This window comes from Cavia porcellus, unplaced genomic scaffold (assembly GCF_034190915.1).
Source record: "Cavia porcellus strain 051 isolate PalLab524CR breed Dunkin Hartley unplaced genomic scaffold, mCavPor4.1 scaffold_13, whole genome shotgun sequence".
Classification (NCBI taxonomy): domain Eukaryota; kingdom Metazoa; phylum Chordata; class Mammalia; order Rodentia; family Caviidae; genus Cavia; species Cavia porcellus.
The window spans coordinates 63,396,181-63,540,359 of record NW_026947496.1 but is presented as its reverse complement, the minus strand read 5'-3'; the positions used below and the strand labels follow the sequence as shown (position 1 = coordinate 63,540,359).

At 39.2% G+C, this 144,179-nt stretch overlaps 2 protein-coding genes and 1 non-coding gene across 3 annotated transcripts; 1 reads left to right on the top strand and 2 right to left on the bottom strand.

The window, feature by feature from the left end:
- Positions 1-35,509: 35,509 nt before the first annotated feature.
- On the bottom strand, positions 35,510-64,950 carry Edem1 (ER degradation enhancing alpha-mannosidase like protein 1). Its single transcript, XM_003473456.4, has 12 exons — positions 64,287-64,950; positions 57,565-57,637; positions 54,505-54,608; positions 53,111-53,282; positions 51,383-51,566; positions 49,486-49,660; positions 48,574-48,694; positions 47,929-48,099; positions 44,585-44,658; positions 43,699-43,795; positions 40,613-40,816; positions 35,510-39,254 (listed from the first exon to the last, which is right to left on the bottom strand). The coding sequence occupies exons 1-12, from the start codon at positions 64,802-64,804 to the stop codon at positions 39,165-39,167; spliced, it is 1,983 nt and encodes a 660-aa protein (XP_003473504.1). The 5' UTR covers positions 64,805-64,950; the 3' UTR covers positions 35,510-39,164.
- Positions 64,951-73,279: 8,329 nt separating this feature from the next.
- Positions 73,280-125,890, bottom strand: Arl8b (ADP ribosylation factor like GTPase 8B). Its single transcript, XM_003473455.5, has 7 exons — positions 125,573-125,890; positions 93,180-93,260; positions 89,427-89,500; positions 88,943-89,036; positions 82,443-82,510; positions 82,080-82,150; positions 73,280-77,234 (listed from the first exon to the last, which is right to left on the bottom strand). The coding sequence occupies exons 1-7, from the start codon at positions 125,693-125,695 to the stop codon at positions 77,185-77,187; spliced, it is 561 nt and encodes a 186-aa protein (XP_003473503.1). The 5' UTR covers positions 125,696-125,890; the 3' UTR covers positions 73,280-77,184.
- Positions 125,891-132,194: 6,304 nt separating this feature from the next.
- LOC111757924 (small nucleolar RNA SNORA70) lies at positions 132,195-132,324 on the top strand. Its single transcript, XR_002792170.1, has one exon. It is a non-coding gene; the product is annotated as a small nucleolar RNA SNORA70 (small nucleolar RNA).
- Positions 132,325-144,179: the final 11,855 nt, after the last annotated feature.

Sequence of the window (144,179 nt, the reverse complement as noted above, 5' to 3'; positions counted from 1 at the left end):
CATAAAGTATGCTTAAATAATCCCTGCATACTACTGGATCATGGTGGAATCAAGCTAGAAATCAACAGCAAAAGAAGCCATAGAAACTATGAAAACACATGGAGATTAAATAATAAGTTATTGAAAAATCAATGCATCACAGAAGAAATCAAGGAAAAAACTTTTTTTTAAGTTCCTAGATTCAAATAACAATGGAAGTATCACATACCAAAACTTATGAGATACAATTAAAGCAGTTCAAAGAGGTGAGGTCATGGCTGTAAATGTACACATAAAAATACAGAACTATCTCAAATTAGTATCCTATTGATGCAACTCAATGTCCTAGAAAGACAAGAAAAATGTAAATCTAAAAATGAAGAGAAGTAAACTATAAAGATATGAGTATGAATGAATGAAATTGCAATTTTAAAATAGTATATTATTATATTTAATGATTATACTTGATCAATAAATCAAAGAGTTTATTCTTTGAAAGAATGGGTAGGGGATCTACAAATGGGGGTGACAGGAGGGAAGGCGGGGCAAAGGAAGTTATAAGGATCAAGATGAGTTATACATATGTACTTATTCATTCACAGTGAATGTACTTACTATGTATCATAAAAATATACTTTAAAAAGTAGTTCTGATTCGCTCTCTTTTTGCCTTTCTGTACTGTTTGTTTGAATATGTATAACATATAATATGTGTTATATACATGTAGCAACCCCATATAAAGAATGTAAATGTTATGTATTACAAATATGTACATAAAAAAAGAAAAGGGATAGCTGGAGATAGAAAGGAGGCAAGGGAAAGAGGGTGGGAAAAAAAGAGTTAAGATGTGTTATGGCAAGGTGTGGTGGCACACCTGTAACCCCAGAATTTGGGAGGCTGAGACAGGAGATTGCTGTAAGTTTGAGGCCAGCATGGACCATACAGTAAATTCAAGTCCAGCTTAGGCTACATAGCAAGACCTTGCCTCAAAAAAAAAAGGATGTATTACACATACTACCAATTCCCCACAAGGAATGCAAACATTATATATTACAAATATGTACTAAAAATAGATAATAAATTAAATTAATATTGAAACTAGAATCAGAAATTTAAAAATTGTTCACAAATATTTTAAATGTATATTTAGCTCAACAAGCCATCAGCATGTCAGTGAATAAGCACTGTCCTCACCAACTGAGGAGACAGCATCAAATGACTGCAGAAATGAGGGAGACTGAAGGAAAAAGGGCAAAAACAGAGGCAAGGTGAAAAGGGCAACTAGGAATGGGCACTGGAGAAGGCAATCAGGAGGGCTGTTGGCATGGAGACTGCTATGTTATTTGACAGCTTTTTTAAATGATAAAATTAATTACAAAATAATAGCTACCACAATTGTGATGTTTAGTTGTTCTGGGTTTACACCATAAGTGCCTCATGAGGCATGGGAGTATTCTGTCATTCCTTCTCCCATGTTCAGAGGGAAATTTTTTCTAATTTACAGAAAGAGTCCATAGGAGCTAACAACTGCCTCAGGTAGTTAGCATTTCAGATTAATTGTTAGATGCTAGCTAGTGTGCTAATTGACTTAAGATTCACCACTCCCTCTGGGGAGCTCCATATTATAGAAGCAGCACCACTCCAGGAAATTTGAATTACCAGCAGGAAACCTAGAAACTTAGCTCACACATTGAAAGCTGTCACATCTTGTTCACCCTAGAGCCCCCTCACTGGACTTATAAGGGAGGGTAGAAGGCTATATTTTCCAAACATGGCTTCAACTTGCTTTTCTACTACGTGACTCCCCATCACTGGGCAAAGTCTAATTTCTCCAACGTTGAAACCAAGAAGGATGGTAAGTGCATCAACCAACAGGGTAGACCAGAGTTGATTCAGATGGCTTTGGAGGCTGGGTCTTAAGAGGTGAGTCAGCCTCCACCTTGTTCTCTGGATCACTGTAAACTAGAGCTTGGAGCCACAACATAAGTCCAACTACTCTGGGACCACCATGCTATATGAAGAAGCTAAATCATAGGAGAGGCCACAGGTAGATTGAACCATCTAGTCCAGGCACTATATATGTAGGAATGAACATTTAAGGGATCCCAACTCTTGTAGTTGTATCACCACTATATCTTGGGTCTTCTCAAGTGAAGACACTTACTTCCTAAAGCAGAGATAAGCTACCCCTAGATAAATATAATTCCGGCTCATTTCTTTATCCACAGAGTCTATATGCACAATTCACTAAGTGTTGGAGTAACTAAGTTTTGGATACACAGAACACAAAGACCAGATACCACTTACCTATGAACACCAAGATGAGGCCCCATCATGTCTATTAAATTCCAACAAAACATGGAGAACTCAGTGGTCCACTACATTGTCCTGAAATCCACCAAATTTGAGTTTCTTCCCTATCTGGCCTTACTTACACTATAGCATAAATTACATAAGAAACTAGCAGGCACAGCCTTACTATCTCATATTGTCTGCCAGCAACAACACTAAACTAAACTAAACTAAACTAAATCCACATTTTCCTACAGTACTCCTACCATCTGAAAAAGTTGAGATTCTTCAAAAATCTCAACATTCCTGACCCTCAGAGCTAACAAAATACAAGACAGAAAAGTCTTGCAAGTACCACTATTCCACTACCTCCCAAGAAGATGGATAATGTGATGCCTCTTAAAACGTTTCTCTGGGTAGAAATGATGACACCATAGTGCCAGCCAAACTCTTCTCTTTTGCTTTATTCGGGACACAAATTATAAGCTTCTTGATATGTAGCAGGAAATTCATAGCAAGCAATCCTAAATTGTAAATAAAAGTGTTAATCAAAGGGTTTTATCATGTTAAGTATTTTTCCTTTGGACCAGGAGATATACAGTCCATCTCTGGAAAGGAAACAGAAACCTTGTGAGATGTTGCAAAAGACTGTTAGAAAATGGCCACTATCCATTAATTCTACTGATGCTAAAGATATGAGAAAGTCATCCCATAGTGTTATCATGGGTCTCACACTCTAAGTAAGGGATTATTTTGAGGAGAATACCACATTTGCAAATATCTTAAATAAGCACTTATTTGGAGGTAGTAGAATCTTTAGGTGGTGGGGTCTAGCAGAAGGAAATCAGGTGATTGGTGTGCGCCCTTCAAGGAGATGTTGAGACGCACAGCTCTTTCCTCTCTTTGTTCAAGGTCCAAAAAGATGCCCTAAACCTCCTCTATATTTTCATAGAACTCACAATTTAAGACACCCACTATCAGCAAGATGTAGACTAGCTAGGATCAATGAAAAAGTTCTGAATCAATTTAAAAGATTGTGTATCACTATTTAAAGACAAAACTAACAGAACTCATTTTTCATAAAGACATCAGTGCTATGGTTTGGATATTGGATGTTCCTGAAAGCCTATGGATTAAAAGCGTGGTCCCCAGGATGGCACTTTAGGTGGTTGGGACTACTGAGATATCTTAGGTCATTGAAGGTCTGTGCCTCTAAAAGGAACTGTGTAACTTCAGGCCCTTCTTCCTTGTCTTTGCATTTCCTGGCCATGGTGGGAGTAGTTTACTCTGGCACATGTCCCCATGATGACATGCTGCCCCAGGCAATGGATCTGCCCAATTATGTACTGAGACCACTACAACCAGGAGCCACAACAAAACTTCTCACCTTGTAAGTTAATTGTCTCAGGTATTCATGATAATGATAGAAAGCTGATGAATACCATCAGCAAGCACAACAAAGACTTCTCATTTACAGATCCTGCTGGCAACAAATGATGGATCAGTTGGTCTTGATATCATCTTCCTGAAATTTCACTTTAGACATAGTACATACTATACGAACATGTTAGCTTTCCCTACCTGTGACATCTGACAAAGTAAACTCATTAGAGTGAAAGGTTCATTTTGGCTTCCAGCTTCAAAGTTTCCAAGCCATGGTCATCAACCCATGACTTTTCAGCACATGGTGAGGCAGAATATCACAAAGAAGAGTTGCTTGCAAGGAATAAGTATCTAAGGTTCTTACAATTCTCCAATCAGTTACAAAAAATGTGGTGGCCAAAACACTGGCCTCAGATAGACTTGAACCCTAGCCTAACCATCATGCTACAACACCTTGAGAAAGCCATGTTAACATGTTTCAAACTCAGTTTTTGTAATCTATAAAATGAGTTCAGACCAGTATAAAATGTATTCCTTATACCAGCTTTAAAACTTGCATAAGTTAAACTTTTAAAGTCAAAAAATAGGACTCCCGAGAGAACATGGGGGATAGATAGCAGCAGCTACGGAGGCTCTCTGAGATACCCTGCTTAAAATCCAGGAATGGTGCAGTACAAGGAGTCCTAAGCAAGGGGAGATACACGCTGCCAACCCAGGAACAAACTAAGCTAAGAGAAACCAACTGGAAATCCAATCCTGGTGTTATAACAGGAGAACAGACAAAATCTCAATGTGGGAAGCTAGAACCCGCACCACTGGAAGCCAATTTGAATTTCCTGCTGCCGCTGCTGCATCCAAATCTGCAGGGCAGAGAGAGAAATGTGCGAAAGTTCTGAGAGCGGGAATCTGCGAATGGAGTTGCAAGCAGTTCTAGCAATGAGCCTTACATCGACTTGTGGTGAGTGAGTGGAACAGGGACCTTTCATAGAGTAGGAGGCTCCAGCAAAGGACATACTGGGACCAGGCAGACTTGTCAGAACAGGTCACTGCAGTGACATTAGCCACATATTCCCCTCTCAAGTGAGACTGGTGGGGAGTGCCTGGCCTGTGTGACGCTGCTGACTAAGACTCAGTAGGCTAGCCCAAACCAGGTCCCAGCACCTGGAGGTGCACCCTAGTGGTGCAGCCTTCGGTAGGTTGACCTGGAGGGGCGGGCCCAGCAGAGTCTGCCAAGGTCTACGTCTCCCTAGTACACCGCAGTGGGCTGGAACACCTAGCCGGCACAATTCAAACAAACTGTAACTGACAAAGAAAAACAAAATTTGGCCTCCAAATGAACTACAAAAGCTACTCACAGAAATAATCCAGGAGAATTTTCCTAATTTAGCAAAAGGTAAAGATACTCAGTTGTATGAAGCATACAGGACCCCTGCCACCTACAACCAAAACAAAGCAACACCCAGGCATATAATAATTAAAATTCCAGAAATTCAATATAAGAACAGAATATTAAAAGCCGTCAGAGACAAGAAACAGATCACTTACAAGGGAACACCCACAGAATTACAGCAGACTTCTCAGCACAAACCATCAAATCACGAAGAGCGTGAGGGGAAATAATTCAAGCTTTGAAAGATAATAATCTCCAGCCAAGATTGATATATCCTGCACAACTATCCCTGGAAACTGATGGAAAAACAAGGTGCTTCCAGGATAAAGAGGAACTAGGGGAATATGCAACCACCAATTCAACTCTACAGAGAATACTGCAGGATATTCTAAAAAAGTAAAATACGAAGAATCCAGAAATAGTGGCAGAGAGGCCACAATGAATGGAGCAGAAAACAAAATGAAGAAGACAAACTGACAACTAATGACAGAAAAAGAGCTCAACAGAAATGAGGCAGAGAAGATTGGATGATAGGAATAGCTATTTTGGAGAAAATGACGTCTTAATAGGTAATACTGATTTAGTATCATCTTGTTTTGAAGTCTCATCTAGCTTTTGTTCTTCTGTCTCCATTGGTCTAAACAGGTTGTATCTTATTGGATTTTATTATGTATGATAGTATAAGCAAAAACTTTTAAAGACAAGGAGATTATACAGAAACCATTGTTCATTTTCTGTTAGTTGATTCTAAATACCCTGTAATGCTGTCATTCTCTTAAATGTTCTACATTGTTTTGATATATTTTATGCTACAGTATACGAAGTTATACTCAAAGATTTCAAGGAAAGAGACAATATGGTAACTACTTTTATGTCAGGATTATCTTGCGGTGAAACACTATTCTGCTTAAATGGTTAAGTTTTGATCTGCGCTGTTTTGCTGTTATGCCCTCTTTCATCTCAATCTCCACTTCATTATTTACTTTTTTATTTTTATCCTTTTAATTAAGGGAAAATTAATAAAAAATAGGATATATTATAGTAACCCACTTTGACTTTCCATTATCTTGATTTAAAGCCCTGTATTACTCTCACCATCTTGTTTTTGACTGATGTCCCCCTATTCTGTTTTGCTTGATAGTACCAGGTTCGAAAGTTTAGGCAACAGCTGTGAAGATAGTGAGATTCATTATGACACCCATTCTCGTTGACTATTATCTACTTTTGAAGACCTATAATGTCTCCAATGTTTTGGTTTTGTCAGTTTTGTTCTTTACTATTTTGTTCAATTTTATTATAACTGATGATATAGGCAATTCTATTAGACATAGCGGGAGCATTATGGTAACCATTGTTGATCACCTTGTATTATGCTTTTACATTATCTATTGTGTCCACCCTTTTGATTTGATTGACTCTGTTCTGTTATGTCACATTTGGTTCTACTCCCTTCCAAAAAAGTAATAAGAACTGTGGGAGCAACAAAACCCAAAATGTGTAATTGTCATTGTACAAAAGAGAGGAAAAGAAAGTGCTCTAAATGATATAACTGCATGTATATTTAAGTGTATAAGATAGATAATGATATTACTGACTTTTGTTGGATCATTGAACAGAACTGTTTGCAGTCTCACTGTTGGAATGCCCACTTTATAAGCTTTAATTTTGTAACTTGAACAACTATTTCTAAGATGACAATATGTAATCCATTAACTAGTGATTTCCCACTGTTTATTTTTTTCTGTAAATCTGTATAACTTGTACCCTTTCTCTGCTTTTTTTTTCCTCCTTAAATAAAATTTTTTTAAAAACCCATCAGAGACAAGAAACAGATCACTTACAAGGGAACACCCATCAAAATTATAGCAGAGTTCTCAGCACAAACCATCAAATCACAAAGAGCGTGGGGGGAAATAATTCAAGCTTTGAAAGATAACAACCTCCAGCCAAGACTGATATATCCTGCACAACTGTCCCTGGAAATTGATGGAAAAACAAGGTGCTTCCAGGATAAAGAGGAACTAGGGGATTTTGTAACCACCAGTTCAACTCTACAGGGAATACTGCAGGATATTCTAAAAAAGGAAAATACCAAGACTTCTGAAACAGTGGCAGAGAGGCCACAATGAATGGAGCAGAAAGCGAAATGAAGAAGACAAACTGACAACAGATGACAGAAAAAGAGCTCAACAGAAATGAGGCAGAGAAGATTGGATGGTAGGAACAGCTATTTTGGAGAAAACAAGACATCATAATAGCTAGTGCTGATTTAGTATCATCTTGCTTTGAAGTCCCATCAAGCTTTTCTTCTTCTGTCTCCATTGGTCTAAACAGGTTGTATCTTATTGGATTTTATTGTATGTGATAATATAAGCAAAAACTTTTATAGACAGGAAGATTATGCAGAAACCATTGTTCATTTTCTGATAGTTGGTTCTAAATACCCTGTAATACTGTCATTCTCTTGAATGGTATTACATTGTCTTGGTATGTTTGGTGCTACAGTATACAAAGTTATACTCTAAAGATTTCAAGGAAAGAGACACTATGGTAACTACTTTTATGTCGAGATTATCTTGTGGTGAAACACTATTTTGCTTAAATGGCTATAATTTGACCTGCACTGGTTTGTTGTTATGCCCTATTTTATCTCAATCTCCTTTTGTTTAATTATTTTTTATTTTTATCTTTTTAATTAAGGGAAAAATAAAAAAATGCAGGATACATTATAGTAACCCACTTTGATTTCCTATTAACTTGATTTGAAACCCTGTATAGCCCTCACCATCTTGCATTGACTGACTTTCCTCTGTTCTGCTTTGCCTGATAGTACCAAGTTCGAAAGTATAGGCAAAACTGTGAAGACAGTAAGATTCATTATGACACCATCCTGGTTGACTATTATCTTCTTTTAAAGTCCTGTAATGTCTCCAATGTTTTGGTTTTATTCTTTACTGTTTTGTTCAATTTTATTATAACTGATGATATAGGCAATTCTTTTTAAGATAGCAAGAGGCAGTATGGTAACCATTGTTGATCACCTAGTATCTTGTTTTTACATTATGTATTATGTCCATCCTTTTGATTTGACTGACTCTGTTCTGTTATGGCACATTTGGTTTTACTGTCTTCAAAAAAAATTAATAAGAACTGTTGGAGTAATAAAACCCAAAATGTGTAATTGTCATTGTACAAAAGAAAGGAAAAGAAAGTGCTCTAAAGAATATAACTGCATATATGTTTAAGTGTATAAGATAGATAACCATATTACTGAGTTTTGTTGGATCATTGAACAAAACTGTTTTCAGTCTCACTGTTTGAAAGTCCACTTTATATGCTTTAATTTTGTAACTTGAACAACTGTTTCTAAGATAACAATATGTAATCTATTAACTAGTGATTTCCTACTGTTTATGTTTTCTGAAATTCTGTACAACTTGTATCCTTTTTCTATTTTTTTCTTTTCTCCTTAGATTAAAAAAAAGTCAAAAAACACACAATCAAATAAATTTGGAATGTGCTGTATTTCAGTCACCCTTTAGAAGAATCACAAGAGCTATTGACATTTAGAGTTCTGAGAATGTCTGCATTGTTTCAGTTTCTCTGACCAGCATTTCAAAAACATGGCTGATTGCAAAACCCTTTAAATCAGAGACTACTATGAGAACTTGGAGAACAGTTTTCTGGAACCCATTTTTGGAAATATTTATTTAGTCACCCACTCATTTACTAACACTTATTCCCTCAGTCTCCCCAAACTGCAGAATTCTTATTTCACCTCAGTTTGTTTTGTCTGAGGAAGCTATCTGTCAAGTGATTCCTCAGGAAACTAATGGAATCAGAACCAGATCTGAAGCACAATGCTCTTTTTGTTAATTTGGCTGAGAGCCTATAGCTCATCAATAATTCTCCAGTTATAAAAATACTGGTAAATAAGCCAGATGTGGTGGTACTTGGCTGTAATACCAGCACTCTGAAAGACTAAGGTTGGAAGATCACAAATTCAAATCCACCATCTTAAGACCATAATGCTATAAAGGAATTCATGACCACCAACCCAATCCTATAGAGATTGCTGAAGATAGTCTAGAGAGACATAAAGATGATCATGGATCCAGGGGCAGCATCAGAGAAAGATCCCCAAACAGGACAAACAATTGAACCAAAGGCAAAAGTGAAGGGCCAACAGCAGGAGGAGAGCATGGCAGAGATGAATGCATGCCAGTTGTCACCATTAATGTCAATGGCTAAAAATATACATTGAAGGAAAGATAGCCTCCTCAACAAATGGTGCTGGGAAAACTGGTCTCCACATGCAGAAGACTGAGGCTAAACCCATATTTCTCATGATATACTACATTAAAATCAAAATAGAACAAAGATCTAAATATTAAAACAGAAATAGTGAGTCTAGTGGAAGATAAAACAGGTCAATCACTTGAATTAATAGTTGTAGCCAAGGACTTTCCTGAACAGAACTTAATTGCAGAAGGAATAACAGCAACAATCAACAAATGCAATTATATCAAATTAAAAAGCTTCTAAACAACAAATGAAACAATGAGAAGAGTGAAGAAATAACCTAAAGAATGGGAAAAGATCTGGAAGCTATTCCTCAGACAGAGGACTAATATCTAGACTATACAAAAGAACTCAAAAAAAGACTACTCAAAATAAAGGACCCAATCAAAAAATGGGCAACTGAAATAGAATATTCTCAAAATAAGTACAAATGGCCAATAAAGATATGAAAAAGTGTTCAGTATCTCTTGTCACTAAAGAAATCCAAATTAAAACGATATTTCACCTTATGCCACAAATTGCCACAAAATTGTGTCAATTATCAAGAAATTAAATAATAGCAAATGCTGCCACAGCTGTAGTGAAAGAGGAATCCTGGTGGGAATGTAAACTAGTGCAACACTATGAAAATCAGTATGAAGACTTCTCAAAGAAATACAATTAGAAATTCCATTCAGCCTAGCTAGTCTCCTAGATATTCTCCCTAAGGAGCTACAGATGTCATGCATATCAGTGTTTTTAGTGCCACAATTCATAATAGCTAAATCCTGGAAGTGGCATATATGTCCATTAACAGGCAAATGCCTAAAGAAAATGTGGCATAATAAAATATTAAAAAACTATAAAGAAGGATAAATTCAAGGCATTTGGAAAATGTACACACTTGGAAAATAGAATTTAAGAAAAATCAGATGCACAAGCTTAAATACAATTTTAGTGACTTTTTCATTGCTGAGACAAAATAACTGACACCTACAAATTAAAGGAGCAAAGCCTTGTTTTACTTTCACAATTTGTAGAGGTTTCAATCTACAATCAGCTGGTTCCTAGAAAGGACAGCATGGCAGACGGGCATGACAGAAGAAAAACAGTCTATGGTAGGGCAGGCAGGAGGAAGTAAAAAAGAATGCCTTTCAAACCTTTATGTAATACAGGCTACAAGCCTGTTGGATGGTGCCACTCACACTCAAAATGGGTCATCCCACTATTCACGCGCAGAACTATGATAAACCAATCAGTGAGCTAATTAAGTTATCACACACACCCTTGATTTCTACATATATCCTAGATCCAGCCACCTCTGAAAAGCCCCACCTATGAGCGCATGAGGCTTTGGGGGGACATCTACATACAAGCCATAAAAAAATACCATAACGCAGCGATGGTGAAACGTTTAGAAACCACATACCCAAAGTGCAACCCAAAACCCACTTATTTATCACAAAGCACCAACACTGCAATTAAATCTGAATTTAATGTAATTCTCAGCTGCTAGGGCAAATTGGCTCAAGTGCTGATAGAGTTCTCCATGCCCACTGCATGCAGTATGCATGGCATAGGTTCACCACCTCTGCTATGTAGTATTTCTCATTTGATTTAGGCAAAATAAAGGATTAATGGAAGGAAACAGGGAGATAGATCTTTTGCAAAGGGGTCCAAGAGGAGGAAAGAGGAAGTAAAAATATTTAACACATGGCATCATATACATGCACCAGATAACCATAATGAAGGAAACATTACATGTTAGAAATATGAGCTAAAAATAATATTAAAAATAATATTGAAAATGGGAAAAGGGAATCAAGAGATGGAGGGATATAGGCAAGTGATGGGGGAAGGGGAATAAAAAAGAAGATGTGTTTAGCTACTCCTCAAGATGACTGTAAACTTCACATACTGCAGTCATATACAAATTAAATAAAAAATTATTAAAGATGCAATACATATGTACCAACTCTCTACTGTGAAGTTATTCACTATATATTGCAATCACATACTAATAAAAAAGAAAAAGAAATATTTATCTAATAAAAAATAGTTCTTCCAAGCAGGCAGTTGTGAGTTCGATCCCTGGTACCGATAAAAATGAAAAAGACAAAAAAAAACTAATAGTTCAAGTCCAACCTAGACAACTTAGTGGCTTAGCAAATCCCATCTCAAAACATAAAAACAGGTGACAAGTGTAGCTCAGTGATAAGGCCCTGGGTTTAATCTCTAGTACTGGAAAAAAAAAGAAACCAGTAAATGAGTTCTTGGGAGCCTAATGAAAGTACTGAGAAATCATCATCATCATTGTCATCATCATCGTCATCATCATCATCATCATCATCATCGTCATCATCATCATCATGCTGATGGTTTCTGTTACTATTACCATTCCTTCTTCACAGCCCTGAAAGAGCAAGCATGTTCTCCTCCATGCCATAAGGAGACAGTTCTTGACAGTTTTTCTACTTCAATTCTGAGAAATAAGTATTTATCTTGCTGTACTTCAGGAAAAAAAATGCCTATTCCTCATCCAAGGATAGAAACTAGGTTTTGAACCCAATTTCTCCCTTGCTTGGACTGCTGAGGAGGGAAAGATCCGAATGCAACATCCAGACTCATTGGCCAAGATTTTAGTGACTGAAAAATAATGTCTGCATGAGATCAGGAGGCAAAGATATGTCCTATGGGTTTGTTATCCTATGTCTGAATTAAATGAGGTCAAAGCCACAATGTACAGAAACACAAGTCAACAAAACACAGTCATAAATTAGCAGGGGAAATTTAAACAAATTTTTATTTTTTATAAAATATTGTTCTTTGTACACAACCAGTCCTTCAAAACAAACTGTGAAAAAATGACTCCATTTTATTATGAGCTGAGGTCCTACTATTTATTCTAGTGGGATTAGAGTTAATAAACCTCTGAGATGGAAGATTGAGGTGTATTTTCTGCACTCTCCATTTTATTTCATTGCAGATAATACATACTCACCAAAAGTAACTCTTTTATTCTTCTGACATCTTTTATCTAGTACAGAAATAGGCAATTTTAGCCATAATATATGTGTTCTGGACACCAACACTTTCAGTACTTCAAATCTTGAGTACTGATGTCCATGCTTGGCCTTTCTGGCTAGAAAGGCATCCCAGGGGGCCTTATGATCAAATTCACATGTACAGGTTAGTGACCACTGCCCCTGCCTGCTCTGTCACTGTCTTACATTTAAGGGGCTAGAATAATGAGGCTACTTTGGGCCTTCCTGTATATTTTAAGAATGGAGGAGCACTGTTGGGAGCCGCCGACACCGGTCGCCTTACTTGGCGGACGTAGGGCCTGTGGGTGGGAGCGGAGCCTGAGCTAGATTGCCCCTCCCATCGAGTGAGTCAAGTTGGCGCCTGCTTCCTGCCCCCTGATTGCGCTGGCGACTTAAACAACCCGCTCTGTAAGATAGTCTGCCTAGCAACAACTGATGTTAGCCAATCAGCCCGCATCGCGCGCTTTGAACTGATTGGCCACTGTCACCCTATAAAAGTGAATGCCTCTCCCGCCACGAGACAGGAAGCACAGAGAGAGATAGAGAAAGTCCACCGGCGAGAAAGGGCTGGTGGCAGAGAGGAGGCCTCGCGGGGCCCACGCGGAGACAAATAAAGGCAAGGTTGCACACCGCCAGACTTTGTCGTGTGTCTTTCCTGCCGGCCGGGAGCGACCCCGACATTTGGTGACCCGCACGGGGACTGATCAACCCCGAGACACGGCGGTGGTGTGCAACGCTCCAGCGTGGTGCTGCCGGACAGGTGAGTTGGGGATAAGCCTGGGCTCTGGGTGGCGCGCACCTACAGGGCTTTTAGACTCCCCTCAGGCTCACGCGTAGGTGACGGGTTCTTTAAGTCACACGCGGCGAGTTACAGCCCTTAGAGGTTAGAGATGGGTAATTTACCGAGCGCGGAGGCGCGGCCCTTGGTAAAGGCCCTTAGGAAGCTTTTAAAAGCTAGAGACCTCAGGGTAGGTCAAAAAACACTGGAACTATTCATAGCAGAGATAGATAGGGTGGCTCCCTGGTTTTTACCCACGGGGCATTTAAACCTGCCGTCATGGGAGAAGTTAGGCAGGGACCTCGCCTCGGCGGAATTGGGAGGCGATATTTCGCCGGCTATTCGCCCCCTGTGGGAAATGATACATGCGTGCCTTGACTCCTATGCCGAGTTGCGCCGCGAATTGTGTGCGTGCGCCGCTCGAAAAAAGCAGAGAGAGGAAAAAGGGCCCCCGAGCGCTCTCTGGCGGGGAGGAGATAGAGAGCCATCCGCTCCGCCCTGGAGCTCTTCTCCAGAAGCGGCTCCCCGCCGAGAGACCGCTACAGGGAACCCTCCCTTCTCTCAGCCGGCACAGGAAGTGACGCCCCGTTCCACTCTGTCGCGACCGCCGTCCTATGACGTTGCGCTGCGGGGCGGACGGTATTTTCATGGGCGGCTACTCTGCCGAGCAGGCTGAGAAAAACGCCGGTTGAGGAAACGGGGGCTGGGGATTTAGCTTAGCGGCATAAGCGCCTGCCTTGTAAGCAGGCAATCGCGAGTTCGATCCCTGGCACCGATAAAAAAAAAAAAAAAAACGAAAAAGACCAAAAATAAAAAAAAATAAAAAATAAAAAATAAAAAACAAAAAGGGGGAGTAAGCCAAGGCCTGCCTCCAAAGGCGCGGTTATCTATGGCATGACAATGGATGGGCCCGGATCCGGTGGTTAGCTGGAACCGAGGCACGGTTTGTGTTTTTCTGCAGGAATTGGGACGAGAACCACTGTGGGTCCCAGAGAGGTTGCGACAAGTCCCTCGACTGAAGATCAGGCCTGTTCCACCAGAGGCCAACCGCAGACCCAACAACAAGATGAGCCCTAAAAGAACTGCAGGACAATCCCTTTTTGGGGAGCCTGGAATGGCTTGCTCCCCTATGTTTTACCATTGTTAGGTCCCCTGTGCTCCTTGCTTCTGCTCTTACTTGTAGGACCATTCTTGCTCCGATGGGTTACATCATTTATTAATGGGCGCCTTGCGGCGGCCTGGCGTCAAGTACACCTGGTTGCCCATGCGGCCCTGGCAGCAGCCCGTGATGGGCACAATGACCCCCAGGCTTACGCATGGCTCGCTCGACTGGCCTACGACTGGGTCTAGGTGTGGCGGGTCTTCCGCATTCCTTCCCTAATGACACCACACAGCAGGGTAGGTGAGTCAATGATGGGTAAGAGCGTGCCTCCCCAGCATGACTCGACCTAAGCCAGGCCCTACCCCATGGCGCACGAAAGCCGCTGGATTACTAGAATCTGCCCAGATCTAGATGCCTCTCCGAGGGGATCACACGGAGGGGCATGAGTGCATGCCTATGTGCATCCAGGTTCCGTCCAGTTCACTCCTGGCCCTGGAAAAAGGACGAGGGTCTCAAGGCCTTGGCAGACCCGGGGGCGGCCGACCAGGGTCCAAGCCAAGGGCCTACAGTGGGCCTCAACACAGGGCATAAGCCTCTGCACTCGATCCAGGGCGGGCTGCGATGCATACATTCATTCAAAGTAAATAAAATAGGGGGAGATGTTGGGAGCCGCCGACACCGGTCGCCTTACTTGGTGGACGTAGGGCCTGTGGGTGGGAGCGGAGCCTGAGCTAGATTGCCCCTCCCATCGAGTGAGTCAAGTTGGCGCCTGCTTCCTGCCCCCTGATTGCGCTGGCGACTTAAACAACCCGCTCTGTAAGATAGTCTGCCTAGCAACAACTGATGTTAGCCAATCAGCCCGCATCGCGCGCTTTGAACTGATTGGCCACTGTCACCCTATAAAAGTGAATGCCTCTCCCGCCACGAGACAGGAAGCACAGAGAGAGATAGAGAAAGTCCACCGGCGAGAAAGGGCTGGTGGCAGAGAGGAGGCCTCGCGGGGCCCACGCGGAGACAAATAAAGGCAAGGTTGCACACCGCCAGACTTTGTCGTGTGTCTTTCCTGCCGGCCGGGAGCGACCCCGACAGAGCACTCCACATCAAGCAAAGCCTAGATTTACTGACTTCTACCCCTTAATACACAGAGCCTCTGTTATGGTTTGAGTCTAAATGTACCCCTAAAGCCTCATGCAGTCATGGGGTCAGGCTTTTAGAATCTGTGAATGATTCATGGTCTCATGCTGGGACTGTGGATGTGAGTGCTACATCCAAGTGGATGTGGCCTACATACAATATAAGAGACAGAGTCTTCTCTCCTCCCCTTTTATCCTCCCTTTTTGTCCTTGTTACTTTTGCTGTCTCCTGCTGCTATGAACTGTTGCCCTCTGTCACACCATCCTGCCTTGGAGCCTGCAGCTTATTATGAACTGAAATGTCCACAAACTGTAAGATAACAAACCTTTCCCTGCTTCATTTTGAGTGTCAGGTATTTTGTCTCAGCAATGAGAGACAAGTAACTAACACAGCCTCCAAGGTGAGTAATATGACTAGCAAATCCAGCCATACAAAAGGCAAGAAGTTTCACAGTACTTAGATTCTACTCCAGTTCCATCCAATTGTAATTTCTGCAACAATAAAAATGTCCTATGAACTGGATTATCTGATATAATAACTACATTGTACACTTACACTGTGATTGATGTCACTGAGAACATGAAATTTTAAATTTTATCTAATTTTTATTACTACAAGTTTAAATAGCCACTATGTGACTTTACTCATTTACTTAATTTTTTATTCATTTACTTAATTTTTTTAGCCCTTAGTTTTATCTTTTACAGACTTCCTAAATTACCCATTTCTTCTCTTTGCCAGCACTCTAATACCATAATCCAAGCTACTCTATCTCCATCCTACGTAGCCACAACAAACTCTTAATTTATTCTCCTTCTTGACTATGAATAATGAACACTTTAAAAATTAGATTTAAAATGGCTTCTTAGAGCTCTCTATATAAGCCAGGCATGGTGGTACACATCTGTAATCCCACCACTTGGGAGGCTGAGGCAGGAGGATCATTGCAAGCTTGAGACCAGTCAGAGATACAAAGTGAGCTTGAGACCAGCCTAAACTGCATAGTGAGACCCTGTCTCAAAAAAACAAGCCAACAAACAAACAAAAAAGCTCTCTGCATAAAGGCCAAGCATGTAGGTGGACCTATGTGTGGGTATTCAAGCCCTTTTAGTCAGAACTGTCCACATGAGACTTTAACCCTCTAGACTCAAGTCACTCTGGCTTTCCTCTGCCCCTGTAAGCTTCATGCCTTTTCCTGTCCCCAGGAGTTTTGCATAGTCTAAAAGGCGTCCCTGTCCAGGTCGCAGATTTCTGGAACACGTACTAGTTATTTGGCCAATTTGACACCTGTGCGGAAGATGTTAGGTACCCCTGGCTGGCAGCCCCATCAAAACCAGAGGGTCAAGAGGACACAGTACTGAAAGACAGTGATGAGGCACATGCCAAAGAATGGCTGATCAAAAACTTCTGCAAGTGTGGTCCATAGACCACACATGCCTGGAAACAAAAATCATCTAGGTTTTGTAAGTGATTTTCTATCACTGAAGAGACCCTACTATGTGTCATGCCCTGAGCTCAATTCTGAAATCCAGAGACAATTACAAAGACGTCTTGGTTACCTAGACTTAAAGATTTCCAGTTCACAATAAACTTTCAAATGCATTCTAATGATAAAATGACAACAAGCCTTCAGGAAAGCAACCATATAATATATACTAAGAATCACAAAAAACATATGCTCCCTAGTACATCCACATCTAGAACAAACTTTCTAGGTAGTGAACAATGATGTAGAAATATATGTCATTACTCAATGCAGGAAATAATAAAAGCAGTCAGAATGGCAATAATAGGAGAAAGGCTAAATGATTCATTCATGAAAAATCATGTCCATGACTAGTTTTTAATAATCCGAGGAACTGATTACCATATATATTAAGTTTTATCAAAGCACAATACAGGCTCTGCCTCAGTTTCCAATTCCCAAGAATTCTATATGTTAGTTATCAATTTCTGTCTAACAATTGACTCACAAACCCTGCAATTTACAACTTCACCAATAATTGCAGTTTAGTTCCTGTGTGTCAGGAATTCAGGAGCAGCTTAGCTAGAACTGTTGTTAGGCTCTTAGCTAGGCTTCTGTTGTTTCACAAGACTGCAGGCTTTAGACTCAATTAGAGAAGGATCAGCTTACAAACTCACTCTGGTGACTGCCTGCAGGATGTGTCTCTTCTTGGGTTAGTGGCAGAAGCCTCCTCCCACTGCTTGTGGCCCTCTCAACAGAGCAGTTTACAACATGCAGTGTGCAATTTGCATCATCTTAGCAAGATAGTTAGCATGTCACCAAGACCCCAACCACAAGCTTTTATGGTTTAAACCTAAAACATCCCATCACTTCCACCATGTTCTGTTCTTTTAAAGGACCTGATGATTGGTGTTCACTCTGTAAAAGCCTTTATTGGCAACATTACAGCTCCTTCCTGGGCTTATGGATTAGCCTGGTGGCCTGATGAAACACACTAGCAGATTACCTGGTAACTAGAAAGATTCCTAGGTTAAATCAACACATAGGAAGGGAGTCCATAAATTTATGGGTAACAATGTAGCCTGTTTGATCTTTATCAGTCACTTTAAGCCAACAGCCTAAAGCTCACCTGGCCTTTCCCATGCCCCTCAACAATGCTAAAAGAACAAAGCAGATTTTAAGTATCTGATGGTTTTCATTGAGTCAAAGGTGATGAACACTGAGCATGGCAGATGCAGCAGATGCAAATAATGAAAAAGTCTTTAAAAATTTTTGTGTAAACACAAAGAGGCTAAGATCCCAATTACCAGATAAATACAGATTAAGTAGAAGGAATCTAGAAGCCTACCTTCAGGATAAAAGTCCCTAAAACCAGGGATCCAACCAGAACCAGAGTGATTTTTCTTGTACTTCTGAAAAGAAGCAAAATAAGCTGGACATGATGGGACAAAACCCAGCTTTTCTGGATGAAGTAAGAGAATCCCACAAGTTTGAGACTAATCTGAGCAAGTTAGCAAGACTCTGTCTCAAAATAAAGTTTTAATAAAAAGGGCTGGGATGTAGCATAGTGGTTTGTCTAGTATGAGGTCCTGGGTTTAATTCCCCAGTAGAGCGGGGGCTGAGAGGAGTGACATTTAACAAGATGATAATGTTAGGAGGCTTTTTTCATATCTGCCTTTGCGGAGCAAAACACCCATCTGTGCTCACATCCACACACTGCCCTTGGGAATGTTGACCACTAACAATGTACAGTGGCTCCTTCTCTAGAAAATTTCTCTCAGGTGACAAAAACCAAACCAACTCTTTCAGAAAGTTATATGAACAGTGGCATCCAGGAGAGGCCCACTAATACAGAGCAGACTGCCAAAATACCCATTGTTCCTTGCTCAGCTCCTTCCCCTTAACTATCCCTTTTTTATCACTCTTACAAGCATTTTCCCCCCTCAAGAAATCACATTCAAATCAGTCTCTCTAGTTCTGCTTCTAGGGGAACTGATTTAAGACAGTGATTTTAACAAAATCCAGATACGAAGCACTGTTGAAAAATATGGTTCTGCAGGGCACACAGCTGATGGTGCTAGATTTGACTGCAACTATCCAAGACAGGGGTGTAGGAGGTAGAAAGGGGGCCATATACTTGTACACAGTGTGTATTATTTACTGTTGTGACACTGGAGATTAACGCTAGGGTAGGCACACTGAGCTATAGCCCCTGCCTTTTTAAAATTTGAAATGGCGTCTCACTAAGTTGCCCAGTTTGGGCTCAAACTTGTAGTCCTCCTGTCTCAGTTTCCTAGAGTCCTGGGATCACAGGCACGTGCTACTACACTCAGCAGAATGTATCATTTTTAAGACTTGACATTATATGAAGGAGAGCTGGTCAAGAATGGTGTTGCTGTTTTTATGAGTCTCAAGGTGGTAAATAAAGATATTATTGCCAGGACACTCTTAGCTGATTATAGGCTGGGACCAACAGGAGCCATCATGTTAATGAGAACTAAAATGCATATCCTTAGATCATTAAAAGGGGAGGAAGGATCAATTAGTTGACCTTAATTAGGAGTAAAGTAGCAAACCTATATTACTTAAACCAACCATCCTGGACTGACCATAAATGTGAAAAGTAGGTTTTGCAGACAGAGACATTTAAAACTCTAGGAAGTATACTATCTAGCTGCAGGGCCTCAGGCAAATACTTAACTTTTCTGTGCTCCTTCCTGTATGTTAGGTCCCTCGTCTGAGAGACAGCACAATCACCATGGCACCCGTTCAGAACTGTGCCCTGACAATACATACCTCCTTCTTCCCAGAAGCCCCAGTGGCTTCTGCCTCCCAAAAGTCAGCCAACGCTCAAGCATGTCAAGGTTTACCCAATCCTCTGCTCTCTCACAAAATAAATCAGCTCTCATCAGTCCCCGGAGCCCTACATCCATCAGAAGCTGTATCAGGAAGAACCTGCTCTTTGTCTGCAGGAGGGCTGCCACAGCCTTCTCTGTCTCTGTGGTGACTCCCTCCATTCCCCCCTTCATCAAACTCTTCTCTTATCTACTTGCCTCCTCTCTTTGATATTCTGCACTGCTGTAGAATCAGTACAAACCACTCAATCAGTTGGTGCCAGTGACTCCAGCAGTTGGAGGCTGTGTGCCACCTGGGGGGGCTGTCCCCGGGTCTGAGCCCCCCTCCTAGCCTACAGACCTTTTCTCTCTGCTTCTCTCTCTCTCTCTCTCTCTCTCTCTCTCTCTCTCTCTCTCTCTCTCTCTCTCTCTTCTCTTTTTCTGCGACTAGGGACTTCTCGGCCTTGCCATTTGTAGCCAACACTGGCCTTCATCTCGTCAGGTCCAAGGTGAGCCTCCCTCTACTCTACTTCAGGGTGTCTGTCTTAAATCTTGGCCACATCAGGACATCCCACCCTACTAATCTACATCCTTCTGGAATCTCTGTGTCCTTCAAGACCTCCCTGTGTCTTCTCTGGTGATGACTAGAAAAGTCATTGTTGGGACTCCACTACTCCTACTACCCTGGCTGTGCCTCACTGGAGGGTGACAGTTCTGACTCACAACCGGCTCACTTTTCTAACTGGAACACATGGGTAATAATTAATCATTACCCCACAAAACCACTCCTCTGGGCTGCACTTAGATACACTCAGGCTAAAACAAACTCTCAGGCCAAAGAGGCTAGCATTAAGAGATTTACATAACTTTTACTACTGAAACAGCAAGTGGGGGTAAATACGTCCAGCAGCGAGGCATGAGGCACGCCCTGACCTATCCCAAACCTGAAAGGCCTCCCAGATTCTTTTGACTTCACAGGTCCTCCTTTATCAGCTCACTAGCCACCATGACTCTCTCTTTTCTTGTTGCTCAGACCAGATCCCAAATTCTTTTGACTCCCTTTGCAGGTCCTCCTCCTGTATCAGCTCACCACCTTGAGACTCTCCCCCTTCTTGTTTCTTAGACCCAATAAATGAAATATCTGTATCCCCTATCTCCATAACTCACACAGAAGCCCCCTTTTCTCTCTCTCCTCACCCCCACCTTCTTCTTCTTCTTCCTCCTCCTCATCTCAGAATTACTCTCAGAGCTCACCACTGTGAGCTCCTTCTCTGTTTACCCAATGCTGCCCTCTTTCTCTTCCTGCCTATCATACTTGATCCTGCTAAATTCCCATTTTATTTCCCAAGCAGCACCAAACATTCAGACTAAATTCAAAACATCAGACCTTGGTCCTCATTCCTCCCCCCCCAGGGAGAGCTCTTACTTATGGCTTTCCATGTCTTCAATGATAAACAAAAACAACAAAAAAATAGGATTACCAAAAAAGGTTACATTCCAGGATGATCATAAAAAGGTTGCATCCCAGGCTAAAACTCTAAGGCCAATTTATGGCCACAGAGGCTACAGCTGCAGGAGTGGCACCCAGGGCTCGCGATAAAACACAGGCTGGAGGAAAAATATTTAGAAACCTCAGCCCCCGCACCATCATGCTTCAAATGCGGCAGAAAAATAACTGGACAAGAGCCTGCCCTCACCTGTGGCTACAACTGGGAACTGGTCCCATCTACAACTAAGAGGGCCACTGGAAGTGGGACTGCCCTGACTGCCATCCCGCCCTCACAGGATAAGACACCGACGCCTGGGACTCATCACCGGCTGATCTGTTCAGCATCGCCTCTGAAGAGGACTGGTGGGGCTCGGGGCCCACAGCCTCACTGAGGTCTCTCTCTCTCAGCCCTGAGTCTCGCTGGACATCTCAGGTAAAACCTTCTCTTTCCTCACTGACATGTAAGCCACTCATAATGTTCTGTCTGAGTTTTAAGGCTGATGTTCCCGAGCTGCAGTCTCTACTGTGGGAGTTGACAGCCAAGGTACATGACCTCCCCAGACAGACAAATCCTTCTCCCTGCAAATGCCAAATTCTTTCTTTACACATAGCTGTCTTATTATCCCAACCCGTCCTGTACTTCTTTTTGATAAAAACTTTATTCCAAAAACTCAATTTCTCTTATACCCTCTCCCTGCCCCCACGCTGTCATACTCCAGCCCTACCATCACACACTACTGACTCAGCCCCTCCCCTTCCCTCCTCCCTCATTGACCCTATTGTTTGGGACACCTCCAATCTAACCCATGCCACTCACACAACTCCACTTCTAATACATCTCAAGAATTCTTCAACTTTCCCTTGTTTTCCACAATACCAATAGCTCCAAAACACCTAGGAGTCTTAAGCCCCTTATCAACAGACTCCTCCCAAATGGATTCCTTAAGTCAACCAGCTCCCCCTACAACACTCCTATTCTGCCAGTACTAAAACCCAACAGATTACAGACTAATACAAGACCTCAGAGCCATTAACATGGCCATTTGTCCCATAAACCCCACGGTTCCAAATCCCTCCTCTTCCATGTTATAAGCTTGAAAACTCAGAATGTGCTGTACTTACTACTCAGTGTGCATCTATAACTTATTCTCTTCCTGTAAAACTTGTGTAATTGCCAGTTAAGTTGCAATTTTGTGGCATATCCCCCATATAACCCCTTCCCTGCCTCCCTGGCTCCTGTAACTGCTTGTTCTACCTCGCTGATTCCTGTAAAACCAAACCAAAGTACTTTTTATGGAGACAAACTGATCCTAAGACCCTGACCCGTCCCCTTGTGGTTTGCTGCTTTATAACTCCCTGCAGCCCCCTGCTTGGGACACACTTCCCTGATTGCTTTCTGGGACAGTGTCACCACTGAGCTCAGCTAATAAAGCACTTCCTTTTTAATTTTTTGGAGTCTGTCATTTTTCAGACCATCACATCCCACATTCCTCCCTCTACCTCCCACTTTTCAGTGCCAGACCTCAGATACCTTCTTCACCATCCTCTGATACCCACAATGTCAAGATCTTTTCACATTCACAAGGACAGATCCAGATACCTTTCAATCTGCTCAATTTACCTGGACAGTGTTACCCTAAGGGTTCAGAGATAGTCCCCATTTTTTTTAGTCAAGCTCTAGTTAGAGACTTAACGCCCATTAATCCACAACCTACCACAGTTATTCAGTAGGTAGATGATCTACTACTTGTTCCCCTTCCCACACTTCAGCAATTAAACACACAGCTGCCTTACTCGACTTTCTCTGTAGTAGAAGATATATGGTCCCTCACTCCAAAGCTGAAATGGCCTCACCAAAGGTCAAATACTGAGGCCTCATGCTTACACTTACATGGTCTATAACCTCTGACCATAAGACTCTCCTTTGTGACTTACAGGCACCAATCACAAAACAAAAAATATTATCCTTCTTAGACCTATCAAACTTTTTCCACCTCTGGATCCCCAACTTTGCTTCCTTAGCTCAGCCACTATACCAAGCCTCTAAAGGGCCTCTTTCAGAATCCTTGAACCCCACCATGCCAATTGACACTCCCTTCACAAAGCTGAAAGAGGCTCTCCTTAGAGCCCCTGCACTTACACTTACTAACCCTACTTACCCTTATTCTATATACTACAACAGATAAAGGTAATGCGATAAGAGCACACAGTAAAAGACCTTCTTCATTCCAGGCTGTAGCCCACCTCTAAAAACAGCTAGACACTACAGTTAGAGGATTGCCTCCCTGCCTTCAGGCATTAGCAGAACAGCCATCCTGACACAAGAAGCTAAAAAGTGCACGTGAGGACAGACAATCATAGTCTACTCACCACACCATCTGGTCAATCTAATTTCTCACAAGACACTCTCAGCTCTATCTAATGACCCCATCACAGCTACAACAAGTACATCCAACTCTAATACAAGACTCCACTGTCACACTCTCAACCAGCAACACCCTCAGTCTGGCTCCTTCCTCTGTCTTCAGAATGCACCACTCCACTCTCTGCTTGCATTGTATTCTCTTCTGTGTTAAATGTCCTAGTATCTTCCTTATCTAAGAACACTTGGAATTAGTTTTAGGAATCACCCAGAGATTGCAGGATACCCTTCACATCACAAGCTCGTTAATCACATCTCTCAATTCCATTTTATTTTACAAGATAACATTTATAGACTCCATCAGAAAAGAGAGAACTCATATGTAGAAACCATATTGTGTAGAAATCCTCAACTTCTGAGGTTGTGTTTCTCTTGCTAACCACTTACTAGCTCTGTGACCTTGCACAAGTCATTTTTTTCTTTTTTGTACTTCCACATAATAAATTTGAAAAAGAACAACTGATAGGGGATAAGGTCAATTATATGGCAAGTTGTATGAATAGAAAAAATACTTAGAAGGGTGTTTGGCACATTCAGAGTAAGCACTAGATCAAGTAATGGAACACTAGATCCATCCTTAATGGAGGATGCAAGGGACCAACAATGGTTCTTGGAGGCAAAAAAAAAAAAAAAAAAAAGGTTTGTTGCCAGGTATGGTGGTGCATTCCCATTATCCCAGCACTTGGGAGGCTGAGACACTGTAATCCCAGCATTCAGGAGGATCACTGTGAGTTCGAGGCCAGCCTGGGCTACAAAGTGAGTTCAAAGCCACCTTTAACTACGTAGTAAGATCCTAGCTCAAAAAAAAAAAAAAAATTGTTTGTAGTAGGGCAGGCTGGTATACACCTGTAATCTCAGCACGTTGGGAACCTGAGGCTGGAGGACAGCAAGTTGGGAGCACAGCCCGGGCAATTTAGCAACTTGTTGAGATCTTGCCTCAAAAAAAAAAAACAAAAAAAACAAAACAAAACAAAAAACTAATTAAAGGACTAGAGATTTAGCTCAGTGGGAAGGCACTGGGTTCAATCCCCAGCACCATCAAAACTAAAATTATTTGTAAAGAACAGATACAATACATAAACAGTATAACTATAATACTAAAATTTCATTTGAAGAGATTAGAAAAAAATTATTAAAAAGTTCCTTAGGGGAGCTAAAAATGAAAAGGTTGAAAAACACCATCCAAGATGGAAGCTAAGAATAGGGAAAGTAGTAACAAATGGCCGAGATACAAAGATGATCTATTTCTAGCACTTTGGAAGACTTCTAGTCTTCAGTCTGGTTGGTTCAGACTGCTTCTCCGGAACTACTCACTGTCCCACAGCCCCTGCCAGGCTTTCAGAGTAGCAATCTGTTAGGAGTATTCCCGGCTAGAGGAAAGAGTTCCTGTCTCCTCCACTTCCTGAAGCTCACTGATGTACAGCCAAGACTGGCAGCACCTCCCTCACTGCTTTGCATAGTATTTAGACCAAACCATGTGGATGCCTGGGCTGAGGGATTTTTATCTGTTCTTCATTGAAATGTTTTGAAATTGATAAATGTGTTAAACACACACACACACAATGTAAATTATTCTCAGAATGACTGCTTTTCTGTAATTCAGAGAAACAAGGAAATGCTGCTCTAAGAAAGTATCATCTATCTGCATTTGAGTCAAAAGAGAAAATCCATATCAGTTCCTTATTATATATGTCTCAAGCCAGTGCCAGGAAACACAGTAATTTGAGACAATGAATATCATCAGTGCCATGAATTCAGTGTAATTGTGTTTCATTGAGAAAGGGAAAAATGTCACTTCTCAGCCTACTTGTGCACTGTACCATCTGGATCATGAGAACATAGATTAAAAAAAAAAAAGAACAATCACTCATTCTATTATTAGGAACTTAGTCACATGTTTTTTAAGCTCAAAATGTGAATATCATTAGGTTTAGGTAAAAGAAATCAGTATGACAGCTTATTTTCCAGGTTCCAGTGACCTCTTACTGAACAACTGTGGGTGCTGAGCTGTAGCAGGGGCCTCGCACATTCTCTCCTCCTGCAGAATCCCTTCACCACCCAGTCTTTCAGAGGCGATGACTCAGCCAAAAGCGACAGAGCCAGGTACTGAACGCATGTTCCCTAGGCATAATTTTTTTGGCAGTATTGGAGATTGAACTTAGGTTTTTCACAAAGGGGTACAGACCCATTCCTTTTTATTTGGAGACCAAGTCTTACTGATTTGCTGTTTCCCAGGCTGAGCTTGAGTCTGCAATCCTTCTGCCTATGCCTTCCAGAGCGTTGGGACTACAGAATGAGCCACCATCCCATGGACTTACTATTATGATCCTATCAGTTTCAAGGAACTACAACAGGTTCCAGCACAAAATAAAATATTATGGGCTCATCACTAAAAAGTTCAAGAGAAACTGCTTTAGGCATGGCTGCACCCAGCAGTTCAAACAGTGTGGCTGAGACTCTCTGCTCCTCCCAGCTGCACTTTCTCCTGGTCCTCGTGGAGTCTCTTCACGCTCAGGGGCCACTGGAAACCCTAAGCCTAAATCTTCACGACCCAGTCACTGTAACAGATTGTTCATCACTCTCTCTTTCCAGTAGAATCCAAGAAAAGCCCCAAGAATGAATCTTCTTTAGGGACTTTGTGCTAATCTTTGTACCACTCTCTGCTGGGGCGGAGAGATAGACACTTTGGCCAGACCTGGATCTTGTACCTACACTCAAAGCTGAGCTTGGGGCTAAGACCCTATAGAGACACACAATGTCATCGCTGTCCTCACTTTCACTCACATTTGAATTATAGCAGCACTTGCCACAATTCCGATATAGCTCTAAAGGATCATAAAAGTACATTTTTGTGTACTATGTCTAAAGCATGTCTAAGTGTTCTACTGGACTGTTTAAACTGCGGGAGTTTTTTTAATTTTTTTTAAAAAACATCATTAGAAAAAGTGAGACAATAGTGGTCTCTTGTGGAAATAAACAGTATATGCAACAGTGATTATAACATAACTTGAAACTACAGGACATTTTCCATGTCCATTGGTGGGAAATGGCCCATTCTCAGAGTGGATGCCTTTTGAAAGTGCAACCTTAAAACCTAAGGCTACAGTTAGATTTTCCTTTTGGCTATAAAAAAATTCTTTTACTGCTACCATTGGCCCTCATACTTTTTTCCCTTACTCTGCACTCTTCAATTATCCAGGTACCTGAGGCAGTTGTTTAGAAGTCGCGCTATACTTCTGTTAAATACAATTTTCAAAATGGAGCCATGATAGTCACCCAATTAAAATAGGTTACCCACTAAAAACTAGGCTGTCAGCCTACTGACAATCACACATCCATGTCCCTGAGAGGCCAGCATAGGTGTAACAGAACTAAAGAAGTGGAGAGGGGGCCCACGGATTTAGTTCAGCAGCCCAAGCTCCTGACTGGCAAGGGCAAAGTCAGGAGTTTGATCACCAGTACAAAAAAAAAAAAAAATTAAGTGGAGAGGTCCCAAAACATTTGATGAATTCCTCTGTCAGATGTTGCACATTTATTTTTCCCTATTTGGATGAACAATTTGGCATTGTTCACAGTGTATCAGCACAAACTGAACTATGACTTTTATGACATACAGTGTTAAACTTCATCTAAGAAATTTAACATACATAATGTAGTTCAGGTAGCTATCACAAACTATCGAAGTCTGGGTAGCTTAAACAACAAACCTATTTCTCACAGTTCTGGAGGGTAAAAGCCTGAGATCGGGATGCCACGTGGCTGGCTCTAGTTCTCCCACTAGAGGGAAAATCAGCGTGGGGCAGCCCCTGGTTCTTCAGGTAGAAGACATGAACAGGAAGCACCACCACATGCAGTGCTGTAGATTGTCACATACAGGTCCTGGACAAGTAGGATACAATGAACAGGAGAGCAGCTTTCTGTCCTGAATGTAACGTGAAACAGGGCGGGGTTGGGGTGGAGGGAAGCAGGTGCAGATAACAAGGCGATAAAGCAAAGAGGCAGATCAGCTGGGCAAAGTGATGCCTCTGATTTCCTGTCTCTGGCCACTGGCTTGCACCACGTGGGCATGGTGTAGAACTGAAAACCATGTCTAAGGATCACATAGCCCTTCTTCCAGGATGAGGAAGTTAATTTTTGATTCAAAATGATACAGGGTCAAAAGAAAGTTACGTTACAACATCCCTCTACTAACTTTTATGATAATCTTACAGTTTTTCTTCTGTATAATTGTCCTCACGTTTATATCTCCAAGGAAAGAATTTAATTTGCTTGTGAAATATTTCCAACTGTATTCATTGTTCATATTTCTGCTCCATAATATTCCAGCATATGAATTGAGGACTTCTGATGCACATTTGAGTTTTCTTAGGGTGGGGGCAGAGAGCAATTTGTTTAGTTTTGCTCGCGTTTTTGTTTTTTGCTTTGACAAACAGTGCTGTTACAAACAGCCTGTATCACATGATCTTCCAGACTAACAGTCAGAAACCTCTACGGTTGCAGCACAAAAGCAACCATAATCTATAATATATAAACAAATGAGCCATACCATGTTCCAATACAAATTTATTTAACAAAATAAAACATGTAGTGCCAAGATTAGCTCTGTAGTCCACAGTTTGCTGATTCCTAGCCCAGATGACTTGCTCTAGGGTGGAACCACAAGGGCCAATTTGCTGTGGCACCACATAACAAGCAGGAATGTGTACACCCATGGAATATACACAGCCCCACTGCTGATCACAAAGCAATTGCAATTCAGTTTTTCAGTGATGCTAAACTCCTATAATCCAAGCACTTGAGAGGCTGAGGCAGGAGAAATGCCATGAGTTTGAGGCCAGACTATGAATAGTGACTTTAAATAGTGAGTTCTAAGACAGCTAAAATCACATAGCAAAACCCTGTCACAAAAAAAAAAAAAAAAATCAAGTATATATTAAGTTGTGTCTACACTTTTAATGTTACTTCAACCCTGAAGACTTTTTTTTAACGATCCCTATGGTCAGAGAAAAACTGTTAAAACGTATTTGTCAAACTGTACATTTCAGTGACACACTGTAATTGGTTAGACAATAAGACTTCACTGGATTGTCATATTATAACAATGTGAAATGTTGCAGTGGGAAAGGAAATCCCAATTTGAGGAGATAAATACATTTAAAGTTTCAAACTGTTAAGAACTTGATGAAATATTCTGTAATAGACAATGGTGAATAATACATTATAATGGTTTTAAGATTTCAGTAGAGCTAGAAAGCAGCTCACAGGTAGAGTGTTTGCCAACATTCACAATGACCTGGGTTCAACCCCCAGCATCATATAAAAATAAAATTAAAAAAAAAATGAATAGATACTTAGGCAGTGGGTTTGCAGCTCAATGATGTGATCACCATGCAAAAGGCCAACATTCAATCCCCAGCACCAAAAACATAAAAAGTAGCTTACAGTATTATTTCAAATATCAATATTTACCAAAATGCAACTAGGGATGTTCCAGGAGGATGTTATAACAATGGAAACTGTCTCCCTTAATTAAGCAGGTGTTAAGTTTGTCAAATAATCAGGCTAATTTCCTTTAAGAATCTGATTACCAATAACACTGCAGGAGGCTGAAGCCATCATTCAAAGTTTGGGCCCAGCCTGGGCAACTTAGCATGAACTTGTCTCAAAAAATATATATAAAGGACTGGGGCTACAGTGCAAAGTCCCTGGGTTCAAACCACAGCATAAGGGAGGCGGAATCTCACTCACTACTGTAGACCCCCAGCACTGCTCTCTCAGAGGAGAGCTTTCCAGAGTACCCCATAAAGAACAACCACCTTAGAAAGGTGGTATTTGAGGTGTACAGGTCCTGTGATTTCCCAAACCACTCTGATTTCACAGTTCAGGTGTCTGAGATAGGGAGAGTGATAGTACACTTCACCAAATGCACTGACAAAATGTATCTGCTAGTTCACTTTGCCTTCACAAGAACTCTGGGATTTAAGGCACTAGTATCTGGTTTTATAAATGAGCAAACTGAAGATGAGTACGCTGACCCAATAACACACTCCTAATTCAGCACTCTGACAGCTCAAAAAGAGTACTGCAAGTTCAAGGTGAGCCTGCGATGCCTAAAAAGACTGTCTCAAAAAAGCAAAGCAAAACCTTGACCCACGCCATCCATCTAGGATCTCCAAGATCAGTCCACACTGTCATCCTTTCTTCAGAGTCACTTTAAGGGTACTAGCACTCACTGGGAATCAAATCTACCCTGGTCACTGTTATGAGAATCAGAGCCTACTGTGTGCCAAGTGTTGTTTTAAGCACCTGCCTGACAAGTGCAAGGGAGTGAATGCAATCCCCAGCACCAAAAATAAATAATACTCTTGCTTCAGCCTCATGAGTAGCTGGAACTACAGACATGTGCTACTGTGCCCAGGCTCAGTACGGACAGCTACCATCTCAGGACAGGAAAACTGAGGCCCTTAAGACTGTGTCTCTTGAATACTTCCCGGAAGATGGTGGTGCTGTAAGCAGCAGAGAAAAGAGCCTCTCTGAGAGTCACCATGCAAATATTGGAATATAGCATCATGAGGAAGACAAGAAGGCAGGAAGTGGGGCTCCTAGAAATTTCCCCAAGAAAAATCTGAAGTGCAAATTGAAGCCCACAGAGAGAGTAAAAAGAAAAGCATCAACACATAAGTTAGTAGCTGTCAGTGCCTTCCCCCTGACCTGGACTCACTGCACCAGAGGAGCTGGGGACACACAGTCATGGTGACAGTGATGGCTGATGACTCCAGAGGGCTCTGCAGAGACATGGCAATGGAGGGGAATGGCGGATGTGGGGGACTGCACTGGCTAGTGGCGAGTGCGGAGGACTCAGCCCTTCCATGGGAGAGAGCGATAAGATGGAAACCATTTTGGAGTTGGGCTGGATAAGCCGAGACCAAAACTGCTGCCAGCTTCCTCCAGCAGCTCCTAGCTGGATGCAGACCTGTGGAAATTGCTTGGTCAGCAGCAGTCCAATGCATCTGGTCTCAGGGCAGGACTGCTAAGGTTTTCTACTATTCTGCCATATAACAGCCACTGACTTGCTAGGATATAGTGGCACAATTGGGGACTCTGTCTCCACAGGCCACCTACTAGTGAAACCAGGGCAAATTCTGGAAGTGGACTATTTACTCATCTTTTTGTATTCTTTTTTCTCTTGCTCCTTCACTATTTTTTAATGAGTGTCAGAATGGTTCCTAACCTCTTTGTGGGTGTGGTTCTGTTCTGTTATTTCTTTCATCTCTTCCATCTCTCTTTTCCTTCAGTCTTCTGCACCAGTTTCCCCAAGTTGGTTGTGATCCACTTTTGTTCTCCAACTTTACTTCTAATCGCTCTTTTTCCACTTCTCTATTTTCTCCTTAATTGATTTTAAATTAAATTTTAACCCGGAGGACAAAATTGAAACATTTTACACTTACATATCGCATACAATTACTTGTTTTACATTTTGCTATATAATCACAAATCTAGTTCATATGGTTAAAAGTTACCAATTAAGGGTTAGCTTAGTTTGTTGTTTTATAAGCTGTGTTTGGTGCTATTGGTACTACTGCAGCCAAAATTGACATAGCTGTTCTAAACAGATGTTGGCCCTGACAATCCATGACTGAGATTAACTAAGAGTCACAGAAAATACTGTGGCACAGTGCCAAAGAACAAGGGACTATGCTAAACAAGCAACAATTTCTCATCTCTAACAAACTGAGAGGTAAGATCTTCCAACAGACCCAAATCCCAAAAACCAGCATATCTGGAAGATACCCCAGAGAAGTAATCATCCATCACTTAAGGGTCCTAAATACCATCAATAAAACAACTCACCATACACAATTTATAATCATTCCAGAATTAAAGTAAAAAAAAAAAAAAGACACTTAAACAAGATGCAACCCCAGACATCCAGTTCACCAAAGGCAAACCCAAGGGGCAATGAGGTTGTAACAATCTGAAAGCCCCCACCTGGTCTCTCTGAATAACAACAAAGCAATTGAATGACGCTCTGAAAAAATGAAATGAGAAATAATAATCTCTCAAATAATTAGACATTACCAAAATACATACCATGCTTAGCGATGTTAGAGCAGACATAGACAAAAAAATAGATGAACTTAATTAATTAAATTATGGAAGTATGGCATAGGAAAAAATGGAATCCATAGAACAGATTCCAGCAGATATCCAGGAGAATGAAAACTCCATTGAAAGTATTCAAAACAGATTAGGCCAATGTGAGGACAAGATCTCAGATATTGAAGACAGGCATGCAATTAGCGACCAGGAAAAGAAAGATTTCTCAACATTAGCAAGGGGCCATGAGAAATCAATCCAGCAGCTGCTAGATGAGATGAAGAATAATTAAAAGTTCATTAGGGTCAATGAACAAGCAAGAGATACCACAAATGACATTAAAAAATGTTCGCAGACATCATGACAGAAATCTTTTCTGGTAGAGAAAAAGAATTTGACGTAGAAATAACTGAGGCATATAGAACTCCAATTAGTAATGATCAAAAAAAAAAATCCACATCCAGGCACATCATAGTCAAGATTCCAGAAATTCAACACAAGCATATAATCTTAAAAGCTGTTAGGGAAAAGAAACAAATCACCTATAAAGGAAAGCTAACCAGAATCACAGCTGACTTCTCAGTACAAACTCTTAAGCCAAGGAGAGCTTGGAGTGAAGTACTCTAAAGGAAAACAAATTTCAACTTAGATTGATGTATTCTGCAAAACTATCTTTCAAAATTGATGGAGAAATAAGATACTTCCATGACAAAGAACATCTAAGGAAATTTATGACCAACAAACCAGTACCTAAAATATTCTGAAGAATATTCTGGAAAGAGATAATAAGGACTACAGTTCCATAAACCCTAACAGAAGGAATGCACTAGGGAAGGCAAACAATTAGAAGGAAAAACTGGGGTGCGAGGAAGGAGGTGGAGCCAACAACAAGAAAATAACATGACAAGGATAAGTCAACACATACCAGTTAAAACCATCAATGTTAATGGGTCTCAATTCACCAGTCAAAAGAAATAGACTGGCAGAATGGATCAAGAAGCAAGATCCAACATAATGCTGTATACCAGAAACACTTATTTTGAAAAGAAATTCAGAGACTGAAAGTCAAAACATGGAAAACAATATTCCATGCGACTGGAGCCCAGAAAAAAGCAGTGGTAGTAGCTATTCTATTTGCAGACAATGTGAATTTCAAGCCAAGACTAAGAGAGAGAAAGCTTCTGTGACAAAAACAATGTGATACTGGCAGAAAAACAGGTCAATGGAACAGATCAGAAGATGGAGAAGCAACTCCAGACATACTTAGACACATTCGGGGACAGGGGTTTAGTTCAGTGGTGCCTGCTAGGCAAATGCGAGGTCGTGAGTTCGATCCCCAGCATCATAAAACCCCCAAAAAACTAAAACAAATACTAAGACACCTTTATCTTTGACAAAGGTGCCAAACACATTCACTGGAAGAAAGCTAGTCTCTTTAATAAGTGGTGCTGGAAAACCTGGCTCTACACATGTCAAAGATTAAAACTGGACCATATCTTTCACCATGTACTACGCTAAAATCAGAATGGAAAAGATCTTAATATTAAAATAGAAAATATTAAATCTGCTGGAAGACAGAGTAGGTAAAACTCTTGAAGACACTGGTATAGGCAAAGACTTTACGAATAAAACCCAGATTATACCTTACTGAAGTTTTTGCCCAGCAAGAGAAACCAAGAGTGGAGAAACACATGGGAGACAATGGTTACCAGCTGTTCTTCCTACAAAGGATCACTAAAGAGGACATACAAAGAACTCACAAAAATCAGTCCTCCTGATTTAAAGACCCAATCCAAAAATGGGTACATGAGATGAATATAACTTCTCAGATGATGAAATACAAAAAGCAAATAAATACTTTTAAAAATCTTCATCTCTGGCCATTTGAGATATGTAAATTAAAACACTGCAATTCCACCTCACTCTGGAAAGAATGGCTAGGATTAAGAAATCAACCAATAACAAATGCTGGAGAGGCTGTGGGGGAAAAGGAACCTTCTCCACTGTTGGTGGGAATGCAGACTGGAACAACCACTATGGAAATTAGTATGCAGATTCCTCAAAAAACTAAGGTTGGAGGTCCCATTTGACCAGCCATTCCCCTTCTAGGTATCTTCCCAAAAGAATTAAAACTTCACATTTCAGTGATGGATGTGCACCTGTTTATAGCAGCAGTTTACAAAGCCAGATCTTGGAAACAACCTAAATGCCCAATGACTGACAAATGGATTTTTTTAAAAAAGGTATTTTTGTACAGTGGTGTACTCCTCAGCCACAGATACTTTTATAGGTAAATGGATGCACCTTAATACTCATTAGTGAAATAAGACACACATGTAATTGTTTCATTAGTGATGCTAAGTTGTATGTATATTTAAAAAGATAGTTATACTACTGACTTCTCTGAGTTAGCTGAAGAGAAAAATTTGTGCTGGTATTGTTCAGAAATTGAAGGTAGATGTCCTGTGGTCTAGGAGAATGATTTGGGAATGACAGTGCGCAATGTATGTACCACTGTGCCCCTGATTAGCATGTTTTGAAATTGTCTCTTTTCTTCTTTTTATCCTTGAATAAAATATGAGAAAAACAAATCCCATCAAACTAGAAAATAAAAAGTAATTTGACCAACCCAGTGGGGGGGGGGGGCTGTCACTTGCTCAATACACAAATGTACTGGGTACAGAATACCTGTGGTGAGGGCCCAGCATCTCTCTACGCAATCCTGCAGGCTTCACACAGTAATATCATTCTGCTACACTCACTGGCCAAGGGCATGTGTTCACGTTATGCATGGAAAGCTTCTCAGAGAAGGCAGGCAGACACCAACACAGCACACGTGGCTCTTCTCCTGTCCCCTAGAGAACTTGGGCCAACCTGGCTTTGTCAAGATGGTTACAAACCTACACCACTTCACACACAGCCACTGGCCCTTACACATTAGAACCTTTTCCCATTAGGAGGATGCTTACCATCTCAGGACTCTCCCCTTCACAGAGGTATTTTACAGACTTTCATCAATTTTCCATTTATTCTGAGACTATCTGACAGCAACATCTGTGATTAGTGTTTATCCTAAAGATACGTCCTTACCTTATCCCAAAGTTTGCCAAAAAATATCTCAATTCTATTATTTTCATCACTGTAGTATATTTAGTCATTTAGAATGAAACAGTATTCTATTTATAAGCACTTTTTAATAATGGTGTTTCCATTTACAAAATGAATTCTTGATCACTGAAAATATATGTTGGCAGAAAAATGCACCTTTTTCCAAAAAGGAGATGGATTAAATGAGCCAATCAGAACTGGCCAAGACCCCAAAACTGGGATTCCGAGATGCTACAGGGCAAGATCAGCATTCTTCTTTAAGATCCCTTCAGGGACTCAGGTGGCAGGACAGGGAAGAGGCCAGCTCTCCTCTCACATTTCCCCAGGTCAGTGCTCCACATGCTGCTACTGCCCCATCTTAACCTCCAAGAGGTTAAGAGGCATGAGGTGCATTGCTTGGGACAATGTGAAAAATTAGTTCTGCAACACACATATACTCAGGTAACTGGCAACACAATTTGAGGAGTCAGGGCCCAGAAGAATACTTTACAGGGGAATCTAGCAACCGACCACATCTAGAAAAAGTGTGTCACCCACATGCAAAGGACATTTAAATGGAAGGATGTGACAGACGAAAATGGAGTGGATTACCATAAGGAAGCTTGGCTGTAAAAATAAAGTTATTTCAGATGGTTTTAGTTTCCCTTAATGATTTTTCCCCATCCTGCCTGTAATATAGATATATGAGTATGAAAAGGAAAAACACAATGATCACTCAAAAAAGGAATCTTTTAATAAAAATTATTCATAAAAATCTAATAAATTCCAAAGAGCAAGATATCCTTTAGTACATTTATAAAAGAACATTTGGTCATTTTACAAAAAGCTTCTTTTTAATTTAAATACATTTACAGATTAAACATAAAATATCATCTATAGTAGCAAAGCATATTGCACATTACAGAGAAGCATTTGTGTATTTCAGTAAGTTTTCCCAGAGTTTCCAACTCTAAATTTTTTGAAAAAACGAGTTTTCTTGTGTATAATAAATAAAAATGTATTTTGCTATTTAAAACTAAAACAAAATACTTTTAAAAAATATTTTTCTGCCTCTCACAAAGAGGGGCTTAGTGAATTAGAGAAGTCCACAGGTACTTGACATTTTTTCCAGATTCATATACAAAATTAAGTAGAAGCATAATCCTGAGCCTGACCTAAGGGGTATATAACCAGCTCACCCCCTCTTCTCTTACCTGGGGTCCCTGCCCCACATGCAGGGAAGAGGCACTATGTTTTGGGGTAGAAAAGCAAAAAGATTTTCTTCTGAAGTCCCTATCAGCCACCTTGTGGCTAAAGTAAGCACTCAGCCATACTCTTTAACCAGTGCTAAATCCGAACACGTGGAAGAGAGAGAAGCTCCGAAGGCCCCCAGAAGGAATGTATAATGTTAAGCCTAAAATGAGCTAAGAAACAGCTCAGACATTTATCTTTTATAGGGGAGAAAGGGTGGGGAGGAGGGAAGCAAAGCCCTCAGATTGCACAACTCAAAATTCAAACCTGTTAACTATGGTTTCTCCACTAACATTCACCTGCATAGACAATAGCCTGATGCACTTTTCTCTAAATAACTAACTGTCATATGTACATTTCCCAGTCCAGGAAAGAAAAGCCCAGGACATCAGCAGAACCTAGAAATTCAGACAGAAGAACAAGGTCTCATAAAAGGACTGGAAAGAAACTGAAAGGAGGATCTGAAAACAAGTCAGTTTTTCACAAGGGCCAGCATAACCAGAAAGCAAACATTCCACGGTCACCTAGTGCATCACACGGTCTAAAGCATCTAAACCAGCCTATAATAATTTAAAATTTTTGTCTTGGGAGAACTAAATTCCCAAGCTTCATCACAGGATAGTTTTCTACAGCAGTTTTTTAAAACTACTTTCAAAATATTAACATTAATATTGGACATCTAGCTACTGAGGGAATATAAGGATGGTTTAACCTCGTAACTGTTGCAAAAGTTCAGATTCAAGACATTCCTAGGGTAAAGCACTGAACAAGGGGATTCCACTGACATTCTCCTCTTTGGCTCTTCCCTACCCAGTATTTCAGAATAGAAGGGAGAACAGATGCCTATAAATACATCACAGCTACTGTCATTCTTTTAAAAAGAAAACAGTAAGCTATGAACTTGGCTCTAAGAACATTCTTTTAATGGATGTACTAGATAACATTCTAACATTTAGTTCCACAAATCACTGACTACATAACATCAGTCTCGATAGTCTAAATAGTCTATAAGGTCAATAATCAGGATTAATAGTAATTCACTCACCCTCGGTCTCACCAACTGGTGTAAGTTCAGTATCCAGATATCAACAGGGTTTCAGACTTCATACGAAACTTTCACATCCCCCTAAGAAACCTTTTCACTCAAGGCACACTGGTGCTACCAAGCACAGATCTCCATTCCAAAAGCTCGTGGTAGGTAAAGGGCCCAGATGATAAGGATGGTGTTGCAGTATTTACACACTGCTGCTGCCACAGAGGCCGGAGAAATGGGGAAGCTGAAAGACTTCAGAGGTGGAAGACTTTGCTTCTTCCCTCATACACCCCGTTCTCCCAAGTGGGTCATTCACAATCCCACCTCAACTTGCCTGGAGAAAAGTACAGGTGCAAGCTCACAGAAGGAAAGGGCCAGCGGGGCAGGATTTAACATTTTCACTGAGTTAATAAAGACATTCAGAATAGTATTTTTGGAAGAAAATTTTCTGTTGTTCAGTAGATGAGACACTATTGATAGACTAGTACTTCTAAAATGAAGGAAGTAAAACTGGAAACATTTGATTCTTTTACTTTAAAATGAATTAACTAGTAAATATTTAAAAAATAGGTGATACATTTACTACTGAAAATTTCTTTTAAAATAACTGAATTACATATCTATTTTTAAGAGTTAACCTTAAATTTTCAAAAAGAAATAAACTTTTTCCCTTTTGTCTGAAAATGCAATGACTTACACAGAACTTGTTTCTAGTTTTGAAAACACTAATGAAATCATTTGAAGTTTGCAAACACTGATAAGTGAAACAAAATACATTAGGCTCCAAGTATTCAAGAGACTTCTATCCTTTCCATTGCTGTAATTTATAGAGCACTCAGTTTAAGTGAAAGACACAGCCTTTTGTTCTAGTCAGGGAAATACATAATAGCAAAAAGGAAAGAACGTATTTTAGCACAACTTCCTCTATAGGCTTGACTAAAAACAAATTGAAAGGCAAAGACCAATCAAGAAATTTCTAGCATCTTCCACATTAACACCCACACCACCCTCCTTCCCTGTTGGTCCCATTATATGGCAATACAAAACCAGACTGCCACAAACACAGCAGTGGCCGTGACAGTTAATGGCCTAAATCAAAACCCGTAAGGCACTAATCTAAAACCTGTATCACACAGAGAAATGGCTCAAGGATATCAGAAAGTCATCTGATCATTTCTTTCTCCCTGATTAGCTAATTGGCACTAGACACAAGTGACAAAACGGAAACAAAACTCAAACCAACTCAAACATGGTTATAATTTAGAAAACGTGGTTAGGAAACATAAGAAAGATGGAAGTTCAAACAATCTTAGATTTTGTTAGTTGCATTTTTTTCTTTTCTCTCCCTGATTGCACCTACCTGATTCTTACACTGTGGGAGTTTCTCAGGTAAGCTCATGTTCAAAATAAACACAAAATACCACCCAAAAGATCTGATAATCTCTCATAGTATGACATAACAAGTAAGGAGACTGTCTGCTAGAATTCTGGTTGGACTATTATTACTAAAGCAAACAATTTGTAACACTGTGAAGACTGCCTGTGACATAAATGAACAAATGGATGATTTCTCTCCATGTGATCCAAAAATCACAGTTGGGAATCTGGCAGAGGGCCCCATGATCCAATAAGAGAGAAAACACGACATTTTCAATGCAAAAAGTAGGGACACCAAGTGAACCTCAGGCCCTTTGCACAAAAATTTCATTCCCAAACCTTTAACAAAGAGGTAGCAATACAGCAGGAGGGTCAAGTGCTGGCAACATGAAGAGACGTGGATTCTAAACAGAAAGCTGAGAACAATCAATCTAAAGGTTCCCTATATATTGTGCTTAATAACACAAGCATATCAACAGAAGCCAATTTCCACATACCTTCTCATTTCAAATTATATCCTTAAGAAAAATAGGGCATTTTATTGAACAGAAAGAAAACACCAAAGTACGCAAATATTAACTAGATGGACGTGTAAGGAGCAGGTCACAAATTTCCACACCATCATGGATGGCCAGATTTCCACCCCTTCCATCTCAGACTGCATTTTTGGGTGGTCTGGATTAAGTCAGATTTGGTTTACGATGAGTCCATGGAGAGAAGACGAGATCAAACCAAGCCAACCATCTGGTCAATCTGTCGCATGTAGATGCTCTTTAAGGGCAGGGAGTATCTCCTCTCATCAGGAACACGATTGCACTACAAAGATACAAATTTTGAATTAGAAACCTATGTGTTCATCTCTCAGAAAATGTGACTGCATGACTTAACCCAGTTCCTCAACCCAGGCACTACTGATATTTTGGGATCGATAATCACTTGTTGGGAGGAGCTATTCTGTTCAATGGTCAGCAGCATCCCTGGTCTCTCCTCCAGGGGGGACAGTGACAACTCCACCCTTCAGTTTTGACAACCAAAAAATGTCTCCAGACATTGCTCAAGGTCCCTTGAAGAGCAAAATCACCCCTGGAAAAGGACTGATAAAATTTAATCTCCTCACTTTATAGATAGAAAAATGAAGACCCAAGGCGGCTACAAGATACTCACAGCAAGTACTGGTAGCCAGGAGTAAAACACACATTACTTGGGTGCTTAAACTTCTCAGATTTCAGTAAACACTTTAGCTATCCGAAAATACTGTATTTTTTTGTGTTCTTCTATATATAGAGAAAATCAAATTGCTTCAGAGTATTAATTTTTTTAAATTGAATGACCTTTTCCAGGACAAGATGGCATACACTTGTAATCTCAGCACTTGGGAAGCTGAGGCAGGCGGATCACTGTGAGTGTGAGGCTGGCCTGGGCTACATAGTGAGTTCAAAGACCAGCCTAAACGACATGGTGGGACCTTGTCTCAAAAACTAGTAAATAAAGCCCCTACTCCCAATTTGTAGAAGATGTGGGTCTTTTTTTATTTTCAGAAGATATTAGTCTTGAGAAGCAACCAATGAAACGATGTCCACAAACATTTATTCTGTTTTTTTTTTTTTTTTTTCGTGGCTCTGCACTTGCACTCACTCAGCCCTCTCTTCATCCTCTGCCAAGATCAAGACTGCCAGGTCTTCCAAGACCCCGTGCTCCCTCAGACTTTCATAAATGCTGCCTGGCATTTCATTCAGGAAGCTCCTCCTCGTCCTTCAGAGATTATACCAAGAGGCTTCCTTGTCCTCTGATTCCTGGTGAGGACAGCCAAGCCTCCAGCAAGAAATCAGAAGGAAGACAGGGGTGGTACCAGGTCTTGAGCTACAGTTTCCTGCCTATACAGTTAGTGATATCACGACCAAGCAGTGGTTCTTGCCAGTGGCCATCTTTCCTGCACAACGCCTCCAGGTGGCTGTGATCACACCCTCCCAGCAGCCCCCTCCCACGTGAGAAGGTGCCACTGCTCTCTACTCTCCCTACATCCTGACAACATAGGGTTTCTTTACAAAACTCTTTTCAAATTACCTAGTCTGCTTGTGACACCAATTTTCTGTCAGAAACTCAAAATGCCAAAGGCATTAGTAGTGTATCTCTTCCTTTATGCACACACCATCCCGGGAAAAAAGGCAACTCACATTGGAGCTGGAATTGATGACTTTTAACTCATGAGATTTTGGCCTGTGTACAAACTTTCCTTGCTGGTTCTGCCTTTCATCTTCAGAAAAGAATTCCTTCCAGGGTGATTCCCGAAGATGTTTGTCCACAGATATGATGTGGCCCTCTGTTGTAAACATGTACCTGGTTCCAGATTTGTGTACTGGATTCTCCTCATCAAACAGCTAGAGGAAAAGAAAAAAAGAAAGGAAAATAGGAGCCTCCCAGCTACTCAGGAAACATAACTGAGTGAAGAGGTATTGGTTAATAACCACAGTTTTGGGCTAGGGGTTTAGCTCAGCAGTGTAAGTGCCTGGCTGGTGAGCGCAAGGTTGTGAGTTCAATCTCTGATTAAGAAAAACAAAACAAAACCATAGTTTTGGCCTTTGGCAGCCCTGTCAGCTGGTGAGAAATGGGAAGTAGGCTACACAGCACCCCATGTGGCAGTAGTGACCTTGCTGGCTAGGAAGAAACAGGAAGTCAGGTACACAGCCTCCTGTGTGCAAGCGGTGGCCCCTAGCAGTGGGGGGAGGGGGGGACAGGAAGGAAGGTGTGCTGCCCCCTGTGTGCCAGCAGTAGCCCTGCCAGCCAGAGAGAAACATGAAGGAGGCCATGCCCCACCCCTGTGAGACAGTTAGTGCTTAGGGTGAGAGACAAGCAGATTTGGAAGAAGCAGTTTAGATGGCAACAACTGAAGACAAGAAACAAAGTAAGGAAATAACCTAATGCTTGTACTGGCTGATTACTTTGCAGGCCTAAAACCAGGAGACTGAGCAACTATTTAGAGGTTAACAACATGCAATATAGTAACTACTAGAGTACCTACTGTGACTTATTATTGTTTTGGCTTTGTTTCATTCCCTTAAAAAAAAAAATGGTTTGAGACCCTGGCTGTAGAGCAGGATTGCCCTTTTTATTTAAACTCAAAATACCTGGACCTACTCCCAAGCCTCACCCAGACCCAGACTCAAAAATCCCAGAGTTGGGATCCAAGCACAGTCAGTACAAGCTACCCAGAAAATTCTCATATGCCTCCTATTGAAAGGGACATATTTCTCCTATTGAAAGTCTAGAATTACTGTTATTTCACACATACCCAGGCCTTAAATCAGAGATGCTAAGGGGCAGGAGGACACGATCAGCATATCCTCAGGCCTATCCCAGAGCCGATATGCCTGCAACAGTCAGCTCAGGTCTTGGATGCAGCTCTGAGGCCACAGTGGTACACAGGCATAGCCCTTTCCTTTAACATTGGACATGGCTGAGAACAAAACAGGGTGCAATGCGGGTGCGGAAAAAGTATTCAGCAAATGTGGAAGGACTGAATTTAGTATTTGTACCTTATTCATGGGGGATAATTAAAGACATTCCAAAGATGCCTGAAACCAGTGACAGTGCTGAGTCCTATTTACTACTTTTTTTCCTACATGTACATTTTATGATGAATGCTATTAGACACAAGAAGTTAGCAATACAACTAATAATAAAACAAAACAAAGTGTTTTAAAACTTATTAACCATTTATTTCTATAACTGAAATAAATGGAAAGTAACTGAAACCATGGAAAGTAAAACAGATCAGGAGAGACAATCATATTTAGAAATTCCTAAAGACAGAAGAAACTTTATTGATCCCTAAACTAGTTTGCAGATAAAAAATGAGATTCAATGGGAAAATGAAGTAGAACCCAGGTCTTTCTCCTCCTAGACCCCCTCTTTCCCTTGGGCACCCTACAGCCTCCTATCTTTGTTCACAACTAGAAACTCTGCACTTTCACCATGTGACAGCAGGTCAGTGTCTTCTCCCTGGTAAGACTACATGGCATGCTGGTGAATACCATCTTCTGTGAAAAGTAATGCCAGAAAGAACAGTGGTCCTGAATGATCAGACTAACAATTCCAACACCTAGCTCCACACAGAATCGCTGGAGACCATTTGTCAAAATCAGATTCCTGAGCTCACTTCTAAAGGCTGTGACTCAGTGCAACTCTAATCTTAACAAAGGCCCCAGGGTGATTCACACCCAGTGGGCCCGGGTCCTGACTGGATAACACTGCTGTGGCTACGTCTGAATGATTTCCCCAACAACTTCCCTACACTCTGTGCCCTCAGAAGTCTCCTTTGCATGTGGTCACAACAAATCAAATGGTCAAATGGGTAAGAGAGCAGTTATATGCACAGGCACTACACATGCATGTTGCAGACTGGTGACATGGACAGAGGCTGGACAGGAGTCAAGATACTGGTTCAAGCCTCCATTCTATCACATAACACACTCATGTGAAGGCCTCAAACAAGCCTTATGACCTCTCAGGGTAGGCGGTAGTTACCATAAGAAGAATAACAAACATTAACCAGATAATCCCAAAAGTTCCTTCCAAGTCCAGACCTTCTCTCCACATATCCACAAGTGTGTGATTAAGAATACATTAGTATGCATTGTGTACTGAGAGATAGCCTGGCTGCACATACCTCAAGAGTAGTGAGGTATAGGTATAGCTCAGTGAAAAAGATGACTTCCATAGTATGTACAGGGTGCTGGGTTCAGTGTTCAGTACCACAGAAAAACAGAAGGGGAGCCAGAGATTTAGCTCAGCAGCACAAGCGCCTGCTTAGCGAGCACACGGTCATGAGTTCAATCCCCAGTATCAAAAAAAAAAAAAGAAAAAGAAAAAGAAAAGAAAACTCGAAGGAGATGGATGAGCCAGAGTGGGGATTAAAATTTGCTCTTCTCCTCAGAGAAGCCTTCCTGACCATAGTATTAAAGTTGGTCCCCTATTGAACCTTTCCAGTACTTTGCATAGTTACTAATCATAAGCTTGTTTCTGATTTTTTAAAAAATTTTTATTAGTACATGTTTACACTGATTTGTTTCCTTAACTAGTGATTCCACCATAAAGTTGGAAAATGAAGGAAGTCAGTAAATATTCTTTTGTAAAAAGGGTTTGTATCCCTAGAAATGCATAATGTCTAGCACACAGCAGTGCCAGGTAAGTTATTTGTCAGGAAGAAGGCTGCAAAACAGTGCTTTTTCTAATCCGATGGTTTATCTGGAAACATACATACCAGATATAAGTATTTACACGTCTCACTGAGAAAGAAGCTCTCCATCCGATCTTCTTTGGACTTGTCTATGACGTGATGCAATGTGGCGTATCCACACCTACAAAAGAATTGTCCAATTAGTCCTGCTTCTGCTCCTGCCCCCTGCTGATAAATGTCACATGAGTAAGAGGGTATCTAACACCACGTAAAAAATGCACTGTGATCTTTGAAGGCCTAGTTTATTTGTAAATTCATTTTCAAAGTGGTTTAATTCCCAAGGTATCAGATTAGCTCCAGGGTGGAGAGGAAAACCATGGAGGGTATTTACCAAAAGCATGACATGACATCAAGAAAAATAAATGGCAACAAATTTAGAACAAATGATTTCTTTTTAATCCCAGTACTTGCAGAAATGACTTATTGAATGTCCTAAAATAATAGTTTCTAACAAAATATTAATGATATAAGGTGAGTACAAAAGTGGACCACAAAATTGAAGTATAGAGTATATATATGCATAAATGTATATACACATGTATATAGAAATATATTAAAAAGATTATAAATCTATATATAAATGCTGACTATGGTTATCGTAGCAATCACAATACGAATACATCTTACTAGTTTTCTGTATTCTAAATACACATTATTTGTACGACTAAGGAAACTAATTTACCTAAAAAGAATAAACAGTGTCTGTTTAAACTTTACATAAAAAAGAGAAAGTGATTTGTACTATAATGGAATACTGTTAGTTTTACTATACGAAGATTAACCGTTTCGTTACAAAGGTAATGATCTCTACCTTTGCTACAAATTAAAATGCAAGCTAGAACAGTATTTTTCCAGAGCAACTAAAAAATCACAGGTAGACAACAGTAAAAAGGAACCTAAGATAACTGACTTGACTTTTGTGTACTTCTCCAGACTCTGCAGAATATCCATTCCTACGTGGAGGTAGAAGGGATTCTTGGTTGCCTAGAGAGAACACAGAACACCGTGATCCAGCAAGGGTCTAAAAGACAGGACGTCAACGATCATGGCAGGACCGCAGGATTTCCCAGTGAGATAGATGATCAGCCAAAAGGAAAAACAGGGCACTATTCACTTTATCGGGAAGGATTATCAAGGACAAGGTACTCCGCCAACTTGCATCAAAGCATTACCGCAATTTATTTAACTTAAAGCACAGTTGGGAAATCTGTTCCCAGGCAGAACAACAATTACTTTGGCTCTAATCCACACCATGGTCAGAAATAAAACAACACCAGCATGACAGCACCACTACCTGAGAGACCAAATCTCGTTTCTGTTGTTCTTATTTTGTGGTTCTAGGATCTTCTTACAAAGCTATATGCCCAGTTTAAATCTGTATGTATGTATGTATGTATGTGTACACACACGCTACTAGGAATCAAACCCTAGGGGCGCTCTACTGTGATTTACATTCCCCAGCACACTATGTTGTTCAGACTAGACTCCAACTTATAATCTCCCTGCCTCAGTTTCACTCCATGCTATGGTCACAGGCATATGCCATCACACTTAGCTGACAAAACTAGTTTCTAACTCTCCATGGAACTCTCTAGAATCTAAAGACATAGGCACAAGGAAACTGGACCCACCTCATTCCAATATAGCACTGGGAAAAAAGCTAAAGGGAGTAGGACTCAAAAGTATCTACAGAAAGTCTCCACACTTTCTTCTCTAGTGAATCCTTGGGTTGCTGACTCTTCTATCACATATTCTTAGTAGTTTTATTTAGAGAGAAAAAAAATAATTCTCTGGGAAAAAAAAAAAAAGATGGGGGAGATATGGCTCAGTAGCACAGTGCCTACCTGGCAAATGCAAGGTCCTGAGTTCAATTCCCAGTACAAAAAAAAAAAAAAATCTCTGGGTAGATAAAACTTCTACGCTGTAAACATTTTAGAAGAGAAGGATCATCTTTAATACATGCTTAGTGCCAACTTGAAGCAGAAAAAGCAAATAACCACCATGCTGGCTGTCTCTATGCTACAAGAATCTGGGGGTAGCCTCAGAGGGCAAATCTGTAAAGCAGAAGAATTCTCTGGATCCTAAGATATTAGCCTGCCAGAAGAAGCACCTGAAAACATGGAAGAGACAGAGACGAAAATAAAGGTCTAAGTGCAAGGGTAGCAAGACTAAGCTTCAGAAGAACACTGAAATAGCAGTAGGTATGCTACTGTCAGACAGTGCACAGCCTTACTCGACCCTGGGCTCAGGAAGACCATACCCCAGATAACCTTGGCCAGGCACTGTGGAACATCCCTGTAATTCCCGTACTCAGAAGGCTGAGGCAGAAGACTGTCGTGAGTTGAAGGTCAGCCTGCCTCAAACAAACAAAAAACGAGATAAACAAACAAAAAAAGCCCCACAAAAATATCACCTCATCCTTTCTCAGAGGTTATCTAAAACTGATGAAGTTTCTCTTTAGGCCCGAGGACCATTATCACTTGTCTTAGTTACTTCTCTCATTGCTGAGACACAATATCAGACACCCAAAGTTAAGGGGGAAAAGGTTTGTTTAGCTCATATTTTATAGAGACTTCTGTCCACAACAGGCTGGCTCCAAGGCAGGGTGGCCTAGCAGAGGGGCATCAAAGAGGAGAATCGGGTCATGGCAAGCAGAAGACAGCAAGAGCAAGCAAGCAAGGGACAAGACCAGTGGTGGAGACCACTACGAAGCAGCTCTGAACAGGATTTAAAATTAACCAGGTGGCTTCCCACATTTACTTGTGAGTCTGTCCCAGGCCTAAACCCCTTATCTAGAGATGCACAGCAGATTCATAGTAAGTGAACCTTTCTGAATCACTGGTCCCAGCTGAGGCCTGGAGTGGCCTGTGATGCTGTGATGCCTCAAAGGACAAGATAGGGGTGGGGGGAGAGAAAGAAAAAAATATATACATATGAATAAAGGGCTGGGCATACAGCTCAGTGTTATAGTGCCTGTCGTGAGTTCAATGCCAGGTACCAAAAAAAAAAAAAAAAGTTAAAAGAAGTCTTTGAACTGACTTCCAAGATCTTGCTCAGTTCCCATGCTATGTACTTTTAAATCCCTTCCTTTGTTTGAAAACCAAACAAATATGGGCCACCCTGGGAAGTTTTGGTCTCAGCTCCCAGAGAATCTTGAATCCTGGAGCCCTAAAATCATACCATTTGTCTCTTTTACTTAAGCTTCTTTGGGAGGTTGTGAGCCTGATCAGTCCATGATGGACAAGCCTCTTCCTGTCCCTTATATTGTATCTAGGCTACTGGCATTATTAGGTACCAAACCAATCAGTAGCTTGATTTAGTAATCACACACCCTTAACCTTAGTACCCTTAATCCTAGCATTGCATCACAAAGCGATCACATACTCTAGATTCAGCCACCTCTGAAGAAAACCCCACCTATGATGGCCTGAGGCTTTGGGGGGACATCTAGATGCAAGCCATGACACCAGTTTCATAAAATTCTACCTTTTTTTCATCTAAAAACAAACAGAAAAAGTTCTATATTAAAAAAATTCATCACTGAATCTAAATAAATCTAAGCAGAAAACTAATCCTACTACAAGGCCTTGGTAAAAAAGTCAGGTTTCAGTTGCCAAATCTTGCCCAATGCACACACCTGCCACAGGCCTGTTGAACTCCATTAAAGGCTAGCTTCTTATTAAATGAACAGCTTATGTTGCTATATTTGTGAATGGGCAAGCACTCTCAGTGTATTTGTTTATGATATGTACAAAAAATATGCATTTGGCTTACACTGTCTGCAAGAAAACATTTCACAGTTCCCTCTGCAAGCCCAAAAGTAATTTCATGAAAGATAAATATTGTATGATTTTTTAAAACATTAAACAAAATAAGGCATTCATGTGAATCCTAGATAACTTCCTCTATAAATAAGAGACCAAACTGTCTATTAGTCTGAATAATTATTATCTAGATCACAGTTCCCCTGCACACTGGCACAGAACTGCATCCCCCTAAAAAGTGTTTTCTGGTCAAATAGATATGTAATATACTGAAGGTACAATCTTTGTCTTGAATATTTAAAGATGTATGAGTAAGTCCTACAGCAAAGACAAAATTCTTCACAAAATGTGAAGTTAAAAATATCTGGCTATAGACACTATCTGTCCTGTGAACCCATGAATGATACTGAACACCAAAGATTACAGAAATGTGTTATAACTCTATTAAACTGCTGTGAAAATGACAAATTCGTTTAAAGAGCTCCAGTACCTGGTAGAGGAGATATGTGGATTCCACTAATTCTGGCCTCAGTGGGTAGAAGAGAACATCAGGGGCCTGCAGCTGCCAGTTAAACCTCTCAGGAAGGGCCCCGTATCGTTTCCATATGGCATAGTAAAAGGCATGGAGGCAAATAGCATCTTCCACATCTCCTATCAAAACCTATGGGAAAGACACAGGTCACCAGGCTGAGACACTTTCTTCCCCAGAGTGGCAAAAAGTGACACAAATGTTAATCTTTTCTTTACCCCCTGGTTTTTATGCAAAACAGCTAGAGACAAAAGCAAGTCACAACTCACACAAACAAAAGCCTTTCGTATCCAGCCATCAATGACATACTGACCTGAACTGTACAAAAAAGGTTAAATATACCAAACAAGCATAATAAAGATGGACTATCCAGCAACCAATAAGTAATTGTAGTTAACTTTTAAATATGCTTTTTTCAATAATATAGTATGGGTCTATTCAACAATCTAGGAACTCATTTCAAAACAGAATAATATCAGTGTTCTGCTATTAACCTCCAAAATCCAAAGGAACAAAAAAAAGGCTCATGTGTCACAGAAAAAAAGAGGAAAATAAAATTCCCAGCCTAATGACTATTTATTCTTTGCAAATCTGCTGGCAAAATACCTGCAGTCCAGGGAAGAATGCCTGTAGAGAGTCAATCCAAGTATTCATGAGTTGCCCACTGAACATGTTCACATTGACATACAGCGGGGGGTCTCCTACTCCTTCATTACAGGCTTCCCGCCTACAAAGGTGAAAAGAAAGATCACTGACAGAGCTCTACCCTTTATCACTCCAGGAGCCCCTGGCTGTTTCGTTTAAATAGAATCAACATTAACTTTTGTCCACTTTCCTTAAACCTTTGGAGAATGGACTCCTGCTACCTGTCTGAACTAGACACTAACAGAAGATGCCATCTACTACAGAAGAAAAGCTCTAAACTGAAGTCTCTGTAATATATTTTGGTACTTTGGAATAAGCCAGCTGCCATGAGCTAACTATGAAGAAATTCCTATGGCAAAGATCTGACATCTCCAACCACCAGCCATGACATGAGTGAGCCGAGAAGGGGATCCTCCAGTCACACTCAAGCTTTACCGTGGCTACAGCCTCAATCACAGCAACCTTGTGTGCCATCTTAGGTCTGAACCTAGCAACTGTATCTCCTATGTTTCTGTCTTTTAGAAACTGTTACGAGGTCATATTTTTATTTAAGCCAGTCAGTTCTGGAACCCTATGCTAAGTGATAGTTAACACTGATCTTCATCCTCAAATGACTGACAATATGTTGAGGGCAGAAGAGACAAACAGACCTTCGGAGTTTACATTAAGAAAAATAGGAGCATTAGCCAGGCATGGAAGCATAAGCCTATAGTCTCAGTACTCAGGAGGCTGAGGCAAGAGGATAATTCTAAGTTCAAGGTCAATCTGTACTACAAAGCAAGACCCTGTCTCAAAAAACAAAACAAAAAAAGAACATTCAAAATGCAAACTCTTTGCTTTATAAGGCCACGAACTGATGTTAAACAAACATACCCTCTTCTTAAGTAGTTCTGAATGCTCTGATATGCAGCATTAAACATTTCTAAGTCTTCTTCTTCTCCAAAGAGAATGTAAGATTTTAAAAGGTATTCATAGAAGGAGTCCAGCCCAGCACCCAAGCCACTCTGTTTTCCAACCCAATGGCCGGTCTGGATATTCACAACATTGCCTGCAGGAACAAACAAAGGTACTTCAGATGCCAATCATCTTGGGCCTACTTCAACCCCACTTCTCAGCATCCTTATCCTTAACAAGTAAGAAAAGGAGTGAAAGATCAACCCTAAGATTTTTCAGTCCTATCAATAACTTGGACAGCCTAGAGATCTTTTTGAATATATACAGTGTTTAGCTACCAACACGAAATGGAAATAAATATTTAAAGCAAAAAAATATATATATATATTATATATTTTATATATATATATAATATATATAGATTTGTCATTTTGCCTTTCCACAATGACAATGTATTTCAAAACCCAAATGAGTACTCACAGCCTTTAACCCAGTACTGTCATTCCTGGTAATCTTTCCTGAAAAAAATGTTTTTAAAAAGAAAAACTCTTATGTTGTTCACCAGAAAATTATCTGTAAAATAGAAAAGAAAAAAAGAAAGAGAGAGAAATAATCTAAGTGTCTAACACCAGAAAAAGAGTTAATAGATGACTATGTAGCTTTTAAAAAGATTATAAAAATAGTAACTTAGAAACCATGGAATGATCTGCCAAATTAAGGCAGAATAAAAATGTTTATATTAATAAATGAAAATAGATAAAAGCTGCACATACCAGGGTAAAAGAGTATATGGAGCTTAGATGGTAATATATACCTGAAATCCCAACTACTGTTGGGACAGGAAGGGAGGAGCTAAAGGAGAAAGGTCACAAGTTCAAGGCCAGACTGGACAACTTGCAAGATTCTCACTCACAAAATTTAAGAACTGGGGAGGTACCTCAGTGGTAGAACACTTGCCTGGCACACACAAGGCCCCGACCTTAACCCTCAGTGCTACACACACACACACAAAAACACCTACAGAAAGCTAAAAACTGACAATTTATGGTGATACTGGCCAATAATTTGGTGATGAATTGATCATTTGAATGCTTATTTTTCCACTGACGTTAAATCAACAAATCTGTATATCAATTGTAGAACTAAAAAACTAAAAAATCACACTTTTAAAGTGTAAAACTTCTATAATTCCCTATGCTTCTAGAAAAGCCAAATAAATCAAATTACTTCTTACAGCCAAAAAGAAAATATGTCCCAATAAAAGACAATTATGAGTTAAGAACCCATTTTAAAACACTGTGAGTTGACAAAACACTAGATGATTATTGAAGATGAATGAGATGAGTACATAGGGGTTATTATTCCTTCTTTCTACAATTAATGTCTGAAATATTCCAAAATAATTTTTCAATATCTTAATCAAACATTCTCAAAAGAAAAATCTAATATAAATTTAAACCAAAACTTTCAATCTACTCCTACGCACCCAACTCTTTTTAAAAGGAGAAACCATTCCACTGGTATCTTTAACTTCCCATAGTTAAACTTTATATTGAATAAAACCTGCCTCAGAGGCTGTCCTTTTAATAGCATTTCCATTAACAGCAATTTTCAAGTAGAATATACTATGGGCTCCAAATCAGAAAGGAACACTCTCACAGCAAAAGTATATTTTTTTCTATCAAACCCTATAGCCTAACTCTAAGCAAAAGGTCACAAAAAGAAATTGACTACAGCAGACACTGAGGACCACTTTTTCTGAGCTGACAATTTTCAGGTTCAGTGGTACAAGGAAGAAACAGGAAGGACCCCCTCAGAGATGAAGGGAAAGGGGACCACATGTACAGCCCGAATGGCAGGAAACAGTGCACCACACCTAACAGTCCCGTGTCATTGCTCCGCAGGTTCCAGAGGGCTTTCACTGCTCGTCTGGCCACCCACTCAAAGGTGGAATCCCCCAGCAGTCGGCTCAGAATCCCAAATTCCACCAAGAGGGAACCAGCTCCTGCGGTACAGGTCTCGTTACGGCTGTCAGGAGGAACGCCTGTTTTTAGATTCACCTGGGGACAGGAAGAGTCAGTCACAGGTTTTGTGGCAAAACTCAAGAACTCGTACACAGCTGAAGGCCAAGTCACAGATACGACACTCAGCTAATGTACCAAGCTTACCGTGAACAGTTAGTTACGTTAGACCCAAAATGAACAAGGCAGTTAAATTCAAAAAGCACAAATGGGATTTAGCTCAGGGGCGTCAGCACCTGCCTGGCAAGTGCAAAGTTATGAGTTCAATCCCCAGTACCAAAAAAAAAAAAAAAAAAAAAAAAAAGAAAGAAAGAAAGAAAAGCACAAATGAGAATAAAAACACCTGAGCCTTGTTTTAGTAAGAGCAAAAAAAAAAAAGAGATGAGCACATATTCAAGGAATGACAATAATAAAATTACACAATTAATTGAACCAAACCATCTATCTCTCTGCTGTTTTTTTTTTTTTTTTTTCCATTACTGAGTATTGAACCCAAGGCCTTTACATATGCTAAGTATGTGCTCTGTCACTGTGGTACAAATACTCCCAGTCCTCTTATTTTGAGACAGAATCTAAATTGCCCAGGCTGGCCTCAAACTTGAAAGGCTCCTGCTTTAGCCTCCCAACAACAGCTGAGATGACAGCCATGCATCATCATGCCAGGCTCATTAAACCAACTCTTTCCAATAGGATTTTTTTCATGGCTACACATGATCCGATTTTGGAGTAAAAGAGCAAACTATGAAATCAGTTCTAAATTCTAAGTAAACCACTATAAACGTATTACTGCTCAACAAACATAAACCTTAAACTAAGAAGGAAGGCTCAGCTAGACTATGACAGCCCTGTCATCTGGTAACTCACTCCCCGGTTACTTCCAGGGCTTGCTTAGTTCCCAAAGGAGTTTGGTCTTGACAAATCAGATATCACAAAAACCTAGCTTGCTGGGCTATGCAGGTCTTTTTTTTCTCTTTTTTTTTTTTTTTTTTTGAGAAAGTGTCTCATTATGCAGCTCAGGCTGACCTTGAACTCAATATGTAGCCAAGGTTGCTCTTGAACTTGCAGCAATTTTCCTGTGCAGCCTCCAGAGTGCTGGGGTTACAGGCATGTGCTGCTGCTACGCCAGGCTATGCAGGCTTTATTTGAAAGGATTCAAAAGAACTCACTGAGCACTCAAAGGAACATTCACTGAGCTCCTCTCTAATATACATGTGAGGATCTTTGGGGAAATCTACCAAAATAAGAAATGAAAACAAATTCTCCACACTTTCTGGTAGCACACAATAGAAATCATGTATAAAACATTTATGAATACTGAACATAGGAACAATAAGTTTTAAGGGGAATACAATTTTTGAGGGAAGATTTTTTGGAAAATCTTTGCTATGTCACTACATGCCCAGCACCCAAAGGGTGCTCATTAAGTACTGAAGAATTGGAAAACATTTACATTATGTTTAGGGTAAAACTATCTCAAGAATCCCACTTTCTTCCTCTATCTCAGCCTCATTTCTTTTATCAAACAGTTTTAAATCCAGAAGATGGTGTATTATCAAGTACAAAGGAAAAGTTAGTTTACCTACCCGAGGATAGGGGATCCCTGTCTTCGTATTCTCAAAAGCAGGAAGGAGCCTCACAGCCAGGTCATGAGCCATGTGCAACAATTCATTATCATAGTCCTTAATTGTCATGTCACCAAAGGGCTGTTTAGAGTCAGTTATTATTCTGTGGGCAGAAAGGAGGCTTCCCAGAACCCTAATAGCAGAACAAAAAATAACACCAAATCAAATCAAATCATGTTGCTCAAAAGGACACAAAATCTAATTCAGAATGACAGAAGGAATAACTACATCTTATTGACTCTGAGCCCCATGAAGTATGGACCTGACTGAACAGCCTCTTAAAAGTTATTTCTAGCTCTAATGAGTGCCTAATTTTTAGTTCCCTGAATTACTCAAAGAGAGAAGGGGAATCATTCATTTCAGGCTATTGAGAAAAATACCATTTAAAAGATTAACAAAGTTAGTTATCTTTATCTTAGGGGTTAAGAAAAAAGACTCTACTAATAGAGAATGTGTGCTACTTATTCTCAAAATATGTATTAAGATGTATTACCTGCTATATTATTAAATCACCCTTAATTAGCTCATTTGGGGAAGATTTAGCCATACAAAAGAGAAAAAGGTTAGAAAACAAATACTAAGTAGCTTGCCATGCAATTGATGAACTACAATACCTGGTAAGAGGATAAAGAGGAAGAAAGGAAAATAAAGAGTAAATGACGTACTCAACTATAACATAACAGCTTAGATCTACATCACTGCAGACCCACTGATCCACCTTTCCAATTATCTGGAGTAGATGATGACATTTTTCAGAACAAATGCTGTAATAACTTTAAAAATTAAACTGGAATGTCATGAAAAAAATACAATTCTCAAAAAACATTAAATAGGAAAATAATATATTCAAGTAAACAAAGCTGGGTATAAAGCATGATTCCAATACGTTTTTAAAAAGGAGAGAGATTAGTGATCAACACTAAAGAAAAAAATACAACAAAATGGCAAACAGTGGTTTTCTGTGGGCAGAGAGAAAAGAAAATCATTTCCTTCAGAAATACGTGTAAGTTTTCCCAGGACACAATGAAGGCAGGAAATGAGACCAGTCATAAAGGGAAATCAAGACACTGCTTAGAAGGATACCCATTAAACATGAGTGTTTCTTTTTTTCAGTCCAAAATGTGATTATCATATGGTCAACAGTTATAGTTTTGATAAATATTAAAATAAGCATGAAAAATATATATTGCTCCTATAATACCTATATGGACTGTCTACCTGGATTTGGAGCCGAAAACCCCAAGGAATTTCTCTCTATACACACACATGCACACACACACACACACACACACACACACACACACACACACTCGTACACACACAAAGCTTTCAACCTATTTTATGTACTATTTTACCTTATTGTGGCCTCAAAGACTTGAACAGTAGAATCTTTGTCAAATGAAACTGTGTTGATCACTAATTTGACTGCTTTCTGGAACTCAGATGAATTTCCCATTATCTTTAAAATGAAGAAGAGAAATCATTATAGTAGCTTAAGATCAAACAGGCTACATGGTTACAGCAGCCTGGCCACATCACCTAAATGTCTGCATTATATGTGGTTTTGTCCCTGTAAGAGTAGAAGCAACAAAGGCAGGACAGCAGGTGTTTTTCACGATATACAGTAAGGGCTCAATTTATGAACACTCAAGTTGTACACAGACATAAGGGACCTCAGATCACGTAGCTGTAAACAAATGGAAGTGGCTGACATTGTCACAGCTGTGCTGCTGTCTGCTTACTCTGTAGTAGTACAGCAATCAGTCAGAGACCAAGATGTCCAGCAGCAAGAGGAAAAGCAGTGGAGCAGGGAGGTTTGGTGTTTTTACGCTTTATAGTATATATTTGTATCAAAGGTACATGAAACTCTCCTTGTCAGATTTATTTAAAAAAACCAAGATAATAACGTTCTCCCAAAACAGAACTTGTTAGTAAGTTGGGGACTTAACTGTGTTCCAGACAATGACAGGCCTACTACCTTCCTGCTACAACTCAAGAATCCCATCTCCAAATGGCAAAACTGTGAAAATACCTTGCTCTAGAATCAAGGGCGCTCCTAATCTTCCCATTCCTCTCTCTCTCTCTCAGGCTTCAGTCTGATGTTACTTATGTGCAAAGACACTGTAGTTCCTACAACTTCTAGGATGAGTAAAAATAAATCAGAAAGTTAAAGAAACAATAATATGGCTTTTTCCTTGTTTTTCAAATAAATCCAGTCTGGGTGCCTGGCTTCCAGATCAAGCTAGATATCTTACTAAACTTGATGCTTGGGGCTGGGGATATAGCTCAGGGGCATAGTGTCTGTCTGGCAAGCACCAGGTCCTGAGCTTAATTCCTGGTACAAAAAAAACCCAAACAAATCCAAACAAACTACTTGGTGCTTGCCATCCAGATATTCAAAATCCTTTTGCAGCACAACATAAAACAAGTGACATTTAAATTATACAAATAACCAGCTGTATGTCTTTTTAAAAGTGTTCTGGAATTATGATTTCTATTTGGGGTGTAGATAGGATGTCTTCCCTATACAAATTGCAATTTAGCCATAAAATTTCACTGATTAACCTAAATGGAAAAAAACACTCAACAGTGTTTTCTGTTCTTTGACATCTTTCTTTCTGCTGATCCTTATTTGTGTGACAAGCATAGTTGTTTCTTTTCTGATTTTCAGTTCTTTTTTTTTAAAAAAAGATTATGCAACAATGTTATAAGTTACAGGAAATGGTCAGGGACTGCTTTCCCCAAGAGTTTCCATAACACATCTACTAAAGCCTACTTAAAATGCTAGCAAGAGAAAAGACAAACCTCAACATAACACTTAAAAAGTAAGTGTGAAGTGCTAAGGCAGAAAAGGCCAGGTATTCTACAATGAAAACCACAAAAATGGGTCTGTTTCCTTTCAGATGTGCACCGGTAACATTATCTAGTGCTACTGCAGTGCTGATATGATCTCAAATCAAGTGGAGGTGAAGACAGCCAACAATGCTTAAATTCATATTATAATTTAGTACTTTAGTTAAGAGCCCCCAAGAAAGCAGGGTATTAAATGACTGAGAAAAGCTGGATTAGACAGAAACATTACATAGGTTTCCACACTGCATGACTTCTCAATGCTGATGTTTAACATGGCTCTCCAGTAGCTGGACAAAGATTCTGTCCAGTTCCTTTTGGAACAGAACTCTTCTTTTCTTGTAATTTGTGTTGGGAGGTACTGAACTAGTAGAAATTCATTTTTTGAATAAAAGCTTGCAATCTTACTATGTGCCATTTACTATCAAGTGTGGAGAAAGTACAGTATAACAAATAATAAAGATGAGATCTCTGTAGTATCAAGTATGAAGATAAAAAGATACAAATGGTGATCAAAAGAGTTAAAACAGTAGGGCCAGGGATTTAACTCAGTGGCACAAATACCTGCCTGGCAAGCATGAGGTCGTGAGTTCAATACCTAGTACCAAAAACAGAGTCAGAGAGGAAAAAAACAAGTTTTCTCAACTTACATATGACTCTTAGGATGCTTCAAGCAACACTTGCAGGCTGAGTCAGTCTCTAATATTTTAAAGAAATTTGCTATAGTTAGGCTGCACTTACTTGTTGGGGCACATCTGGATGAGTCAGTGTGGATGACTAAAATGCAGGAGCAATCACTTTGCAAGGAAGCGTCGAGGAGCTAAATTGCTTTCCAACCACAGCCTAGCACAAAATCCAACAGCCCAGATTTCCATTAGACAAAGGACTTGGTCCTTCCTGTGCTACTTATGAAATGAAGATGTAGCCAGCCATGGTGACACATCCCTATAATCCCAGCACTGGGACAAGAAGCGAGGAGCAGCAGTGCTCACAGAGGGCCTTCACACGCAGGCTGGCACGGGGGGGGTCAGCAAGCGGCGAGGTGGAACTAACTTCAAGATATCTATGAACCCTGAGACTTTGTTTTCTCTTCCTGAAATAGTAACTGCAATAACTGTAAATATTAAGGCAATTCTCTATGGATTCCTTTAGCAGTAAGGCAGTGGAAAACTGAGGTGGGGGAATTGGTTCCTGAAAAACAAGCATACACTTTTTTCCCACTATTGTTTGAAGGGAATATTTCACTTTTTAAACCTTCAAGCTTTTTCTCATTGTTGCCACAAAGTTCACTAAAAATAAATAACACCCATTGAAGCTTTTAAATATCACGTTTTTCAGATGCGGTAGTCCACACTATAATCCTAGCACTGGGAAGACCGAAGCAGGAGAATCAAGAGTTTGAGGCCACGTGGGATACCCAGCAAGTTCAAGACCTACACAGCCAGACCCTATCTCAAAAAAATAAGATTAAAAAAGGATCAGGTTCTCTAAAATTACCACTTCTAGGGGGAAACAGGGATAGCAACTCCAAAACATCTTTGTTTTTTAAAAAGAGCAACACTTACTGCCAGTGTATCCAGTGCATCAACAAGAGTCAATGAATAGTTCCCCAGTACATCATTGATGTTCAGATTTGAACTGAAAAAGAAATAAAATTAAAATTAAAGATGGATACTTTAAAGAGAAACAAAACAAAATACACATTAAAAAACTAAAATTACTAGCAATTCTTATTGAGAAACGGAGTATACATCAGTGTGGCAAAAGCAGTTTCTCCACTGTTTACAAGTACAGTGGCATCACAGCACTACAGACACATAAACTGTAAGAGCAGAAAGAACTCAACAGAAGCTAAAAGACTGCAAATAAGGATCATTTATCCTTGTGAGGTAATTTTATCACTGTAAATGTCTTCTTCTATCCTGCCCAGCTTCAGATTCGAACTTTTACAATCGCCAGGAGCTAGAGGAGAGATCTGGTCACAGGACCTACTTATAATATTTTAACCTAAAAACTACATACACCAGCAGATTACATATAAAAAAGTAAAGATCTGCTGCTATAGTACCGACATATCCTTTGATTAAGGAATTAAATAAGGTTCTTTATACCACTTCTTCACTAATATCTCAGCCAGACTCCCCATTGTTTTGATTAATCTTGAGGGATATGTTAGAACATAAACCAAAGCAAGAATCAAGGCTCTGCTCTCTTTTTTCACCTTGGTAATCAACATCAATTCCCCATTCTGAAACAATCTTAAAAAAACAATTACAAACAAGGAGATAGGCGCTGTCAAGATAGGAAGGGGAATCTGACAGAGGGGAGACAGGAGGGAGGGATGAAAGAGCAGTAGAAAGGATCAAGATGCAACATTTAGTACAATGAACGTATTTATTATATATCACAGAAAGAAAGAAAGAAAGAAAGAAAGAAAGAAAGAAAGAAAGAAAGAAAGACAGACAGACAGACAGACAGACTGACTACAGGGGCTGAGTATGTAGCTCACTGATAGAGGCTCAATAATATGCATAAGGTCCTGGATCCCATTCCCATACCAACAGAGATGTAGAGGGTAAAGCTGCCGGGTCATGCTGGTATTCCTTTATAACACAAACTATGAAAACAACAAAAATTAATATACCTAGGAAGGTAGCATAGGAGAGTAGTGGAAATAATAAACCATAGCTACTTTAAAAATTCAAACCAAGAACTTCATTTATTCCTTTGCCCCATTCCCACAAACCCAAATAATAATTGCAGAAACTTGGGCGGGGATGACAATAATGGAAGAAGTAAGACAAATACTTAAAGTTTTTCAGTTGTCAAGAGGCCAAAGTGGCAAAGGCCCAGTTTCATTTCCAGATTCCATATTTATTCATATCTGACAACTTCCATCCTATCCCCGGAGTACCCTTATCTCCATCTTGGATCATCTCTTGCTTTCTTATGCATTTCCCTACTAGAAGCTTTTGACAGTTTCTCTCTTCTCTATGGCTTGCTAGAGTCTGAAAGGCCGCCTACTGGCCTCTGCTGGAGGGACACCAGCCTCACAGGGAAGAAAGAACAGCTTCGGCATGGGATCTTACTTCAACTTTCCAGTTGCCTTGATCCATGCTCTATTACTTCAATCTAGAGAAAAGAATCTGTAGCAAAATTTTAGATAGATTTTTAACACAAGCATTATAGAAGGAGCTGCCAGGGACCACCAATTATAAATTGGGTCTAGGAGATATCCAAAGCTTGTCCTTGTTTTGCCCTTAAGCAAACTCAGTGCTCCCTTCTGGTCACAGCTGGAAGTCCTACGCTAAGGACTCCTGTGGCACTCACAGATAAAACCTGCTGGCAACTATAAGACACTCCCATCCTCCTAGTGCTGGCCAAAGAATGCTTTGTTGTTCTTACTAGCCCACCACAGTGGCCATTAATATTCCTGGAAACACCCACCGCCCTTCACTCATTGACCTTGACTGAGATATAATGAATAAATAACAAGATTCTGGGGTGCCTAATGGACTTTTATTCCCTGAGAACAACTGGTCATCCCAGATCCCTGCCTTCACCTCTGTTCTGTCTCTTAATTCTTTCTTCCTGCCCTGCAGCATAATACTTGGCAGGAGACAGGACTCACTGCAGGAATCCCTAATAACTGGCACTGTGGAAAGGGTCTCTCCCAAAGATGACCACCTAGAAATCAGTCTTCTTCTCCAGCACAAGCTATAGAGTCAGCAAAGAGTATGGCTGGAAAATTGTACCCACTTCTTTTATTTGACTTTGCTTTTTTTTTTTTTTTGCAGTTCTAGAGATTGAACTTAAATTTTTCATACTGAACTAATCTCCAGCCCTTCTTGTTTTGTGACAGGGCCTCAGTAAATTCCCAATTGCCTATGCTAGACTGAAATGTGTAATCTCCTACCTCAGCTTCTCTCAGTGCTGGGAGTCATCTGTTTACTCTTTCTAAATAAATTCACGTCACAGCAAAAGGTCCTTCCAAGGCCAGAAGTATGGATTCAAATATGCCTCTCAATGGCAATGCCAGCCAGAGGGGACACCAGAAAAGCGTTGAAGGACGGGTGAAAGCAGACAAGGAAGTCCTCCACTAAAGAACATGCTGCTGGGTTTAATATTTAATGACTTTTTTTTACTGCCCAGAAACACAGTAGGGTCCAATAACCATCTCAACAGAGAAAATGGTCCCTGTATCACCTAAATACAATCCACACTGTACAAAGAGCAAACAAGCTACATGCCACTACCATTTTCAGCATTATACTCTGGGGCAGGTGTTATCCTCCTCACCTGAACAAGCCTATGGAAGACATTAATAATTTTGAGCACTATACTCCTTCCCATGTTTTACTGTGTTTTTTTTTTTCTTTTAATCTACAACTAAAATGAATCTAGTTTGAAAATGCTTCCAGATACATGTCTCAGTCATGAAGTGCTTTCACAGCATGCATGAAGTCTGGGTTCCAATCCCAGCACTGCAACAAAATAAAACAAACCAATGTAACTTCTCAGTATAATGCCCAAGAAGTAACTAACATCCATTAGACCTGCCACAACAAAAGTAAAAACATTCCCAGTAACCATCTAGAAGCCAAAAATGGTGGCACATGACTGTATTTGGGACAACTTGCGAGGAGGCAGGAGGATCACTGTGTACTGAGTCATCCTAGACTAAAATAATGAGTTCAAGGCCAGCGTAAACTATGTATGAAAACCCTTGTTTCAAAAAAACCACACAAAACCCACCATGGTTCCTTCTTTCTACTCCAGTCAAATAAAAACACTTTTAAAGCTCCTAATGTTCACTAGAACACTTCTAACTCCTTTCTAACAAATAACTGCTATATTCTTTAAGCAAAGGAAAAATGAAAAAGGGGTAACAAAAAGCGGGCAGAGTGACTGACAGTATAAAATCCTCCTGGTTTCACAGTATGAAATTATCATCCCAGATTCCATTTGTCAGCTTTTCAGGCAGCTAACAATCAAACAAAACAGAAGTGTTTAGAAGTCAAGAATCAGCCTGGAACAGTTTAGTGGTGATGGGGGTGGGGGAGATACTTGAGCCTGACTCTAAAAGAGAACAAACTTTTGAGACACGGAATTCAGAAAGAGGCCATCTGAAACTAGGGGTGCATAGAAATTAGTCAGTTGGGAGGTCAGTTCAGTAACTGCGGTTTGTTCTTCTGATAGCCACCTTTTTGTTTTAAAAGCAATATAGTTGAAGAAGTGAGAAAAGTTATGGGTTAAAGCCTGAATTTATAGTTATTCAAAGGAGTATAGCCACATACTATCCAATTTGCTCAAAGAAATTTCTGAATTTGGATTCTCTCCAACCCAAACTGGGGATGTGAGAACTGGTTTTGCATAACAATCTGTAGCTACACAGAAAGATAAGTTATTTTTAAAGTGTTGAGGTTTTGTTTACTTCATATTAACTGCACAAGACATCTCCCACCATCAAGACAGGCAAGACAAATCTCAAGTAAATGTAATTAAAAAGGAAAGATATGCACGCTGAGAACCCATATTTTGTTTCTATACCTTTTACATAACATTCTACTGGTGATTCTGGTGATTTCACTATTCTTTAAAAGTATCATTACAGCCCAGCGTGGTGGCACAGGCCTGTCATCCCCACTCAGGAGGCTGAGGCAGGACTGACATGAGTTCAGGGCCATCCTGGGTTACAAACTGATACCTTGTCTCACAAAACAAAACAACACAACACAAAACAAAATCATTAGAAGACAATTTGAAAATAGTCACGAGAATACACTTGATCATTAAAACCTGAAAGTCAGGTGTGGTGGCACAAGCGTGGAAACCCAGCTATTTAGAAGGTGCAAGAACTAGCTGTGACAACTTAACAAGGCTCTCGTATTTGTGTCTCAAAACACAAATACGTGGCACACACCTGTAACCCCAACACTCCAAAAAGAGGAGGCAACAGGATCTCAAGTTGGAGCCCAGCCTGGATAACTTGCAGACTTCGTGAGACACTGATGTAGCTCAGTGGGAAGCCATGAATTCAATTACTACAGTGGAGGTTGGGGTTGGAATGAGGCTGAGTGCTCCCTGGGATCAATCTCCAGTACCCCAATGAAAATAAAGAAATCTGAACAATTTTTAATTCTGGTTATTTATTTGGGGGCAATGTAAATGTGCCCTATGTTTCAGTCACAATGACAAGGCTTTGATTCTAGATCTTCCTGGAAAATACCTTAGGGCAGTTAAAGTAAAGTAAGTAATGAAAAATTAACCTTTTCCTCTGGTCTACCCAAGGTCACATAACCCTGGAGCTCTTTTAAAAATATCCCTGAAGATACAAAGTTTTACCAACCAAAAAGCCAAATGCCTTTCCTCTACCCTATACTTCTAACAGTCTTTCCAAAAATACTGTGTCTCTAAGTAACTCCTTTTACACAGAATGACACTGAAAAACTAAACCAAAACACTCATCACAGACTTCATGTTGAAATAAAGGCCTATTTCACACATGATGAACCACCTGAGGAGGGGGCTCCCAACGCTCCAGAAGGTTCTTAAATTCATTCAGAAAAACATTAAAACGCCATCAACTCATCTTCCATACCATTACAGTCATGATATAAAGTATTATCACAATTTCCTCATTAAAATGTTTGCTTTAGGTCTGCCAGGTGAAAGGAAATCTGATAAAAAAAAAATCTGTGAGAGAATCTGGCACTTAAAGTGCTCTCTCCCTTCTTGTGATACTGTAAGCACTGCTGAGAAAACAGTATCATTACAGTGTTAAAATATATATACATACTTTGATTGCAACTGTGTAAATAATGTGTAAGCCTGTGACAGGAGGTGGCAAGAAAAAAATTAAAGTAACTATTTGATGGAAATGTAGGCTCTTTTTTCCCTCCAAAATCAATTGTTTATTCTCAAAAGTTATGATTGAAAGAAAATACATTTATAGGTACAAAAGTTAACTCATGTCTACAATTTGGGGGAAAAAAGCGGTTTTTTTAAAGTTTATTTTTCTCAAATAAATTGAGCTGGAAGATACATTTCTATATAAAAAGGCCAATATAGTTAAGCAAGAAAAGTATCCATTTCCTACCACTATGGAAAGATCTAGTCCTTTGAAATTAGTCTAAGTGTCCTTGCTTTACTAAAAATCATGCCCTCACACAGCAAATTAAGACATGATCTGTTGGGGCTGGGGATTTATAGCTCAGCGGCATAAGCACCTGCCTTGCAAGCAGGCGGTCGTGAGTTCGATCCCCGGTACTGATAAAAATGAAAAAGACAAAAAAAAAAAAAAAGACATGATCTGTTAATATAGGGTCTTCGTACTTAGAATTTAAGGTCAGCACCTCACTGCTTTCCACTAGGGAAACAAAAATGTAAGCCTCAAAGGTGTTCTGCCAAGACACAGAGCAATGCACCCCTTCCACCTGCACACGAGGGAGGGAAACGCAGACACGAGTCACCTATCCGGCCAAACAAGCACACTCCGCCCCTCCTGGGAGGAAGGAGCTAAACTGGGTGTGCTGCCCTCTTGGACTTTCAAGACTCCAACAGTGAATCCTGGAGCTCTGCTTTCACAAACAAGGCCGGGCCAGGGAGCGCTGGTTGAGCTTCCTTGAGGGCCCCGCACCAGAATGGTGTTCATGGGACCTGGCACAATACAGTGATGCTGAATGTGTGTTCAGCGCATATACTTCCAATATCTAGCTCTCAAAAATGGGCCAGCCAGCCTCCTTTACTCCTATCTAAATCTCCTTCGCAAAAGCAGCACAACCCAGAGGAAAAAAGAGACAAAACCTATCATCTCTGTGACTCCAACTCATCGGAGGGCTCAAAAGTCCTTTCTAGGAATCAACTCCTGCATTTTTATATTAAAGACCTGGGTGTGGCACGATGGTTAGAAAGGGCAGAGGGCTCGTACTGAAGCTGCGTTCACGAGAGAAGCAAACGTAGTTAATTTCATTTAACTAAGGTGTCCATCTGGAGGAGAGGGGTCTAAAGCCCCCCTCCAACCCCGTCTTTGGCACTGTCACTGGTCCTTCTCGTCTCTAGCCCTCGGTTTTGTCCTCGGTGTAAAATAATGATCCGAACTGCTCTCTTTAAGTGTAGAGTCCTAACTGAGAAAGCGAACCGCCACCAGCCCACCCACCTACCTCAAGCCCAGGGAGACCTCTGAAGGCGGTACAGCGCGAACCACAAGCGCCCCCAGACCCTACAGGCGCTGGCGACCCCAGAGACCAAGGCACCTCGCGGGGCGCCCGGCGCGCAAGCTACTCACGGGTCCCCGCGGTCCGGGCCCCGGCCGCAGCAGTGGATGGGGTTGAGCTCGTCCTGCGGGAAGGCGTGCGCCATGTAGTTGTCGTAGCCGAAGACGAACATGCCCCGCGCCAAGTCGCGCATCTGGGCCCGCAGCTGCGGTGGGAAGGCGCCGCTGTAGCGCTTCTCGTACTCGTCTGGGCCGCATCCCCGGTCGCCCAGTGCGTAGCCCCAGTGCGCCGGGCCGCACACGCCCGGGACGGGCCGCCGCGGAGCCCCGGGCCCGCCGGCCACAGCCCCGACCACCGGCGGCTGCAGCCACGACGGCCCCGACGGCGCCCCGGGCGTCCCCTGCTGGCCCGCGGGCCCGGAGCCAGGGTAGGCGAGGCCGTCCGGGACCCTCAGGCGCTGGAAGCCGAAGCTGAGCCGAAAGCGCTGGTAGAAGCCCATGCTGGGCCCCAGCCCGAAGACGAGCCACAGCACCCCGTGGAGGCCGAGCCGGAGGAGCACCAGCCCCAGGACGAGCGCTCGCCATTGCATGGTCGCGCGGCCGCCGCGGGCATTATTTTAAAGCGTGGGGACCCCCCGGACGAACACCGCACCCCGCGTCGGCCGGCCGCTCCGCTCGCTTCCCCTTTAAGGAACTCCCTCGTGACGCACCAGTAACTGACCCATTGTCCCCCGCCCCCAGACTTCCGCGCGGCCCGGGACTTCCGCGCCCTAGGCCGCCAGCCGCCGCCGCCGCGCCGAGGCCCCGCCCAGCCCGCCCCGCCCCGCCCCGCCCCGCCCCCTGGGCGGGCCGCCCCAAGTGGCTGGCGTGGCGAGCTGCAGGCGCGCCGGCTCCGGGCGCAGGAACTTCCAGCCAATGAGGGCGCGGCACGGGAGAGACACCCACAGAGACGTGGCCCTTGACCTGTAGAATCTTGGGTAGATCTTGTCTCTGAGGTGGACAGTAATGACATGTAAGGAAAAGAGGAAGCAAAGGAACGTTTCTACGTGAAAAGAACTATCAGCTGGAGGGTTTTTCAGTGCATGACGTGGGTTAATGACCCTTTTTCAATTCAAAGTCTGCACAAAACAGTAACCCAAATTCTGCTCTTTTTACTGGAACATCCTAATTTGGAAGAGTCCCATGTGTCGTGCTTCTAAACCACATTCCCAAATCTGGGATTAGTGACCAACCCTGTAATCTCAGCACAATGTAAGCTACATAGTGAGTTCAAAACCAGGCCAATTACAGTGCCAGATCTGTTTCAAAAAACAAGTCAAAATGAATAAATAATACTCGTATTTCCAATTCCCATCCCAGACCTATGGAATTCCAAACAAAGGCTTCTGGGGACAATGTTTAACAAATATTCTTTAGCAACTCTTGGAAGGTGACGATTTCTGGAAATACGGTTATATTGCCCTTGCTTTGGAAGTAGAATCTTCAAAAAGGGAGGTGGAACTACCACCAAATTATTTTTACCAAACCCTTAAACGTTTTTTGCCAGCCTTTCACCTTTACCATCTCTCCTGTGCAGAGCAGCAATGACCTAATCTGTTGAACTGTGAGAGGGATGCGGTGTTAAATCACTACCCCTCTGTATCTATTTCTTATAATTAAGAAGGTTGTAAATTTCAGCTCTTAAAGGTTCCAGCTTTCTTGTAAGGCCTGGACATTTTAGGAATCTTAAATGCCTGTAAACTTAGCCCTTCCTAAATTTACTCTATGTGTCTGTCAAAGCAGGGTTCCCAAAAAGCTTGGGAAACAAAACTTGAGTGAAGCCCTTAAATCGAAAACTGGCTGAGTAGCAAAGAGAGTGATTAAAAGGATGATAAATTGCCACATAATATTGACATTATATTTTCAGGATCTGGGGACTTTTGTAATACTAAGGAGCTAGAATGAGAACTCCAAAGAGATTTTCTTAGAACACATGGCAGCAGCACACAATAACTAATGTTCTCTTCGCTGGATGTTTTTTTTTCTTTCCCCAAAGTCTCACAGGTAAAAAATACAATAAAAATACAGAGCTTGAACCAGTCTTTTGAAGACACAGATTGTTTTAGGACTCTGCTGGAAGCCAAACCACAGCCCTAGACCCTGACCTAGAGATTCCACCTGCCTAGAACCTGAAAACTGAATGTGATGTTGCACATTCTGTGTTTTCTTCCTAGCCCACTTTGCAAATTTTAATTTAAATGTCTTGCACCACAACTGACTGTAGACTACCTTCATGACATATTCTGCCTCGCTCTAGAAAAAAGCCCTAACAAAATAAATCTCTTTGATCACCAGAGAAAACCATCCAGTTTCTGTAAGTTGTTTTTCATGGTAAAACTGACAATAGCTGCTAATAGCCTAGGTTTAACGGTTTTGAAGATATTTTCACAGGTGTCCCCACAGGAGTCTATTATTCCACAACAGAAGAAAATCTGGTTAGGGGCTCCATTTCAGGAGCTTGTTGGCTCCAGTCAGAAAAATGGCTACATTCCAGGTTTCTCACACTTTAGCCCAGGTTAATTTATTTTACAAACAGCTGGCTGTCTTAGTTACTTTTCTCAATATTGAGACAAAATATTCCACATCCAAAGTTAAAGGAGAAAAAAGTTTATTTTAGCTGAGTTTGTAGAGGTTTCCGTGCACAGCTGGCTGAATCCAAGGGAAGGGCGGCATGACAGAGGGGCATTGCAGAGCACAACAATTCAAAGCAGTGAAGTGGCGAAGAACCAGCAATTGATGGCCTCTTTCTGTCCCTCAAATTCCAACCAAGTTACCCATTCTTAGGGCAGGTAGCATTCACACTCAGGATGGATGCACGTGTAACCCAGAAGCACACAGTCCTTAAATCCAGCACCTCTAAAAAGTCTCACCAAGAGGGCATGAGGCTTTGTAGGGACATCTAGATACAAACCATCACACTAATCCCCCAGAAAAGAAAGACCTCTATCAGATTCCAAGCCACCACTGGGTAATAATGTTGACGGTACTGGCCCTAAAGGACACAGCTATGATTTAGGGCCAGGTTCAGAAAGTATTCCTTCTTGAGCTAAAATAAACCAAAAGAAAAAGGATTATTATGTACTCTTCAGCAACAGTTTGATTTGTGATAGATTTTCCGGTCATAACCTCACAGGATGATCAGAGACTATATCACAGTAAAATATAACAGGGACTTAACAGACTGGCACTGAAGATGCCCAGTGGATAACTAAAAGCATGATAATGCTTTGTATCTCTGCCTTCATGTTCTATACTTTTTATTTCCTTAAAATTTTGAATCAGATCTCTGCTCAGCTGTTGGGAAAGAGGGTAGATAGGCAGAGAAATAATAGGATAAAGGCCTCAGTAAGCTTTCTGGCAAATCTTGACTAGAAAGTTATACTATTGCTAGAGGAAACAATTACAAGTGAGAGAGCTGATAGCTGCCTGGACCCAGCTATAGTTGCCCCTACCCAAGTGAGATAACATACAATGGAGACAAAAAAGGTAGGGGCTATATAACAAAACTCAGTATATACGACATAGGCTCCCGTTTGGAGATATAAATATTTCCCTTTTACTTAATTGCTAACTCAACCCTTTATGTATCTATGTATCTAATACATAGATACACTTTCACTCTATTTCCCATCACTGCTAACTCAACCTTCTATGTAAAGTTTCTTTAACAAACTCATGAATTTCACAGACAGAACACAGGAAGCCAAATAGAGCTCACTTAAAAAAATGCATAGACCGCAGATGGATGGTGCAGCAAGTGGTCTTGGGGCCTGGGATCCATCTATGATAGCCCAGGGAACCAATCAGATTATGGCAAACTCCAGGCTTCCTGACCCCACAAAAGCAGCCAGGAAAGAAGGGCCCTCAGCTCCTCCATCTTTCCAGAACTCCCTACCCTGACTTACTAGGGTAGCTTTTACTTCCTTTTCTCTCCTTTCCAATAAAGCATCCAACAAAATGCCTTCCTTTCCTTAAATTATGTATCTTTAATGCTATACCAACAGGGAGCTTATGAATCCCAGTGACCTACCCACCCACAGCGAAGCAGGGAGACTTGTGCCGCACCCCCACCATGCATACACAACAGCTCTGAATGTAGGCATGACTTTAGTGTCTAAAAACCTATTAATATCACAGACTGATCAGGCCTGCAATCTCTCAAAAAAGTGGACAGCAAAGGTTTAAATAAGAGACAAAGTGGTATGATTTTAGGGCTCCAAGAGAGTCAAAATCTTTTAGAAGAATTTTGAGATTCTAGGGACTGAGACAAAGAACTTCTCTGAGTGGCCTGTATTTATTTGGTTTTCAAACAAAGGGAGGGGATACTGCAGAAATGTAGGAGCTGAACAGGACCTTGGGAGTCAGTTCAAAGACTTCACTAAATAGTAAATTATGCTAATTAGGAGAACAGAACGGTCGGTCTTATCTCCAGTGTGACATTCACCGTGGGACTGATGCAGCAAGAGTAGGCACCTGCAGCCTCAGCCTCTACCTAGTTAACTGGAGATGGACCCAGGTGGCCTCTGTTGTGGCCTTAGCTTGTCCTTTGAGGCATCACAGCATTACAGGCCACTATGGGCCTCAGCTGGGACCAGTGATTCATAGAGGTTCTCCTACTATGAATCTGCTGTGCATCTCCAGACAAGGGGTTTAGGTCTGGGACAGACTCACAAATAAACATGGAAAGCCAACTGGTTAATTTTAAATCCTGCTCAGAGACACTTGGTTGTGGTCTCCATCAATATACGATGTAACCTAATTTTACCTAACCTATTTCATTCTTCTTCACGACTGAGAGCACCAACATAAAAGTAATTTTCATTATTTGCAGGGTCACTAAATTCTTGAACTTTTGGATTGATACACGAGTCTCCAGTCATTCTTGTAAACCAGCTATCACTTCAGAGTAGCCCAACACCCCACAAGTGGAGAACCCAGAATCTATGTTAAACTGAATTGTCTCCTTGAACAATGATGGCTCTCTACCAGTCCTGACATGGTGATCAAGCAGACCAAGAATTGTGCCCTGCGAAGTGCAAACCCTCAACCCTTGCCTTTCTTTCCCTTGCTGTAAAATACCAAAGCTTCTGTCTCTTATGGAACCTGAAACTATCTGCCCTTCTTGGTATGGCCATGCTAATTATAGCTTTCTTTCTGCCCTTCACTGTGGCTTGTCTTTTTGATTGCTGTTTTGCCATGACAGCACAAGCCCATTCTGTTAAGATCCCTGAAAGCAGGGCTTTGCCCAAAAGCTCCCGTACCAAAAGTAGGTATTTGTGTTGCAAAAAAAAAAAAAAAAAAAAAAAAAAAGGCTTCACTGGCGAAGGCCAAAGAAGTAACAGTAAGAACACAAACTCAGAAGTCTGATTGCCAAATGTTAAAATCAGAGCTCTCCTCTCTAACCTTGGTAAGTTATTTTTCCAGACCCATTTCCCCATCCATAAGATGGAGAAATGGTAAGAACAGTACTTACCACAGATATATGGTACTTGCCACATACACACATAAAAATACTTTCAAAGTCAGGTGTGATGTTGCATGCCTGTAATTCCAGCAATGGAGAGGCTGAGGTAGGAGGATTGTTGCAAGTTAGAGACCAGCCTCGGCTGAGCTCAAGGCCAGCCTTAATTGCCTAGCAAGACCTTGCCTCAAAAAGACAAATAAATAGTTTCAACAGTGCTATACATGTAGCAGGCCCTCTTGTGAATACTCTTCAACTGTGTGAACCTTTTAAGGCCAGTATCTAGTAAAAGTACCTAGCACAGCCAGAAGTGGTGGCACATGTCTGTACACTCAGAAGGCCATGGCAGCATAATTGTAGCAAGTTTGAGGCAAGGTTGGGCCATACTACATAGTGAGTTCAATTCATAATCAGCCTGGTTTTTTGAGACCCTAACTCAAAAAACAAAGGAAAAAAAATTACCCAGCACGTATACACTGGAGGCCTGTTGGAAGAATTAAAAATGATCCTAATTGAACCTCCTTGCCTTTGTAGCTGGAAGGATATAACCTGGCTGACATGTTTATCAATGCCTTTAAAGACATCCTTCACAATGCACAGCCCAACACTCCATTTCTTAGAATCAAGCTTGAGTCTGGGAGCTGGAGATATAGATCAGCAATATAGCCTATGTTCAAAGTCTTATTGTCCCAGCACTTGGGAGGCTGAGGCAAGAGGACTGCCATGAGTTCAAGGTAAGCCTGGATTACATACTGAGTTCAAGGTCAGTCTGAACTACGTATCAGGATTCTGTCTCAAAAAATTGAAGAAACAAACTCAAAAAATTGTATAAGGAGGGAACCATTCTAACAGCCAAAAAGAGGGGTTAAGGGGTTTCTACATATGATTTAGGGAAGACACAGTCCAGAATAAAGTAAACATTATTTAAAAAAAAAATTAAAAATAGAATGATATGTAGGCAGGAGGGGTGGCACAAACCAATGATCTCCACACTTTAGGGAGGCTGAGGCAAAAAGATCACTGTGCATGTGCTAGAGTTTAAGGCCACACTAAACTACGTAGCAAGTCTGTCTTTAAAACACACACACACACACACACACACACACACACACACACACGTGTATGCAATTACAATTCCTATTTAATGAGCACAAATCCAAATTTATTAAGTTATCAAGACAGGGGGAAGGACCAGATGTGGTGGCATATCCCTATAATACTAGAACATGAGAGGCTGAGGCAGCAGGATCATTGTGAGTCTGACACCACCCTGGGCTACATAATAAGTTCAAGTTTAGTAGTCTGAATTACATAACAAGACTCTGTCTCAATATAAACTCCCCTGCAAAAAAAAAAAAGGGACAAATTGGTACATCACCAATGAAAGAAAATTTCTATCCAAAGAACAAATATATATGCCCTTTGACTCAGATGTTTCTGTAATTGCTACCTACACACACATACAAAAGGACTCACTACAGGGGTGTTATAAAGGCAAAATATTACAGAGTATTGGTTAAGTAAATTATAGAACCTTTTCAGAATGAAAACCACCCACTTAAATTGCAGGCATGGGGCCGAGGAACTCTATATAGATAAGTGAAGATAGCCAGGGCAGTTTGTGGAGAAATGCCATGTTCAAATCAGTATGCCTTTTACGCAAGGTAGGCACATGTAGGAAAAGAGATTCTTTTAAAGAATATACATATTTCTATTCATTCTTTGTATTTTGTATGAAGAAAATACCAGGGCTGGAGATTTAGCTCAGTGGTGTAGGCATCTGCCTGGCAAGTGCAAGGTCATGAGTTTGATCCCCAATACCAAAAAACCAACCGAAAAAAAAAAATCAGAATTTTGAAAATACTAGAAAAATAAACTGATACATCTGAATATCAGGCAGGCAGAAGGGGTCACTTAGATACAAAGATGAAAACAATGGCTGTGTTAAACTGTTTTGTCTTTTTTTGTACCACGAATTGAACTCAGGACCTTGCACTTGCCAGGCAGGCACTTAGTTCCCTAAACTATATCCCTGGCCCTAAATTTAAATTTCTGAATCATGTGACTTACCTATTAAAAGTTAACTTATTCATAAAATAAAAGGAACTTACAAGTATTAACCTTCCCTCTGCCCTAAGTTCTAAACCAAATGTACCATCCATCAAAAAATGATATTCACCATATAAATGGTGGTGATCCTACAGCATTCATGCCATGACAGGCTGTTAATCACTGAAGCTCTAAAAGGTTTGCCATCAGTGTCCCAGATGTATCATGTCCCAGTTTAGGGTACAGATGCTTCCACAGAAAGGAAAAATTACACATTTTTAACCCTGCTGGTGAGGGCTAATTTCATAAATTAGCTAATCGTATGCAAAACAGTGATATGAATTTTCCTCTCTAGAGCAGTACACAAAGTAGAAAAGAAGAAGGTCTTAACTCTTACACAGAAATGACAGACTCCCTTGAAATGTAGAAACAGGACAACACACTGTGGGGTATAGAATGTTACAACACTGAGGCCAGGTCAAAATGTAGAGGACAGAAGAACTGAATGGAGGAGGGAGCGCACTGGGTCACTGGTTAATGTTCTACTTCCCACATTCAAAAGGAACACACAAGTTTTGTTGACTCCCTTCCTTTATTTTGAAAGGAAGTGTTTTCCAACTATTCTAGGTTTCTCCAAAGCTCTATTCAAGTTCTAGCAGAACATAACAAGACAGCAGTTTTAAAGTGTTAAAACATTACCTCTAAACCATTTACTTCCAAATTAGTAGTTAGGTGCTTTTCCAGAGCGTATACCACAGTAAACATTTTTTTCTGCAACCTGGGAAAAAAATACTTCAAAATGTATAAATGCCTCCCCATGTACAATATAAGCTTATAAGCATCATTTCCTTCAAACAAAACTTAAATTGTTACCAATCTGTAAAACACCTATGATATCCAGCCCTTACCTATGTTAAAATTGAAAGGTAGAAAAATGCATTGGGTGTGTCTGCAGCTTTAAAAAAAAGTAAATGTTTTTAATTATTTTCAAGTTGAAGGAACATGAAAATAACACATTCCTGTCAACCAAGTGGGCATTTTCTCTTTAACACTGTCCAGGCCTCTAAACTGCTAGAATTATAGCTTCTTGTTAGTGGAAAAATTTGTATTAGAAATTCCCTCTACTTCCTCTTAGACTGGAAAGCTAAGGCACAATGGGGTTTCAGCAACTCATCAGTCACACCACCAGTTAAAGCAAAGAAAACCCACTCTTAAGTGCGAATCCAGCACCCTTCACAGGACCAACCTACATTACCATTTAAATTAAAGACTTTCCCACATCTTTTCCTTTTATTAATGCAAAACCTGCTAATGCTGGTAAAATAAAGCTAAGGCATCTTTTCTCCCTCCTGACTTCTGCTGAGAAATTTATATTACCGAAAAGCCAGCTGTCTTGGGATTTTAGACTAATTAAAGAGAGAATTAATTGATAAACCTGAATAATGAATGACTACTGTTACTGCTAACAATGAAAATTAACAACTATAGCCTATTAAGTCAGTGAACACTCAAGAGGCACCAGAGATGAGAGTACTTTTATTAATAGCTGAAGTCTGAACAGAAATTGTGTGGAGAGTATTTATCAACCAACAGGAAACACCTGCAATGGGCCACACACTTGTGTAACAGCAACTTACAGGAAGTCTGTGAGGCTAGTTTACTTTACGGTCTTCCTTTTCGAGTCTCTTCATTGCATATGCTTTGTTGAGAGCATGATCTTAAAAGTTTGTGATAAAAAATGAAATTACTTTGAAGACAAAACATGATAAGTTTCCCTGCAGTGGCATACATTTTTAGAACCAAGCATTAGGCCAGCTGGATGTGTTACAATATGGTACCTGCTATATTACATTTAGGTTTCCATTAGAGTGAGCAAAATAAAAGAACATTTTGAGAGCCTATAATTACAGTATCAACAGAATTCCAGTGTAACTCATCCTACATGGACAATGGGCAAGCAATTCCTTGTCAAAAAAGTAAAATAAAAATCAATGTAGACAAAAGTAGGCAGGGCCCAAAACACCCAATTTACTTGACAGAATCAAAGGAATTAATTTTAGAAATCTGTTTTTTTGAGCTGGCTGTTGTGGCACACTTATAGTCCCCATCACTATGTGAAGCTGAGGCAAAAGGATCAGAAATTCAAGCCCAGTTTGGGCAACTCAGCAATTCTATTTCAAAATTTTAAAAAGGAAAACATTTAAAGGGTTTGGTATGCAGCTCAGTGCCAAGGCCTGAGCTTAACTGTTACTTGCTAGCACCAAAATAAAACAAAAAAAAAATTTTATAAACAGATGTAAACATACAGAGAATTCATCTAAATATGTATCTTCAACAACCCGTCTCACCTCTCACACTCCAGTAGACCAGTGAGAAGAGACCAAATAATTTAGTAACTGCATGTACCAACTTCCAGAAATAAACCCAATCATCATGTAATATTAACATACCCTAATAAAATATGATTAAAAAAAGAAGCCGGGTGTGGTGGCTCACGCCTGTAATCGCAGCACTTGGAAGGCTGAGGCAGGAGAATTGTTTTGAGTTCGAGGCCAGCCTGGGATTCAAAGTGAGCTCAAGGCCAACCGGAACTGCATAGCGAGACTCTGTCTCCAAAAAAAAAAAAAAACAAGGGTCAACTGGACAAAATAGCTCCATCAATATAGCAAAAAAAGAAAGAAAAATTCCTATGGTAATGCTGGTAAAATAAAGCTAAGGCATCTTTTCTCCCTCCTGACTTCTGCTGAGAAATTTATATTTCTCACACATCCAATTAGTCAATTAGGGTTTGGCTATACAGAATGACACCATGAACACAGAGAAAGCTGAACAAACTTTACAGGGCATATAACTTTACTGAATATTTTTCTCCAATAGCTCTGATGAGATAAATACTGATTCATCATACAAACAATAAATAACATCCTAGCAAAATGAACCAAATTCTTTATTCTAAACAAATGTGCCTCTGTGGGAAAACCTCCACAATGAAAATTTTTATTTAAAATATTTTTATTCTGAAGTCAGTAAGTAGGCATGTCTTTTCAATTTTAGTTAATTAGGAGGACTTTCCTTTCAGTTTAAAAACTGGACTAGAAAATGTGTTACCAACTCCAGCCATTTAGAAGTCCCACATTTCAAGTTATCATGACAAAACTTTTAAAAAGTAGCAGCATCCCCTTCCCTCAAAAAAAAAAAAAAAAAATCACAATATCAACTCTGGATATGTTAAAAGTTTATTTCTAGTTTAACTAGCCCTCAGACCCAACTCTTTTGACAGATGAGTTGATTCTCTCTAGCAGATGGTCTACAGACCTTCCTCTCCTCGTGGTAATTTTTTTGCTATGCTTTTCCAAAAAAGTCTGCACCTTCCATCATGATGCACATTTTTAAACTGCTAATACAACCCTCAAAATGCAATTTTATTGAATAAAGCTAAGAAGAGCAGTAAATAGACGAAAAATGCATCCACCTAAATAAAATGTACTTATTTACAAAGTTTGGTAACTGTTAAGTTTTTACATGCAAAGGTTATGCACAGGAAAATGTTGATAAGTAGCATTTAGATGTCTTGAAATGCTGAAAGCAATAAATAGTCACACAAACACGTTAAGGGCCAGCTATAAGTCAGTTAACAAACCTAGGTAGTACCCAAACAGTCACACATTCTAGCTCCAATTTCTTTTTAGGCCCAAATTCCCACATTGTTTACCTGGTGACCATTAATGATATTAAACTATGGTAGCAAGTTCAAATATCCCTTCATTTACAGAACTACCCATTCTATTTGGGAACTGTGCAATATGCCTCAAAGAATAACAAGAGAACTTTTAAAGCCCACACAGTCTCCTCAGTAAAAATGTGAATGAAGAACAACAAGTAGTGCCTGTGCAATACAGTGCGGTACTTTGTACAGAATAGTTTTAAGGCCATGGCAGTCTATAAATTAAAACTGGTATTCATTAAAAGAATTACTGTTGACTACACTGAGTGTTCAACACATCTGAAAATGCACTGTCTACATAAGTGCTGCTTAACACAAGAAACAAAATCACACACAGTGTGAGGCAACATATAAGCAATTGTACCACAGTTGTATGTACTACAGCAGTCTGTATGAATAACAATTTATAAGTGAACCAGTACTAGTATGTCCCTTTATGTATATGGAGATCACTAAACTATAAAATATGTTCATTTTATGTTTTTATACATTTATGTATCATAGAAGCAAACAATAAAACAGCATCAGTTCCTCAGTTCTCTGTGTGATTGACTACTAACCAACCTGTAGACGCTGTACATGATTATGTTAGACAAAGCAGGCAGGTCTAGAGTTGTCACAATAATCAAGACGTCTAATGGCACTAGACAAAAGAGTGCCAAATCTTATGTTAGTAAGAAAAAACAAAAATTTTTATCTGTTTGTGTCTTTTGTGCTGAAAGTCAACTTCATGACTGGATATAAAAAGTCAAGAGTTAAAATATCATGCAGCAGCACTGATTTGATGACTGGGAGATACAAAGAACAAACAGGTATTTGAACAAAGTCTGACATTCTTAACAGGCTTTATTACATTGGCTGAAATACTCCAAATTCATGAAAGCTTTTGAGAAAATCTTCAATTCCCAACCCCTTAAAAAAGTGTACTGAAAGGAAAAAGCATTTTAAAAAAATGTATGATCCGGGCAGATATAAAACAGCATGCACTAACTCCTATCACACTTCTAACTGTTCTCTCTCATAAAGGATTCTCAAAAATCAGAATGTCTGTAAAATTCATCAGGTAGTATCTCTCCAGTATAAAGAACCAGCAACATGTATACGATGCCTCTGCTACCTGTTTGCAGACCACTGTTTAATTCCTAAGATGTAATTATACATTTCACATGCATTTGTGAGATAAGATAAACATTATGTTTATGTTCTCACATTAATCAGGCTTAAAAGGTTTTCTAAATACTGTGTGTGGCACTAGAAATTTCATGCTGTATCAAGTCATTATCAGTATTAAGCTATTGGACTCTATAATGAAATATAGACATTTACTGAAAACCAATATAAAAAACTGGCCCGGAAAGACCAGAATGGAAATATGCAACTTTCTGGATTTAAGATGGTAAAAATACACATTCTTTTGGTAAAAATAAAAACAAAACAAAAAGCTCTACATACTGTTTAACACAAGTTCTGTATTGGGAGAAACCTTTTTGTGTGTGCTGACTTTATCATGACAACTCTAGATGATTCTTTGTAAAGGAACAGGGTTACACATCTTCAGCAGTGCACATGAGAAATAAACTCTGAAAAAGGCAATTTCTTAGGTATACGAAGGACCATATTCTGGGAAGTACTTCAGAGGAACGGACAATAATTCTAGGATTATAGCCAAGAAGGACTGGAAGACTTCAGGAGATGTTTCAGCTTCTTCTAGACTTTGAATGCTGAATAAGCCACTGAAGTGTGATATCTAAAGATGGGGGAAAAAGTCAAAGTTAAGGATACCAAAGTTAAACTCAACATTAAACAGAGACAATACTTTAAAACACAGCTGGGTATCTTCTGCTTTTTTATATCTATGTTACTGTACTATGTATGTTAACTTTAAATTCACAAGGACAACCTGAGAAAAATACCAGAGAATGAAGAGCCTTCTAAATTAAGTTAAACTCTGACCTGGATGTGGTTATATACACCTGTTATCCTAGCACTCCAGGAGACTGAGACCGAGAATCAAACACTGGAACCCAGGCTGGGCAATTTAATGAGACACAGTCTCAAGAAATAAAAAAGGACTAGTGATATAGCCCAGTGTGAAAGCCCTAGGTTCTATCATTGGTACTGCAAAATTTAAAAATGAGCAAATAAAATTGTGGCAGGACAGTTGATACTTTTTTTCACTGCCTATAAACTCAATACTGTGTGCAAATTACCAGGGATGCAAAGATACAGAATTCCCTGCCTTCAAAAAACTTTAAAAGCATAATAGAAATGACATAAATAACCATTTGAATTTAAGAGCCAAGAATGCCAAGCAAAGAAATTGCAAGTGCAAAAGAGAATCAAAAAGAGCACGAACCAGTATGGAACTTTTTATGGGCTTTTGTTTTGTTGTATTTTTGTTTTGTTTTATTTTTGAGTCAGGTTTCACTATGCAGTTGAGGCTGAGTTTAACCTCACTACTGCCCAGGCTGGGCTCAAACTTGCAGCAATCCACCAGCCTCGGCCTCCCAAGTGCTGGGATTACAAGTGCGCACCTCCAAACCCAGCCATTTCAGACTTTAAGAGATAGAGAAAACATGGCTAAACCATGGGGGTAGGAGAGGTGGTTGACTCTCTTGTGAAAGCAAGGGGAAAAGGTTCACAACTTTGCCCCCTTGACATTTTAAGCTGCATTAAAAGGGAAAAAACAATAATAACAAAAAACCCTTTTCTGTGTTCTGCAGTTTGCAGCATCCCTGACCTTAACCACTACATCCCACTATTACCCCCACCCACAATGTGACAACCAAACATACAAAATGTTCCCTGGGGAGCAGAAGTGTCCCTTACTGAAAACCACTAGGTGATAGGCAGCCAGATGATGTCATACATGGGGAAGACTCTTCTGGCCAGAATGGGTATATAAATCATGAAGCTGCTGACTGAAACAGAGGCTAAAGGAGAACAGCTACAGGAAAAGGACTAAGAATTTCAACTGAAGGCACATCAACACATATGGAGCCTTCTGACAGATGTTTTAGGCCTACAGGTCTGAGGAAGAGATGTGGACTGGAACAGCATCATAATATAGGTGGCAGTTAAAGCTAAAGTGCTAAGATTAGCCAGGGAAAGCACACAGAGACTGAGAAGAGAAGGCAGCTGAGTCAGAACGCTGAATGACTGTCTTGAGTTCTTTAAAATGTGTTATCTACCTAAAAAACAAACATCTGAGACTCTACCCTTCAAGTCTGAAAGATAAGTGCAAAGTCAATCTTCTAGTTCCCAGGTATCATTTATGGTTTATGTCAGTGACCCCAAGCCTCATGCAATTACGCGTTTGTGATTGGCTCATTATCTAGTGCTCAGATTGCTGGTGTGCTACACCCACCTAGGGGTGGTGTCAGGATATGATGTAACGGTGGGAAAGAGGTGTGTCCTGCTCTCTTGCCAGTTCATACCTTGCTGTTTTGCATGACCACGAATGCCTCTGCTGCCTTGTCACACTGCCTTGGAGCCAACTGAGAATGGACTGAAACCTCCAAGAACTTTAAGAAATAAACCTTTCCTTCCTTAATTTTGGGGATAAGGTATTTTGTCTTAGTGAGTGAAAAGTAACTAAGAAACCCAGTACCAAATACAATCTTTCAGTTTCCCAGGTAGAGAAATTGTAAGACACACACACAAAGAATAGACTAGAGTTGGGATTTGAACAAACAGGACTTATTCATGGTTGTGAAAACAATGATTTAGCATAACTGCTGAAATAGGTCCTCTATTATTCTTTTGCAATGCCATGTAGTAAGGGAGAAAAGGAAAGCAATTCACTAAAAATCAAAGAAAAAACTTTCTGGACACAGGGCAGAAAACAGCATCCTAAATACAAAATAAATACACCTAGAGAGACAGGAGAAGTCATACACCGTAAAAAGCATCACAGATACAAATAATCTTTGCAAAGATCATCGTCACAAAAGTAACATTTTTCATGTGATTTAAGAACACATTCCTAATAAGATTAAAGTACTTCCTGTGTCACATAAGGAAACAGAAAGTGCAATATAGAACTATGTCCAACGAAATAACTTTTGGGAGCAATTCAATAAAGCAAAAATTCTGGAAACAATACATGTTATACAAAATAACATATATAACAACAGTAAAAAAAATAAATATAAATAAATAACAAAAAGAAAGGAATCCTAACTTGATAACTCAAGAAGTCTAAGTAAGCACTTGGCTGTTAGTTACATTTCTTACTCCAAATAAACAGACATTCTGATTTGCAAACTACCTTCTTTTACTCTAAGAGGTGATCAGTTTCCTTAAACTTGGTAACACTTCCAGCCAAGAGTTCTAAAATTACAAAGCTGGTAACTACTGAGCCATACAGCAAGCCATGAACATCAGCCTTAATTAGTTAGGAAACAGGAGGATCACAGTGAGTTGGAGACCAGCTTGGGCTGGTCTAAACTAAAGTTATCATCTCTGGTGCATCTCCTGTGTAAATGAGCTCAACAGACTTTTTCAGGCAAGAATTTGGCTAGCTTTTGAGACTGGTAAAAAATTTCTTTTCCTTCATTTAAAAGCATTCTCTTGTCTATTTTCCAAAACACTACAGAAAACAAAAGTAATAACCTTACAAAACAGCACAATGTACAATTAGTGAAGAACAAAGTTTTCTTTGGCTAAACCTTTGCTGTGATAACTACAGACAAGCAACACCTCTGGTCTCTGTTCACCAGATGCTAACCTCACCTTCTTGGTTATGACAACCAAAAAACTACCTCCAGATACTGCCACTTGTCTCCTGAAAAGAAATCTTCCAGCTGAGAAACACTGATGTAGAAGTAAATGAGCTGCTCTGAAGACAGTGTATCTTGATTTAACTAGCATTTCTTCCATGCACATTTAACACAAAAAGGCTTCCAATAAGGTCTCAGTAACTATAAATGCTTTGTAGAGTTTGTTCTCCAATTATATCAGTGTTCACAATGTAACAAGTCACCTATTATCTATTCAACAGAGGAAAATTTGTGGTGATCAGTAGAGATCCCAGGACTGACACTGCTTTTGGATGGTCTTTAGAGGAAACTAAGAATCACATCTATACACTTTCAGTACATTAGAACAGTTTGGAATTGGGGGCAGAAGTGTCAGGTGCAGGAAGAAAGAATGGATTTAACTTGAAAAATGTTAAGTATGCTAAGAACAAATGCATATTGAATTAGGGCTGAAGAAAAGAAAGTGTGAGTGTCTTCTAAAATATACTATTTGCTACATTTGCTCTAATACATTTTTATTTAAATAATCCTTCACCAACTTAAGAAACTAATTAGTTTAAGAGCCCTAAGTTGGTGTTTATATTACATGTGTACATATGCACGTATCTATGGTTTTAAATTCAATGTACTATTGTTGAGCAGTATTCTAAAACGTTACATCAACCCAGAACCTCAGAATATGACTTTATATGGAAAGAGGGTCTCTTGAGAAGTAGTTAAAATGAGATGCTGAATTAGAGTGGGCCCTTTTTTCCAGTGGCTTGTGTTCTTTTAGATAAGACAGTACTTTCAAAGAGGAGAAAGCCATGTGAAGTATGACTGCAAGGCAGAGACTGGAACAGCTCATCGATAAGTCCAAGAATGGCAAGAATTGCTGGCAGCCACAAGCTAGAGAGAAGAAAGGATGAATCCTGCCCTATGCCTTTAGATAGACTGTGTATGACACTGCTGACACCATGATTCTAGATTTCTAGCCTCCTGAGCATGATAAATAAGTTTCTGGAATTTTAGTTTTGTTTTTGCAGTACTGGGGATTAAACCTCTGCATACTAAGCAAGCACTACTGAGCTATATCCTCATACCAGTTGCTGGATTTTCTGTTTTATTTTTGAGACAGGGTCTTGCTCTGCAGTTCAGACTGACCTTAAACTCGTATGTAGCCCAAGCTGGTCTCCAACTCACTGTGATCCTCCTGTTTCAGCCTCCTAAGTGCTAGGATTACAAACGTGTACCACCAGGCCCAGTTACCAGTTTCTGTTGTTTTAAGCCATCTAGTTTACAGTACTTTCTTGTTTGAGTCTTCAGAAATTAATATAGATATCACTATGAATATAGATAAAAGGTATTTCTGGTTGCTACTTCTAACAGAGTGCTAATATATTTTTAAGGTACTAGCTCAATAAATGAGAAATTGTTATAGTACCTACAGACCAAGTTTTATAAAGTCTTAAATTTCAAAAATGCCACTTTGGGGCTGGGGATTTAGCTCAGTGGTTCAAGAGCTTGCCTGCTATGAGAGTTCAAAAAACAAAAAACAAAACAAAACAAAAAAGCCCACAAAAAACAAAAGCCACTTGTTACAAAGCATAATTGAATACTAGCTCTGCAAAAATTAATTCAATAAATTGATATAACATAATGCTTACCCTCAAAGTTTTCTTGCATTTAAACAGCATAGAAAAGATTTAAGATATGTAAGTTATTTCCTGAAGCCATAGCAATATTGCATTGTAAAGAAAGTCACTTTAACAGAAATGGAAATAATAAACAATAAGAAGCATTATATATCTCCCAGTGATATCTTCTTCTTTAAAGAATAAGTCATTTCTTACCTATATTATCCTTTTCTTTGCAAGAAATTGAATAGCAGCAAATTTCTCTATCCTGAATAGCAGACAGATTCCTAAAGAAACAGAGTTAAGAGTAAGTCTGTGCTTAAAATAGTTGTCATATTTATCATTTCTTGCTCAATTTTGCTCAAAGTTTATTTTCATTATGCTGAACAATGTATTATAATTACTAAACTTTTAGAGATTCATTTCTCTGGTAGGCCAAATTTATCCACTAAAAATATGGTTATGAACATTATTGAAGAATATAATGATACTAAAACAGTAAAAAAAAAATAAAACAGGCAAAGTAGTATAATTTAGAATTAAACTTTTGAAACAATATTACTCATTCTTAAAACATACATTTTTTCAATTAGCTGTTTCTCATCCAAGGCATTTGGAAGATCTCTCTTGTTTCCAAGTACTAGTACCTTTAAACAGAAAGGATAGTAAAGGTAAACTTTCATACACAAAAACATCACAGAAACACTGATATATAAAGATGCAAACATTAATATGTTAACACATGCTTTAATGTTAAAAGCATTATTTACATAAATGGTGGCCTATTCATTTAATTATTCATATCAGTATTCCCTTAATTACCATTGCATAAATGACTGTATTTGATACATGGCTGGCAACTTCTATTTGAAACAGTCTAACTCTTGTGTAAATACCTCAAAACAAATAGGGTTCAATAGTAAAGACCGACCGTTGGCCCTTCTGTACCCTCTTTAGAATAAAGGATCCATGTCCCATGGGGAATGATGTAGGCCAGAAGAAATAAATATAATTTGAAGGGTGACAAGAAAAATCATAATTTTAAAAATGAAAACTGCAGCTTCAGAACACAAGCCTAGTCTAAAATGTATTTCTTTTCTGCCCAAAAAACAGTAAGCCTGGACAATTATCCTTTACCTGCAAATGTGTTCAGTCATTCCCTTTTGTACTGTAATTGGATTCTTTCACCTGTGAACAGATCATCTTTTTCACCTGCAAAATAGACCTTTCCCTATGACTGGGTTATTATGGGTCTGTAGGTAAATCACCCTTTCTCAAGACTCAAGATAAAGCTTTCCATAGACTCAAATTCCACAGATTTCAACTACCAAATATACCTAGTCTCTCTCTCTTGAGAACCTGCATTATATTTCTGAGTGTTTACTCTTAAATTCCTGCCCAATAAATCTCTTGATGTCTCTTTACAAGTCTTGAACTGGGGGTTTAGCTTAGTGGTAGAGTACTTACACAAGAGCCTGGTTTCAATTGCTAGCACTTAAAAAAATACAAAAACACCTAAGTCTATACTCTACATAAGACTTTTTTTGGTTGTAATGAGGACTGAACTCTCTGTCTTTTTAGTTGTAATGAGGCTTGAAACCAAGGCCTTTGGCACTGAGCTACAACCCAGCCCCCACCCCCTTTTAACATTTACATTGATACAAGATCTTGATAAAAGTTTCAAGTTTATGTTTTTTATGGCTGAGTAGTACTCCGTTATATAAAAAAATCTTTTTTATCCATTCCTTGGCTGATGGACATTTGGGTTATTTCCAAGATTTAACTATTACAAATTGTTCTGCTATAAACATGGGTGCACATGTATCTTGGTGGTAGGATGTTTTAAGTTTTTCTGGGAAAATACCACAAGGGGACTAGTGGGTCGAATGGGACCTGTAGTCCTAGATTTTTAAGAACTCTCCACACTAATTTCCACATCAGTCTGCACTCTCGCCACGAACAGAGTAGGAGAATAACAATAATAACCCAACCCCTCCAACATTTGTTATTGTTTTCTTGATTACAGCAATTCTTTCTTGAGATGGAATCTCAGTGTTGTTTTAATTTAAATCTCTCAAATAATAAATATGCAACTCAAGACCATACTTGTAAGTGAAATAAACCAGATTCCCATGTGTAAATATATTGTCTTACTAGTATGAGAATCTGAAAGAGAAAACAAGATCCAAAATGCAAAATAGATATTGTGAATAGGGAAGAAACTGTTCAAAAGATAAGAAAAACTGTGATGGGAGAAAAGGGAAAGGAAGAAAAACAAAAGGAAAAAATATATATAAACACAATACATTTAAAACAGTTACACAGCTGGTTTCTCTTGGTTCACTGAAAGGAAAGTTTGTGCTAGTAATTTTCTGGACTATGTTTCATGCCTTTGTCCTCTACCCTGAACAACTACTGTGAATTTAGCAATACACAAAGTGTTGATTATTGTTATTCTCCTACTAGCCTCTTTTTTATTTTGAAGGTAGAAAATACAACAAAACAAGACAGAACAAAGCCAATCAATGACAATGCAGTGAGATTGGTACAGAACTTCAGAACAGGATATTGGGGTTAACAGTAACAGGTACCACAGTATATCTTAATATCTTCAAAAGAGTTGCCCACTCTTTTGAAATTGTTTATTGCTATTTCTTATTTTTTCCTGTTTAAAAAAAAAAGGGGGATCTTGATAAGTTGCCAAATTGCGCAGCCCTGGCCTCAAACTTGTGATCTTCCTACTTCAAACTACAAAGTGCTAAAATTACAGATGTGTGCTACCCACGAGGCTTATTTCTGGTACTCTTAATAAATCATAATCAGAAGAGAAAGATTTGTGCTGGTATTGCTTGAGTAACTGAATGCAGAGGTCCTGTGCTCTGCGTGAATGATTTGGGGATGATGATGCACAATGTGTGTACCATTGTTGCCCCAACTGATGTGTTTTGAAATTGTATTTATTGAAATAAAATGGATTTTTAAAAAATCATAATCTGACATATGATGTTACCCCAAAGTGGGAAAATCTGTGTGTGTTTGTGTGTATATATATATATGCATGCACGTGCACATGTGTGTGTTGTTAGGGATCAAACCTAGGATTTCAAGAACACTAAGCAAGTACTCTAATCAACGAGTTACATCCCCAGCCTGAAAAACCATTTTTAATCAGGCAACAACTCATCACATGAGCATGTAACTAGAGTTCTTTGTTTCGTTCTTTCTTTGTTATTTATTTGCAGCCTGCCTTGAGATAAGGACTCTGTCTAGCCTAAATTGACCTACTTCAGCCTCCTGAGTGTTGGGATTACAGGTCTGGGCCAACACTCAGGTGGTAAATAGGATTTAAAATTCTGAATCCAGGAACTAGGGATATACCCCTATGACAGACTACGTGCTTCAGATTCAGTAACCGGTACCACAAATACAAACCTATATACATGCATACAAATATATTCAGGACCCATTCTACAGAGTAAATTTACAAATACGCTAATCCAATGGCTAAGTGTGAACCTCAAGAAGAATAAAGCAGTCATATACAGTACTCTGTAAATAAATGTTATCATGTGATTGTTAAGTGTTCCAAAGACCAGTAGAGCAAAACTGGTCATGGTAGTGCACACCAGAATCACACCACTCAAAGCCTGAGAGAAGAGAACCCCAAGTTAAAGGTCAGCCTGAGCAACTTAGAACTTAGATATTATCTCAAACTAAAAAATAAAGAAGAGCTGGGGACTGTAAGCCTCTAAAAGGACCTGACTCTCCTGGCCCCCAACCTACTAGCCAGCAGAAGCACTGTTCTCAGTAGGGAATGCTCAGCATCGAAGCTGTCATCAACAAGTACAGAATGTCACAAGGAAGCTAAGATAGGACAAGGAATTTTGCAGGTCTCAGGGAAATCTGGAGCTACATGGAAATTTACACAGGACCTTCAAGGACTGCTCACTGAGGTACAAGACTGCCAGAGAAACAATTTTATACTATTTTTGTCTTGTTTGAATTCATTGTGTAAGAAAATATGGACAACTATTCCAAAAAAAAAAAGAGACATTATGGTAATCACTGTTGATTTCCTGTTCTGTTTTGAAATCCTGTGCCAATTGCATTGTTTTGCTCTGATTTGCTTTATTCTGTTGTTTTATTTTATTCTCTTTAAAACAAAAATTAAAAAAAAAGGACTGCTAAACCAGGCGTGGTGGTACACTCCTGTAATCCTAGCACTCAGGAGGCTGAGGCAGGAGGATCGTTGCAAGTTCAAGACCAGCGTGGGCTATAAAGTGAGTCCAAGGTAAGCCTGAACTGCATAGTGAGACCCTGTCTCAAAAAGACCAAAAAAAAAAAAAAAAAAAAAAAAAAAAAAAAAAAAAAAGACTTCCAGAGAACTTTAACCACAGACAGTTATTAAAATCTTCTTTCCTAATGTCCTGTGTCATTTTTCCATTCCTATAAAAGGGTCACGATTCTCTTTATTCCGTACAAAAGGTCTTTTCCCTCTCTCTCTCTGCACTCAGGCACAATAAATTCCACACCATGTTGCCTTTACACAAGCCTGGTGGTCTCTGCTGGTCCCTCCCCGCGCGCCACGTGTTACAAGGATGTGGCTCACTGCAAAGCCAGGGAAGAAAAGGAAAACAAAAGAAAACTCAAAAAGAGCAGTCAGCCTTCTCATCAACGTTTGCTTTCTGTGTATGTACTCTTCACAGCATTCATACTCCAAGTTAGAACATGTAACTTGACCCATCCTATTAAAGTAGATACTATGCCCACATCATGCCTCTTTTTTTCACTAACATTTTCCCCAAATTTCAACTCCAGATCAATCCCCTCATAGGTTTAGACTCTTGAGGATATCAGAGTCAAGGGCCAGTATCCTTGTTCAACTTACTTTCCCATCCCTCACTTTTACCCCTTTATACACTGTTTTGAAGTTACTTCAGAGTTACTTGGTATCTTTTCTATGTCTTATATACCTTCCCCTCAATAAAGGTTTCATATTTTCATAATTGCTTCTTTCCCAGCTTTCTTTCAGCTACAACATGGGTACATAATCTAGATCAACCAATGCACTCAATACAGACTCACTGATGCAAGAAGGGAGCGAACAGTGGTGATGGAACATCACCTTGAACACACATCTCCAATCAGAAAAACTGTGTTCACTGATCAGAAACTGAAAGCTGTCACTAAACTTACGCTATATTGGCTATGATGCTGACTGCCGCTTAGCTTTCCCTGTTCCACACTTTTTTCTGAGCCTAGCTTTATGTTTCCTTCCCAGAGAGTCTGTGAGCTAATTAATATCTTTCCAATGAATTCCTTTCTGCTTAAATCGGTGTTAATTTTAGTTTTTGAGGGGCTAGAAACTGAACCTAGGGCCTCATGCATGCTAAGAAAACACTCTGACACTGAACCACATCCTCAGACCCCTTAAATTAGCTTTCTATTGGCTTCAACTAAGAGCTTCATGGTGATCAAGTTAAAATTGGTTTTTACTTGCAGTATATGCAACCAGTCTTTATTACAGAAGAAAGAAAATAAGCTTAAAAGTTGATCAAACAGATTTGGGGTTTTTGTTGTTCTTGTTTTATATTTGAGCTTGACTTTAATTTTACATAAATGTATGCTTTTCAAACACAATGTTTTAGATTAAAATAGACTTCTTCAGTTATAGTAGGATGTCAAAAAACTCGTGAGACTCCACAATACTTACAAAAGACTTCAATACAGACAAAGGCTGTCCATATAGTATGTGAAAAAAAGATAAAACAAAATACAAGCAAATACCAACAAATTCTGAGATGTGCAGGCACAGATTCTGGGGACCTTTTTCATTCACTGTTTAGACACATATTCAAAATGTGGTTGTGCAACTTACTAATATTCATGTGACCTTAAATATGTAATAATTACTATATACAAAGGAGAGATAATATCACAAATTTCAGAATGTTGTCAAGATTCACTGAGGTAATATATTCCAAGTATTTGACCTCCCTAAGATTGTCTTGAGGCTAAAGCCTGGCATTTATCTAGCATTCCTTAGGTCAATTACTAGCACTATCTTTCATTAAACTGTAACAGGAACTAGGAATTATCTTTATACTTTCTCTTCTGATCTATTAATAGTCTGGTGGACAATATTCCTAAATGGCGTGCAATATGTTTCTATTAACTTTTTTTTTTTTTTTTTTTTGGTAATAGGGATTGAACTCAATGATCTTGTGCTTGGCAGGCAAGCACTTATGCCACTGAGCCAAATTCCTAGCCTCTATTAACTTCTGTTCATAACCATATGATTAGAACTAATGTTGGTTCCCGTTGCATAGTAATTTAATACCTACTTGGTTGAGGCATTCATAATAGCACAATGCCCAAGACGCGACAGATATTCAGTACATAAAAGCCTACCAGACTTTAGAAAACATTTTACTAATGTCAAACATAATATATGGTTAGTCCTCTATATACTCAAGATTATATCCATGATTTCTATCAAATAGGGATCAAAACAATCACAAAAAAGTCAACTGTAGTGAATCTGACAGACTTTGTTTCTTATCAGTTTTTCCTAAATATTACAGTATAACAATTATTTGTTGGTAACAGTATAACAACTATTTGTATAGCACTTACATTGTATGAGACATTTTAGGATGCCTTAAAGCGCATGAGAAGATGTACAAATATTACAGACATTTATGTACATTTATGTAAAATTAAAATCAGGCCCAATATGAAACAAAAACAACAACAAAAACCAAACCTGTTTCCTTAACTTTGAAGATTATTCTTTTTCTTCTGTAGTAAAGATTGGTTGCATATAGTGCAAGTAAAAATCAATTTTACCCTTTAAAATTTAAAAAAAAAAAAAAAACAATTTTAACTTGATCACCATGAAGTTCTTAGTTGACACCAACTGAAAGGTTATATGCAAATATTATCATAATTTACCTAAAGGACCCAAAAATTCAGATTTTTGTATCTGTGGGGAGCCTTGGAACCAATCTGCATGGACACCAAGGTACAATTGTTATTATATAATGACAAACATAAAATAACAAATACTCCTTACTTACTGGAATTCCTTGTAACTGTGGTTTATCTAGAAGATTGTGTAGTTCATTTCGAGAAGCTTCTATCTTGTCACGGTCTGCAGCATCTATCATATAACTTAAAAAAATATATATCTTTTCCATATGCCTTGATGAAAACTAGAATTATAGATTTTTACTTAATATTTACATTATTCAAGTTGTTAATCAAAATAAAGTCCTAAAGAAAATCTCAGCATCTATAGTTTCAGCTAGATTGTCCACAGAGACTAATACATGCCAGTAAAACATATCCTTTAGCCTTTAGGCATAAACAAAAAACACAAAGCTCCTATTCTACGATTAAATTTTAAAATGTAATGGTAAAATTACACAAAGAAATTAGCAAAGAAATATTTTTATTGGCTGAGATAAAGATTGAGGCTTTGGAAATATTAAAGATTTTCTTCTTGAAAACCTAACTGACTTTAAAAAAAAAAATAAAAAAGACATACAAAAAGAAGCTTACACAATAGCATTGACTCCTCTGCAATACCGTTCCCACATGCTCCGGAATCGGGGCTGTCCTCCTATGTCCCAGATCTTTAAATCAAGAAAGACAATTCTTAATAAAAATAGTTCAATACATGAAGAAATGTTTACCATCACTGGTCATTCAAGAAATGCAAATTAAAACAGCATTGAAATTTCATTTCACTCCAGAAAGAATAGCTGCCATCAAGAAATCAATTAATAACAAACGCTGGCGAGGCTGTGGGGAAAAAGGAACACTGCTCCATTGTTGGTGGGAGTGTAGACTGGTGCAACCAGTATGGAAATCAGTATGGAGAATTCTCAGAAGACTAGGATTGGATGTTCCATTCAACCCAGCTATTCCCCTCCTGGGTATTTTCCCAGAAAAACTGGAAAGGTCACATCACAGTGATACATGTGAATCCATGTTCATAGCAGCACAATTTGTAATCACTAAATCTTGGAAACAACCAAAATGACCATCAACTGCAGAGTGAATGAAAAAGATGTGGTCTTTTTTATACAATGGAATATTACTCAGCCATAAAAAGGATGTTCTTGAGGCCTTCATAGGCAAATGAAGACAACCTAAGGCTATTCTCATTAATGAAATAAGAATCATATTTATAAATATAACATTGTATCTCTAGGGTAAAAAGTAATAAGAAATGTAGGATTAATTAAAACCCAAAATGTATAATTGCTATTGCAAAAAGAGGAAAAAGAAAGTGTTCTAAAGGATATAACTGTATGTATGTTTAAGTGTGTAGGATTGATAACCATATTACTAAATTTTTGTTGGAATAGTTGAACAGAACTGTTTGCAGTCTTGCTGTCTGAATGTCTACTTTATATGCTTTACTTTTGTAACTTGAACAACTATTTTTAAGAAGACAATATGTAATTATCAACTAGTGATTTTTTTAAATTATGTATTATTTCTACCCTTTTTCTGTTTTTTTTTGTTTGTTTGTTTAAATAAAAAAATTTTTAAATAGTTCAAATCATTCACTGGAGGAAATACCAGGAGTCAGGAAATATCAGGAAGATATATTCAACTTCACATTGTTAGCGCCCAAGTGCTCCTAAAAACTTAAGCTCAGGGAAGTAAAAGAATTAAGATGCTAGTACATTTACCAACTTTCCCACAATACTTGCATTCATTGTGTATCACAAACGTACTAATAAAAAAAAATCACTCTTAATCTGGGAATTCTTCTAAATTTGAGGCCCATATCTAATATGCTCGCACTACATTTAAAATTTCACTTTGGCAGAGACTTAGTTTATGTGCAATACTTTATCTGCTTGTTAACCACTATACTTCTAATGCTGAAAATATATATTTTAAGATAATTTTTTTTTGGTTTTCTGGGACAACTCTCCCTATGTAGTAGAGGTTGGTGTTGAACTCATTATGTAGCCTCGGTTGGCCTTGAACTCACCATGATCTTTCTGCCTCAGCCTCCAGTGCTGGGATTACAGGTGTGTCCCACCACACCCAGAGCTTTAATTTAAAAATCTATAGGATTGGGGGGGGGGGTGCACAGCAGAACATGCCTAATTTCAGTACTTAAGAGGCTGAAACAGGAGGATCCCTTGAGGCCAGTTTGGGTTAGCATTGAAGGCCAGCCTGAACCATATAGTGAAACCCTGCCTCCAAAAAAGACTGCAAAAAAAAAAAAAAAAAAAAAAAAATTGTAGGACAGTGTATCATCCAGATTTGAATGTCAAAAAAGAAAACAACAGTTCAGAGACTTTTAAAATTCAATTATCTGACAGTGTACATTAACACCCAAACTTTTTAAATTATGACATAAATAAGAAAGCCACATTCTTAGATAGATGTTTTCCAAAATAATTTTATCATCATCCTTATTCTCTTGGGTACCATGCTGATACTGTTACAGGCAGCCAAGGTAGTTAGAAATATTATAGGTAGTCAGACAGGGCCAGGCCTGCAAAGAAGTAGGCACAGAGGACCAGATGTCTTGCGACCTTGAAGGAGACTAACCTCTTATCATAGGCCAGACAGAAGGCAAAACAAATGCAGCCATACCCTTGAGTATAAACATTAGGGATTAGGTATGGATCACCTTGAGAAACCAGGAGTCACCATTCCAACCCCTACAGGAAGAGTCACTGATCTGTAAAGAATGCTCACTTGCTATATGACTCCTTTTCCCATTTGTTCCTGGTTATATTAATTTTACCTGAACAATTAAACTTATTGGTTGACCATAGCTCTGTCCCACCTCATGCCAATCTGCCTTTCGAGTTCCCATACTTTAGACCCACCCCACCTCATGATTTTACTCTACAAAAATCCCAAGAGAATACAGAATCTAAGGCAACCCATACAGGACCCTTTCTATCTCAAACAGAAGCTTTCTTTCTCTCAATAAATATTTCTGCTGTTAACCTCCACTGTTCCTAAAATTCATTCTTCAATTTTAGAGAACACAAACTCGTATCAGACATATGGTAGATCAGGAGTTTTGTTCTCCTTTATCAATACTAGGTTACATCAAACTTGTTAAATCATGGTATTTATTTTCAGGTTTCTAATTAGCCAAACATCAGTAAAATGTATGATACAAAACTATATTAGATGCTTCATTAGAAAAGTCATAGTTCAGTGAACAGATTTTGTGAAACCCAAAAACCAGGCAAAATGGTTCTTCAAAAGCCACATAAACTACAGAGCCAAAATAACAACCACAATAAAAAGTAAAATTAGCCAGGCATTGGGACATGCCCATAATTGTAGTACTCTGGGAGGCTGAGGCAGGTATATCAGAGTATGCCAGGGCAACTACATTCAGCAAGACCATCTCGAAATAAAAAAAATTTAAAAAAAAAAAAAGGTCAGAGATATAAATGAGTAAGAAGGCACTGCTCCCTTAATTCCAAAAGGCAAACTATTTCTCCTTATAAACTGTCCAAAAGCCAGGATTTAAACAAATTAAACTCGTTATAAAAGGAAAAGTACAGAATGTCAAAAGAACTGGCTTTTTCCTATTTTATAGTTTCCATTTACTGGTAGTAAAGAAAAAAAACAGTATTTGCTACCTAATTAATACCTAATCCATACCTAATTTAATAAACTATCATTATTATAAAAAATTATTGCCTTTCAATATAAAGTATTATTCGTGAAACAATGTAATATTACAATTCAAACACCCTAAAGATGGAATCCCTTGGGACTGGGGATTTAGCGCAGCGGCATAAGCGCCTGCCGCACGTGTGTAATCGTGAGTTCGATCCCTGGTACTAATAAAAAAAGAAATAGACAAAAAAAAAAAAAAAAAGATGGAATCCCTTATTTTTTTCTTTTGCATTATCATAGATGAACTCATGGCCCATGTACTAAGTTATACCCAGCCACCTTTTTTCCCTTAAGATAGCATTTCAGTGAGTCACCAAATTACCTAGGCAGGACTCAAAAGTGATTTTCATCCCTCAGCTTCCCAGAGTGCAGGGATTACAGGTGTGAACTAATACATCCAGCTAAAGCCAAATCTTTATTTCCTGGGGTATCTTCTAACCCACATGCTGTTTTTGATTTAACATTTCAACGCAGACATTTTGCTCTATTAGAAATACACAAATAACTAATTACAGCCTTTTGTTACATACCTATTCATTACTTAGGAACTGCAAATGATACTTAAGTAAAACCAAACAAATAGATTTCTGAGCTGTATATGGTAATAAAACTGAGTTCAGGAAATAGATGACATACCTTTATTGTGACGTTACCTTTCGTTACTTTCCTCATGTTGAAGCCAACTGTGGGTATCATATCTTCACTGAATTGACCTGACTAAACAAATAAAACATTTCAAGTTAGATTAACCATTATTTATAGAGAGCCAAAAAGCTGCGAAACTTTTTAGCATTAACATCCCACATGTATCCACTTTAGTAAATAACTTTTTAAGTAACAATCCACTTAAGAGAATATGTTCCATAAAGCCGTAATTCTTAAAGAAACACATTACAGTATTTTGTTCACATAAAAACATATTCTTTTATTGAAAAAAGAACATTTTTGGAAGTGAAATTTTTTAGAGACTTCCTTAAACTAAAAAAGAGAAGTCTGACATAATGGCACATGCCTGTGATCCCAGTACTCTGGCAGACTAAAGCAGGAGTATTGCCAAGTTTGAGCCTAGCCCAGGCAATTAACCAAGACCTTGTCTCAAAATTAAATACACAGATAGATAAGACAGACAGCTAGAAATCTACCTCAGTGCGAGAAAGCCCCCCAGTACCAACAAAAACAAAAAAAAAAAAAAAAAAAAAAAAAAAAAAAACCACAGGAAACTAATGTTTTCTATTACAAATAATTATGAAAAATTATAAATTTCCCCACCTAATCAGAGAGCAGGAAATCAGAAGTAAAACTTCAGTAAGCACTTAAATTATTTTGACAATAAATGTAACAGCTCACCGTTGAACTCTTTTTCTCAACTGGTCTTTTTTTCCCCTCCCTTTGCAGTTCAGGCTAGTCTCAGCCTCACTTTGTAGCCCAGGCTAGTCTTGAACTTGCAAAGATCTGCCTGCCTCACTCTCCCAAATGCTGGGATTAAGACACTTTTTTTTTTTTTTTTTTTTTGTCTTTTTCTTTTTTATCGGTACCAGGGATCAAACTCAGGGTCGCACACTTGCAAGGCAGGTGCTTATGCCGCTGAGCTAAATCCTCAGCCCCTCTTTTTTTTTTTTTTTTTCCCCTTAATCAGCACCAGGGATCAAAGTCAGGACAGTGCATTTGCAAGGCAGGCGTGCTGCTGAGCTAAATCCCCAGCCCCTCAACTGGTCTTTTAAAAAAGCTTATAAAGCACTTTGTCATGAAGAAGTCCTTCCTTTTATGTAATCAATTCTGTCCTCCTTTTGGCTTCCAATCTTAATGTCCTAGGGCAAAAATTCAGATTGTATAATAGTATTTTTTATAAATTTTCACACTTAAAGTGTTCATCAATCTAGAATTTTGTTATGAACTTGAAGTTCGCTTCAAAACTGAAAATTAATAATTATTCCACCACTAGTTTAAAACTCCACTCTTTCCCAGCAAATTAGGAAAGACATGTCAAACTTCATGTATAGAAAGCTCTAACCTGGGTTTTCAATTCTGATCCAATACTCTGTTTCTGAATGAATACTGTGTGTTATTACAGCTAACACTAGTCGTTATTCTACATAGTAGAACAGGAATTTGAAATGCTTTCAAACTGCCTTGATCCACATTTCAAATAAATTTCAGAAATTAGTAATTTTGTTACCAGCTGGAATTACATGGGATGTACAATTAAGAAGAACTGCTCTTTATCAACTTTTAATGGTAACGACTATCAAGTCTCTTCATTCAGGCATATGGTCTGCCACTGAGTCATTCCAATCTTTTATAGTTTTCAGTAAAGTATTGTAGTTGTCATTTGCTTTACCAATTTGTCATGTTCATTGCATGGTATTATACATTACATATTATTGACCCATAGTTAATACTAAAGTTTATTTGCTTATATGCTAGACACTTTACTAAATACTAATTTCTCAGGTGATCTGATTCTTGTTTTTAAAGCCAAGAATTAACAATCAACAAAACAAACTACAGCATTTTTTTTAAAAAGGTACATTTTTAAGGGATTGGTTAAACAAATCCAAATCCCAACAATGGCTGGTTGTTCACTGTGACATTATAGTTGCACTCCATAATTCCTGAGTACACTGGATTCTAATTTTACAAATTTCCCCTACAGAACCTCAAAAGTTCTCTCCCATCCTTCCAGTGAGTTTTGGTTGAGTTCAGAAAAAACTTACTGTAACTACTGGTATAATCATCATTTTCACTTGTAATAAGACATTAAAGTTCCCAATTTTGATAGGCATGATTTACATATAAAAATCTAGTCACATAAGAAATCAAAACTAAATATATTAAAACCAGTTATAACAGAAGATACACAAGTGACGAACAAAAAACATGAAAACATATTCAACACCACTAATCATTAGAGAACACAAATCAAAACCAAAAATGATATACCATCTTATACCCATTAAAATAACCATGAAAAAAGAAAGTACTTTAAAAAACTAAGTAACTATTGATGAAGATGTAGAGAAACAGGAATCCTCGTGCACTATTAGTAGGAAGATAGAATCTTATAAATGCCATGGAAAATAGTATGGTAGTTTCTTACATAATAAGATTACCTCAGGGTACGGGTTGGATGTAATTTCCATGCATTCCCCCAAAGTTCATATTTTGGAAGTTTGGCCCCAGTGAAGCAGTGTCGGGAGGTGGTGATTTCTTTACAGGTAGGGTTCAGTGGAAGGCTTCAGGTATTTGGTAGCATGACCTCAGAAGATTTTCTTACAGTTTACTAGCCTAACTTCGCTCCCAGCTCCTTGCTCTGTATCATCATGACTATATGCAGAATTAATTGAAATACACTGACCCTTTCACAGCTAACTCCATTTCCAGCTTCTAAGAAATGTCACAACTATAAGGCACCTGTGAGGAAAACATAGATTGGCATGATGGGAGCCAGAGGCACAGAAAACTTCCAACAATAAACCTCTGACCAATCATGTTTTCTTAGTTTCACAGATCCAGGATGCTTGGTGAGCTCCAGGCTGAAATATGACATTCACAACCTATGTTCCAGAACTAACCATTTTTAAACTAATAAACTACCCCAGTACTACCTGCTTGCGACAGAGATCTGAGATAAAATATCCTTACAGAAGATCGTTTAAACTTCCAGCAGGTGGCAAGATAGCCTAAGGTGTTAGCCTTTCTGCTCTCCCAGCTTTGTGGTGGTGGCAATACTGGGCATGTTACATTCCCAGCCTTTTTCTTTTCAGACAGGGTCTCACTAAGTTGCCAAGGATGGACTCTAACTTAAAATCTTCCTATTTCAGCCTCCCAGACTGCTGGGATTACAGGTGCACATCACCATGCATAGCTGTCTTCCATCTTCCAACAGACCAACTTGTGAATAATAAAACCTTTTCTTCTCCCATCATACTGTCCCTCTCTGGCAACAAAACCAGATCTTTCATAGTTGTAAGTTTATCCAATCTTGAGGATTTCATTACAGTAATAGAAAAAGGCCTATACATCATTATGACCTAGCATTTCTAGATTAGCTTCTGGATACATAATAGGGAAAAATTAAAACACTCAAATTTTGTACATCCATGTTTATAACAGCATTATTCACAATAGCCAAAAGGAAGAAGAAATTCAAATATCTATGAGCAGATGAATAAATAAAATGTGATACACAAATAGAATGGAACATCATTCAGCCTTATATGATCACATATTTAGCATGCATGAAGACTGGGCTCGGGGCTGGGGATTTAGCTCAGGGGCTGGGGATTTAGCTCAGCGGCATAAGCACCTGCCTTGCAAGCAGGCAGTCGTGAGTTCGGTCCCCGGTACCGATAAAAATGAAAAAGACCAAAAAAAAAAAAAAAAAAGACTGGGCTCAATTCTCAATACCAAGAGTAGAAAAAAAGGAAAAAAAATGATTGTGGCCAAAGGCAAGAAGACAAAACATTGAAGCATTACCATTTAGTGAGTATAGTTTCAACTGAAAATTTCAGAAGATTAAAAAAAAAAAATTCTCAATTGGAGCTGGGCCTGGTGGCACGTGGTAGCACTCTGGATGGCTGAGGCAGAAGCTGATCTCAAATTAAGTCTGTTGTAGGCAAGCAACTTGGTCAGACTGGTGTTAAAAAGGGTTTTTTGTTTTGTTTTGTTTTTAAACTGGAGACATAGCTCAAGGTGAAGGCCCCGGGATCAATCCCCAGTACCACAAAAACAAAACAAAACAAACAACAAACGCTTCTAAACCAGGTGTGGTGGCACACACTTGTAATCCCACCGAGATGGAGACTGAGGCAGAGGGAGCATAAATTCAAGGCCAGTATGAAAACAAAAAAATCCAAAACTTCTAAGAGATGAATAGTGGGATAATTACGTTACAAAATATACATAATAAACATACTTATCATTAAGAACTGCACACTTAGAAGCGGTTAAGGGGCTAGGGCTCAGTGCTAGCATGTAATTAGTCTAAGTGAGTGCCTAGGTTCAGGCACCAGCACCACTCACACAGAAACCATCAGATCATAAATTGTAACATAGGGAAGTGTTTTAAGGTAGGCAGGCTAATTTTTTTTTTTTTTTTTTTTTTTTTTTGAGACAGAGTCTTACTATGTAGTTCAGGCTGGCCTTGAGCTCACTTTGTAGCCCAGGCTGGTCTTGAATTTGCAACAATTCTCCTACCTCAGCCTCCTAAATCCTGGGATTACAAGCAAGTACTGGGATTACATGAGTGTGCCACCACGACCGGTTGGCAGGCTTATTTTAAAACAATGTCTTACAGATGATCCAATGGTCAGCATCAAATTCATACTCTTGACTTTGTGTCAACACACAGAGATACTGAATATGTACCACACTGATGTAGAAACAGCTAGTTCTTTTCATTCTTTTCTCTGTAGTCTTATAAATCCATAAAGCTACTTTGCTTCTCTCTTGGTCACTCAGCTATTCAACAGAAAGCAGTAAAAGAGAAACTAAGAAACAAACATTAAAAACACTGTTTTGCAGGGCATGCTAGTCTATAATCTTAGAACTTGGGAAGCTGAAGCAGGAGGATATAGTTTCAAGTTCGACACCAGCCTGGGCTACAAAGTGAGAGCAAGGCCAGCCTAAACTGCATAGTGGGACCTTGTCTCAAGACAAAAAAAGAAAGAAAGAAGGAAGAAAACACTATTTAATAATTATCTGCTGTGTCAAACAGAGGAGGTAATGTGGGGTGAATGGTGACAGGAATGCCTCTTGGAAGCAATGACATGTAAACCCAGAAAGATAATTTAAAGTCTGTAGGGTGATTATAGAATGATAATGTATCGTGTATTTCAAAGAAGCTGAAAGTATTTTAAATGTTCTCACTACAAAGAAAAATGTATTTTTTAAAAAGCGTATTTAAGCTGACATAATACATACATATTTAAACATTACATATTACACAATCTAAGCATTACTTAATTCACACATTATTGAAACATCACATGGCACCCCATAAAATATACAATTTTTCTGGATCCATTAAAATAAAATTTTAAAACCCAGATAATTTAAACTCGATATAGGACAATCTCTGCAAAACACCTACCCACTGTGCTACTTGAAAATGAGACAAGATAGATAACTTTCAGTCTCAGCTATGTCACTTTCATTACAACAGATAACAGACAACTCTAACACACCCTTCTCACTCAGAATATAAAGGTGTTGTCTCCTCTTTCCTTTTACCTGCTTCTCCTAAATACCAGCTACTTTCCTCCATCACCTCAAATTTACTGATCCCTGTGCTCTACTTGGGTCAAGTCTCAAATACCAACCCCGACAAGAATTTCTGCTCCCAAACAAACATCTGGCTTCTAATAAAATATTGCCTTTTCATCCGAGGCAAAAAGACCCACTCAAACACATACGATATTTAATCTTAATGGCTGTATTGCTTCACACAAACCACCCTTGGCTGGGCACCACTGCTGAAATGTCAGGCTCCTGGAAGGCTAGGCTTTACATGTTGGCAGTGAAATTACAAGGTGGTGGTGGACCACTCTTCTTGATAGTGCTCTTCAGATTATGATAGTTTTGTAAGCAAATCACTTTTAATCATTTTCATTGCCTTCCTCTTACACAGTGGAGAATTTATTTTTTAAGTTGGTGGTTGTGTGTTACTCACACTATCAGGATATATAACATCTCAAACAGCAGCAATGTAAAGTCTAAAATACTGCATTTTCAATTAAACCATTAAAACTGGGAAAAAACAGATTTTTTTGGTACTAGGCTATAATAAGTGAATGTATCAGAAAAAATCTCTACATAACAGCTTTTTATAAAACATAGTGATATAGGAAATTTCCAACTACTGATTAAGTGCCTGACTGCCACTCAAAATAAGTAATGAAACAATTAATTCTTACTGACTGCTACTACCATTGAAGCTATATTGAAGAAACCTCCATAAGAAAAACAATTCTTGAGGATTAAAATGTTCTTCAAACCACAATTTCAACTATATACTGAAAACTTTATTCCTCTGCTAACCTTTATTTCTGAGGAATACTCACTTGAAAAAGTCTCTAAACACTATTTTCTATATCCATTACACCTTTCATTAAGAGTACACTAAAATGGCTCCAGTAATCCATATTCAAAATCTTCTGAAGGATCCCAACACTTGGGAAGCTGAGGCAGGAGGACTGCTGGGAGTTTGAGGCCAGGATGGACTACAAAGTGAGCTCAAGGCCAAGGCCAGCCTGAACTGCACAGAGTAAGCCTGTCTCATAAAAAACACCTGAAGGAAATTTCAACTTGCTCATCTGTGAATTAACAACCACTCAGCAATCATGTCCCACTTCAGCATATTCTCTCAGAAATTCACAATCCCTCAGATGCAAAATTGGACCCTAAAAGAAATCTTAGTGCCCTAAAACTCTGGCAAATACATTATTTGCTACCTTGTCAAATCTAGGAAGTATATGAACATTTACTACTAACATTAAGGTTTCACAAAAATCTTTAATAAACACCTACAGTTCAAAAACAAACAGAAGCATAAGGGGATTTGTTAGGCAGAATTTTGAAAGTATATACATAAAGAAAGAGTACATGTCCTCAAGAAAGAAGACAGGTGCACTGTAGTCTGGAAGTAGGAATATGTTTTTGGTGGTAGAAATTTGCAGAATTTGCGAATTACAAAAAGTTTGGTCATTTGAGCTTTATACTTTAAATAAGTATAAAGCTATTCAGATTTAGGCTGCAACAATCTTCAACTCGGAAGCATGAGTTTGTTGGGAGTTAGTTTACAAATCACATCTTCAGGCCTTCAAAGCTATTCCACTTGACAGTCTCTACATTTTTTTTTTAATTTTTACTTTTCTTTCTAACATAAATACTTTTTAAAATTTTAAAGGGCTTAAGGGCTTAGTCAACACTAGTGCATTTGTCTGGCATATGTAGCAAGGCAAATAATTAAAACCTAAAAACCAACTTTATTTAAAGCTTTTCTTTCCCTCTGAGAAAAACTGGGCCTTTAGAGAAGTGCTATGAAAAAGACACTTAGTTTCACTATATGCCTTTCTCTCTGTGTATTTATATTGTCTATTAAAAGTTATCAAGGAAAATTTTTCCTTAGTGAACTAAAAGAGAGGGATTCCTAGAGCTCTTACAATGATTCAAATTAGTCAAAAAAAACACGTATCACAAAAGTTTAACTTACGAAATCTTAAAACCTAGTTTTTCAAGATCTATGAAAGTATACTGGAATAAAAAAAAAACAAATCTCTGAATGTCACTTATAAGGACTACCCTTAAAAAGTAAAGTTTATACATAACCATTTTAGTATGGAGTCCTAGTGACTCTGTAATTACTCTAAGAGACCTTGTTCATTTCACAAGTAACAGATGTTAGAATAAAACTATAACATAAATATAATTTGGGAGTTATTGCTAATACTCTTCAGTTATATTAGATTACAAGTCTGACTTCTAACACTTGCTAAGCCTCATGTCCTTCTCATACATTCCTTAACTTTGTAACACCTTACTTTCCAAAAGTGCACGTTGCAGATAACAACGGTCTACCTCACAGTTCTATTAAATATTCAAAAATGCATATATTTTCAACAATACTGGGTAGAGGGAAATAATTCAATATTTACCCTCACCGTTACCAAACAAGGTCTACAAGAAGCAATGTTACCAGTTCTTTCTACTGAATATAATGAAAACCTCTGGATGAAATGCATGCCGTAGCAGCTATCTGAGGACTGAAAAGTGAACGGGACAAGGCAGATCAGGGCAGGAAACTAGACCTCAAAGCATGAACAGTCCAGCTCTGTTTCCCAGTTTTGTTGTTTACTTCCTCCCAACTGCCCTACTTGGAGTCAAAGATAGCCCAACTGCCAGCCATAGTCATAAAAGACCCTTATACAAAGTCTTCTTTGGTCTAAGCAGGGAGGTTGAAGTAGAGGCTGCAGCACAGAAAGTGAGAAACCCTCCAAAACTCTTTCTCTTCTTGTCTCCTGCCACTGCACCAGACAAGACCAAGCCCAGAAGCTATATGTACTTATTCCACAATGAACATGCAGATACCCAGATAGAAGGAATCCTCTCTAACCAGAGAACTATGGTCCAAAAAGTGCTTAGAGGTGAGTGAAGTAGATATGGAAAAACAAATCTGTATTCACAGAACTACACTACATCCCCAGTATTTTTAAAATTTTTTTATTTTGAGATAGGGTTATACTAAACTGCCCAGACTGCTACGTGGCCTTAGACAGATTTAGCTAGGGGAAAGGTACAGCAAAACAATGAGTAGGGAGTATTAGTGGGGGAATAAGGAAACCAGACATTTATCAGGGAAACTTAAAAAGTAAAGGAGAAATGGGTCCCATAAAGTTGTGTATCAACCCTCAGCTCACCCTCAAACTGCAGTATATATAAAATTGTGTCATTGTGTTGGTCCAGGCCGGCCTTGAACATATATATAGCATATAGCCCAGGCTGACCTTGAACTCACAGCAATCCTCCTGCTTTAGCCTCCCAAGTGCTGGGATTACAGCCATGCACCACCATGCCCAGCCTTAAACAAATATTTTTAAAAGGAAGTTTAGTTACTCATACACATACTAGGTTGGACATACCTGATAGACTATCAATTTTGTCCAACCACATGTTGGTAGGGAATGTACCAACTCCTCCTACCAGCAGATCATTGGAGCCAACATACTGATGCCTCCAGGAACCACTATCCTAGCCTAGAGTTTTCAAGATAAAACAAACCACCACTTCCTCGGTTTAGTTGCTTTCCTCAGAGTATGGCTTCTCTTCTATCATGCCTCTCATTCAGTTTTAAACAGTTGGGGAACCTTTTTGGAACATTCACTAAATAGAGAAGTAAAGGCATGTTTAATGTATTCGAATTTAACCACTAAAAAGGGAGCTAACTTGGGCAATCAGGTGTGGCCATTTCTGAAAGTCAGGCTTCCATGTTGGTTTATCAGAAACTAAGTGAGAAACTAAACCAACATGGAAGCATGACTTTCAAAAATGGCCACACCTGATTGCCCAAGTGAGGAACACAAACTAATCATGGGGAGCACAAACTTGCACAGGGAGGGGCTACTCTGACAATTTGCTGTGGTCAGGGGTGTAGAGAGGAACAGCTTTAATACAGGATCATAATTTATAGTAACTTAAAATATTCCCCAAAGAGTGAAATGCAGAAGAGTTCCAGAAATCTGTCCACACACTAGAGACCCCAAACAATACAGCTGAAGGCCTGGATCCCACTTCAATGCCCTGCATGGGGGTAGCTGAAAACCTAGAACCCATGGCAATCCTCCATGAGTCCAGCTGGAGGTCTAAAGCCAATGGCAATGTTTTTATGCAAGTCAAGCTGCACATGGATCATTCTCCCAAAAAGATCATATACTAGTCCACAGAACATGCTTAAGTAAATGCAAAGATCAGTGGTAGAAGCTAGAAAGTCTGCACCAAAATTTGTGCCAGCAGGCTGAGGGATCCACACTGGAGCCAGGAAGTGACACCCAAGATAAGAATCAGAGCTCCCCTGACAAGAACCAGAGCCATCCTCAATGACAGTGAGAATCTGAGTTCCGCCAATGGATGGTGAGAACAGCGGAGTTCAAACCGTTGTGCAAGATTCTCCAGAATCAACAGCACATCATTTTCTCCTCTAATTCTTTTTAGGGCCGGCCATCCACACCCAGTACCCCACACCCAGTACTGCATGCTGATTGAGTTCAGCTGGGTGTTACATGTTGCCTATCAGTTAATTCACCACACTATTGCTACCTTTGAAAGAATATAACAAAATCCCTGGGAGCTCTGAAAGTCTAGTATTTCATACTTTCTGAGACAGGATGACTGCAGGGATTAAACTGATTCATTCAGAATTCCCAGGTATAATATCATTCTGCTTCCATTCATCTCATTTCTTTAATGGCAGTTTTTTTCTAGGCCATGAAGAAATCTAGCTAGTAACAAGTACTTTATAAATATTCTGAGTGTGCCTCATTATACTTCCAAGCAAATAAACTTCACTGACTTGTCAAACTGCAAAACCCATTACTGGTTATTTAGGACTGCAATTAAACAAATGTCAGAGACAGTACTGAGAAGTTACTAAGAAACAGTCTCCTAGGTTACAATTTAACCCATAATTCCTACTAATACTCAGAACCTTTAAAAATTAGAATGAAAAATTCTCTCAATGTAACCAAAAATTACAGTGTATCACGTCAGTATGACTCTTCAACAATTCTCCTTTCTACCTGGAGAATAAATGAAGCCACTAAAATCCTGCTAAATGAGGCAATCCTCCTTTGCTCGAGATTGGAACCAAGGGCACTTTACCACTGAGCTACAACACCTGTCCATTTTTAAATTTTTTTCTGTAGAATCAGGGCTCCCTAAATTGCCCAGGCTGTCCTTGAACTGGTAATCCTCTTGCCCTAGCTTCCCTGTCAGTAGCCTAGGAGAAAATGTTTATCAACACTATTTTATCTGTGAGATTCTAGACAGATAAACCATGACACTCATTGAGATACATTCCAACCTAACTTACTATTTTTTTATTATTTACTTCTAGCATTTTTCTGCCTTGTGAATTTGTAACCTTATCTACTCTGCGAATGGCATCACTGATTTAGTGCTATATATTTTCACCAACTATAAAATAATCTGTAATGCAACATTTATTAAAAACAGCAAGTCTTAATAAAAATATGTTAAACAATGTATCATGTTTATAGAAGTTTGTGTATACATCAACATTACAATTTCTGTGTCTGTACACACATCAGTTTCTCTGGCCTTATGTCATGTGGCAGAAAATGCCATGGACTGAATACATTCTCTTTTGATGGCTCTTTTTCACTGTCTTGCTCATTCTGGGTGTTCCCAGAAGAAACACTAAACATTACAGTACGACTCCATTAGTACAGTCACCATTATCAGCATTATTTCACAAAGATGAAACACTGAGTCACTGTACACTGCTCAGATTCCAAGTTATAGCAACTTCTAGATACTAACATCATTATTTATTCAGCAACTGTCTATAATCTCACTTACTCTCAATCAGGATGGAGTCTGGCAGAGAATTAATGAATAGTGCAAGAAGAAGCTGGAGTGACAATGATTTCCAGTTATATATAATTACTGCATCAAAAATACATTCTTTGTTATTGGGTAGGATACCTATTATTGGCTTATGCGATTAAAAATAATGATAAAAGTAGCACATTATTCACTTTCCTATCCTCATTCTACAGGAAAGAAAATGATATCAAGGTCTCATTGTCACAAACAGCTAACTAACGGCAAAACTAGGATTTAAATCCAACTCTAAAAGCCCTAAAGTTACTTTCCTCTTAAGTGTATATATAATACACATTTGAGGGTTATGTGCTCACAGATAAGTGTCATGATTTGTACAGAATGTTAACATCAGTATTAGGTCTCTAAACAATAACAAACTACAACTGAATGATCAGTTGAAAGACTGGAAATAGTTAACTCTGTAAGCTTTCTACTTTGAATACATGGTTTCTATCACAGTCACGTCTACCAAGACCAAACCAGTAAGTAAAGCCAAACTAATCAAGCAGGAAAACAGACTACATAGACAAGTTCTTCAGCAGGGTACTCCTTTTTTTTTTTTTTGTCTTTTTCCTTTTTATCAGTACCAGGGATCGAACTCAGGACTGTCTACTTGCAAGGCAGGTGCTTATGCCGCTGAGCTAAATCCCCAGCCCCCAGCAGGGTACTCCTAACATGCTAATATGTTTGTAATGAATTATGGCAAAGAACTAGCTATTTTATCTGTTAGAGTAAAAGAAAGTTTTCATCAAGAATCAGAAATTGAGCAGGGCAGGGTGGCACATTTGTAGTTCCTGTAGGACTACAGGTGGGGGTCTGAGGTGGTAGTATTATTTCAAGACCAACAGATCAAGAAAGAAAAAAACAAAGAAAAGGAGTGGAGGTAGGAAGGAGAGACAAGGACGGAGAAGGGGAGGGAAAAGAAGTGGAAATACCATTTTAAGAATTAGAAACTGGTCCTTAAGCCAAGGCACAGTGGCACATGTCTGAAATCTCAGCACTCAGGAGGCTGAAGCAGAAGAATGGCTAGTTTAAAGGCGATTCAGACCACAGTGTCACTCTATCTTAAAACAAAACAAGGGGCTGGGGATTTAGCTCAGCAGCATAAGCACCTGCCTTGCAAGCAGGCAGTTGTGGGTTCGATCCCTGGTACCGATAAAAAGGAAAAAGACAAAAAAAAAAAAAAAGACAAACCAGAAACTGGTTTGCTGTACCCCATATACCTCTACCATGACATTCTCCTGTAAAATTGAAATCTTTAGTGTTCACCTGAGGAATGAGGGGTTCCACTGCATTTACCATCTAACCAGAACACATGTTCTGGCCCTAAACACCAAATATCATATTAACTACATGATACTCAAACTAGGAAGCACTCATTCTAAACCAAGCACTATGCTGACAGTCTTAGTTCACCATAAGTACATGAGGCAACCACTGTCATTCCTGTATTACCAATGAAGAAACTAAAGCTTTGAGGGGTTCACAGAACTTTGCTGATCCAAGGTTCAAATTCAGGCCTGATGCACACACAAGTACTTAAACTGCTTCTCTCTATAACTGCATCATAGAACACGGCTGAGTTAAGGCTCCATTACTACATTTACAATGTATAAATAATGACAGCTTATAGCCTAGTGAAGCACTTGTCTGCCAAGCATGAGGCCCTGGGCCAGAGCTCCGTGTCATATACACATAAAAAGTGTTGGCATATTGGAAGCACAGACAGATGAACTGATAATTTGTAAAAAATAAAGACAATTTTGAACAGGTGCTATGAAAACAAAGCAAATGGTAGTTAACTTTCTTTAGAAAAGTTAAGGTAAAGCTTCACCAATCTGTGAAATGAGTACAAAAGCAGTACCATTTTATAAAAAAGCAGTCCCAGAATACCAGAGAAAGTAAAATGACTTGGTATTCCGGGCATCCCACTCTTAGCCCATCAGACGTTTATTACCCTGGTTTACTTGCTCCATCCTTCTCCCCACACTCATTTTGCTAATTTTCATTGACAAAGTTAAGCCCCTCCTCCAAAGTGGACCAAAGCAAAATACTATTAAAATGTTCCAGGGTTCCTAGGGAGGCTAACAGATGCATGCTTTTAACAGCCTAGCACACTTAACATGTGATAGTGAGCAACAAAGAGCCAAAGTTAATATGAATACGGAACACTACTAGCAGTTGTATCAAGCTTCAAATCGAGTTTTAGTCACAGGATTTGGAAAAGTTGTAATTACCAAATGCCAAAACATCCCCCCAAAGGATTTGTCATGGATATACAATCCATGGATATACAGTCCAGCTCACCTGTCTTATGGAATAAAACTTTAGACTGAGTTCAGATCTACGTGATGACTGCCATTTACCTTCCTTTGCCTTATATTAGCCAATGAATACCTAGTCAACATGAGGGTCAAAAGAATTACCCAAAGCACAGCTTATAAAACATAAAACAGTCAAGTGTTTTGTTAAAGAATTTTATTGAATGTCCCTATATGTCAAGAGATAGGCAGAAAGGATGCATAAAAAAATAGCAAAAAGTCTAGAACAATTTTTCTGCTTATTACCCTACGGAATGACAGTAGCGTTGGGAATAAAGAGTCACTCCATAGTGGAACACTTGCTAAGTGTGCAGGACCTTGGGTTCAATGCTCAGTACTAGAAAATAAAAGCAAAAGATTGACAGTAGCACTAGGCATGGGAGCACATACTTGTAATCCCAGCTCTTAGGAGGCTGAGGAAGAAGAATCATGAGTTTGAGACCAATCTGGACTACATAATGAGACTTTGTGAAAAGGACAGGACAGGACAGCACAGGATGGCAAGGCAAGGCAAGACAGGACGAGATGAGGGAGGGAGGCAGGAAGGAGAAAGAGAGAAAACATCAAAGCAAAGGCAATGTTGCCACTTCCAAACTTATCTTACAACGCAGTTTTATGCTCCAAAATGAGTTGGTATCTCTGAATACTCTAACCATTTTTAATTCATAGGAGACCACTTTACATAAATCTCTAAGCATATATTAAACAGACTAACTGGGATATGAGGACTGACAATCACAAACAGTAACGCAATATGAGTACAAGAAAAATGACATTGAGTCTAACACTAGCTACATGTTTGCATCCAAGAAAATGCCAACTTAAATCCAAAAAAAATCAAATATCTTTTAAGTTTAAGACACATAAATTTGGGGTAGAAGTGTAGTTCACTGAAAGAGCAACTTCCCAGAATACATTAGGCCCCAGCATTGAATCCCCAACACATCACACAGACACATACACAGACACACACACAAATTATACAGTTTCCCTTCAAAGGACATGCACTATCCAAACTTAAACCAAGTCTTTCATATGGAAAGAAATCTTCTTCAAATTAAACAGCAAAGGCTTTCTCAAACCTACAGACAATTTGAGCCACTTCAGATACATAGCCTTTATCCCAGCTACCCAAGGGTCTACAACTGGGCCCTCTTCTGGGCAGCCTGCTCTCCAAGTTAGATAAGTGCCACAAGTAGAACAAGCCAACAAAGCCCAACAATAATTCTGGAGAAGCTGTGAACAGTGTCTGCTTAGTTTTGTTTGTTTGAATTCACTGGCAAACAATCAGCAGGGTAGGATGAATACCAATCACTAGAAAAAAGTGGGTCTACAATCCACTCCTGAAGAGGGATCAGAATCATTATGTGTAGTAACCTCACAACAGAGTAACTCCTAGATAAGTGAATAGCTCAATGAGTTCTCTGGAGACAGAGGCTAGTTGGAAGAAGGCAGTGATTGGGGCATGCCTTTAAAGGGCATACTTCTCTTGACGTCTTTCCTTCCCTCTTCTGCTTTCCATCTGTCATGAGGTGAGCCCCAATGAGGTGAGCCCCTTCCTTCTGCTTCAACACAGTACTAAAAGCAAATTCAAGTGAGCATGGACTGAAACCTCAGAAACTGTGAGCCAAAATAAATTTTTCCTCCTTTAAACTGTGTATGTCAAGTATTTACATTCGAAGATGAAAAGACAAGCAATAAAAATGTATTTATTAAATGAATGAAATCCACTCTACTCTTACAACGTAGTTCAACAGCCACTTTTGCCATGGTCCCACCAAAAGTCAACAAAGAGCCTCATTAACTTCTCCAGTGTCACAGAGATGGGAATGAGGAAAAAGAGCAATTCCAAAGGCATCCTGGACCAATTTTAAGGCACTTACTTACTACTTCTGTCCTATACAAGGCTAATTCTAGGCATATATGCCACCATAAATGACAGACATTTACGAATCATCTGTCACAATGACTTCCACACAGGTTAAGTAAACAAATTATACACTTTGTTGTAATATTCACTTATTCAATATTTAAAGAACTTATTATATGCCTGGCACTATTCTTATCATTGGAATACACAAGTGTAAAAAAGGACAAACTTTGCTTCTCTGAAACTTTTATTTCTAAAAGGGATAAAGACAACGAATTAAAGACAACATAATTTCTTATGGTGATAAGTGGTAAAAATAATAGGTTATGTGAACAATGTAACAAATCTACCTAGTACAGATAGGATAAGAAAACTCAAGGATTAAAAAGGCTCAAATCATTTGGTCAATTTCATCTCTGTAATCTGTAGAAAAGAACAAAATCCAATGTTTAAAAACTAAAGTCAGCCATGATGGCCCACATTTGTAATCCAAACAAAACAAACAATTTTAGAAATTAACATTCATACTCAAAGGTAGAAAATAATAGCTACTGTGGTTTGAATCAAGAATGTCTCCCAAAAGGCCTTTAAAAGCTGAGGTCTTAGATCATGGGGATGTACTCATCAAGTACTCACTAATGAGTACAGCATCTGACTGTACTGTTAGGGGGTGGGGCCAGATTAAAGGTGGGCTACTGGGAGTTTCAAATGGAAGGATGAACCTCCCTCTGGCCTATATTGTCATCTCTCTACTTTCCAGCTGCCAAGTCAGAGTAGCTTTCCTCCACCTGGCCTTTCTACCACACAGTTTCTGCCTTGGAGCCAGCCAACCAGACACTGAAAACATAAGCCAAAATAGAACTCTGCTCCTTTAAGTTGTGGGTGTTAGGTACTGTATCCCAGCAATGAGAAAATGACTAAAATAAATCAAAATAAAAACATTCATAGGTAAGAACTGATTTTTTGTTTGATGGTACTGGAGATTGTACTTAGAGCCTTGACACTGGCCCTGCATCCCAGGCCTTTCAACAGGGTCTTGCCACATAACCACATTATTGTTACCACTTTCAGTTTTCTGCCCCAAGTTCTAGGAGTGTTGGGATTACAAGTGTCTACCACCACACAATTTGATTTATTATTTTTTTTAATTTCTTTGACTTTTTGAGACAAAACTTTACTATGCATATCAGACTGGCCTTGAACACACAGTTCAGTCTGGCTTTGATCTTGCAGTGATCCTCCTGCCTCAGCCTGAGAGTCCTGGAATTACAGCTGTGTACCATCACGACTGGCACTGACTTAGTATTTTTAAGAAATGGTTAGTGGACAACAACAGAGTGTTTGCTTAGCATGTGTGAGACGCCAAGTATCACAGAAGAAAGAGAGGGAGGGAGAAAAAAAAGGGAAGGGAGGAGAAGGAGATAAAAAGGGGTAAGATACTGGTCTTTGGGATAAAGGCAGGAAAGACCAAGAGTTCCATGGTGAACATGACAGAACTGAAATGCCAATTAACTGCGTACACAGATAAAGGAAGTAGGCTACACAAGATTACCTCAGATGTTCACCCAGATTCTCTATCGTTAATAAGAATACGTATTTGTATACATACAGGCAAAAAAGGCCAAGGATATAAACCTTAGTATTAGCAATGATTATACCTTAGCATTATATTTTTATTTGTACATATACTATTATTTGAACAGTGAGTATAGGGTTTTTTTAAACAAATTTTAAAATATCTGATTGTTTAATTCCCTCCCTGTACAAAAAAAATTATGAAAATAAGGAAGTCAAAAAGCAGTGTAACAACTGAACAGTTCAATCGTGGAAGGAAAAAACTGAAGCTCTTTTTCTTAGTTTTTTTCTTTGAGGAAAATTACTTAGAAATTTGATGTCTAAATACTAGCATTAAAATATTCTACAAACAAAATGAGCTTTCAAGAAAACTCTGAATAAAAAGGAGTCACTGACTGAACCAAACTGCAAGTTTTTGTGGGCCAATCTATGTGCACTGTTGAGAGCCCCTTCACTTCTAGGAAAGAATGGGCTCCCCCAGACCCAGCTGAATAGCTCCTGAGGCTTGCAAATTTGTAGCTATCAACAGAGGGTGACCTTGCTGTAATCGCAAATCCTGACTTAAAAACTGCAAAGTACATACAGATGCCAGTGTTATTGTCTCATGCAAATTTTACATTATACTCTACACATGAACTTATCAAAAGCACCTAAATTCCAGAGGGAACGGACTACTGCCATGGACTAGCACTCTTTCTTCCTGTTGTGATCAGTTTAACCTTTTCATGCCATCCAAATAAGCTGCAAACCATCTCTGTTTTTCTTCTGGAAAGAGATTGAAATTTAATAACCAACACCTAATACTGGAACCTTTATACATCCACTTAATTCTCTGATCTATGCCCAAGAGTTCTAACTCCAGGCACCACTCCTCTTCAAAGTACAAGATTTAAGGTTGTCAGGATGATTACTCTTTCTTTATACAAAAACATTGAAACTCGGGAACTCATTAAATGACTTGACTGCAGTCCTGTTTTTAGTCAAATAGGACAAGAAAAAGAACAAATCATAATTCTAGATCCATCTTCAGAATTGCTCCTACAACAAACACTGTAACATTATACTGACCAAGGATATCAGATCTAATGTCACCATCTAAAACGAACGTGATTGTATGATTAGGTCCATCAAACATCAAGCACTTTCAGCATGTGTGACCCTGGGCAATGGCAACACTGGCGCATAGATTGCAGGTACAAACAGGACAAATGATCCCCTCCCAAGATACTTCAGTAGAAGGATCAGGAAAGAGACTCCCCTAGAGAAGGTTCTTCCTCCCAGAAAATCCACAATTTTGGAAAGTGTGGCTGGGTCTCATTGGACAGTTATAGCTGTTTGAGAATCCACTGCTTGTGAAGAAACCATACAAATATGATCCTCAGTTCAATAAAAAAAAATAATTCCAAGATGATTAACAAAATCAGGAGGCTCACTTTGCATACAGATTCAGAATTATATTGGTGTTCCTATCTAGGCAATAAAGGAAAAAGATGAAAAACCAGTACTGCCTTGTTTATTTTTGTTTTTTGAGACAGCGATTCATTATGTAGTTCAGGCTGGCTTTGAACTCAATAGGTAGCCCAGGATGGCCAGGATCTTGCAGAGATCCTCTTTCCTCAGCCTCCTGAGTACTAGGATTCCAGGTGTGAATTACCCTGTTGGGCATTACTACCCTATCTGGAGGCTAAAACATTTTTTCCCATCAATCCATCTTTATTATCAATTAACTTTAGTAAGATATTTTTGAAAGTTTAAAACAAACCAAAAAGGCTTACTTCTTAAACAGAAGTTACTTATATTTAAAATGCAGTCAAGAGAAATATAAACAAGTATTGAACATAAAAGCTAATCATTATATCTAATACTGTTACTAATATTATCTGGGGGAGCTTAGTTATCACCTCCATTTCACAGAGAAGGAAAAATGAAGCCCAGAGACAGAAGTGATACATGGCCAAGTCAATATTCAAATCTAAATATGCTGCATTCCAGAATACCTGTTAATATTATACCACACTGTATACACTGAAATATGAAGGTAAGGTAATGAATACAAATTTTTGCTTAATTTCATATTTTGAATAATGGACATCCATTTGAAAACATATTTGAGGGCCAGGGACAGATAGCTGAGTGGAATAAACGCCTGCCTGGCAAGCACAGGTCCTGAGTTTGATTCCCAGTACTAAAAAAAGTGAAAATGTATTTGAGTTGAGCAGGGTGGTGCATGCGTACAATTCTAGCACTTGGGAAGCTGAGGCAGGAGGATCACCAGGAGTTCAAGGCCAGTCTCAGTCTGAACTACATAGCAAGACCCTGTCTCAAAGAAAAAAAAAAAACCACATATACATTTGAGCACCTCGTATGAGCTAAGCACTCTTCCAAGTATTTAGAATTTGTCAGTGAAAGAGAAATCTGTGCCCTCAAAAATATCATAGTATAGTTATCTAGCAACTAACATTTATGAAGCATGCCAATGTGTCACTTGAATACTGTTAAAAGTATTTTATATGTATAAACTCATAACTCATAAAATAGGTACTTTATTTCCATTTTATACTTAAGAAAACATACAGATCAATAATCTGCCAAAGTTAACACAAATATAAGAAGTCAGAGTCAAGCATGGTGGCACATGCCTGTTATGCCAGCACATGAGAGGCAGAGACTAGGCTGGGCTACATGAGTTTAAGACCAGCCTGCACTACATAGTAAGACCTTGTGCCCAAAATTTAAAAAAAAATTTTTTAATTGTTTTAAAAGTTGCGATATGAACCTATATGTAGTCTGACACTCTCAATTTTTAACTCCTTTGCTATTCCAATTCATATAGCCACTTAAACATTCCAAATAAAGTAACCACAAAATACATGCCAACAAAACTCTGGCATGTGACACTAAAGTACTTGTTATCAAGTAAACTGGAATTTAAAATGTTTTCAGTACCATCTTATTTTATTCAAGTTCTTTAAGACAAATGATTACTTTTCTAATCCAACTTAAAAAGGCTTCAATCCATGGAAGGAGAGGGACACGAAAGGTTCTTCAAATTCAAGTCCTGCTGAGTGTATTTCAGGGCTTCAAAGAGAGAGCTTATGGGATAGAGGGTGGGAGTTCTGCAAGGCAGGGGTCTGGGACAGGTTTCAAATAGGACACAGTAATAAGAGGGAAGACTGCAGGGTTCTGTAGTTGGTGTCAGAACTGGCCAGTGGAACTCTGCAAGCTTTCTGTGTCTGCATGCTGCCCCAGTGATAGCTGGCATTTTAAATCAGCAACCTTAGTATCCTTGACCCATAGCTATGGTCTGCCTTAAATCCTTATAAATCTCTTCCTCTTTTTCTTTTAGAAAGTTGATTAAATCCCACCCCTTCCACAAAACCTTTCCAATGAGATCAGAAGATATGATGGCTGTCCCCTGTCCAGTTCTTCCTGATTCAGCACCGTGCACAAGCCACTCCTCATGATGCTCTATGGGATGTGGGCCTGCTGGCTCAGTGACTTTTCTTTCCACATTCTCATGGCTGGACGGTAGGTGGTCTTACTGTTAGACTATCTTGGGCTCCTGGGAAGGGAGCCTAACTTGCACTTCTATTTATATAGAGTTTAAGTGACTGCATCTTTAATTAATACTTGATAATGATGCTGCTGGTTATGCTGTCAGTAAGGGGTGCTCAACTCCTAAGAGACCCACCTGTTCTATGAACACTAAGCCCATTTCTGTTGGGACAGAGCCCAGATTCCAACAACTCACCATCCAGATTTGCAACAGCAGAAGAAAACTAGAGAAAACTCTTTCTAATTCCTTCACTTTCTCTTCTCTTTGGAGCCTGTTTACAGAATTATATTATCTGTATGCTTGAAGTTGCATCTTAGTAAATCATAATTATGTGGTGGACAAAAAGGCCTCATTGTTCAAGTAGAAATGTCACAACTTAAATTTCTGAAACCTGTAATTATTTTGCCAGTAATTATATAATTATATACACACACACACACACACACACACACACACACACACATTAATGAGATAACTGTGAAACTGGATCTAAATACAACATACAACATCTCATTTAAGAAATAGTGGAACCTTAAAAATAAAGCACAGTAGAATGTAAGTCTTGTAGTTTTGACTTTGAAGAAAGACTACAAGTCAAATTACTCCATTAACAATTTGAATTTTGGTTTTGCCACTTGTTAGAAATGACGAAATGCATCTAATTATCATTTCATTTTGAATACTATGGAAATAAAAATTCATATGCTATGTCCTCAAAAAGGGACAGTTAGCAAACTTTCCTAAACCATGGCTCACAGAAAACAATTCTTGTGTTGGGGTGGGGATAGGGGGTAGGGGTGGGGTGTGTGCAACCCACTATAAAAGTACCAAGGTCGATTCCTGGTACCAAAAAAAAATAAAAAGTACCAAGGATTAAATAAGGATTACATGGGGGCACATCTTGGAGTCAGAATATTCAGTCACACTGAAGTCAGAGCCACCAAAATAGGGAGCTGGTGAGCCCAGGGCCCTTGGCTGGAGGATGCGGCACAACAGAGCAGAAACAACATGGAGAGCTGCCTTAATCCACAGCAGGGGTGACCAGCTGGACAACACTGGAGTTGGGCAGGATGGGCCTGAACCCAGAACCGCAGTGGCATCAATTGGCCACCCCTAGCCCAAAGAGGACTGGTAGGATCTGCTTGGGCTGGGTCATGCCCCTGGTCGGGACCCAACAGCCAGGGACAAAACTGTCCCGAACCTATGATGTCCGCAGCACAGACTAACCTGCTGAAGGCACTTGCTGGTTGACTGGCTCAGAGGAGAGGGGCCGGCCCACATCACCCATGTGTGCACCTCAGATAACAGTAAACTGGAGAGGACAGCAATCCCCTAGCCAGCACACTTCAGAAAAACGGCAATATGGAAAGGGCCTGTGACCTCCACCACACACCTGTCAAAGAAACCAGAAACATGACAAGAGAAAGAAACATGAAAAAGCCTCCAGCTGCTGACCCAGGGAAAGTAAGTCCAGGAGAGGTAAAATACAGAAGAGATCAAGGGCAGCAATCATGCAGTATCAGCCACGGCATCAGCAGAAATAAATACTTTCATGACCTCATAGACGAACTTAAAACTGAAATTCTAATTTAAGTGAGGCAAGATATAAAAAGATTAATGAAAGAAATGCTAAGCACCTCTCAAGAAGACACAGATGGAAGAATGGAGGGACCCAGAAAAAGGACAGAACCCTTTGATGAAGAATACAATCAAAATCTAGAATACATGAAAGAGATCCAAAGAGGTTACCAGGAAATTAAAAACTCCATTGAAAGCTGGCAAAATTCCTTGACAGAAAGTAAAGTTCGTCTTTCAAAACTTGAAGATAGATTTGCAATGTGTGATCATGAAAGAAAAGATCTCTTAAAAATAACAAGGAACCAGGAAGTAACAATACAAAGGCTAGAAGACAACAAGAGGATCTATAATTTAAGAATGAAAAACACAAGCGAAGAAGCTAGGAGTAAACACAAATGAATTACAAAAGCTATTCACAGAAATAATTAAGGAAAACTTTCCAAGCATAAGAAAAGGAAATGATAGCCAGATAAATGAGGCATACAGAACTCCAGCCAGCTACAACTAAAACAGATCTACACCCAGACATATAATAATCATGATCCCAGAAATTCATCACAAGAACAGAATATTTAGTGGTCAGAGAAAAGAAGCAGATCACCTATAAAGGAAAACCCATCAAAATGATGACAGACTTCTCGACACAAACTATCAAATCAAGAAAAGCTTGGAGCAAAGTATTCCAAGCCCTGAAAGAAAATAACCTCCAACCCAGATTGATGTACCTTGCAAAACTGTCTTTCAAAATTAATGGAGAAACAAGATGTTTCCATGACAACGGGGAACTGCGGGAGTTCCCGACCACCAGTCCAACCCTACAAAAAATACTGAAGTACATTCTAGAGAGAGAGAGAAAATGAACAGAGAGGCCTCAATGAACAGGGCAGACAGTGGAATGAAGGAGAAAAGTAGACAATCAACAGCAGAAAAACAGCGTAACAGAGATGAGGCAGAGAAGGTTGGCTATAATCTCTAACATAGTAGGCCTTGATACACTAACAAAAAGAAACACAAGCAGAATAGATCAGGAGATAGGGTTCATCAAGATGCTCTGAATAGGAAATATACTCAACCTTCAAGAGGGTTAATAAATCAAAAGTCAAAAATGAAAAAACGATGCTCTATGTAACAAGGAACCAGAGAGAAATAGGGACAGCTAGTCTAGCAGCTGCAGGTAGGTTGGAAAGTCATGACACTTCTGTGCAGTGGAGAATTACTCAGCTATAAGGAAGGAAAACCTTTAGGCTTTAGTAGGTAAAGGAATACAGCTCAAGATCAAGCTCAGGGGTAAAAAGGTTCAGCACCACTTAGGTAGACAGCAGGTTGCCCCCCTAATCTAAAAACTAAAGGAATTAGTGGGACCCAAAATGTACAAAGCACCCTGAGAAAGGGGAAGGGGAGGAACTGTCTAAAAAAAGAAGGCAGAGGACATTGTTAATAGTGTATCCACTACAGTAAAAGCCACATTAGATTTATCACTGTTTAGTTTGATTTTACTCTGTTCCAGTTTGTCTATTCATACTAGATTTGAGGGCATAGACAGCTAACCCAAAAATAACAGGATACACTACAGTAACTATCCTTAATTTCCCATTAACTTAAACTGAAGCCCTGTATTACTTACATTGTCTTACTATGACTGATCTTATTTGAATCCAGTTTGTTAGATCACTGTTTTGTCTTGACTGATTTTATTTGAATTTGGTACGCTTGATAGTATCAAGTCTAAGAATAGAGGCAACTACTCTGAAGATGACAAGATACAATAGGATACCCATTCTGGTTTAATTATTAATTGCTTTGGAAGTCCTACAATGTCTCCAATGTTGAGTTTTTTTTTTTTTGTCTTTTTCCTTTTTATCAGTACCAGGGATCGAACTCACGACTGCTTGCTTGTAAGGCAGGCGCTTATGCCGCTGAGCTAAACCCCCAGCCCTCAATGTTGAGTTTTTATTAATATTGCCATGTAGTGCTATGTTCAATTATATTATGTGTGATGATGTAGACAATACTATTGAAAATAATGAGAGAAAGCATAGTAACTACTCTAGATCACCTAATACTGTGGTTTCATGTATCTTTTTCATTTCATGTTTTTCTAGGAATTTGTTTTGTTGTCTTGTTTTGATCTGTTTTTCCCTCTAATGCAGAAAGGATACATATACATGTAGAGATCCACATGTGTAGAACTTCTAAGCAGTTTACGAGAATAGATTATATAATGCACGATGTAATGAACAGATACTCTGAAGAAAAAGAGACACTAAGATACCTAGTGCTAATTCTGTAGTGTTATGATATAAAATCTAGCAATACTATTATTCTCTGTTCAGAGTGATATTAGTCTATTTTCTTTTGTTAAATTTCAACATACGTAAAGATATGGACAGCTATCTTGAAGAGAACAAGAGACATTATGGCAGCCATTGTTGACTTCCCTATTGTCTGGTCTTGAAGACCTAAAATGCCTTCATCATCCTGTTCTGATTAGTTTAGTACTATATTGTTCACTATGTATTCACTGTGCATGAAGATATGGACAACTATTTGGAAGAAAACAAGAGACAATATGATAGACAGTGAAGAAATCCGGGAGTATTGCTTTGAAATCTGTGTTTCTTAAATTGTTTTCTTATGATGTTTTGTTCTGTTTTGTTATGTTTAATTCTACTCTCTTTAAAATAAAAAAAATAAGGATTTCATAGAAACGTATCAGATTTGTGGAATATATATTCTACTAATACACTTACCATAAATAGTATCATGATACATAAACTGTATTTCTTTTTAAACAGCTTGCCTACAAAGAATAAATAAAACACATTGTATTTTCTAAAGCCTCACTGAGAAGCAAGCCCTCCCTGAGAACTGGCACCATGTGCAGCCCGCTGGAAGGACAGCCAGATACCAGTCCCTTCTAGTACACCAGTTGGAAAACAAGAGCCAACTGCCCCCTACCACAACCACAAGCAACCAGCTGATCCAGAGAAACACAGGCTGCAGTCATAGCTACTGAGGTAAAATATAATTTAATGCCCGTAGTGTTTATGTTGCACTGACTTTGCAGGTCTAACACCAGTAGTCTGATTATCTATTCAGAGGATAACAATATGCACTGTAGCCCTATTGGGAATCTCATTCTGAAGGTGGTAGCCATTGCTAATTCCCTATTAATCTTGTTTTGATGTCCTGTATCATTTTCATTGTTTTGTTAGGTTGGGTTTTATTCTGTTTTGTTGATTTTATTACATCCAATGGCATGGGCAGCTTTTTCAAAGATAACAAACTATATAATGGAGCCATTTTCAATTACTATTATCTTGAAGTCCTTTATTGCACTGTTTTGTTTTTCTTGTTCCTATTCTGTTTTTTGCTAATATTTATGATGTCTAAAGGTATCTGCAGCTATTCTGAAGACAACAAGAGGCACTATGGTGATTTCCTATTGTTCTGAAATTCTGTTTCACTTACACTGATTCATTTTGATTGGCTTTATTCTGTTTTATTTTGCTTGGTTTTACTCTCTTTAAAATAAAAACAAAAAAAGTCTCACTCCTGCCAGTTGCTGAAACATAAACAACTTCTTAAAAAACACTCTATGTAGAGAAACAGATCAGCATTTAATAGGATACTTTAAAAATATTGCTAATTTAGCTCAACAACAAAACCAATCACGTTCTATCTTACAAATACCAAAGACAAAAAAACGCTTAAAGTCCAACTCTATACATGAAATCCATGTTCTATCTTACAAACAAAAGTCATGTTCTATCTTACAAACAGAAATCATGTTCTATCTTGCAAACACCAAAGACAAAAAAAATGCCTAAAGTCCAACGCTATACATGAAATCCATCCAAAAAGTCTTCTAGATGTGCACTTTCTGGAAAGCTATTTGGCCATTTACTTACATTCAAATGCTAACTCTAGAACTCATCCTCTGAAACTCACTACAGATCAAATTATACAGAATAGCAAAACCATGAAAACCGCCCAGATGTCTAATAATGAGGGAATGAGCAAATATCTAAATTACGAAGGCAATAATAATGCTTTCAGGGTCAATGTGGTAGCACACACTTGTAATCCCAGCTACTTGTGAGGTTGAAGCAGGATGATGGAAAGTTCAAAGCCAACTTGGACAGTTTACTGGAACCTTTTCTCAAAACAAAACAAAACGAAAAAATATTACACCAGGACATTGTGGTGTGTGGCTGGAATGCCAAAAATTCAATGGGAGATTGCTTAAAACTAAAAACTAATGGCCAGAGATTTAGCTCAGTGGCGGAGTGCTTGCCTGGCAAGTATGAGGTACTGAATTTGATTCCCAGTATCCAAAAAATCAAATTAAATTAAATTTAAATTTAAATTTAAATAAAAAAGGGCTGAGGATATAGCTCAGTGGTAGAGCTTCCCTGCGTTCAATCCCTAGTATGGGGGAGGGGAGTGGAGTAACTGTTAATAGTTATTTCTCTCTCATTTTTGAAATAAAAATAAAAATACCAACACCCAGTGTTAAAGGGAAAAGCTCACAGTTTGTAGAGGTTTCAACCCATAATTCTCTGGCACTAGGGCAGGGTGGCACTGCACAGGGGAAACAGTAGCAGTTTATATTGTATGCAGGCTTCGACCCTAGAACTGGTGTAGCATTCACACTCTTAATCCTAGCAAAAACCTGCTTCCCTCCATGACTGCATAAGGCTTTGAGCAGACATCCAGACAAAGCCTGTAACAGCCAAGAGAGATTACATATAGGAAAAGAAAAAAAAAAACTTTAAAAGGTTAAAATCTCTCAATGTACAGTTTTATGGTTCTAATCCCACATGTACCTAATGAAATAGACAGAAAAAGTATAAAGTACATCAGCCTAAATTCTAATTCTCTGTGACTTATTAGCTTTGTTGTCTCTGAAATTTCACTCACCCTCTCTGGATATCCTAGCTGCAGCTGTAAAATGATGGCAAAATTAGACTACTTTTCTACAAACTTAAAAAATAAGACAACAGATTCAGATTTCTACAGTGTTTCAAAGGCTTTCTTTGGAAATCTCCGTGTAATAAGCATTTCCATTATTAACTTTTCTAGTCAGAAACAATCTGAAAGTGTAGACAAATTGTCACAACACTATCCACTTTAAAAATACATAATATGGTCAGCTTCTGTGGCACATTTCTATAATTCCAGCACTTGGGAGGCTGAAGCAGGTAGATCATGAGCTCAACACTAGCTTGGGCTACATAAAACTGTACAAGGCTACCCAGGACTACATAATGACAACTTGTCTGGAAAAAAAAGAAAAACCTATCATGTTTACTTATAGTATTTTCACAAATTAAACAGTTCTTAGTCACTACACAGTATAACTAAGCATCCCACTAAAAGGTTACTAAACATACTTTACACACACAGGCCACATGACTTATTATGCAATAACTGCAGAATATTTAGCAAAGGATGTGCTTCATTCTGAAAGTAATCAGAAAACTAAGCTCTAGAGGTTTTCTTGGTGGTGGTGGTGGTACAGATAGAACTCAAAGCCTTTGTACTGAACTACATCCCCAGCCTCATATTTCTGTATTTTGAGACAAGGTCTCACTAAGGTGCTAAATTACCCAGGCTGAGTTGGAACTTTAAATACTCCTGCCTGGGTCTCAGCCCTGGGATTACATTAGTGCACCACCTTACTACTGGGGTGTTCCAAAAGGAATGCTTTTATTTTTGTAACATTCAAAGTAAAATACTCTGTATCAAATGGCTCCATATAAAACAGAAAAAAATGAGGCATCACTTCAGTAAATCTTTTAATACTGAATATCTCTGTAATTAAATAGACTAATGTGGAAGTGTACCAAACCCTACCCATGTAAATAATTTGGCATCACAAACTTTTGGTCAAGATAAATGACATTTATTAAATCCCTCTTAACATATTTGTAACAAGGCAATAATTTGTGCATCTCGCTGCTGGGCTACTTGAGTCACCCATGGTACAGCGGTGACTGTCCCATCAGGCAGCTTTCATTAATTTTATTAGTAAGCAGACCAATAAAAGTGTTGAGATGTGTTAGTAACCACTTGTGGTATAAACTGCCTGATGAGAGACTCATGCATGTACCACCAGTGGTTCAAGCCAGCAGGAATGTATTAAGGTAAATGTACTGACATTTACATTTGTCGAATATATTTAATTATCCAATTCTTTTGATTTATATACAAAAAGTTAAATTTTACAAAAAAATTTTTTCATTTTTTATCTGGGAACTTTAATCTAAATGACCAATTTACTGACACAAAGTACTGAAAACTGATTCTACAACATTTCTTACAAAATACAAAGAATTGTGTATTTGGCTTTTTAAAAAGATTACTGTCAATTTTACTACTTTAGATGACTATTTCTATCTAAAAATCTCTCATTTTAATCCTTTGATCATTATCTATTCCTTCACCTTCAATATATTCTGTAAGACTCACTGATTAATCTACAGTCTGAAGTTTGTTTATTTGTGAGGCAAGATCTTGCTAAGTAACCCAAACTGGCCTTGAACTCAGTGGTGATCCTCCTGCCTCAGCCTCCCAAGTGCTGGAATTACAGGCATGGGCCACCATGCCCAGCTGAAGTTTTAAATAAAAGGTTGAAATTTATCAAGTAATATTATAGGCAGTCAGATAGGGCAAGGTCCTCCAAGGAGCCAGTGCTGAAGACCAGATACCTGGCAACTATGGGGGAGACAAACACCTTCCATTTTGGAACAGACCTCCAGACAAAAGATAAAACAAATGCACCCACACCTTAAGGATAAACATCAGGGAATGATATTCTAAATAGGTATCAGATCACCTTGAGCAAGCCAGAAGGAGCCACTAACCCAAAGCCCTAGAGAAGGGCTATGTTCTGTATTCATGTTCAGGCTTGCTAATTGAATTGCTTCCCCATTTGATCCCCGCTTAATCAATTTTACTTGAGCAATTATATTTATAATCTTAGCTGACCATAGTTTGTATCACCTCATGCTCAACTTGTGATTTTCCATTTTTTCCCAGCTTAGACCCACCTCCCGTTGTGGTTTTGCTCTATAAAAATCCCAAGAAAAGGAATTCTGTATCTGTGTTTCTGTGTGTATATGTGTGTGTGTGTGTGTGTGTGTGTGTGTGTGTGTGTGTGGTGTGTGTATTGTATGTGTGTGTATTTCTTTCTCTTAATATTTTCTCAATATTCAGCTCTCACAAAAATTACCAAGTTACCACCTTCAGTAACCACCAAGTATAGCACACCAAGTATAGTCCAGCTTTTTCTTACTTAAATTATTGTTTTTGATTGGTAAATCATAATTACATAAATTTATGGGGTATACTGTGATGTTCTGATTCATGTGTACAATCTGGATGATTAAGTTCACTAATCCTCACTTATTTTTTGTGGTGACAGATTTATTTCTCTTAACACAACCTACCACCAAGGTGTAGTGGTCAAAGCCTGAAATCTCACAACTCTGGGGCACCAAGGCTGGATGACCTCAGTGAGACATTGTCTCAAAATGAAAAACAGGAAAGGACTGGGAGATGTGGCTCAGGGCAAAGGCCCTGGACTCAATCTCTTGTATTACAAAAGAAAACAAAAACACACACAAAAAAACCCAGCATGGTGGCCACACCTGTAATCCCAGCACTTAGGAGGCTGAGGTTGGTTCAAGGCCTGCCTGAACTACAAAGTGAGACCCTGGTTCAAAAGATAAGATAAAGATAAGATAGCCCCTACCAAATCCAGAACCTATCCATACCATTATAATTCAAAAAGAACAGTCTAATATTAATAGTGGAGCCAAGGTCACAGTGAATTGAACAGCTTTGCAGTTTTCCTGATATAACTATCTAGCGCAAAACTTGGGAAACAAAAGGTGAATATTTTACATAAGCCATAAACCCACCACTATAGTCTACATTTGAATATATCCTCATGAGTGTCTTGTCACTACTCTTCAGTGTTTCTGCTAGATAGAATAGTCCCAGTATAAAAGTTTCTGCTAAACTCTTCCTCCGGGCAGGCATGGTGCTAGCCACTTAACGTTTTTCATCCACTTAAGAGCAACTCTATAAGAAACATTATCATCTGCATTTAACAAATGAGAAAGCAAAGGACTCAAAGAGGATGCAAGGCTGGTAAGTCGCTAATGCAGATTCCAAATCCAGAGAGTTGATACCAAAGTCCATGCCTATATTAAGCTACAATACCCATTCAAGTCAACAAAGTTTCTCAAAACTTTACTCAACGTTTTTAGGTTTTCCACACATAACTACTTTTGTGCAACGAATATAATTGACTGCAGTAACACATTTACCTATATTGTAAATTAATTCAAACTTCTCAAAGGATTAGGACTTATCAAGTCCAATTCTTATCTCAAAGGACTATCATAAAATTTATTCCACTCGGGCTAAATTTATTCCATCATATTATATAAAAGTGAGAGTTTTTTGTTATTTTTGTTTGAGACAAGTTCTGTGTGGTTCAGCTTGGCCTTGAACTCACTATGTAGCCCAGGCTGGCCTCAAACTCTCAGCAATCATCTTGCCTTAACTTTCTGAGTGCTAGAATTAGAGGCACAGGCAACCATGCTAGGCTTCCATATCGTAAAAAAAAACTGTACCATGAGTACATTCCCTAATGTTTGTTTTCCCTTATTATAGTGGCACTATTAGACACTCTTCAAAGACTGTTCAAAAGATAATCATTCCAAGAAAAAAGCTATTCCAAAAGAAGCCACATAACTAGGTATTTTTCTTAACAGTCTTCACGAAGCTTTGGATTTCTGCTAATTTCCTTTTCTCCAAGTCTTACTCACCCTTGTTGCTCTACTACAGCAAGGACTAAGAGTCACAAGCTATCTATTTTCTCCAACAAGGCATCCGTGTTTGAATCATTCATGAAACCAAACCAGTCAAACAGCCTGCTGAATAAGGATTTCAACAGGAAGAAATGCTGCCATCTCTCTTTAGAACAGTCCTAAGCCTCCTCCCCTGGCAAGCACAAACTATCCTCAAATAGAGCAACTTTTGGAGTCTAAGTCAGGACTGAAATCTTTCACTCCTAATCTTCTCCAACCAAAAAGAGAAACTGAGTAACCATTCTTCTATTCAATCAATGCTGAATAAACACATTTATAGATCCTCACGCATTTTCCTCCCAGAAACCTGAGCCCGCTTAAAGTAAAACCCGTTCACGCCTAGTCCTTGCCTTCTCTTCAAGTAAAAATGCCTAACCACTCTTTTGCAAGATAAAACTTCATGCTTACTACAGATCCATCTTAACAACTCGCTTAAAACAATGAGCTGTGCAAGATCAAAGACCTTGTCCTCGACTTAATAAACACATAAGTGTGGCCTAGATGGAAGTCTGTCCCTCCTTAGCGTCGATCAGTGGGTTCTGCAATCAGCTTGATCTTCGATCCCAGGACAAGAGAAAACGAATAAATCAGAAGGGTCGAGCGGCCCACAGCATTCAGGAAAGCGACTACACCGGTCTCCCCTTTTACAGTGAGGCTCTTCGTCCTGAGTGGCAACTTGTAAGAGGTTCTTCATTCTTTTGCTTTCTCAGGAAGGTCGGACTCGCCAAAAAATCCCACTCTTTGAGAAAGTGACAGACTAGAGTTTAACTGTTTACCCCACACACCATGAAGGAGGGAAACCACAATACCTGCTCATACACACACTTTGAAAATGTGACAAGCTCAACTTTACGCTTTCTCAGCATCCGCCGAAAGGCACCGCACATTCAAGGCTAAATGAAATTAAGCCTTCAGCAGAGGATCTCCGAGCCACAACCTCCGCCGCCAGCACGCGGGAAATCTCCAGCTGCTGGCCCCCGGGAAGTGACAGGCGCGGCTCGGAAGCCCCCTCACCCGCCGCGGGCCCGCAGCGCCGAGCGCCAGGGCCTGAGTCCGGCCTTGAGCGAGACGCCCCGCCGGTTCGTTGGCTGCGAAACCGAGGCGGGGAGATGGCGGGTGCTCACCGCGATGACATTGACGAAGGTGGTCTTGCCCGAGTACTGCAGCCCCACGAGCGTGAGCTCCATCTCCTCCTTCCAGAAGAGCGAGCGGAACCAGTCCAGCAGGCGGGAGATGAGCGCCAGCATGGTGACGGCCTGCAGAGGACAGACGGGAGGGCGGGAGAACGGCGATGACGACGACTTCCACAGCACCGAGCCTCGGCCTGGACTCCTTAACGGCTCCTTAGAGCCCCGGAGCGAAACGGGTAGACACAGGCGGGCGGCGGCGGCCGGAGCCAGGAAGCCGAGCGAGTCATATGACTGGCCCTCACCCACACGCCTGTCTTCGGCGCCGCCGCCAACGCGCACGGCAAGAGCGGCTCGGCGCGCCTATCTAATCAGACCCGCCCCCTGCAGCGCCACCTGGTGGGACGAGATCTCAATGCACTATACCAGCCTTCTGCGGTGGACTCCCTGTATGGCTTCTACCTACTCGTTCCCATTGGCTCATTACTTTGAATATTCGTTCGTTCACTTATTAGTTCATTCCGTTTTTTAGAAGTGTTCATTGACAATGTACTGTAGGAAGACTTAAGACTCGGAGGAATTCAGCATAGACTATAGATCTCTGTCCAATGTTTTAGAGAGTAGCCAAGAACAAGAAAAAGAAGAGGAAGAAGAAGAGGAGGAGGAGAAAGAAGAAGAAGAAGAAGGAGGAGGAGGAGGAGGAGGAGGAGAAGGAGGAGAAGGAGAAGAAGGAGAAGAAGGAGAAGGAGAAGGAGAAGAAGAAGGAAGAAGAAGAAGAAGAAAAAGAAGAAGAAGAAAAAGAAGAAGAAGAAGAAGAAGAAGAAGAAGAAGAAGAAGAAGAAGAAGAAGAAGAAGAAGAAGAAGAAGAAGAAGAAGAAGAAGAAGAAGAAGAAGAAAGAAGAGAAGGAGGGGAGGGGAGGAGGAGGAGGAGGAGGCATGTGTCCTCAAAGCCCAATAATATATATCTTTCCATCCCTTATATCTTTCCCAGGCTACCTAACTTAGGGTGGGTAGTGCGCACCCCCCTAATATTAGCAGCACATCCTTGCTTGTAGCATCACACATCCTAGATACAGCCGCCTCCCAAAAACCTCACCTAAGGACCGCATGAGGCTATGGGGGGACATCTAGATACAAACCATAATATTCCTGTTCCCCAATACTTCAGAATATGACTTAGTTTGGGATATGGATATTTTTCAGTGCTGGAGCACTTGCCTGGCATGCACACGGCCCTACGATCCATTTCAGCACTGCCATCCCGGAAAACACTGAACATTTTGTAATTAGGGTCATCATAGATATTATTAGTTAAGATCATACTTAAATGGGGTGGACATTCAATGCACTATAGCTGGTGTCCTTTCAAAAAGAGGACAGACACAGTTACCAAAATGGAAAGGTCATGTGACAAGCAAAGCAGAGAGAAAGTGTAGCAGCTGTAGCTCAGGCCACACCAAGGATTGCTGCACTAGAAAACTTCTCCCCTACAGCCTTCATAGAAAGCCTGGCCCCGTGAGACTTTGACTCCAGACATCTAGTCTCTAGAATATTTTTCATGTACAGTACTATCTTTGTTCACAAGTACTTTTAGTTTGCAAACAATTTGGTTCACACTTACAAGTGTTTGGCAAAATTTTGTTTTTGTTTGCAGACTCTGCAGCAGATGATAAATGTGACTGCAGCGGCCATCTTTCCCACAATGTGGCCATCTTTTCCAAAACCGTAGAATGAAGTTCATGAACCAAGATACCACTACATTTACTGGCTACTTGTATTTCTTTTCTCAGAAATGTCTGTTTATTTTGCTCATTTTTTGATTAGGTCTTTTATTTTGATGGTCTAATTTTTTTTTACTTCTTTACATATTTTAGATATATTCTGTCCAAGGAATCATCACTGGCAATTGTTTTCCATTCTGTAGGTTGTATCTTCACACTGTTGGTTATTTCCTTTGCCGTACAGAACCATTTTAACTTTTTTTTTTGTCTTGTCTTTTTCCTTTTTATCGGTACCAGAGATCGAACTCACGACTGCCTGCTTGCAAGACAGGCGCTTATGCTGCTGAGCTAAATCCCCAGCCCCTCCATTTTAACTTGATATGATTCCATTTGTTGGTTCTTGGCATTATCTTTTATGAAGTGGGTCTCTTTCAGAAAGTCCTGCCTGCATTTGTTTCTTCAAGAGTTGTAGCTATTTTATCTTCCACTAGGGTAGGTGTTTCTATTTTGATATTTAGATCTTTGGTCCATTTTGATTTTAGTTTACAACATGGTGAGAGATATGAGTCTAGATTCAACCTTGTACATTTGGATAGCCAGTTTTCCAAGGATATACATTTATATTTGTTTTTTTTTTTTTTTGTCTTTTTCCTTTTTATCGGTACCGGGGATCGAACTCACAACTGCCTGCTTTCAAGGCAGGTGCTTATGCCGCTGAGCTAAACCCCCAGCCCCTATTTTTGTTTTTTTGAGACCAGATCTCTCTATTTAGTTCAGGCTGGCCTTGAATTCAGGCATCTCTTGAATGACTAGTGATGTGAAACACTTTTTTATACATTTGTGTGCTGTTCATACTTCTTCATTTGAGAAGTGTCGTTCATTTCAGAATCCTATTTTTGGATTGGGTTTTTAAATCTGTAGTATCTGATTTATTTGAGTTCTTTATATATTCTAGACATTGGTTCTTTGAGCAGTACCTGGTAAAATTTTTTGCCAAAATGTGATTATTATGTATACCTAAAACATACCAATAAAATCTGATTTAAAAAACTTTTTACCATTCTGTGGGTTGTTTCCTCACTCTGTTGATGGTTTCTTTTGCTGTGTAAAAACTTTTTAATTTGATGAGATCCCAGCTGTTGATTCTTTGAAGCATTTCCAGTATGAAATATTTGTTCATGAGTATTTTTATTCACAAAGTCTTTGCTTATGCTTATGTCTTCAGGAGGTTTCATATTTAATATTCCAGTAGATTACGTTTTTCTGTTTTAGTGTTGAGGCCTTTACTCCACTTCAATTGTACTAAAGAGAAGATAGCCTTTTAAATAAATGATCCATGGAAGCGGGCATGGCATTGCACCCCTATGATCCCAGGACTCAAGGGGCTGTGCCAGGAAGAATCACCTCAAGGCTGAGGCCACGCTGGGCTACAAATGGATGATAGATACTGGAAACTAAGTAAAAAGTGTTCAAACAGGAAGGGGGACAAGAGAGATGAGGAGGGAAAAGGGAAGAAAGGGAAAAGGAGAAAAAGAGAATAGGAGAAAAATGGAAACAAAGCTTTTTAAAAGAAGGAAGAACCAAGATACATAAAAGCATAAATCCCCTATTATAAATGTCATAATTATGTGTATCAAAAGAATGTCAATACAATTATTTTTTTGGTACTAGGGAATGAACTAATGACCTCATACTTGCCAGGCAGGTGCTGTGCCACAGAGCTATATTCCCAGCCCCAATGCAATCAATTTTTAACAATTTGAAAAACGAAGAGGTTACCTTTCCTCTAGCCTAGATTTTGTCCCCTTTGTCAAGGATCTGGCAGCTCAGTGTGTCTGGGGTTTTTCTACATCACCTGTTCTGTTCCACTGATGCACGTATGTGCTTTGTCAGTATCATGCTGTGTTATCACATACTTTTGGAATATAACTTGAAACTGGAACTTAGGACTCCTTCCTGTCTTCTAGTTTCCCAGAATTTCTTTGGCTAGTTGATATCTTTTCTGATTCCATGTGAGTTTTAGCATTGTTTTCTCTAGTTCTGAAAAGAATACTATTGGTATTTTCTATTGGGCTTGCAATAAATCTATCAGTTTTGGAATTATTGCCATTTTGACTGTATTGGATCTGCCTGTCCAAGAGCAGGGGATATCTTTCTATTATCTAATGTCCTCTTAGATCTCCTGTTTCAGAGTTCTATAGTTTGCATTATAGAGATCTTTCATTTTTTTGTTAGGTTAATTCCTAGGTATTTCATTTATCTCAATGTGATTGTAAAACATATTATTTCCTTAATTACTTTCTGGAGGAGTTTATTATTTGGTGTACAGAAATTACTTATTGTTTGCTGACTTCATTATGCTCCTGTGATACTGAAGTTGGTTATTAATTCTAGGAGTATTTTGGAGGAATTTTTTGGATCTTCTATGTAAAAGATCATATCATTTTCAAATAATGACAATTTGATTTCTTCCTTTCCTATCCATAATCCTTTTGTTTCTTTCTCTTTCCTGAATATCCTGGGTAGTGTTTTGAGAACTATGTGAAGCTAGAGATGTTAGCAGACACCCTTGTCATGTTTCTGATTTTAGAGTGAAAGTTTTCAGGCCCTTCCTCCATTTAATATGATGTCAGTCACTGTTTTGTCACAAATAGTTTTTATCACATTGAGATTCAGTCCTTCTATGCCTTTTTTTCAGAAGTTTTGTACAAATGGATATTGGATTTTTTTCAGAGGCTTTTTCTAAGACATTTGTAATAATCGTGATACTTGTTTGCTTCTGTTTATGTTATGTATTATATTTCTTGGTTTGTTTATGTTGAACCATCCTTGCATGCTGGAGATGATTCCTACTTAGTCATGATGTATTTTTATTGTTTGATACACTTTTTTTCCAGTTTTTGTTGGTTGATTTTGTCTCAATGTTCATTAAACAAAATCGTGTTATTTATTTGGACTTCCTCTGTTGTTCTGATGTGGGCATTCACAGCTATAAAGTTCCCCCTTCAGCCCCCTTTCATTGTGTCTCATAAGGTCTGCTATGTTGTACTGCCAATATTGTTCTGATTATAGGAACTTTTAGCTTTTTCCTGAGTTTTTTTTTGTGACCATTGTTGATTTGAACAAGTATTGTTAAATTTCTGTGCATTTGTATAATTTCTGTGGTTTCTTTTGATATTGACCTTTAGTTTAATTGCACTATGACCTGATATACACATTGGATAATTTCAGTTTTTTTGCATTTATTGAAACATGCTTTGTGTGCTAGCATGTGGTATATTTTGAAGAAAGTCCCAGTGCTCCTAAGAAGAATGTATGCTATTGTTCTTGGGTGGAACACTGTATTAAGTCTATAAGTTCAAAAATTGCTTGATATTTCTTTATTTTCTTTTTTCTTTCTTTTTTTTTTGTATAGTTAATGTGCCTATTTATAACAATGGGGTATTCAGTTCTCCTAATGTAATTGTGTTAGTGTTTATGAGATTTCTTTATGCCCAGTATTATTTGTTTTATAAAGTCGTGGTTGCCAAAATTTGGTGCATATATATTTATAATTATTGTCTCTTCCTATTGAATTGTTTCCTTAACCAATATGTAGTGACCTTCTTTGCTTCTTGTAATCACTTTTGGCTTGAAATATACTTTGTCTGAAACTAGGATAGCTACTTCTGCTGTTTTGTTTTCAGGTTCCTGTTAAATGGAATATTGTTTTCTATCCTTTTGTTTTAAACCTGTGTATTTCTTTTGGGATTAAATGTGTTTCATTTATACTGAATAATGTTGGGCTCTGTTTCTTGTCAAAATAGTAACAGCTTTTATCATGGGAATTAAAAGACACATTAAGAAATTATGAAAGGTGAGAGGTTACACAGGGCAAAGAGGGAACTACAGCTATCTTTCTTAACCAATTAATAGACGCTTTCCACAAATATACAAACCTAAATTCAGCTTCCAAAGAGGATCAGATACTGAAGAGCTATCGCTGTGTTAGTCAATCAGTCCCAGATATTTGAAGTGAATTATAAAATATTCAAATGGGTCCCCAGATCCTCACCACCCAAATTCTGGACATGGATTTTCTTATGTTCAACAGTTGGGATCCAGATAAATGCAAAAGAAAAAGGGCTAAAAAAAGTGACCAAAATTATTGCTGTCAGAATTGGCAGTGCTTTAAGCACAACCTAATTGTCCAAAAGAAAACTCAAAACCAATCATGGAACGAGTTTCTGCTTTACATAGAAGAAAACTGAACACTGGGCATGTAAGTCTGCTAACTCACTCCCCAGGTAGCTCCATGTGTTGAGAGCTGGTGTGCCTGCCTCATGTCACTGGAATAATGACTGTCCCAACTCCCTGAGGTTCTAGATCAGCCAAAATCCTTAGAGGACTAAAATGGCCTGGGGCAGTCTGCAATGCCCCTGTCTATGGTTATCTCCATCACTTGTGAGAAACCCTGAGGGACCCTGGTTGTTATGGGCAAGCATATTCAATTCCTTATATATACAAAAATGGTTCACTCTGTTTTAACTTCCTTCTCTGGAAAAGCCTGCTTTAGATCTATATCCATAATTAGGGTTGGAGAGACACCCCCCCCCCCGCCAAGTCAGAGCTTCTTAACATCTGCTCTGACATGTTAATTCAAAGGTCAAATGTTTAACCCTGAATTTTTAATTGTCCCATGGTGTTCTACCCCCCTTAATAAAAAGAGATTTACTAGTAAAAATGAAGGCAGTGTATCTTCCCAGTCAAGTTGCTCTCATGCATTCATTGCAAGGTACACGAAGGAGACAATTCTAAAGCCTCCTTGGGAAATCAAAAAGCTAATGGCAGGCATACCACCTCTCAAGACCCTAACCTTGTTCCCAGTTCCTGAGGACCCATTAAAAACCAGGCTATAACTGCAGTCAAGCTGACTGGGCACCTTTGCTGGTGGTGCCCAATGTACACTGGCTGCAGATAGCAACTTCCTTGGTAGTGTACTCAGTTTGTTGCTTGTATGGGCTGTCCCAAAGGATCTTGGATACACTGCTTCTGATGGATGTTCACATATCTGACCACCTACCACCCCCAATCCAGGCTCCAGACTGGCATTTGAGGTGCCTTTGGAAAGCCCCAGGGCACAGTGGCAAGTGTTCACATTGGACAGGTCATCATGTCTATCTGCACCAAGCTGCAGAACAAGGAGTATGTGATCGAGGCCCTGCACAGGGCCAAAGTTCAAGTTTCCTGGGCACCAGGAGATCCACATCTCCAAGAAGTGGGGTTTCACCAAGTTCAAGGCAGATGGATTTGAAGACCTGGTGGCAAGAAGCACCTCATTCCTGATGGCTTCGGGGTGAAATACATACCGAATCGTGGTGGCGGCCTTGTACTCCTGAAGGCTTCCACTGCCCTGCCCCCTCATAGCAAGCTCATCAATAAATCTTACCTCTGCCCACCCCAAACAACCCCCCCCCCAAAACCCAGTCTATACTCCTTAGGAAGATAAATGAGCCTTACGGATTCAAAAGGGACATTAGTATTATTTAGAAAACAAACTGGTCCTTCTTCAAAGGACACAGTGGACCACTTCAATAAAACCTTCATGTTTTACTGTGTTTTGTTTTTAGACAGAGTTTCACTGTGTAATTCAGGCTGGCCTTCAACTCACTATTTGGCTGAGGCTGACCTTGAACTCATGGCAATTGTCCTGCCTCAGCCCCCCAAGATCTGGGACTCTATATGGTGCACTATCACTCCCGGTGCCCCTTCGTGATACTTTGCACTTGAAAAGACATGCTATATTGCAAATGTTCACTCAGATTTTTATAGGACTACAACTTGTGGCAACCACCCCACAGGTCTGCAAGGCTTTTCCACTTTGTACCAACAATAATGCTGGCAAGCCCAAACCACCAGCTTTGTTAGAACCTGTGTTTAGGAGAGGGACTAAGCCTGGGGAGGACTAGCAATTAGAACTTACCCACATGCAAGCATCTGGAGGATTTAAACATACACTGGTTCTAAGGAACACTTTTACAGCCTGTATTCAGGCATTCTTTGGTTTCAGAAAAGGCCGTGGAGGTAGTCAAGGTGCTCCTCAAAGAAGTCATTCCCTGGTTTTCATTACCCCAGGCCTTTCATGCTAACAACAGAACCTTTTTTATCCTCTCAAATAATACAAAGGGTGGGAAAGGCTTTAGGAATAAAGTATCATCTCCATCTGCATTCTACCTAGGGAACTCAGTATTCCAGAAAGTTTGAGAGAGAAACCAGACCTTAAGGTGAGCTCTGGCAATAATTATCTAAGAGTCTTCTGAATCGTGTCTCACATTACTGCCAATAGCATTCATGAAGATTTGAATCACCACCCCCCCCAACTGACTTAAATATAAGTGTATTTGAGGTGTTATACGGGAGGAGTTTCCTATCCTCTCATATGGTGGTGGACCCAGAGATGGCAAAACTCTTACAATATCTCATTAATCTAGGTCAAGTGCAGCAGGCTATCCATCTATATGGGGACAACATCTTGACAGATCCTGGTCCAGGAGGACTATTTAGTGTCCGCTCTAGAGACTTAGTGCTCATTAACACTTGAATATAAGGGATTCCTGCAGACCAATTAGAATCAAAATGGATAGGGGCCATGCTCCCTCCTATACTGACTGCAGAAAAAAATGGCAGAGATAGATAGCTAGGTTAAAACCAGCCCCATCTGAATTGTCTGAGTAAAAAAGACCACACAGCAGAAGAAAGTTACTGCTGTGAACCTTGGAAGGCCTGAGGCTCCTCTTCAAAATGCAGGACTCCAGTACTGCTTCAAGAGTAAATAAATAGAGCCACTAATAACCTGTAATTCACCACTCCTTAAATGGGTACTGTATTGGGACTTTTGTTTTTAATTAGATCCACAATGTTGGTACTCTTGCTAGGGACATGACTCTCAGGCTCTTCATAGTCTGTCTAATATTCTTCTTTGCCATGATTTCTCCTCCATATAAAGTGTGGAAATCTCTAATTGCTAGATTTGTCATAGTCCACCTTTTAACAAAGACTAAAAATATTTTGACTTGCTACTTTTTATATTTGAATTTGCATCCTCAACCTAACATTAAAATTTATCCACTCAAGACTTCAGATAAAGATCCAGACTATAGCTCATGACTCTCCTGACAAATTTGCCAAGCTTTCTCCCATTGAACAAGCACAAGTTGGGACTGGAGTCTCCTCTCCAGGGCAGTTGGTAGGGGCCTGATCCATTAGTCATGGAGATCCAAGACACAAGTGCTGGCTTCAGTTCTTCTGGTGCAAAATCAGGTAGACTTTGGGTAGAATAATCTAAGTCTAATCTCAGTGTGAGGTACGAGGGACGTAAAAGATAGCCACCATTTACCTTTTGGCCTCTGCACTCTTTCTTTCACAGAGGGCTGCTCTCGCTGTACACAGCCTGCTCCTGTTCTTGCATTTAACTGGTCCACACTTACTGTGCAGAGCATACTTATTTTCCCACCTTTGATAAATGTAAAACCTTGTAACATAAAAAAATTTAACCTCATAAACACATATGTGTAGAGAGTGGAGAATTTTCTCTTATTTTCAAAACTGAGAATATTTATGCAAACCCTATTTTTCAGATTTCCTGCCCCATAGAGACCTGGTTGCTATACATTCACTAACTCATCCCTGATAATAGTTAACTCAATGTTGTACAATTAAAAGGTAATTATTACATGAAGTACCATAATGAAAGGCAGGCTGAGTTACTGAGTATAGGCTACACAGCTCCACTCTCTCTCGCTATGTGAACTGGAAAAGTTGCTTAATTTCTCCGGGCCTTGAGAGTGTATAGCAGACAACACATCAGCCTCGGAGGAGGACTGTGAGGAGTAAATAGAGCTGTTATGATGGAATCACATACAGCATCAATATCATAAAATGCAGGTTAGTATTTCTGGATCAAAGTGACTCAGAAAATCTCTCTAGAAGTTCAGGGAGTCAGTTTCTTATTTCAAAACAGGGATTGGGATGCTACCCCTATTTGACGTTTTCCCTGAGGAAGCATCTTCTGTTGAAGTCAGTTCAGCAGCGTACAAGTGTTACAGATGCATTACTCCCCTTGAATTTTGTCTAGAATTAAGTTAACAGAATGAGGATTCAGGATCATGTGCTTGGGTACATGGTCCATTCACAAGTCATAGTTAAAGGATGTAAATTCCAACATAATGGGAGTGTGAAGACAGACCAATAGGTAAGTGTTGTGTGGCTGTTGTGCAAGAAAGATAAAGTTCTATGACATAAGAGCCAGACAAATCACTAGAGATCATGCAAGCTTTACTTTTCAGGAATTAAGGGGTGGAATACAGCTTTATGATAGATCATTTGCCTAGCACAATTGAGGCCCTTGGGTTTGATCTCCAGTAGCGAAAGCAAGATGAAATCAACCACAGCAAAACAAAACAATGCACAATTTTTTAAAAAGCCTACACTAGCTGTGCATCGTGGTGCATTTCTGTAATCCCAGAACCTGTGAGTTCTGGAGAAGGATTGTGGCAAGTTTGAGGCCAGTCTGGGCTACACAGTGAGTTCAAAACTAGCTTGAGCTACATCGCAAAACCCTGTCTTTAAAAAATAGCCTAGGCTCATCAGTAAACAGGAGTACAGAGGAGAAATATATCACAGTTAGAAATATAATTTTAAATTATATGCCCTTAAAGATAGAGACAACTTCTACTTAAATCTTGAATAAACAAGTCTGTCAGCATGAGAATCCTTAAATCTCATATTTTGGGTATGTTTTCTCAGCTTGCATTTGTTTAAGATTATATTTGAGCAGTTGATAAAATGAGTATAACACATTGCATAGATTCCCATTGGCTTGATTATCTGTTTAGTTTTATCTTAATGAGAGCCCATGAGTCTTAGTCACAGGACATTTCTGCTATTACCCAAGTCAGTTGAGGAGCCAGGATTTTTCATGACAATGGATGTTAGGGCAGATCTAGATGGACTCTAAAATTCTAAAAGTAGACCAGGTGTACTCCATCTTATAAAGGAGGTAGGTCTCAGGAAAACTTATCAAGAACCAGTTAGGATGCTCTTTGTAGAAAAATGTTCATTATTCTAAAAACTGAGCTAACCAACCCCATTGTAAGAAACACAGATAAGAAAAGAATAACAAAGGTAAAAAACTCAGACAACAATGAGGGGTGTGGAAGGAGAACAGTGTTGAGAATAGAAGATTATGCTGTTAAGAATGAGAAACTGGGGCTGGGGATTTAGCTCAGCGGCATAAGTGCCTGCCTTGCAAGCAGGCATTCGTGAGTTCGATCCCTGGTACTGATTAAAAAAAAAAAAAAAGAATGAGAAACTACACTGAATTTAAAACTTTTTGTCAATCTGGGCATGGTAGTACATGCCTGTAATCTCACCTATTTGGGAGCCTGAGTCAAGAGATCACAAGTTCAAGCCCTGCTTGGCAACTTAGAAACTTAGCAAAACTCTGTGTCAAAGTAAAAATCAAAAAAGGGCTGACCTTGTATCTGAGTGGTAGAGGAACCCTGAGTTCAATCTCCAATAATGGAAAAATATCCTATCTGCAAGTCATAGGAATGTGCACTTATAATACTAATTAGAAGGAAATTGAGACTAGAAGATAGTTTCAGACTTCAGTGTCTCAAAAATGAATAAAATTGACAGATAAATAACTAAAGTTCCTCATTTTGAAATGAATATTAAATAGGTAAGTAGCCTAGGGAAAATCATATTCCTACTCTGTATTTCAGTTTTATTATCTAGAAAGTTATGGGGGTTTTTTTTTTGTTTTTTTTGTTTTGTTGTCTTTTTCCTTTTTATCGGTACCGAGGATTGAACTCACGACTGCCTGCTTGCAAGGCAGGCACTTATGCAGCTGAGTTAAATCTCCAGCCCCTAAAAGTAATGGGTTTTGATAAGAACTTCTTGTTCCTAAAACCTTATGATTTCATTTCAGTCCGACTGTATTTAAAACAGTTAATTTTTTTCTAAGCAGCTTTGTCCTTTACAGCATGTTTAGGTTTATTTAAAACAATGCGCAGGTAGTATAGAGAGGTCCCATGTTACTCTCTCCCCACACATATTTCTAAAATTTTAATTATTGAAATTGATAAACCAGTAATACTGTTATTATTAACTAAAGTCCATTGTTTACATTAGGATTCACTCGGTATTTTATAGTCTCAGGGTTTGGGCAAATGCAAAATGCTATGTGCCCACAGTTACAGTATCATACAGAATAGATTCACAGACCTAGAAACTGATGTTGCTTCACCCACTTATCCCTGAGAGAACTCTTTTTGGTCTTTTTGTAATTTAAAGAAAAATTAAAGTAAAATTTCAAAACAAGATAACAGAAGAGTAACAAGAATTAATACATCGTGTATTGTTATTTTCAAAGTAGTTACTCAGAGTACAGGATGTAGGCATCAAACTGTCCAAATGACAATAGCACAAACCTTGCTTTTCAATAAACTAAGAGAAACTAGTAGTATAACTTTATTAACTATCTTCTATTTTTCCCTTTTTCTTCCTTCCTTTCTCCCATCCCAGTTTCTCTTTACCTTTGAACAATTTCTTCCCATTTCACAATATTTCTTATACATTTTGGACCTTGTTTACTCTTTCTGCTTCTTATACTAGTAAGACAATATGATATTTACCTATGTATGTCTGATTTATTTGACTTATGAGTCAAATCTCAAATTGTATCAATTTACCTATAAAAATCTCAGGTTTATCCTTTTATGGCTGAGTAGCACTCCATTGAATAAAAAGACCACATCTTTTTATTCATTACTCAGATGATGAGCTTTTAGGTTGCTTCCAAGATTTAGCTATTACAAATTATACAAGTATACCTATCTCAATTATACTTATATATTTCAGGCCTCAGACTCTCAAGTGCTGGAAACAATCAGAAGTCCAGACCCAGCCTGAGCAACTTTTAAAAAAAGAAGTAAAGAAGCTACAGCTCAGTGCAAAGGTCCTGGTTTATTTCCTACCATGTGTGGGTGTGCGAGTAAGGGGAAAGAAGCAGTGAAAACCAAGGAACTCTTGCCATCACATAGCAGATTCCCTCTTGAAAACTCTTTAGTAATACCTATTAAAAACACTAATGAATTTGCCTTTTAGTAAAGAGCTTCCACATTTAGACATCTGCTTTATGAAAAATGAATGAGCACATTCAAATACATAGAAAATACTGAAACATTTTCCAAACAACCCAGAGATCCATAGATGACTAGTTCATTATATTATAATACAGCATTTCATTGTAATTGTTAAAAAAGAAAAGATACACAAATCTCCCCAAAGTAGGCAAAAACCCAAGATGAAGATAGTGGTAGATACTATACTCCCTTATAATACATTACTGTGATTTTTAAAGGGTGGGAAGCAGAACATTTATATTGATTTTAATTTGTATTTGCATTAGGAAATTGTTGAAAGTCATGCAGCTAAAAAAAAAAAAAATCAAATAGAGATGAACCAGGGATATAGCTCAGTGGTAAGCTCCTGCCTGGCAAGAGACAGACAGACAGGCAGGCAGGCAGGCAGACAGAGAGAGAGAGAGAGAGAGAGACAGAGAAAGACAGAGAGAGACAGAGAGAGACAGAGAGAGATGAACAAACAACATACTGAAACCACTAACAAAGGAAACTGTCAGGAACGGTATTCAACTCAGCAGACAGGATAAGTACAGGAGGTTAACTTCTCATAGTATATTTTTTGATACTTTGTTCTTTGAATCTTGTAAACAGAAAATTTAAACGTTAATTAAAACAAATTATTCCCACACCCACCCAATTTTCTGTGGTCTTGGAAGTATATTCATCTCACAATAAATACATGTCTTCTTGAATATTTACTAGTCATCTTAAATCTTTTAGAAAATACAGAAATTAATTTTGCGTAAGAGCTCTCAGTGACTGAAAGGCTCCTGCCTGCAGGCAGCCAGTACAGGTAGAGAGAGCTAGTAGAGCCGCCTCCACCTGCCAGCCACCACCACCAGAAGGCTCCTTCCTGCAGGCATCCAGTATGGGCAGAGCTAGCAGACCCATCTCTGCCTTCCAGCTGTTGCCACCAGAAGGCTTCTTCCTGCAGGCAGTCAGCATGGGAAGAGAGAGCCAGCAGATCTGCCTCTGCCTGCTGGTCATCACCACCAGAAGGCTCCTTCCTGAGGGCAGCCAGCAGGAGCAGGCACATGCAGCCAAGCAAGCCCTGTGTACTTGTAAGCCACCAATGGAGGCCCTTGGTTCCTTCAGGCAGCCATCACCCACCAAGATAATCAGGTGTGCCTACTACCATTGCAGGAGTCTCAGTGTAGACACACAGGCTGAGAGAAGCAGCCCCATTTCCATGCATACCTGATCACTGAGGAAGGTCTGAAGAAGACTACGGCATACCCTGTAAATCTGGGACCAGAGGACCCCAGGTGCCTGTCCTATTTCTCTATACCACAAAGGGAAAGCCATAGTGCGAAATTTCTGGGGACCCAAATCAGCATGTTGGGAGGAATCCAGGAGAATGTCAAGACAAAGGAGCAAAAAGCATTCTCAGACCTCCAGCCCACACAGAACAAGTCTGGGAGATACAATCATGGAAGAAAATGAAAGTCACACACCTGAAATCTCCGAGAGAATAGCAACTGAAATAAAGAAACAACTTCATGAGATTGTAAAAGCAATCAAGTAAAAAATCATGTCTCAGATAAAAGAAGAAATGAAAAACATAATGAAAAAATTGCTCAGTATATCTAAAGACATAGATTAAAAATAGAGGAGCACAGGAAAATTATGGAAACCTTGAATGAAAAATATAGAAAGGAATTATACTGCATGAAACAGATTCAAAGAAATATCCAGGAAATTAAAAAGTCAACCAAAAGCTGGCAAAACCACTTGAAAGAGACTGAAGATAGACTTTCAAACCTTGAAGACAGGATTGCAGCTAGTGGTTGTGAAAATAACACAGAATCAGGAAATAATTCAATGGCTGCACATATGCAAAGAAGCATAATCTAAGTGCAACAGGTATCAGTGAAGAAGCCGAGGTCAACACAAATTAAATTAAAAGGCTGTTTACAGAAGTAATAGCAGGAAACTTCTGAAAAACAGGGAAAGGATCTGGCATACAGAGAGGTGAGACATATAGAACTCCAACTAGCCATAACCAAAGTAAATCTACACCCAGACATATAATAATCATAATCCCAGAAGTTCAGCACAAAAACAATATTAAAAGCTGTTAGAGAAAAGAAACTGATTACCTAAAAAGGATAACCAATCAGAATCATGGCAGACTATCAAGAAGAGTTTGGAGCTAAGTGTTTCAAACCCTGAAAGAAAACAACTTCCAACCCAGACTGATGTACCTTGAAAAACTATCTTTCAGAATTAATGGAAAAATAAGATACTTCCATGATAAAGAACAACTGAAGGAATTCATGACCACCAAGCCAAACCTACAGAGAGACATTCTAGAAAGAGATAAAGATGATCATGGTTCCAGGAACAGCAGCAGAGGAGGATCTCCAAAGGAGACGGGCAACTGAATGAAGGGGGAAAGTGGAGGGCCAACAACAGGAGGATAGTAGGGCAGAGACAAATCAATGTATGCTGGTTGTAACCATTAATGTAGACAGCCTCAGGTCAGCAATAAAAAGAAACAGAGAGATTGGATCAAGAAACAAGACCCATTGATATACTGTATACAAAAAACACATTTAACTTGAAAGGAAATTCATAGACCAGAAAAGCAAAGGTAACTTGCCCATCAACTGCAGAATGGATAAGGAAGATATGGTATTTTCATTCAAATGGAAAGCTACCCAGCTATGAAGTAGTATAATCTCGAGGCTCCTGTAGGTAAATGGACTCAACTGGAGACACTTTCATGGGCAAAACAGTTTGAATTCAAACAAGTAAACTCTAACAAAAAAATACTGAAGGAGTTAGTGGAATCCAAAAAGCAAAATATTTACTGTAAAAGTGGTAGGGGAGGAAACACCTGGGAGGGAAAGGTGATGACCACTGTTAATTTCTTATTGTCTTGTCTTGAACTCTTGTGTTGTTTTCACAATTTTGTTATGTTTAGCTTTGTTCTGCCTTGTTTTGTTAGATTTTACTTTGTCTGATGGTATGGGCAGCTATTTTGAACATAATGGGATGTATTATGGTAATCATGGTTGGTTTCCTCTTATCTTGTTTTGAAGTCTTATAATGCTTTCTTTCTTTCAATTGGTTTTATTCTGTTTTGTTTGATTTTGTTATGTGTGATGGTATAAACAGCTATTCTGAAGAAAATGAGACATTATGGTAGCCATTGCTGATTTACTATCAAGTTTTGAAGTCCTATAATGCTTTTATTCTTTTGTTTTGATTGGTTCTATTCTTTTGTGTTTTATTTAATTTTATTATGTGTGATAGTATGGACAACCTTTTTTAAAGAAAACGAGACATTATAGTAACCATTGTTAATTTCCTGTTATCTTATTTTGGAGTCCTATAATGCTTTCATTCTTTTTTTTTTTTTTTTTTTTTTTTTTTTTTTTTTTTGCCTTTTTCGTTTTTATCGGTACCAGGGATCAAACTCACAACTGCCTGCTTGCAAGGCAGGCGCTTATGCCGCTGAGCTAAATCCCCAGCCCCTAATGCTTTCATTCTTTTGATTGGTTTTATACCATTTTGTTATGTTCAGTATTACTGTGTGTTCAAGTATGGTCAATTATTTCAAAGAAAACAAGGGACATTATGGTAGTCACTGTTGATATCCTGTTGTTTTGTTTTGAAGTCCTATGTTGCTTGCATTGTAAAGTGTTGATTTGCTTTGTTCTGTTTTATTCTCTTTAAAATAAAAAAGAAAAAAGCTCTGTCATCTGACAGTTTGATAATCACAAATTCTGAAATTCTCAGGTTCACCTCAATAACCTTCCAATCCTAACAACTCGAAGATGCATAGATTGCTAATTGTATGACTTTCATTTTTTGGTCAATGAGTTGGCAATTTTTTTTAGACTTTATCTTTGCAAATACATCCTTTTTGGTCAAACAACCTTAAAAGTGTTTGCACAAATGGTGAAGAAAGGATGACTAATGGTCACAAAGTGATGTGCTAAATGTTCAGGACCTCTTTGGAAGCAACTTCTACCATCTCAGGTGGCTTGATTTCTTTTGTGGGTTGTTTCCTTGGTCACTGTGCATTGCAGGGTCCTCTTCTAAGCTTGCATTTTCCTCTAATGAATAACTAGGTCTGTGCAGAACTGTCTTTTCCTTTTCACCAGACTTTCTTGTCCCCACGCCCAGTAGCCTCAGATTCAATCAGAGCACTCCTAACCCCTGTGGCAGTCAGAATGAGGATGAAAGTAACAGCATTAGAGTCCATCTGGGGTAGATTCACATCAAAGGCTTCTTCCTTTGCCTTGCAGCCTTCCACAAACAGCCTGCTGCATTCCTGAAGTCTCCCAGTAATCTGAGATTATGGAGGAATTATCTGGGACCTGGTGGGAAAACAGCTGCTGATTAATCCAATGGGAGCTGAGCACTGACATCAGGGATGTGCTGGGGATTGGCCTGGGAGCACTCTTGCCAGGAGGCCAACAGTTGGAGCACAGGGCTATCCCTTCACTGTCTCTTGCCACCTGCTTCAGCCTACAGAATGTGGTTGTCTGTGCTCATTTCTGGGGCTCTGGTCTCTTCACATAGCTGAGACATCAACAGCTAAGTCTGCTCAGCAGCTGCCTGGGTGTTTGCTAAACATACTTAATACTATGGAGCTGCACACTTATAAGTGGCTAAGGGGATAGAGATACAGCGCAGTGCTGGTATGTGCTTATTGGAAGTGAAGCCCTAGGTTGAAGCACTGGTGCCATACAAACACACAACACTTAATCATGGCATAGGGAGGAGCAATTATCACTGTCATTTTATAGAACTGGAAATAGATGTGCAAGGTCACATAGCTCAGAATAGTTGACTATAGAGAGCCGTTCGCAGTCCTTGTCTCAGTCTAGGAATTTTATATTTGTAATACCATAGAAAAGTTATTGGAATTTCAATAAGTTAATTCCAATCTACCACTTCCATTGCAATCCCAGGCAAGAACAAATGCACTAAGACATGTTTATAATTATGGGGAACCAAGGGAGTTTAAGTCCAGCCAAGGTTGCGGTTCACCAGGAACAAAGGCTTCAACCCAGGGCCCAACAGAGATTTTATTAGTTCATGAAGAAAGGAGTGCCTTGAGAATGAGTGACTGAGAGAATGGTTGGAAATATATGAGGACTGTGAGTTGGGCTAGGTGGGAGGCCTACACACAGCTCTATAATATTCAGAGAGAAGGATATGCAGAAAGACTAACCTGAATAACATAATGTAATGTTTTACAGTAGGTGCTCCACTTCTGATATGTAAATTTTTCTGACTTTTGAAGTCAGCCTCTTATCTTGAGGCTTAATCCTAGCTGACAAAGTGGAGCAGTGGCTCTTCATCATGTCCATTTCAATCATGTATTTTGGAAGTCACTGGGTGGGGAAACAGTTGCCTAGCTTCCAATATTTTGTACCAGCACCTCAGCTAGCCCTATTTACATTGCTTAAAGCCAACTGAAGTGCTAAAGAGATGGTCTATCCATTTCTGCACATATCAGTACATGGAGACAGGGCCAGGTTTAACCAAAATGGAAAAAACTGCTCTTTATTCAAGGAGAGTCATCCAGGTGGTCCTCCAAAGTTGACAATATATATTTTTAAGAGTGTCATCTTTACGTGGCTGGGAGCTCCACCCAGTCTGCGGGAACTTTCTCCCTGACCTGGGGGACCAGACCGGCTCCCCACCAGCCCAGAGACCAGGCCAGAAGGGTGAGAGTAA

Excerpts from the sequence above, each read along its gene's own strand:
- Edem1 (XM_003473456.4), bottom strand. The coding sequence starts at position 64,804 with ATGCAATGGCGAGCGCTCGTCCTGGGGCTGGTGCTCCTCCGGCTCGGC. Across the intron at positions 51,567-53,110 it reads CAGGGATCCCCTATCCTCGG|GTGAATCTAAAAACAGGCGT; the intron begins GTAGGTAAACTA and ends TCCTGTCCCCAG. Across the intron at positions 43,796-44,584 it reads GAGAAGTACACAAAAGTCAA|GTGTGGATACGCCACATTGC; the intron begins GTCAGTTATCTT and ends ATTCTTTTGTAG.
- Arl8b (XM_003473455.5), bottom strand. The coding sequence starts at position 125,695 with ATGCTGGCGCTCATCTCCCGCCTGCTGGACTGGTTCCGCTCGCTCTTC. Across the intron at positions 89,501-93,179 it reads AAGGTAACGTCACAATAAAG|ATCTGGGACATAGGAGGACA; the intron begins GTATGTCATCTA and ends CTTGATTTAAAG. Across the intron at positions 82,151-82,442 it reads AAACAGCTAATTGAAAAAAT|GAATCTGTCTGCTATTCAGG; the intron begins GTATGTTTTAAG and ends CTGTTTCTTTAG.